Source organism: Pipistrellus hanaki (genome assembly GCF_964339955.1).
Source record: "Pipistrellus hanaki genome assembly, chromosome: X".
NCBI classification, from domain to species: domain Eukaryota; kingdom Metazoa; phylum Chordata; class Mammalia; order Chiroptera; family Vespertilionidae; genus Pipistrellus; species Pipistrellus hanaki.
In genome coordinates, this window is record NC_140524.1 from 102,526,297 (window position 1) to 102,668,542 (window position 142,246).

At 53.7% G+C, this 142,246-nt stretch overlaps 2 protein-coding genes across 8 annotated transcripts in view; both read right to left on the minus strand.

The window, feature by feature from the left end:
* Positions 1 to 1,116: 1,116 nt before the first annotated feature.
* On the minus strand, positions 1,117 to 107,084 carry WWC3 (WWC family member 3). Of its 7 annotated transcripts, none has more exons than XM_084870008.1 (25): positions 106,319 to 107,084; positions 67,161 to 67,270; positions 61,967 to 62,170; positions 51,540 to 51,616; positions 49,998 to 50,077; positions 48,934 to 49,053; positions 35,860 to 35,989; positions 34,199 to 34,339; positions 31,048 to 31,121; positions 24,420 to 24,662; positions 23,946 to 24,035; positions 22,496 to 23,064; positions 21,272 to 21,439; positions 16,885 to 17,002; positions 16,172 to 16,246; positions 15,444 to 15,530; positions 14,396 to 14,588; positions 12,877 to 13,083; positions 12,173 to 12,312; positions 11,192 to 11,357; positions 8,080 to 8,244; positions 6,577 to 6,669; positions 5,329 to 5,556; positions 4,966 to 5,093; positions 1,117 to 3,446 (listed from the first exon to the last, which is right to left on the minus strand). In XM_084870008.1, the coding sequence occupies exons 1-25, from the start codon at positions 106,996 to 106,998 to the stop codon at positions 3,380 to 3,382; spliced, it is 4,353 nt and encodes a 1,450-aa protein (XP_084726134.1). In that variant the 5' UTR covers positions 106,999 to 107,084; the 3' UTR covers positions 1,117 to 3,379. The 7 variants fall into 7 exon arrangements, with proteins under 7 accessions (XP_084726134.1, XP_084726133.1, XP_084726137.1 ...); XM_084870007.1 differs by having other exon boundaries at positions 16,885 to 17,005; XM_084870011.1 differs by lacking the exon at positions 21,272 to 21,439 and having other exon boundaries at positions 106,319 to 107,083.
* A 22,558-nt stretch (positions 107,085 to 129,642) lies between these two features.
* Positions 129,643 to 142,246, minus strand: part of LOC311614917 (uncharacterized protein) — a 17,341-nt gene continuing 4,737 nt past the window's right edge. The window contains exons 2-3 of the mRNA XM_084870026.1: positions 131,172 to 131,292; positions 129,643 to 130,445 (exon numbers count right to left, since the gene is read on the minus strand). Coding sequence (XP_084726152.1) covers positions 129,773 to 130,445; positions 131,172 to 131,194 — 696 coding nt within the window. The 5' untranslated portion in view covers positions 131,195 to 131,292 and the 3' untranslated portion in view covers positions 129,643 to 129,772. The remainder of the gene's footprint in view (positions 130,446 to 131,171; positions 131,293 to 142,246) is intronic.

Below are 142,246 nucleotides of genomic sequence, written 5' to 3' on the forward strand. Positions count from 1 at the left end.
GGGCCGGCAGGCCGCTCTGACAGGAGAGAGAATATCTGTTCAGAACTCGGACATGAGCGATCCCCGCAGCAGCATTCCTAACAGCGCACAAGAGCCGCTGGGAGCTGGGGGAACAGTGCGGGCCAGACCCACAAAGCGTTATCATTCCGCAACAAAGCGGCGTGGGGTCTGCCACACGCAGCATGGGTGACCCTGGACAGCGTGGTGCCGAGTGAGAGAAGCCAGACACACAAGGCCACACGGCGTGTGACTCCATTGATGTGAAAAGTCAGGACAGGCACACCACAGGCAGTAGGCAGATCAGCCGCGGCCGGGGCTAGAATCGGGGTGACTGCTAGTGCGTACAGAGTTCTTTTTGGGGATGATGAAAAAGTTCCAGAATTAACGGTGATATGTGCACAGCTCTGCGCATACTAAAAACTGCTGGATTGTGTGCTTTAAGGGGTGAAATGTTTGGCAAGTGGATTCTCCTAGGATCTCAGACAAGCTGACACCAAGAAAGCCAGGTCTAAGGTTGCCAGTGGTGGGGGGAAAGGGGGTGCGAGAAATGGGTGAAGGGTTTACAAAATACACAAAGATTTAAAATCCCAATAAACAGATCCTATTTGGATTCCTTTTAGTTTTTAAAAAAAGGATCACCCTGACCAGTGTGGCTCAGTTGGTGGGTGGGCTCCGTCTTGTGCACAGAAGGGCTGCCAGTTCGATTCCCGCTCTGGGTGCATGCCCAGGTTGTGGGCTCAGTCCCCAGTGGGGGGCATGCAGGAGGCAGCCGATCCATGATTCTCTCTAGTCATTGATGTTTCTCCCTCTCCCTTCCTCTCTATAAAATCAATTTTAAGAAACTTTAAAAGGAGAATGACCTGTGAGAGAGACCACCGGGAAGATGAGCCCGGGCAATGGCGTGAAGGATGGAGCTGATGTCATTCAGGGGAAGGACAGGGGAGGCAGAGGGAGGGAGACGAAGCGAGAGCAGCCAGCACCGATCTGTGTGGCAGGAGGGATGGCTGTGTGTGTGTCTCTTTCACCATTTGTATGCTGAGAAAATGATATCCATCTTTATATAGTTAAGTCTCCGTCATTACAGTATTTAAAAAAAAAAAACTCGCACAGTTCCACTTTGTTCTTAAGGCAGATTAGTTTAATTTTTATAGAAGAAATACTTCCAAGCAATACAAATGCCGCAATTAGAACAGAGATGACTACTGATTAGAACTTAGTCCCACAACAGGAGGTGACAGTTTCATGATCAGATCAGGTGAAGATGGAGTTCCCTTTGCCCGGGTCTGGATCCGGACTGCCGCACGCGGCCCAGTGCTGGGTCCGGGGCGCGCAGACGATGCAGACACCCCTTAAGACGATAGGACTTCGCTCTCTGACGCAGAAGGGGGTGGGGGTGGGGTGGCGTCGAACGAAGCGTCCCTGAATGAATGGAGTCCGCCTGCCTGGCCCCGCTGGGCTGCGGCTGGCTGTGCCCTCTGGGGCCAGGACAGAGGGGGCTGGGAGGCCCCGGGTGCTCCTCAGACAGACACCAGTGGGCCTGCGCTTGCTTCTGGGGCTCCTGTGAAGCCCTGGGGTGGGAAGGCACCCCAAGTGCCAATCTGTGGGCGCTGGGCGGTGAGGTTTGAGAGCTGTAGGCGGGCAGCGGGCTCTCCGGGCGGGGTGGGGAAGGGCAGCAGAAAAGTGGCCTCAGCACACAGGCCCGCAGGGAGCCACGGCCAGGGGGCCCCCCCACGTGAGGGAGCCAGGCACCCCGAGGCGGCAGTGGCCCGCCCCGCACCCCAAGGCCGGGGCAGACAGTGGTTGGTGAGAGTTTCAGCAGCGCAGGGAGGGGCCATGTCTCTCCGTTGTGGGCAAGGACACAGAAATCAGATAAAATACAAAACGCAACAAAAACCAGCGGGAGCCGAGGCACAGATACATAGCAAGAGAGAAGGAGGGTGCAAAGCATAAAGCTTCAGTCTTACCACCACTGACAACTTCCGTTGCCCGTGACAGGTCGCGTGTCGATGAAATGCTTTTACAAAATTCACTTTTAATAAATGCAAAAGGGGAGGGGGCTCTACAAGGGGCGATTACAGACTAACGAGAAGGGACGTGGGTTAAAGGGGGCACTTCCGGGGGGGGGGGCGGGGAGGGCAGGCAATCCAGGCAGAGATAGTTCCGCTTTCTTCTCTAATCCGTGTGACCACCTCGCTCACTTCTCTGAGGCTCAGAAGGGAGAGTGCATTCCGTATACAATAAATACGCATCAGGCAAAATATTATATCATTTGGCATTTCAAAAGGATAATGGGATTCTTCTTACATAAAACATGTTCTCGTGAACTACTTCTAAGATTGCTTAAGAAATATTGGGGAGATTCCAGTACTGGGGGGAAGGATTCTGATCTCCATCAAATATCTCACATCCTCTCCTGCGAACGACACTGGGTGACAGCAGTCACCGCATGCGCATGCGCTTCCTTCCCCAGAAAAGCGCCTTCAGAGATCAAGCCCAAGTCAGAGGTCAGACTGCTGTGGCCGAGGCGGAGTCACTGGCTGGTGACAGCGCGTTCCTAGGCCTCTTTCACTTTCCTTCATGGCAGAGCAGTAGAACGGGAGCCCTACACCGCCTTCCTGGTGGTCAAGGTCAGGGTCGGATGGGGTGCACCAGAGGGGCGGGCTGCCCGGGGCGGCGCAGGGCAGTGTGGGCAGTCGCTGGGGCCAGGCAGGCCCCAGCCAGGGCCGCTTCCAAAGCTTCAAACTCGGGGGGAGCACAGAACCGTGCGCTGACACAACACAGAAACGGGGGCTCTGCGGCTGAGCCCCAAGTGGGGTCTCAACGGGACACATGAGTGTGACAGTGGACAATATACACAATCAAGGCACACAGAGGGGCTGGTAGAGTGACGAGTTAGCACAGAGTGTTTGCATGTCCGTGTCAGAAACAAACCCGGCCCCAAGTTCCATTCTACTGCGTGACAAATACTGCAGAGCACAGTTTCAGCCTGAAAATACATCTTAACGTCAGGATTTTCCTTCAAGGAAAAAAAGTACTATAAATAAGTTACAATACAGTGAATTTGCCTGAACTCACTTCGTTTCTGTCTTCCAGCCTTTAAATCAAATAAAACAGCGTAAAAACTGTACACTCTTAACATGATAGTTGATCTCTTATAAAATAACTTGTCTTCAGAGATGTCAGTTTCACAACAAGGAAAAGCCAAGCCCTGTTGCCGTCGCTATTATAAAATATATATGTATAGATATATGTGTGTTTTTTTACAAAATGTGTATATTAATAGCTTTGCACAAATATTTTAAAGACAACTTCAGCTAGTCTAAGAACTTCATGAAAATAAAACAGGAAGATAAATACTTGGTGTGTACAAAGCATGACATCAGACATCATCGGCGGGCAGAGGAGGTATGTTAATCCTTGGTCTGGTAAAAAACGCGATCTTCTCCCTGCGGCGGGAAAGGTTCCAGGTTAGACGCCCCCATAAATGCAAGCAGACCTGCCAGGAGGCTCGCAATACCAGTGAGAGCTTCTCGTATTCACAGAACAAACTGAATTGAAAACCCAACAACAAGTCTGTTTGTACATAGTCTCTACTTAAAAAAAAATTATGGATTTTATTTTGAGAAAGAGAGGAAAGGAGAGGGAGACAGAAACATTTATGATGAGAGAGAATCGTGGATCAGCTGCCTCCTGCACGCCCCCTACTGGGGATCAAGCGCACACCCCGGGCATGCGCCCTGATCGGGAATTGAACCGGTGACCTCTGGGTTCAGGGGTTGATGCTCAACACTGAGCCACGCCAGCCGGACTAGAGTCCCTAAATTTTAATAGAAGTTGCAAAGGACGCCAGGACCGGTTTGGCTCAGTGGTAGAGCGTCGGTCTGTGGACTGAAAGGTTCCAGGTTCGATTCCGGTCAAGGGCATGTACCTTGGTTGCAGGCACATCCCCAGTGGGGGTGTGCAGGAGGCAGCTGGTCGGTGTTTCTCTCTCATCGGCATTTCTAACTCTCTGTCCCTCTCAATTCCTCTCTGTGTAAAACCAATAAAATATATATTAAAAAAAAAAAAAGAAGTTGCAAAGGACTATGAGAGCAAGGGTTTGTCTCTAGTTCCTAGAACAGTGCCTGCTACATATATATATATATGTAAATCAGTGTTAATAATAGCAAACATTTAGAAACAGGTTATAAAATGGGGCATTCAGGCAAATTATACCTATGAGATGAGTTACTATAGCCAACAAAGGGAATGGATTGCATGGCAACATGGGGTATTTTCATTTAAACAAAGCTAAATGCAAAATGGAACCATGCCTGGCAGGCGTGGCTCCATGGTTGAGCGTTGACCTATGGAACCAGGAGGTCACGGTTTGATTCCTGGTCAGGGCACAGGCCCGGGTTGCAGGCTCAATCCCCAGTGTGGGGCGTGCAGGAGGCAGCCGATCAGTGATTCTCTCTCATCATTGATGCTTTTCTCTCTTTCTTCCTCTCCCTTCCTCTCTGAAATCAATAAAAATGCACTTTTTTATAAAAAGAATAAGAGCCCTAGCCAGTTTGGCTCAGTGGATAGAGTGTCGGCCTGTAGACTGAAGGGTCCCGGGTTCTATTCCAGTCAAGGGCACATGTCCAGATTGTGGGCTTGATCCCCAGTAGGGGGAGAGAAGGAGGCAGCCAATCACTGATTCTCTCTCATCACTGATGTTTCTCTCTCTCTGTCTCTCCCCTCTTCCTTCCTCTATGAAATCAATAAAAATATATTTTTAAAAAAGAATAAGAAATTTTAAAAAAATTGAACCCACATTATTACTATAAGTAGCATGAAAAAAGTGTCTAGAATAGAAATAGCAGAAGAAAACCTGAAAATGCTAACAGTATGGGGAACCCTGTCTTAGGGGGTTTCGGGACTTCCGTCAGCTGATGACGACAGAGGCCGGACAGCGGGGAGCGGAAGCGGCCGTGCCCCTACCTGAAGGTCTGCACCTGCACGGGCTCCTTGTGGTTCTGCCCCCGCAGCTGGCAGACCCCTTTGGAGGCCTTCTTCAGCATCTTCTCAGCTGCCTGTTCTTGGTGGAAGTCAAGCTTGGTCTGTCTGGTCTGGAGCGGCGACATTGGATGCACAAGAGGTTAACTTCCCGTGTTAAGGAAGAATGAATGGAGCCACTTCCAGCTCCGGGGGCTCAGAGAGGAGAAAGGCCCGCCGGCCCCGCTCCCCCCAGGGAACCTTCAGGGCAGCTCCTCAGGGACGTGGGACCCAGAACACCCCATGGACAGAGGCCCAGCTGCCAGGAGAGAGCGTGGCCGGCCGCCTGAGGGTTTGGCCCTGGCTCACCTGCCGCTCCGCCTCCTTCAGCAGGCTCCGGAACCGCTCATCCCGCAGCACCCAGTGCGGGAGGTCGGTCTGGCCCCGGAGCTGGGCGTCCTCCAGGCGCTGCCTCAGCTCGCGGAGGGTGCAGATCTCCTCATTCAGCTGCCTCTGCCGAGTCTTGGACGCCTGGAGGTCCAGCTCCAGGTCCAGGGACGTGCGGGCCATGAGCTCGGCCAGGGAGGACCTGCAGGCCTGCGGGAGACACGGCCGTGAGCACACACTCGGACCAGGCATGCGGGCGCCATGCGGCCAGTGCACTCGGGCCTTCTAGAAGGTTCTTCCCCCAAGACAGGAGACAATGGGGAGGAGTTATCAGAGAGGTATCTGTCTTCGCATGGCCCAGTGTTACAAAACCAAACACAACATAGATTTGGGAGAGATTAATTTAAATCTTGGTTCAATATCCAGTTAGTGACAGCCAATTTTTTTCTGTAATGATGATGAATGGATGTGCAGAAACAGACCCTCCCCTATGGGGCTGGCAGGATCAAAAATGGGCATAATCATACTAAAGTGCTATTTCACAGTATATGTCAAAACATGTGCATTTTCTTTCGTTCTGAAATTTCATTTTCACTTGCATTTGAAAGGTACGACTGATGATGTGTAAAAGTGATCCAACTAAGGTTCAGGACAAAACAACACTAAATATATATAACGTGAGGAAACTTATTAAATTACAAGGTCAGCATAGAATGCAGCCATTGAAGAAAGTTAAAACACTATTGACATGGAATGTTAACCATGCACTGCATAAGGGAGAAGCATGTCATAAACCGTTTGTTTAAAAGCCCAGAGCCCAGCTGGTGTTGCTCAGTGGTTGAGCATTGACCTATGAACTGGTTCGATTCCCGGTCAGGGCACAGGCCCGGGTTGCAGGCTGATCCCCAGTGGGGGGCGTGCAGGAGGCAGCCGATCCATAATTCTCTCTCCTCATTGATGTTTCTGTCTCCTTCTCCCTCTCCCTCTCTGAAGTCCATAAAAATATATTTTTAAAAAATGTAAAGAACATAAATTATCTTACATCTCAGCTCATGATATTATCTTGGGAAATTAAGAAACATGGGTAACATTTTGACATCATCACGCTTTTAAATCTTTCACCTAAGTAAACAAGGAAATAGAGAAGTGACCTCTTAATGAAGATGACGGAAAGGCTGCCTCTCGGAACCCCGGGAAGTGGGGGTTCCATGTTAGCTGGCGTGCACGCACCTGCTTGTAGCGGAGGGTCCGTCTCTCCAGAGTGTTGCGGACGAAGGGGGACTTCCGGGGCAGCGTGGAGCTGTCGCTGTCGCTGCGATAAAGCTGCAGAAACAAGGTGGCTCAGAGAGGCTCCCTCTGCAGGCCCGCAGCCCTCCCTGGGCCTGACCTGGACTGCTGCCTTCCTCCTCGCAGCACCAAACGCATGGCACTGTCTTGCTTCACCAAGACTCCGGTCTCAGTAAAAACAAAACCCACACAAGACTTTTTAAGTAAAACAAAAGACAAAAACTCCACAGAAAACCAGTGAGCAAGCCACCCCCACCTCCGCCCAGCCCTCCCTTGCGGCCATCAACTGCACCTCCCGAACTCCTCTCACTGTCATCGGCCCCGCTGCTGGTTCAGGCTGGATCTGGGGAAAGAGGCTTGCAGCTCGTTCCTGGGGGACAGGGGGCTTCCCTCAGGGCCCCAGCCCCACAGGCCGCCTCCAAACAGAAAAGGAGGAGCGCCTCCTTTAGGGCGTTTCATCTGGCGGCGGGTTCTCTCGGGGTCAGTGTGCGCCTGTGAAAGCGGGGTCCTTGCCTTCTGGCCTGTCCACTCCCACCAACGCCACATACTCAGGCAGCGCGTGCCATGTCTCCCACCACAGGACACATGTATGAGGACAGAGCCTCTGAAAGCATGGGGGGGGGGGGTAAACGTGTACCCCCAAGCATGGCGCGGAGCAGGCAGGAGCCGGAAGGGGCCCCACCCCGGGGGTAAAGGGTCTCCTGCTCCATCACCTCCCGATGAGCAGGCTGGCATCTGCCCCCCAGTGTCTGCAAGAGCCTAGACCCATGGTCGGCAAACTGCGGCTCGCGAGCCACATGCGGCTCTTGGGCCCCTTGAGTGTGGCTCTTCCACAAAATACCATGGCCTGGGCGAGTCTTGAAGTGGTGGTGTTAGAAGTAGTTTAAAAAAATGTGGCTCTCCAAAGAAACGTCAATCGTTGTACTGTTGGTGTTTGGCTCTGATGACGAATGAGCTTGCGGATCACTGCCTTAGAGCAAGGGTGGGGAACCCTTACCCCCTCAAAGGGCCATGGGGCATTTATAACATCATTCGGGAGCCCTACAACATCTCCAACGCAAACATGAGCCTGCTCTGTTTGGCCAGACATTTGGTAATGACCGCTAAGGCCCTGGCAGGGCCAGACCACGGGATTTTGCGGGCCTCACACAGCCCAAGGGCCGGACCTTCCCCACCCCTGGCTTAGACTGCAGCCTCTGACCACGCACGGGCGCATACGCAGCCCCGGAGGCTGGTGGGAAATGTATTAGGATCCAGATGAAATGCGTTAGATGCGCACGGGGAAATGGAACCAGCAGGGATTCGCATGCGCACAAGCATGCTGTGCACTCCTGGTATTAGCTGTGAGAACACTTATGTCGTTTAGCATAAAAAGTAAAAATGAAAACACACCCGGGGGGGGGGGGGGGGAGAAAACTGTTTGGCGGCAAAGGAACTCGTACTTACTCTGCACACGTACTGGCTCCGCGCCCCGGGCGAGAAGGTCTGGGAGCGGACGATCGTGCCGCTGCGGACGAACGGCGAGGCGCGGGCCCTACGGCCGGGCCGCTCCTTTGGCAGGCTCACCAGCTCTTCCGGGAACAGGTCTTCCGTGTTGGTTTCCTTGTCCACCTAGACAGCAAAGTGGACATCCTTATTACAGGATGTTTCTAGAACACGGCAGTGAACTTTGCAGGCACAACCACGGCCTTGCCTTCTCTGCTTGGAGCTCTCCCACTTCGCACATCCAAGCCGGGATGTCTGCCACCTGCCAGCCCCTCCTCCGCTGACAAGGATCCCAATTTGCCCATTTTCATGCAAAAAGAGTATCTGCGTCACCCGGCCCGTGTGACTCAGGGGTTGAACATTGACCTCTGAACCAAGAGGTCATGGTTCCATTCCTGGTCAGGGCACAGGCCCGGGTGCAGGCTTGATCCCCAGTGTGGGGCGTGCAGGAGACAGCCAATCAATGGTTCTCTCTCATCAATGATGTTTCTATTTCTCTCTCTCTCCCTTCCTCCCTGAAATCAATCTATATATATAAAAGTCTAAGCAACCGTTCAACCGTTCGACTGGTAGCTATAACACACACTGACCACCAGGGGCAGACACTCAATACACAGGCATGGAAACGTGGGACAGACTGATGAATCTCAGAGGGAAGGAGGGAGGGGGGAGGGCGGGAAGAGATTAACAAAAACCTTACATGCACACTAGAGGCCGGTGCACGTGCACCAGTGGGGTCCCTCAGCCTGGCCTGAGGGGAAACTGGCACTCTGACATCCCCCGAGGGGTCCCGGATTGTGAGAGGGCACAGGCCAGGCCAAGGGACCCTACTGGCACATGAATCTGTGCACCAGGCCTCTAGTAAAAACCTAATAAAACATTTAAAATTTTTAGCAAGTCTCTGTCCTCCTGGGCCCTGCTCTCTCCCACACCCCGTATCGGATCCAGGATGAAATCCTCTTGGCTCCATATTCAGGATTACGCATGTTCTGACCACCTGTCACCAACCCTCCATCTGGGGCTCTGTGGTCTTGTGCCCGATTAGTGCGGTAGGCGTCTCACCCACCTCCCCGATTCCATGCCCGCCCCCCTTGAATCTCCTCTCAACACCCAGGGGGTCCCGCTGAAACTGAAGCCAGACGCAGCCACCCCTCTCCTAAGACTGTACCCGAGAGACTGAACACAGGAGTTCGCCACTGAGAAAGCAAAGGGCGGCTGAGCTGCCCCAACCTGCTCGGTAACCAAGGGAACACGGCGCATTCCTAAGCCAGGCCTTCCGTGGCGCTGGGCACGTCCACTCCCTCACAGCCCCAATTACAGAGATAAATGGTGGTGGAAGGAGGCCCCGTGCTCTACCTCCTGATAAAGGATGCAGAATAATTGCTTCCAGACCCATTCCCATGACTCCCTGACGCCCTGAGTCCACACACGTGGTGCCCCTCCCTTATCTGTGCATTCCCTCCCGGGCGCTGTTCCCTGAACGTATGGAACTCCTGAGGCTGCTGACGTCGCCGTCTCTCTGCGTCCTCCGACCTATAAAAGCCCGCCCTCACTCGCCTACAGCCGGGCACCGGTTCCCGGTTCCTTGGGCTCTGCTCCCGGGCACGTCCTCAGTTGGTCCCACATAAAGAAGGCTCTTCTGAAACCTACAAAGGTCCACGTCTTCTTTCCGCTAACCAAACAAGTGCCTGTGCATGAACCCTGAAGGCACCGGCTGAGGGAGAACAGCCAGACCCAATGGACACATGTCGTCTGATTCCATTTACCGAACCACCCGGAACTGGCAGACCCACAGAGTCAGGAAGCTCACTGGTGGTGCCGGGGCTGGGGGAGGGAGTGGGGAGTGACGCCCAGGGGTATGTATGGAGTCTATTTGAGGTGACAAGTGTGTTGGAAGCAGACAGAGATGGCGGCCGCACAACGCTGTGCACATACTCAATGCTGGTTAGCTGTTCGTCTCATCTTATGTGAATTTCATGTCAAGAAATGACTTTAGAAAAAAGTCAACAAAAAACCTGAAGTCAGATCATGTCCCTGGGCTCAAACCAACCATCAGTCTCCCCTCTCAGAAAAAAAGGGAATGACCTGTCCCCTCACTTCCTGTCCTCAGCTCAGGTCCCCTCTTCAACCCCCCCCACCCCCCCACCCAGCCAGGCCGGCGCCTGCACTTCCTCTACCCGACACCCTTCCCAACCCTACGCGAGGCTGCGGCCTCCAGTACGGCCTCCGCTCAAAGACAGCCTCCTCCAGGAGGCCTCCACGGCCTTCCTTTCTCCTTCATCGGAAGAAACCATACCATTTCTCCGTGTACAGTGCAGTAGTGTCAGATACACGGAGTGGCCAGATGATTACGATCTCTGAATGCATAATAATCTGGCCACTCCGTGTCTATCCTATAGAATAAAGGGCTCATATGCAAATGGTCCCCTCGACCGGGAGTTCCACCAGCAGGCAGGCCAACCGCCCAGGTCCCCTCCCCCTGGTCAGGCTGGCTGGACCCACCTGAATTCATGCACGGGGCCTCTAATACACACACACTCATTCTCTCTCTCTCTCTCTCTCTCTCTCTCTGAGTGGCCAGATTTTTATGCTTTCAGAGATCATCATCATCTGGCCACTCAGTGTATATTCCCATTACTATAAGGTGACAAGATGTCCCGATTTTGGCGGGACAGTCCCGATTTTTAACAATTTGTCCCGCATCCCGCGGCATTTTAAAAAGTCCCGACGCGGGACAAATTGTTAAAAATCAGGACTGTCCTGCCAAAAGCGGGACGTCTGGTCACCTTACATTACCGTGAAACTGATCTCTAGAACTTTCCATCTTCCCAAACAGAAATGCTGTCCCCACTGAACACCAAGTCCCCACTCCCCGCCCTAACTATCGTCCCTAACCCAGCAGCACGTTCCTCACGGTCAGGGTCACTACGGTTGCCTGTCAGTCAGTCGCATCTGTCATTCTTCTGTGTCTGAGCCTGTCAGCTTCCGCTGCCTTGGCCCTCTCCCCACCCATTCCCTCTGCTTCACCCGCTGCCCGCTGTGTCCATGCCTCTGGGGGTTCCCTTCTGCTCACCTTCAGAGGCGGGGGCTGGCGCCTCTCGGGGTGGTAAGGCTCTGCCTGGCCCGCGCTCGGGTGTCCGTGGATGGAGTCCACGCCGCTGCAGCAGGGCTCTGGGTGCGGGGGGCTGGTCTGGGTGTAGCTGCTGCAGCCGCTGTCCACCGAGTCGGCCTGCCAGCTCCTAGAGGCGGACATGGGGACATGGCAGAAGCCCGCGGGCCGCTCACCCAGGGCGGGCCCTGCCGCCTCAGGGCGCAGGAGCTGAGGCGCCAGGACTGGCTTCTAACCATGGCAGCGGCTTTCCTTATAGGAGAGCGCTGGGTCCTCCCGGGGAGACAATGCCACAGGCCTCCGTGCAGAGGCTCTGTCTGCCTTTATCACCAACTGCACCCCGGGAACATGCCAGAACCCCGGAGCCCCTCCCAGGCCCCTCCCCGCTTCCTGCCTGGCCCCGAACAGGGCGCTCCCCTCAGCCACACACCGCCCTCCGTAAAAGCAGTTCCTCTCAATAGATCAGGGAGAGCTGCCGGAAGAAGCGGGGGGCCCTGGAAATAGGGTGCTCTGGGTGGGGAGCCCTGGGAGGGAAGCCCGGGGAAGGATGGGACAGAAGCCAGGTCACTGGAGCTGCTGGGCATCCGGATGGCTCCTCTGAGCCGGCGCTGTACCGCGCCCAGGGCTCGGGGCAGGCGGCGGGCACAGCGGGAGTGCCAGCACGAGGTTCCGCTGGGATGAAATGCCCCAGACGGGCAAACCCACAGAGCCAGCAGCGCATCAGAGGCTGCGGGGGCTGGGGAAGGAGGGCCACTGACTGCGAATGGGTGCGGGGTTTCTTTCTGTCCCTATGCAAACTGATTGTGGCGATGGTGGCTGTCCTCAAAGCCACCGATTGTCCGCTTTAAACGCCTGGATGGTACGGGAGGTAGATTTTATCTCAATACAGCTGTTAAAAGCCTTAAAGGGACCGGATTGTATCGCTGCCGCTTCCCCGGAGCTCACCGCTCAGACCGGGCCTCGGTCTGCTCCTCCTTCCGCTCCATCTCCTCTGTGTACTCCAGCTTCACCCGCTCCTCCGCCAGCTCCCTCTCCACCGCCTGCAGCTGGGCCGTGGTTCTGGCCAGCAGCACCGTCACTGCGTCCTGGGGGGGAGGGAGGGGCAGGGGCATGTCTGAGAGCCAGCTCAGCCCGACAGTGAGGCTCTTACCCCGGCTGGTGGCCACCCCCAGCTGCTCCCCCTGGCCACAGGTCCACCCCGTGTTGGAGGCAGGCCTCCCGTAGCTGAAGGCTCACGTTTAAAAACTACCCACGTGCCATTCACCACCATGAACATGTTCATGCTAAAAAACACCATCCTGCCCGGCCAGTGTGGCTCAGGGGTTGAGCATCAATCCATGAACCGGAAGTTCACGGGTTCGATTCCTGGTCAGGTCACAGGCCCGGGTTGCAGGCTCAACCCCCGGGGTGGGGGGCATGTAGGAGGCAGCCGATCCATGAGTCTCTCTCATCATTGGTGTTCCGCTCTCTCCCCCTCTTCCTTCCTCTCTCTAAAAATCGATTAAAAAGACACTGTCATGAGTAGCTATGCACATGCAGATATTCCATTTCCATGACTTCCCGGGAAGCTGTGGCTTCTGAGGCCCTCCCCAGGAACACCCGTCTCCAGCCGGGCGCCGGAGCAGCTGCCCACCGCAAGGCACACGCACCGTCTTCCCGGCGGCGGCGGCCGCGGCAGTGGCGGCGGCGGCGGCAGCGGCGGCGGTGGGCACGGGCTCCCGGGCCCCGCTCTTGTCGGCCCGCTGGCTGTCCTTGGGCCGGGGCGGCTCGGGGCTGGTGAACACCTGCACGGCGTACCAGCGCAGCTGCATCTCGCTCGGGCCGCTGCAGCTGGCCAGGTTAATCTGAGCGATGCCCTGCGCCGTGCGAGAAACAGAACAGGCAGTGAGTGATCTCAACTGAAACGCCAACATGAATCTTCTAGAACATCCAGGTCACCCCAATCCTGACCAGAGAGGAGGTAAAATGGTTCACTCCATTCAAAGGGCTGCACCCAATGAAAAGGGTTAGACTCAGAGGACCCTAATGGGGACAGGGACGGCTCCTCCATTGCTTGTTCAGCCCAATCAGAAAGCACCGGAAGCCTGGCTGGTGTGGCTCAGTGGTTGAGCATCAACCCATGAACCAGGAGGTCATGGTTCCAGGTTGTGGGCTCGATCCCCAGTAGGGGGAGAGCAGGAGGCAGCTGAGCCATGATTCTCTCTCATCATTGATGTTTCTCTCTTTCTTCCTTCCTCTCTGAAATCAATAGATTTTTTTAAGAAAGCTAGAAGGGGAACAGGAGCTGAGAATGGCCGCCCTGGAGTGCTGGGTCGGGCTCAGGGTCAGCTGCTTGTGAATCAGCTGATGACCTCAGGGATCCCGGAAACCAGAGAGGCCCGGCTGACCTCTACAACCACTCATTCTGTTGCCTCGGGGCCAGGGACAAAGGGCGATAGATATCCCGGCCGTGGGCAGAGCACTCTGGCCGCGGGCCCTGGGCGGGCAGTGGTGGCCGGGCCTGACGGCAGGCTGCCGGTAAAATATAGGGCATCCAGGTGAACTGGAATTTCAAACAAGCACCATTTTTTAAAAAAACATCAGTATGTCCCAAACCCTGTACAGAACACACCTGGACTCCAAAGGCATCTAGAGTTGATTTGAAATCCAAATTTAACCGCCCTTCCCATGTCCTTATTTGCCAGCCCTGCTTAGCTCCCTCCACGGAAAACGGGGATAACGGAAAAGCTGTCAGACAGCTCTGCAGGTGTTATTTGAGAGGCTGTGCTCAGAGTCCAAACCATGTGACAGCACAGCTGGTCTGCCGTCCCTCTCTGTCTTCCCAGTTACAAAGACCCCTAACAGGACAATTTCTAAGCAGCCCATCATGGGAAACCAGGAGGAGACAGAGAGGAAAGAAGGGAGGGAGAGAGGGGAAGGAATGAAGGGAGGGAGAGAGCGTGACAAAGACAAAGAAAGCAGAGAGAGAGAAAAGCAGAGACAAAGAAAGGAAGGTAGACAAAGACTAAGAAAGGAAGAGAGAGAATAACAAAGGACGAGGGACGAAGGAAGAATGGCAGACAAAGGAAGAAAGCATGATGGAAAAACAAAGGAAGGAGGGAGGCAGGGAAGGGAGAAGACAGGCTGGGGGGTGGGGGGCAGGGGAGCTTGCACATGCGCAGGCCATACCAGCAGTTCTTCCTGCAGCTGCGGGTTCACTGAACACACATATAACTGAAGGGACTTCAGCGTCAGCATGCTTGAGTGCACGGGGATTCTGAACACGTCATTGAATACCAGGGGCGCCTGGAAGTCCACAGCCTTGGAGCAGTAAGTGTCTGGGGTGCCAGAGTCCAGCGACGGCAGGTAGACACGGATGTGTCTGGAAGCAGGAGAGAGAAGCACCGAGTCAGGCTACTGAGGGCCCCACGACTCACGCAGACACGTGTCCCCCTCTTTGGACGCCCGTGGGTGGAAATGCCAGGTGTTCCAGACAAAGTCCTCCTCTCAGCTCAGAGGAAGCCGGGGGAACTTACATGCCCGGGAGGTTAGGGAAAAGCCACACACGAAGAGAAAGACTTTAGCTGGGCCCGTGTGGCTCAGTGGTTGAGCGTCGAAGGAACCAGGAGGTGACAGTTGGATTCCCGGTCAGGGCACAGGCCCGGGCTTTGGGCTCGATCCCCTGTAGGGGGCGTGCAGGAGGCAGCCGATCCATGATTCTCTCTCATCATTGATGTTTCTCTCTCTCTGTCTCTCTCTCTCTCCCTTCCTCCCTCCCTCCCTCTCTGAAATCAATAAAATTCTATTTTTTTAAAAGAGAGAAAGACTTCTGAGCCAGTAGCCAGGACTTGAGAGGAGTCAGTGGAGGCTCTGCCCACCTGGCCTGGGTGGGGGGGGGGGGTCCTGCTGTGTCCCCCCAGCACGGCACTCAGCACACAGGGAGGCTCAAACACTGGTGACCATGCCAATTCCCAGGGCGCCCTCAGCCACCACCATGGGGCACCTCATCAGCTCAGAACCGAGTGTGGCTTCGTCACCACCAGCCCAGGGACCCCGACGGGCGTTTCAGGCCCAGACGCGGCCAACGAGGGGCGCTGGGCCCTGGGTTAGTGTCGCTGCGGCACAGCCAGCCCAGCGCCGTGACCTCCATCCGCCTCTGGCAGCAAAGCAAACCGTTTCCAGAATGGCCAGCGGCTTCTCCGGACAGCCCGCGCTCCCCCCGCGGCCGGGCCCTTACATCTTGCAGTCCTCCTTCGCGGCCAGCCCCGCCAGGTTCCGCAGCTGCAGCACCTTCACCAGGAGGCACTCGCTGCCGCTGTCGTGCCTGGAAGGTAACAGCCGTCCCTGAGCACACGTCCCCCCGGTGCACGAACGCTCTGAGTGACCCCAGCGGCGGCCCCACGGGAGGGCGATCCTGCTGCCCCCACCCGGCGGGGACATGTGCAATGGCTACAGAGAGTTCCCCTGCCCTGGCTGGGGGGCTGCCCCAGCGCCCAGCACGGCCCCAGAACCAAGGACCCGGCCCCGATGTCACCGGGGCCAGCGCTGAGAAACACTCAACTGCAATGACAAGAGCGAGCACAGGGAGCCTGGGGCCTGCACCCCGCCTTGCCAGCCAAAAGCCACGTCTGCAAACCAGCTGGGCCCTCGCTCTGGGGGGCAGGGCAGGCCTGCTGCCCGCCACGCTCCCAAGAGCCCGCCTTGCTGGGGGCTCCCGGTGCCCCTGCGTGACGGCCCCGAGCCCCACAGCAGAAGTGCCACCCCAGCTGTGCCTCCCGGTGCTGCTCTTCCCCGTCTCTTCCCGCCCTGTGTCCCTCACCGGGACCGGCAGCAGCTCGGGGTGTCCAGGCGGTGAGCAGCCCCTGGTGGGATCGCGAGGGTCCCCCCATCCTCCTGGCCTGAGCGTGGGGGTGAGCGGCCTGGCGACCCCCATCTCCGGCGCCGGGACGGAGCGGCTGTACTCACCAGTACCCCACGTGGATCTGCGGCCCTTCCACGGCGCGCGTGTCCCCCTGGGCCGCCTCCTCGGCGTCTTCGGTCCTGAGCACAAGTGGAGGCACAGGTTACCGCCCAGGCGCTGCCGAGTGCAACCGGTGCAAGCCCTCCGGCCAGGGTGCTTGGTACTGAGAGCAGCTTTTACTCAACTGCGACATAAGCCCTGGCCAGTGTGGCTCAGAGGATAGAGCACCAGCCCAGGGACTGAAAGGTCCCGGGTTCGATTCCGGCCAAGGGCATGGACCTCAGTTGCAGGCTCGATCAATGCCTCTCTCTCATTTAGATGTTTCTCTGTCACTACCACTACCTCTCTCCCTTCCTCTCTCTTTTAAAAAAAAAAATAGATTTTATTGATTTTTTACAAAGAGGGAGAGAGAGGGATAGAGAGCTAGAAACATCGATGGGAGAGAAACATCCACCAGATGCCTCCTGCACACCCTCCACTGGGGATGTGCCCGCAACCAAGGTAGATGTCCTTGCCCGGAATCGAACCTGGGACCCTTCAGTCCGATGCTCTATCCACTGGGCCACACCGGTTAGGGCTCCCCTCTCTCTTAAAAAGTAAATCAGTGGGAAAATATCTTAGGGTGAGGAGGAACAAAACAAACACCGAGGCTCGGGATGTGGGAGGCTCCGTGCGGGTCCCGTGCGCGGAGGGAGCAGGCGGGAAGGCGGCTTCTCACCTTTTGGCCGGGGGCTCGAACACGCCGCTGTCAGTGGCCAGGGAGTAGTCCGACAGGCATGCCGAGACGCGGCGCCCTCGCCTCTCCAGCCGCCTGGCGCCGTCTTCCCGAAGAGTCACTGCTACAAAAGAGAGCCACCGGGGTGAGGAGGGCACGGGGGGGGGGGGGAGGGGAGAGGGGGGGACACACGACACACCATGGTGTCAAGGAACGCACTGAGTGCCAGCCCAGACACGGTCACTGCATCCTAGACACGCCGTCCCTACGTGCACGTTTAAATACGCTGCCAATTTGTTTTTAAATGAAAAAGCGAAGCAATCGGCTTCTTGCTACTTCTGTGACAGCTCCTTAAATGTTGTCTCTGTCACCTCCTGAGGGCAGCGGGCATGCGATGGTGCTGGAGCCCCTTGGCATCGCACTGGAGAGACTGCCACACTCAGGAGGACGTGCACCCGGACGCGGACAGCGGCTGCCCTGGCCGGCCGGTGCGCATTTTCCACTTCCTTCTCCATGCTGTGGCTACTTTCCACATTTTATACAACAAGCAGATGCTAGCGTTTCATAACCAGAAAACAACATTCTTAAAAAGTACCCAAATCAACCCCAATGAAAGGTAGTGACTCTGGAGTCAAAGGACACTGTAGGATGCGGACTCGGTCTTAGAAAACGTGCCCTTGAACCCTGGCCATCATGCTACAGTGGCCTCCTCCCTCCCAGAAGCCCAGCTCTACGTCCAGGATGGAGGTCCTGGGTTAGGACACTGTCCTGGGCAGTCTCTTTGGTCTCCTATCTATTTCCACGGCATCTTCCCTCCCCCCATTTCCTCAACGGCTTCGTCCTTCCCTCTTAGCACCAAGTGCCTTTCAGCAAAACCAATTAGCCCGGTCGGTATGGCTCAGTGGTTGAGCGTCGACCTATGAACCAGGAGGTCACGGTTCAATTCCCGGTCAGGGCATTGATCCCCAGTGTGGGGCGTGCAGGAGGCAGCTGACCCACGATTCTCTCTCATCACTGATGTCTCTATTACTCTCTCCCTTCCTCTATGAAATCAACAAAAATATATTTAAAAAAAGAACAAAAATAAAAACAGGCCCATCATGTTCCTGCCGCATGGGTGAGCCTGTCCCAGGCCCGCTGGGCCTCGCTCTGCCGTGGGGATGCCTCCTGCTAACAGCGCCGGCCCTCTGCGTCCGTGCTTTTCCGCACCATCTGGCTCTGGACACTGAAAACCCAGGCAGCTGTCCACCTCCAGCCCGAGGGAAATGACGGTTCACCTGGGACCATCTCCCTCTTCCACCAAAGCACGGTTCATGCACCAACTAAATCCAACCATGGTCAACAGCACACAGAACGGGGGCCTGGTCCTTGGTCTCAGTCTCACTGCAGGCAGGAGCGCCTTCCAAAGGCTCCCCCGGGCCAGGCCAGAAGCAGGCCCCCTGCTGGGGTGGCTGGAGCCACTGGCTCACACTGGAGATCAGGGTTCCCAGGTCCAGCTCCTGCCGTCACCCCTGCCATCTGGAAGGACACAAAGTCCCCAGCTCTGAATTGCGGATGGAACCCTCTGGTTTAATGCAAGGATCCCAGCAAACGAAAACCGCTATTTCCACTCCCAGCCCTGCCCCTCGGCAGGGCTCCGGCATGGCCTTCCGTTCCTTGAGGCAGGGGTGGGGAACTTTTCCTGCCAGGGGCCACGGGGAGATGTGTAACATCCTTCTCGGGCCCTACAAAATCATCCCCTCCCACATGAGCCTGCTCCGGTGGTCAGACACTGAATGAGCTCACCCCGAATGCCTTGGAGGGCCAGGCCGGATGATTTCACGGGCCTCACACGGCCCGAGGGCCGGACGTCCCCACCCCTGCTTTAAGGGAGTAAGCTACACAATAAGCACTTCCAGGAACGCTATGGCGCAACTCGGACAAGTTTCTCTCTCGTTGCAAGGAGGGTGAAGAAGCAAAGGAAATGAAGGCTTTACTCCTCAGTGACCCCAGGCTCAGCCTCTGAACCTGGAGCCACTGGGAGCAGAGCTGGCGGGAGGAAGTGTGGCGAGCAGTTGCCTGGGTGAAAGAGCGCACAGCGGACCCCTCCTGTGGGGCCAGCCTGCTGTCAGCTGCAAGGCAACAGATGCGCAGCGAGATGGGCCATGGGAGCGATGCCCGTGAGGTCAGGGATAAGCAATCTTCCAAACAGCCGTTCTCTAGATCTCACCTTTTCATCATTACAGACAGACAGACAGACAGACAGACACTGAGACCTAAGGACATCAACACTGCTTGACAAAAAGAAAATGTAATGGAAATCACGCTGTGAGCAAAGCTGCCACTTAGCATATTGAAATAATGAAAGCCATTAAAAACCTGGGGAGCCCAGCTGGTGTGGCTCAGTGGTTGAGCATCGACCCATGAACCAGGAGGTCAGGGTTGAATTCCTGGTTAGGGCCAGCCAGGTCATGGGCTCGGTCCTGTGGGGGGCATGCAGGAAGCAGCCGATCAATGATTCTCATCACTGATGTTTCTCTGTTTCTTTCTTTCTTTCTTTCTTTCTTTCTCTCTCTCTCTCTCTCTCTCTCTCTCTCTCTCTCTCTCTCCCTCCCTCTCCCTCTCCCTCTCCCTCTCCCTCTCCCTCTCTCTCTTCCTCTCTCTCATTCTTCCTCTCTGAAATCAATTTTAAAAAACAAAAAATGTGTGTATATATATATATATATATATATATATATATATATGAATTATATTTTTAAAAAATCTGGGGGAAATATATAGAAAAATAAAGACTTCAAGCTTTTAGAGAAGTACTTCCTTACACAACTTTAGCAGGCATGGCTGTCAATGCTGAAACAATAATCATGGCAATTGCTGAACTTCATGAAAGTACCACTTGAGCTGTGCCCCATGGCCACCCCCGAGCACCCTGATACATGGGTTCCCCGGATGAAGACATGCACCGCCTGACCAACAAGGTGAAGGAGTCCAAGGTCACTTACAATGAGCGCTTCTGGCGAGTCGCATGAGGAAAAGAGATAAAAAAGAGCACAAAGTGAACAAACTGCAGAATTGGGGCCAACAATCTTAAAACAGAGTATGAATATAATAAAAGTATCAGGGGACAGATGAGTCAAGTCAAGGAGTCCGTGGGTTTAGATTAGCAAATGCCAATAGGAAAGAAAAAAATGGAAAGTATTTCAAAATGATGACACATTGGACTTCTGAAACTCAGGGAAGATAAAACTGTAGCAAAAATGTGGAAAATGTTACAGATTACAATCTGTTGCGTACTTCTCTGTACCATCTTGTTCCTTCAAACTACTTTGAAACCGAACAGAACATAGTGTATCCTCCGGCTTGCCTTGTGGGTTTGGGCAATTTTGAACTTTATCTTCCTAACATTTCATCTAACTGAAACTTGCTTGAGGTCAAACTGAGACTGTACCTAGCAAGCCTGGAGCGGAAAGTCAGAGGGAACTATGTGACCTTGGGCTTCAGAAATGAAGGGCAGGGGAACAGCAGGAGTGCTAAGGTCCTCGCACAGAAGCGACAATGACTCTGGGATCGGGCATGTCCACAAGCCCAACGGGAAGCAAGGAGTCACCCCGTGTCATTGCCTGAAGCTGGTTACCCAGCCCAGGCCTCTGGGGGCACCCACCAGGACCCCATTCACTGGCTCATTTCTAGTTTGTAGGGATCTGTCACTTGAGTGTCATGCAAGAATACACCACCAGGTGGCAGTATCTGACCACAGCATGTGCAAGAACCTTTGAGTCTAAGCTTGAAGCCTTGTAAGGTAAGCCACAAAGGGGAAAGAAAGAACTAAGAAATCAGAAATTAAGTCAGCTCTTCTCTTTCCTGCCCTGGTGTTCCCCTGAACCAGAAGGGCCCCTGGGCCTTGTGCGGGTCCCTGCAGAATGAGACTGATACTGTCGTAGCTCGGCCTTTAAAGAGGAGCTGGTGTGGAGGCAGGGGCACTGAGAAAGCAAGCTTCAGCAGCAACAGATGTGCACGTCAGTCCCTGTTGTGAATTTTCTTTTGGAAATGAAAGGAGTAAACACGGGGCCCTGAACCTGTGATTATAAAGAACAAAGCGAATGGCATCACCTGTTTACGTGAATGACAGAAACTGCATCTGAGGACAGGAGAGGTGTGTTTGCAAACACAGAGGGGAAGGCAAAATGATAGATGCCAAAATGCCCCCGGGCTGCCTCAGAACAGAATAGGTCGCTGGTTAAACATGTAAGAGTTAACAGAGGCTGGTATTTTATACTAGAGGCCCGGTGCACAGATTCGTGCACATGGAAAGGAAATCAATTAGAAGGCGACTGGCAGGGCAGGGCTGGGCGAGAAGGGCCAGACACACCATAGAGTCAATTTCCCATGGTCCCTCCCCGGCTGGCCGCACCTGGGGTGGTGCTGGGGCTGGAAGGGCATCTGCAGAGTGAGTGGGGTCCCTCCGGCAGGTGGAGTCCCTCGGCCTGGCCTTCAGGGATTGGGCCGAAACCAGCAGTCCCACATCCCCCGAGGGGTCCCGGGCTGTCGCTCAGCAGCTCCTGCGTTGAATGTCTGCCCCCTGGTGGTCAGTACACATCATAGTTACCAGCCAGTTGGCCAGTCAGCTGGTTGCTTGGGCTTTTATATATATAGATGCATATATAGTAACCAGCATGGTCATGTGCAAAAAAACTCCTAGGTAGAATGGTGGTGAACGGAAGAGCCCATACGATCACCTCATTCAAAGGCGGGGAAGCTAAGACTCAGCCTCGTCCAGGAATGTGCTCAAAGTCACCCACCTGGCAAGTCCACAAGGCAGGGCTCAGAAGCTAGGGTCTCTGAGCTGCCAGTCCCACAACACAGCCTGGTTCGTTCTTCACATTTGACTTCTACCCTTTGCTGCTGAACTACTCATCAGTATTGTAGTTGGGACTTCTTGGCCTCAGCACTACGGCCGTCTGGGCTGGATCACTCTCTCTCCATTGGGGGGGGGGGGGGGCTGCACCGCCGTGCTGAGCAGCATCCCGCCCACTGGCTGCCAGCAGCACCTCCTGCCAGAAGCTGAATTACCAGCAACTGGACAGCTGAAGCTCCCTGTGGCTATATTTCTCGGTTTGAATTCCACCAGAGAAATGGATCTGGTGGAAATGACATGCTCACCGGCACAGCTTCTGAAATTATGCCAGTTATTTTCACTCCCACTCTCGACAGAACTACAGCCTGGACGACTAACTACAAGGACGCAGGATGAGGAGATGAAGTCATAAAGACAAGGGGAGCAGACATTTCCCTGAGGCGGCACTCAGGCATTGTCCTACCTGGACCCGCCCCGGATGGCTGGCTGGGCCCCCGGCACCTATCTGCCTCTGAATGTGGGAGGCGGTGTGGCTCTTCACGATTCAGCACATCCTGACAACAAGGCGAACACCTGGGCAAGACTCCTTTGCCAATGTCAATGGCCTTGCCAGGATAGAGCGGGAAGCCCCATGTGACAGCGGCCTGCGCCTCTCCACGTCGTCTCAATGGTCCTGAGCTTAAAGCTGGCTGTCCTCGTGCCCTTACCCAGGATTCCCTCCCTGGGTCAGAAGCCTTCCTCCCAGGGCTGGGGAAACCCCCGGGACTTGTCCATACTTACGTGTGCCAGTGGCGATGGCTGCCACTTGGGGTCCTCGCTCGCGAGGTCCTTCCCCATCCCCAGGGAATGCATTCGGTGGCAGGGCTGCTGCGCCCTGCAAGTCTTCCTCTCCCAGAGCCACGGCCTGGGCCCGTAGTCTGTCTAGGGTGCCCAGGCCTGGCACCTCCAAACTGTCCCCCAGTGGGGCCAAGGGGGAGTCCCGAGAAGGTGGGAGGAAGGGCGTGTCTAGGGGGGAGCTCGGGGGAGACAGGGAGGACAGGGAGGAGCGCGAGGACAGGGACGCCAGGGACTGGGGCGTGTCCAGGGAGCGCCTCTGCTTTTGGAAGCCCGGGGGAACCTGGGGCTCGGAGAAGGGGGCGTCCCGTCCCAGCGAGTCGAAGGGGATCAGATCAAAGCGCAGAAGCTGGCTGCACTCGGCGGCGTCCGGCTTGTCGTACTGGGGCAGGCCGTAGATGTCGGTGAAGCTGATGGAGCTCAAGGAGCCCCGGCTGGAGGCCAGCGAGCCGCGGCTGGAGGCCAGGGAGCCCCGGCTGCTCCCGGAAGACACCGTCAGGGTGCTGGCGGACAGGCTGAAACGAGAGCGCCTGCACCCTTAGGAAAGTCTGCTCCCGAGGGAACAGGGCCTGCCTTGTTCTGCCGTGGACCACAGCGTGATTTTAACACCTGCGCACAGCCCGGGGTGGGGGAGGCAGGGAGGGAGACCCTGCGGGGATATGCCCTGTCTCCTCGGGGGTCGGCGGGAGAGTAGCTAGCATCAGGAGTCAAGCCTGGGTTCCAGGTCCAGCTGCAAGGCGGGCTAGCAGAGTCCACGTGGCCAGCTCTCTCCTGGGGGCTGTGACAGAACAGATCCTACCTCCTGGCGTTCTCTCAAGGAATAACAGAAAAGCACACACAGAAAGCCTTCCCATCGCCTTCCCAACATAGCGAGCACTTGGAAACCAGACCTATGATTGAGCTTCCAGGTCATATTTTAAACACCCATAACCAAAAAAAAACCATAACCATTTTTTAAAAAAAAAAAAAAGCTAAAATAACACGGGCCGTGTGCATGTTTGTAAGATGGACATACACATCCCTAAAGCTGGGAATTACAAAACCCTTGGAGATACTCGACTTCAGACTTGTTATTCTGCAGCCAAGTTCGGTCCTATGCCTTGAATCATGTATTAGCAGCTCCTCTTAAAAATACAGTGTACCCACTTTTCCGTCTGTGTTTACACCCTTTCCGGTTTTAAGTTCTGGAGGCGAAAACCAAGCGGAAGGGAACTGTGAAGTTCACGGACATGTCATTATAACATGGCATTCATAACATGGCAGTGAAGGATAGCTTTCTCTTTTAAAGGTGCCCACCTTCAACATGCTAATGAAGTGTACATAGCTTTCTCTTTTAAAGGCACCTACCTTTTTAACTTGCTAATGAAGTGCAGCTTTCTCTGTTCAAGGCGCCTACCTTTTTAACTGGGACTGCAGATAGGATGCTAAGCGAGTAGCTTCTTCCAGCTGCATAAGCAGACAATTTCTCTTCTCCTGAAGGAGAATCCTGTAGGTAAGAGGACAGTTCATTGGTGGATTTCAAAGACTGCGAGTACATTTCCCTCACTAGAAATTCAACTATAAATTCCCCACAGTGATTTCAGTTCGAATGGCTCAATTCTTTCAACACGTCTAAGTCATAGATGCCCAAGTACAGAGACTGCTCCTGTCTGGCTAGAAAATTCACAGCCGGCGCTCTGACCAGTGCCCAATGCCCTGCAGAAGCTCGATGGCTGGTGGGCGGTGCACAGAGAGGAGGCACACATTCCCTCCACCTTCTCTGCTTGGGGAGGAGGCAGTCTTGGCAGTAGCTGCCCCAACCAAGAACCTGGCTGTGCCAGCTGGTTCTTTACTGGCACCGGGCCTGCGCCGCACGGTGAGGCCAGCCCACCTCTCGGTGGCGCCCTGCACGGAGGTGGCCCGCGCGCGCTGGATCTCCTCCTCCAGGCGCCGCCGCTCCTCCTCCAGGCGGGCCGCGTCCTCCACCGGCCGGCTCTGCTGCACGATGAGCTGCAGCTCCTGCAGCAGCGCCTCCTTCTCCTTGATGAGCTGCAGCCGGTCGCGGTCGGCCTCGGCCATGCCGGGCCACGACTCGTTCTCGAGCTGCGCCAGCTGCTGCTGGATATTTGAGACTCTGCAAGAAACGGAAACGGAGAAATCCACGAACTTACAAACTGTCTTCACACGTTGTCGGCACCAGGCCCTGATGTGAAAAACTCACTCTGCTGAGTAAACACTGGCCGGTCGCACGGAGTGACCCTGAGTCACAGGAATGAGGAATCGGGGAGCGGTGTGTAGGACAGTGACGTGGGGTCCTTGGCACCATCTCCCTGCTCTGGCACCTCGGCTCGTGTCAAAGAACTGACAGGAGGCTGCAGTGCTCCCCACACCCCTGGGCGGGCCGTCCAGCTCCTGCCTGCACAGCAGTGCCTAATGCCCACACCTGCCTTCAGAAAGCACAGGATTCGTGTGCCCATCACAACGCTTCTGAGGGACAAGGCGGGGCAATCTGCATTGGAACAAGCCCTCCGGGTGCCTGAGATGCCCGCTTACGTTTGGCACCCTCTGCTTTCTGGCGGCCTGGCTGGTCTGGAGGGTGTTCGCTGGCCTTGGTGCTCGCAGGGGCCTGCGTTCCACACCCATGTGACCATCCTCACCAAAATGGGAACGGGGCATGCTCCCGAGACTCCCAGCTCCCGTGCGCAGGGCCTGTGTCGCTATTCAAAGCTGGCATCCTGGCTGCTGGATGCAGACTTCAGGATCCTTCTCAACCCTGTGCCCCCTTCAGGTACCGCCCCAAGCAGGGCTCCTCCTGAACTAGACATATTCCATTGGAGTCAGCTCCAGGTCAGCGGCCATGCTTAAGGATTCCCATTGCTGAGAGTGGCAGAAGCAAGCCTAGATAATCCTACTCTTTCCCAGAAAACTTCAAGGAACACCACCATCAGAAAAGAGCACGAGGCAGAAAAGGGGAATTATATGAGGGAGGAGAGGCAAAGGGCAAATCTCAAAAGGTCTGCCCACTGTGGGCGACGCACAAGTAGGACCGCGGCCCAACCTCAGCACGGCCCCGTAAGCTTGCACAGCTGGCGAGAAAGACACGCAGAGACACACGCTGAGGGACGACCCGGGAGCAGAAACAGAATCTGGATGGCGCTGACTTCCTGCAGCACATCTGGAAAAGCTGTCTGGGCTGTGCCGAACACCAGGCCAGCATGTCTGCGCTGAAGAATCGTGCTTTGCAAAAACGAGTTCCATCTCACCACGATGCGAATGACTGCGTGTCCAGCGCAGAGCCGTGCGGGAGGCTCGCAGAATACTGGCATCTGCAGCATCTCTCTCCCCGCATCCACGCTCTGGACGCAGCCGCTGGGACCTGCTCTCAGCCAGGTCAGGAGGCACATGTGTCTGTCTGTCCGCCCTGGAAGCCAAGAGCTCTAGGATTCTTTCGATGATCCCTGTACGCTCGCCAAGAGCCGGACAAGACGGCTTTGCCCTACAAACAATCCGCCTTGTCTACCGCGCTGCTGGCCCGGAGGCGGGCCGCCCCGGGAGCAGTGAGGGTGGCAGGGGGACTGGAGGAGACAGACCTGCCTGCCCGGGGCCGAGCGCGGCTGCGCAGCCCCGATGGCCCTGCCCAGCGGCCAGGCAGCTGGCCCGGGTCGGAACCCTCCTGCGAGCGCAGCATCCAGTTCTGGGTAATGCAGCAGACTTTCCAGAAAGCCTCTCTTCTGAAAACCGCCTCGGTGAAATTAAATACATGGAGGCAAAGTGAGGTCATGATGAAAGTTTACAAAAAGGAAACTTCTCCAAGTTCATTTTTAAAGAGAACCGAGAGCAGCTTAACGTTGGCGAGGATTTTTTTTCTCCCTGTAAGTCAACTGTGTTCTTTACGGATTCCCGCTTTGGACAGGTGATACAGCCTATGGCCTGTGCATCGCCTCTCACAGTGCCTCTAAAACTTTAAATCCGGGTCCCTATGCTCACGGCAGAGGAGAGGGGGGGGGCAATCCTCAGTCAAGCGTTCCGTTTCCTATTGATTATGCGGCTCCAAGTTCATGAACAGGTCTAACGTGGACACAAGTGAAATAGGACTCACTTTTCCTCTCCTAATTTCAGCCCGAGTGCCTTTTCGGTTACGCCCGGCACCAGGAAACCATGACTGGAAACGGCATTTAGGCCGCAGATGCTACTCAGACCCTCACCATTCACAGGAAAACCTTAAATGGGATTTGCATTTTTCCAAGAAAAAAAATGCACTTTCTGTTTTGCACAGCTGGGAGGCACCCTGACATGTCCAGAGTAACCTCCCACATCTGGTGCTCCTGAGCACACTGCTGCTTTTAGAGAGAAGCGGCGGTCCAGGCAGGCCTCGGTCCCACGCGATCGTGATGTGACATGACGGAGCGCCATCAGCCTGGCCTCGGCCATCAGATGTCAATCACAGCCACGGACCTGAGGCTCCTTAAGTTGACCCTCCTCCGTTTCCTTTTGGTAAATATCCATTTAAATGAAGAGCAAGCGTTCCAGAAAATCTCACCTGAGATCTAAATGAACGATGAGAATACTTGAGCCGATTGAACTAAATATCGACAAGCCAGTTCCTCTCGGCTCAACTCTCTAGTCTACACGGGACAGTCCAGAGCCTGATCTAGAATGTGCGGTAAGAATACCCAGCATCCTTCCTGCCCTCTCGTCTTTGCCGTTTGATTGACAGATCCTCAGAGCCACGTCTTTAAAGGGAAAGCAGGCCTCCTTCTCGGCCTGAATGGAGAGGAGGGAGCCGCAGCGTGAGGGCCGCCTGTCTTTGTTTCTCGCAGCCAAGCTCCACCCCCCAAACCCAGAGACACAGTCACTTGAGAAATGAAGAAAAATCCCAGCGACTGATCCAATTCCCCTGGAATCCTAACACCACACTCACTCCTGACAACGGACGAACAGCAGGAACCATCCTGGCAACAGGCACTAAGACAGCGAAGCTGGATGGGCCGAATGTTTTGTTCCTATCGGGACTGCGCGTGTTTCTATGGCAACAGCTACAGTTTGTGCACAGTTCTGGAACAAGTGCTCTTAGGTTAAAAATAAGGAGCCATCTGCGTCATCCGCATTGCTTCCAGAGGACCTGCTCTTCCAAGCTGGCCTCGACGAATTCCAACATTTCTACCCAATAAATTTTAACCAACATCCCTATAATAAGGCCCAAGGCGGCGCTCCTGCTCCTGAAGGGGAAGGAAGAGGCACTTATTTAGACCCATCTCACGTGACCGGAGTGGAAAACACAAAACTAGTCATGACAGGGGTGGTTTGGTCTGGAGAAGTCTCTAGAAATAATACTACCATTTGCAATTAAGAGTTCCACTTCCACTAACATCCTTTCAATTCAAATACATACAAAACCCCTTGTTGTCAACAACGCCATAAATTAAAAAAAAAATTTTTTTATTGATTTCAGAGAGGAAGGGAGAGGGAGAGAGAAACATCAATAATGAGAAAAAATCATGGATCTGCTGCCTCCTACACACCCCCTACCGGGGGTCGAGCCCACAACTCAGGCATGTGCCCTTGATTGGGGTCAAACCTGAGACCCTTCAGTCTGCAGGCTGATGCTCTATCCACTGAGCCACACTGGCTAGGGCTGGTGACATCTTTTCAAACTTTCAATACGCATATCTCTAGACCCAGACATCATCGCAAGGCTGGCCTGTTAACAGACGGCTCTGCTTGTGAAAGGGGAAAATGGCAACCATTGAGCTGTCTGTCAGGGAGGGTGCTTATAACGCCACAGAGGCTGTGCGGCCCGCTCCCTACAACGCCTTAGCTCATTCCAATGTCTGCGTGGAAGCCCGCAACGCCCGCACCAGCCACCAACAGGGGAAGGCGGGTGCAACAGGCGCAAGGGGTGTGTCTCTTGATGGTGCCTTTGACAAAAGCAGTGTATGCATGTACGATGTATGTGATAAAAATAAGAAAAATGCACGTGCATATGTGCATGTATATGTAAACACAGATGTGCTGTGTGTGTTCAAGCCTGCACATACACCCTGGGGTGTGTTCGTGCATGTGTTTGTGTGCACACCCACCCATACACAACCAGGGTATCCCTGCTCCGTATTTCCATTAGTTGTGAAGGAGTTGAACAGGTTAAAGGCCTCACGTGATCGCACCACACAAGAACACATTTCTCCAAAACACTGGGAGCAGGCAGGTGCTGAGCGGAAGTACAGTCTCCCAGCTTCCCAGCAGTGTCTCTATAGGGGGAGCTACAGGGTCACCCACAGGACAGCTGCAGGAAATCACACGGGGGTGGCCCCGCTGAGATGCGCAATCCTGCAGCACAGAGCAGCGGTGCTCAGCCTGGGCCGGGCGCCATGCGGGAGACCATCCTCGGTGTGGGGCGTCCTGTGCAGCGTGGGGCGGGGAACAGCAGCCCTGGGGGCTGCGCACCGCAGCCAAGATGTACTGCCCCCGTGCTCCGCACCCCTGCTTGTCAAATGCTGCCAGTGCGGCCCGAAAGGCCTTTCTGAGCAGCCCCTGCTGCTGGGGACAAGCCCGGCCGGTGCGGCTCAGTGGCTGAGCACTGACCTAGGAACCAGGAGCTCACGGTTCAATTCCTGCTCAGGGCACAGCCCCGGGTTGAGGGCTCCATCCCCAGTAGGGGGCGTGCAGGGGGCATCCATGATTCTCTCTCATGGATGTTTCTCTCTCTCCCCCTCTCCTTCCCCTCTGAAATCAATAAAATATACGTTTTAGAGAAAAGACAGCTGGGACAGGAGCCCGCTCCAGGGCAGTGCCTTTGGCCAGGTCCCTGCGATCCCAAAGCCCTGCTCTTGGCAGACAGACACCGAGGAAGGGCGGCGTCCTCCCGAGTTCTTCTCCCAAACGCTCAGCTTTTTACCCAAAGCGCCATCTCCGCATGCCATCTCTGGCGAACAAAGATGCCACTTGCTGTTTGGTAAATGTCACAGCAAAACACGTAACAATCATGCTCCTGAGTGCAGCCGCCGCCATGTTTCTGCGTCTGGACAGCACAGCACATTCTGCACCCACATGCGGCTCCAGCGGGACGGGGGCGGCCCGCGGGCGCTCGGAGGGCCGGTCCCCTGGCCAAGCCCCGCAGCTCGGAGGAGGGCCAAGCCGCCACGGGCAATCGGAGCGCCCAGGTCAGCCCGCAGCTGCCCCGGCTTGGCCACGCTCCACGCAGGAAAGGGGAGCCCCCCACCAACACCTCGGGGAGCGCCCGGAAGACGGGGAGCGCGGGCGAGCGGCCGGGCGGCGAACAAAGGCCCGTGTCAGCCCAGCCGGCCTCCAGCGGGGGTCAGATGATCCGCTTTTGTTGCTATTTTTGCATTTTGTAAAAAGGCAACAAAGCGCGTTTGCAGACATCATGAATGATACAGTATACGGAGCAGGCCCAACCCCAACGCCCAGCTTCCGGAGTGGACCCGCACCCCACGGGCACGCCGCTCCTCTCCCGCCCCCGCCCCCCAAGATAACGGTTCTTATGTACACGTTAGAGCTTTTCCAAAGCATATGTTTCGAAAATATTTGGTTTTAAGACTTTTCAGAATGAAGAGAGAGAGATTCCAAAACGAGGACATGCCAGCTAGGGCAGGGTCAGCATTGGAAGCAGGGACCCTGCAGGGGTGTGGTGACACCCTAAATCCCGTGCTGGAGGCGACTACACACAGCCTCTCCATTCTGCCCGTGCCCCCGCCCCCAGGGTGAAGGCTGGGAGGAAAGACGACCTTGGAAATTCACTAACAAGGTCAAGCCTCGATGTGCAGGAGCAGGTGTTACGACGCAGCAACGCCTGCGTCCCTCTCTCCGCCCCATTGAGCTGGGTGGGTCCTGCTAGCACCCGGGGACCTGATCCTTACTGAGCCGCCTTCAGCCCCCAGTGTGCGACTCCTCCCGTTAACCTACAGCAGTGGTCGGCAAACTCATTCGTCACCAGAGCCAAATATCAACAGGACAACGTTTGAAATGTCTTTGGAGAGCCACGTTTCTTAAACGTAAACTTCTTCTAACGCCACTTCTTCAACATAGACTCGCCCAGGCCGTGGTATTTTGTGGAAGAGCCACCCTCAAGGGGCCAAAGAGCCGCATGTGGCTCAAGAGCCTCTGTTTGCCGACCAGTGACCTATAGGGTCAGAAGCCACGTATTAAGAGATAAAAGCATTTTGCTTAACCTGGGCTGAGGGGCTGCTGCTCAGGTGAAAGGGGGGAGGAGGAAAAGGAAGGGGGAGGGAAGAGAGGGTGGGAGGAGGTAGAAAGGTCTGAACTACCCGAGAGGACCTGAAAAAGTCTGTATTTTTATTAAAGCATATCTTCGTACCTATTGGCAATGTTGAGAATGTCACTGTTTTAAATGCACGTGAACTCTGGTCTACGTATTCAGAAGCCACACATAAATGAAGGTATTTCACTCTGTCAGCCTCTGCTTTCCAGGTAAGCGGGCGGTCCCCGTGGGAGTGCTTCTGGGGGAAGGGGGCAGCGGGCGGGATGGGCAGAGGGCCTACCTCTTCCTGGCCTCCTCGTACTGCCAGTTCAGCCGCACGCGGTCCACCAGTCTGGTTTTATCGTCGAAGACAAACTGCCAAGGCGGGGGGGGGGGGGGGGGAAGCATATTAGAGACATGTTTTTAAAATAGACAATTCATTTCAACTTTCAACGACAAAGGCTATCTTGATTCATCTTTCAGTTCCATTTCCCAAAGGCCTGGAAGGAAATACCCCGAACCCCGGCCAGCAGCCACCACGCACAGGGGCTGGGAGAGGGAGGGGGAGGGGGCTGGGAGACTCGTTTTCCCAACGCTGGTGACCGTTTTTTAAACAATGAAAGCGTATTCAACTGTTGTGTGATTCTAAACAGCAGCTTGGTTTTAAAAGAAATACGGGCCGGGATCGGTTTGGCTCAGTGGATAGAGCGTCAGTCTGCGGACTGAAGGGTCCCGGGTTCGATTCCGGTCAAGAGCATGTACCTTGGTTGAGGGCACATCCCCAGTGGGGGGTGTGCAAGAGGCAGCTGGTTGATGTTTCTCTCTCATCGACGTTTCTAACTCTCTGTCCCTCTCAATTCCTCTCTGTGTAAAATCAATAAAATATATTTTTTTTAAAAAAAGAAAGAAAAGAAATACAGGACAACTTAATAAAAACTGATACAAAGGCAAAACATTCAGCTCATTTGGGGCAGTATATTCTCTTTTACTTATTTCTTTTATTTGGATTCTTCATTGTTTAACATACTGCGTATATCTCCTTCCCCCATTATTCTCTCATTTTTTAACAAACACGAATGATGTTCTCCTAGGAGGTCACCAGAGCTAAGATGACAGACAGCTGTGTGGCGCAGGGACCAGGACCGGATGTTCCATGGCCGAGACTGCGCGCCGCCTTCGGAGTCAGACCTGAAATGCTAAGCTCTGCCGACCACGGGCTGCGCCTAAGGATCCCCCACGGATCGCACTGAAGGAGCAAAGCCCTGAGCGGAAGGCAAGAGCGACTGGTGGGGAGGTGACTAGCTGCTTGGTGACGTCTCCTTGTCCCGGAAACACATGACTTGGTTTCAATAAGTCTCCTCCATCTGCAGCCCTGACCTACTAGACCATAGAGCAGTGGTCCTCCACCTTCCTGATGCCGCGGCCCTTTAATCCAGCTCCTCATGTTGTGGTGACCCCAACCATAACGTTACTTTCGGTGCTACTTCATAACTGTAATGTTGCTACTGTTATGAATAGACCCACAGGTTGAGAACCGCTAGCAGGGTCGCCTAAGACCATCGGAAAACACAGAGATTTACATCATGATTTATAACAGTAGCAAAATGACAGTTATGAAGTAGCAACAAAAATACTTTTATAGCTGGGGGTCACCGCAACATGAGGAGCTGTATTAAAGGGCCGAGGCATTAGAAAGGTTGAAAACCACTGCCATATAGTATGGCCATTACGCTTTTTCTTTAATAACCTCATGTCAACAAATACTTGAAAGTATTCTACTTGAGTGATTAGTGATGAAGGGATCGATACACATCATGTAAGAGCAGTTCAAACCTGCGTTGTTCAAGGGCAAACTGCACTTTTCTGTAACAACACGAGGTAGCGGAAAGCACAGGCGTTAGCGATCAGAGATGTTGATTCAAACTCATGCCCGCCTCTCCCTGGCTGCATGGCCTCGGATAACCTGGCACCTCGATCTCCTCTCGTCACAGGGGAGGGAAGCAACCACTTACATGGAGATAAGGGCCAGGAAGCTGCCAACCCAGGCAGCCAGTCACTGCCTCAGTGGCCGCCAGGCACCCCTTCAGTGGCCGCCAGGCACCCCCTAGTGGCAGCCAGGCACCGCCTCAGTGGCCGCACCGGGTCAGCGCAGCAGCATGGCCAGCCTCTCCCGACCCCTGAGCACCACCAGAGAGCCTTCCACCTGCCCGCTGCCCCCAGCCCAGCTCAGAGCCTCTCCTAATTCCGACCTCACGATAAGCAGCACCGAACTATTCCCGGAATCCGGAGCCTTGCACTTAAGGCTTTCCCTCCCTCCTGCCAAAATCTTTAGGCAAAACATGCCAGACATTTCTGACCTACAGTCTTCTCCTGGCGGCCATATTCCCTAAGCCAAAGGGGCCCCCGGCCTCCAACATCTGGTCCTACTTTGGAGAATAATCAAGCAGGGCCATTCCAGGACACCCGAGGCAAAGGAGTCATCATTACTGACAGGCAGTCCCTCAAAGAAGCGCCACCTGCTACAATTTCAAATCATTAGCCAATCATTTAAAACCCAGAGGGTTTTGCCAATGGCTCTTCCCTTTCTTTTTTCTCTTTTTATTTCATATGGAGGGGGCAATCTGCATTCTGTTGATATTTCATCTTCAAACCCAAAGGAACAAACTGTTTATCCGTTTGAACCAAATGGCACACTTTACCCGTGACATTCCAGCAGCGCTGTCTTAAGTAGTGGCTTCCAATGTGACTGCCAACTTATTTGTGCGGCCAACTCAAGGTTTCACTAATCATCAAAAGGGGGCGGGGGAGGGGGGTATGAAATTCTTTCAAGTCCCAAACAAAATAAATTTTAATTCAACTTCATTTCCTGACATTCTTTCAGAATAGGAAAGAGCACCAAAATATAACCCAAGGTGACACAGCCGCAAAGCCTTTGAGATTCACTGGTCTAAGCCAGAGATCAGCAAACGAAGGCCCGAAGGCCCAATGCGGCCCGCCACCTGTTTGGGTAAATAAAGTTTTATTGGAACACAGCCCCTCCCATTAGTTCACGTATTACCTATGGATGCTTTTGCTTAACACCACCACAGAGTAGGTGTGGTGGAGACCACATGGCCTGCAAGGCCTCAAATATTTCCTATCTTGACCTTTATACAGAAAAGGTTAGCTGATCCATACTCTAAAAAGTCACGTGTCTGTCAAAGAGACATCTAAACTCAACTCTCAAAAGGATTCTGCCATTTTTAAGAATCCGATTCACAAAGATGGAGGTAGTAAGCAATGTCACTGCATCCCAGGCCACGGAACCTTCCCAGCTGGATGTGAGAAACATTTTCTCTTCAAATGGAATGGCACAAAGCCAGAGAACCTCTGAGGAGGAAGGGGGAGAGGAGCACCAATGTGAGCTGACCGCACAAAAGCCGCCCTTCCTGCTCCCTTCTGCCGGGACTTACCTCCCCGATGATGTCGGTCTGAGACCCGGCGTCGCAGAACTGGTGGGAGTTGCCCAGCGCGCCGGGGTGGTGAGGGGCCTCGTGCAGCGGGTCGGCCAGAGAAAAGTTGTTCCTGAAGCCGTCCGTGAGCTTGGCCAGGCTCTGCAACAGAGGGAACGGGCCGCTTAACCAGATGGGTGCGCCTCTCCCTCTGAGAGCAGGCACCTCCCTCCGGGTCCAGCAGCGGCTCCCCGCCGGCGGGCTGACCACCCACCCCATTCCCATCGGCTTTCAAAGGAACGTCCGGCACGTGCACCTTCAATGCGACTCTCAGTGACTGAGTCACACAGCACTCGAGTCTTCTGGCAGCGCGTGAATGATACAGAGAACAACTGGGGGACCATTTTCACTGTTTTTCAAAACTGTGTTTCCTTAAAAAAAAAAAAAAAAAAATTCCCTCCCAAATGCTCAGAGTCATAGAACTAGAAAGCAGAATGGAGGCTGCCAGGGGTTGGGGGGAGGGGAAATGGGGAGATGTCCGTCAAAGAGGACAAACTTCTAGTTCTAACATGCGCAGTGTACAGCAAGGGGACTTAGTATACAAAACTGTGCTGTATGCCTGGATGTGGCTAAGAGAACAGACCTTAAATGCCCTCACCACACACACATGCACACACACACACACACAGCTAACTCTGTGAGGTGGAGGAGGTGTAACTTTATGGCGGTAATCACGTCACAATATGTATGTGTAGCAAACCTTCACACTGCACACCTTAAATTCAGACAATTTGGTTTGCGAACTATACGTCAGTGAAGTGGGCCTAGCAGGAAAGGAGTCTCACATGGCTGCTACCTTGAGGTCTTCATAAGCCACACAGCTCCCAGGTGACATTTACGCCTTTGTGTAACCTGCCTTTTCAATCCTACTTCTGCGTGGTCAAAGGCCACCTCACACATCCGCTAGTTTGCCAACGCTAGGAAGCATGCGTTCTGGCAGACAGAAGCCCTTGGGATGAACGTCCAAGAAAAATCAGACTTCCTACAATTTCTTAAAAGACTCTTTCTGCGGACACCAGGTGCCCAGGGGCAGTCTAACGCAGCGGGCGCTGGGTCTAGACCGCGGCATCCAGCGAGGGACCAACATGGTTAAGCTCCTACGAGAAAGACAAAGCCGCTCAGATCCGCGGTCGCCCCCGGGTGGTCCGCAAGGCCCCAAAGGTTGGCGACCGCTGGTTTCAGGACACCTTTGGCGCAGCGGTCACCAGCAGGTGCCTGCCTGTGCGGAGCAGAAAGACCAGCGTGCATCTAGTTGCAAAAAGTCAGCTTTTTCTCAAACAGGAACGACAAGAATTGAAGTTGCAAGGAAACAGCAACATGAAGCTACAACGACCCCAGCCGAACCCCTTGATTTCAGGCTGTGGCCTCTCGATTCTGAGAGAATCGATCTCTTTGGTCCTAAGCCACCTGGTTTGTGGTCCTCTGTGATGGCAGTCTTGGGGAACTGGCATGCACTGTTGTAAATACATATGTGTGCACACACATAAGAGATATACATGCATAAGTGCTACTGTACATACGTGTATGTCTTAGAATGTACATGGACTGTGCATGTAATAAGTATATTTTAGAAATTCTAAACGAAGACAAGCCCGACGAGGGGCCAAGGGGCGCACTCCCACCTCCATCAGGTCCCGCCGCTCCTTCTCGCCTGTGCAGATGGCCTTCCTGATGGTGCGGAGCTCGTTCATGATGGCCTGCGCCTCGTCCAGCTTGTAGGTGGTGTGAGTGTTTGACATCTTCCGGTCAATCCTGGAGAAAAGGGAAAACTCCTGTCACTCCATGCGAGGCGGTCCCATTCCGTGGAACATAAAAAACTCCAAAGCTTCACAGAGAGGTGGAGAACAGTTCCAATGAGTCCCGGCGAAGGAGGAGAGAGACCCTGTGCGCGCCCCGTGGGACAGCCTGCGCGTGGGAGCCTCTAACGGGAAGGCAGCGAGAGCGTCAGCTGAGCACCTGCCTGCGGCTGCCCGCCTCCTCTCTGAGGGGGGGTCTGTCTTCCTCGCTTAGCCCAGCGCCCGGTCAGAAGCGCGCCCTAACCCATCCCGCCGGGCTCTGTGTGCGGGGAGTATGTGGGAAACAGCGGAGAGCAGGGAACTGTCATTATGGCCCCTTGTACAAAGCTGGAAGCTCTATGTCTTCCCCGTGTACCTCTTTCTTAATGTCATCTTGGTTCTAAGTTATCACTCTCTCTCTCTTCTACGCAACTCCTCAGTTCGTACCTTTAATCCAAACACCCTCCACCCTTCCTTCCTTCCTTCCATGCATTCACACTTCCTTCCTTCTTCCTTCTCACCCACTTTCCCTTCCTCCTCTCCATCCTTCTTTCCTCCTCATCCATCCATCCATCCTTCTTCCTTTCCTTCCTTCCTTCTCACCCACCTTCCCTTCCTCCTCTCCATCCTTCTTTCCTTCTCATCCATCCATCCATCCTTCTTCTTTTCCTTCCTTCCTTCTCACCCACCTTCCCTTCCTCCTCTCCATCCTTCTTTCCTCCTCATCCATCCATCCATCCTTCTTCCTTTCCTTCCTTCCTTCTCACCCACCTTCCCTTCCTCCTCTCCATCCTTCTTTCCTTCTCATCCATCCATCCATCCTTCTTCCTTTCCTTCCTTCCTTCTCACCCACCTTCCCTTCCTCCTCTCCATCCTTCTTTCCTTCTCATCCATCCATCCATCCTTCTTCTTTTCCTTCCTTCCTTCTCACCCACCTTCCCTTCCTCCTCTCCATCCTTCTTTCCTTCTCATCCATCCATCCATCCTTCTTCTTTTCCTTCCTTCCTTCTCACCCACCTTCCCTTCCTCCTCTCCATCCTTCTTTCCTTCTCATCCATCCATCCATCCTTCTTCTTTTCCTTCCTTCCTTCTCACCCACCTTCCCTTCCTCCTCTCCATCCTTCTTTCCTTCTCACCCATCCATCCATCCTTCTTCTTTCCTTCCTTCCTTCTCACCCACCTTCCCTTCCCTCTCTCCATCCTTTCCATCCTTCTTTCCTTCTCATCCATCCATCCATCCATCCATCCTTCTTCCTTTCCTTCCTTCCTTCTCTCCCACCTTCCCTTCCCTCTCTCCATCCTTTCCATCCTTCTTTCCTTCTCATCCATCCATCCATCCATCCATCCTTCTTCCTTTCCTTCCTTCCTTCTCTCCCACCTTCCCTTCCCTCTCTCCATCCTTTCCTTCTCACCCTTCCTGCCTTCTGGCCGCCCTCCCGCCCGAGTGCATGAGGCCGGCGGCACGTCCTCTGTCACGTCCTCCACACCTCAGTCTCGAGTGGTAGGAGCCCCCAGGCTTGGACCTGAAAGGGGTGCGCTCCTCTGCAAGGCCGGAGCTGTGCTGCCCCACCACCGCGCAGCTCTGGCTCTGAGTGGTCGCCCCACGTCCATGAAAACCTGGACCCCAACGGCCACCCAGACTCCCTAACGTGGCCCTCGGGGAGGAGAAGAGACTGTAACCCTCCGCTTCCTGCGTCTCGCAGACACTACAACGTTTCTCCCTACGGGCGGAGAGGGGAGGAAGGGCCGCCGGGCCCAGGCCTGGCGGGCTTGTCTGTGTGGTCATTCCTGCTCTGAGGACGTGCGGGTCTCCCGCTCCTGGGAGAAGGAGTCAATAATTCACCAGCCCGGTGCTCTATTATCATTAACAAATTCCTGGCCACGTGTGTCACGGCTCAGGCAGGACTCGGCACCGGGCTGAGCCGAGCTGTCAGCGCCCTTGGAACCGGAGAAGGACAAATGGCGGAGCAGGAAGCTTCCTCCCCCTGGAAGCCCTGGGCTCGCAGCAGCGCGGCTGCCATCGGTTACAAATCACCCCGCGCCGGGCCTGCTCCGAGGCCTCTCCACGCGGAGCGGATGCAGGCGCACCAGGGGACCCCACACACTAAATGGTGACACCCCCAAACCCCAGCATGCCCCGCCATGTGTTTTTCCACTTGAGCTATTCTATGGAGAGCGGGGAGTCTGAGGCGAGACGGCAGCAAAGGCCATCCATCTCACATCTGCGAGGAAGTGGCCTGACTTTTCTGGCGGGGGGGGGGGGGGGGGGGGGGGGAGAGAATCTAGACTCATTTACATAATAATGTCTCCTTGTATTCATCTTCTGATCAAAGGCTTCCCAATGCGGCTCATTGATGTCACAAACCACAGCCCACAGAGGCTGAGGGAGTCTGGAGAAGGGGGTTACAGCATTTCCAGACAAAAAAGCCCCAAGGCCAGAGAAGTCTGACTTCTCCGCAAGGCAACGGCCACAGCCCCTGGGAAGCAGGTCTGCCGACCCCTCCACAGCGAAGACAGCAAATGGATCGCCCCGACACCGACACCCGGACAGAGAAATGAAAACTCGACCGCCTTAAACAAAACTGTTTCAACTGCTGGAAAAATCAACGCCAGTCACACAGCCTCAGACACCCAGCACGGGCCGGCCGCAGGGAGACGCTGAGCCGGTCAGCCAGCTGGTGCCTGTGTGGTTCCCTCTGGCCTGGGCGGCTGCAGAGCCGGGCGCAGCCACCAGGAAACCAGGGATGGAGCCGGCAGGCCCCACGGCACCAGGTTCTCCGCTGCGAGCGGCTGCAGTTCCCATTAGGGAGAGGGGTCACAGGCCTGCCCTTCACCCCACCGCCAGACCCGCACGGTGCCTAGAAGTTCAACTTCAAGGCCATAGGCGTGGGCTCTGGCCTTAGCTCTACCCAAGCGCTCGGAGACCTTGAGGAAGAATGAAGCCTGGCCCCGAGCAGCTGTTTTCAATCAATTCCGAGCGTGTCCCCACGTGGTGAGCAGGAGGAGCTGGAGGGGGAGCTGGAAGGGGAGCCTGCGAGGGCCTGGGACCCTCAGCCCTGCGGCAGCACCTCCCCCTTTCCGGGCTCAGCTACTCTGCTGCTACGGAAGGCGGTGTCTGGGGGGCAGGAAAGGGAAAGAGAGGCCCCTGTTACAAAGTGGGCAAGCGCCCTAGCTCATCTGGCTCAGTGGACAGAGCATCGGCCTGTGGACGGAAGGGTCCCAGGTTTAATTCCGGTCAGGGCACATGCCTGGGTGGCGGGCTCGATCCCCAGTAGGGGGCGTGCAGGAGGCAGCCGATCCATGATTCCCTCTCATTGTTGATGTTTCTGACTCCCTCTCTCTTCTAAAATCAATAAAAATATGTATATTTTTTAAAAGTGGGCAAGCTAGTAGAGAATATGATCTCGATGTTCTAGGAACCTGTGAAATAGTGTCATTTCAAAAGAGTTCTATTATTGTAGAACATATCCTTACATAATAAAAGATTATGTATCACGTAAGTACGTATAACCTTATATAAACAGCATAATAGCATACATTATTTAAATTATATGATTATGGCAATAGTATATGGCTGTGGTCGGCAAACCACAGCTCGCGAGCCACATGCGGCTCTTTGGCCCCTTAAGTGCGGCTCTTCCACAAAATACCACGGCCTGGGCGAGTCTATGTTGAAGAAGTGGCGTTAGAAGAAGTGTGAGTTTAAAAAATGTGGCTCTCCAAAGAAATGTCAATCGTTGTGCTGTTGATATTTGGTTCCGCTGACTAATGAGTTTGCCGACCACTGGGCTATGGAAATAGTTCAGTGGATCAAGAATCTGCTAGGTGTTAGGGCCTTGCTGTGGGCTTCCCGGATGTCACCTCCTTTATTTTCTAATGAGAAAATGGAGGCTCAGAGAGAGCACCTAAATGGCCCATGATGACACGCTAAGATGTGGCAGAGCCGGGGTTCCAGCCCCCATCTCCCAGTTCTCAAGTCTGCAGTGGACGCCCCTCCCCCCGAAGCCACAGGCGGACCCGACTCGGAGCGGCCCAGGAGGTCCACAGGCTCACGCGTGGGCGCCATGCTCCCCGGAGCTCAGGCCGCCCCGCCTCCGAGGCCCGGAGAGCTCCCTCCAGGTCTGCGAGGTTCGCTGGGGAATGTTCTCCCTTTTCAATCCCCTAGAACTCTGGTTGAAGTCAAATAACGGGCTCAATGATTCAATATTTTCTAAAATAACAATATAGTCCATTCCATAAAGAAAATCATAACATCTGGGACTGCCAAAGAACTGTCTTTCTCTTTGTAAAATTTTCATTAAGAGTCCAAGACAGTTGCTTATACATGTCAAATAAAATGACAGCACACTGATGACTGCTCAACAGAAGGTGGCACTACCCGGCCACCAAGGCGAAGTGGTTGAGCATCAACCTATGAGCCAGGAGGTCAGGGTTCGATTCCCAGTCAGGACACATGCCCGGGTTACAGGCTCAGTCCCCAGGAGGGGGCGTGCAGGAGGCAGCCGATCAATGATTCTCTCTTACCACTGGTGTTTCTAGCTCTCTCTGCCTCTCTCTTCCTCTCTGAGATCAATAAAAACAAAACACACACACACACATACACACACACACACACACACACATTTAAAAGGTGGCACTAGATGACATACGTTATTAAGCAGTGTGCGCTTCTCTGAATGTCATGACCCCCCCACCCCGCCCCAAAACTCACTTGGTGAAATCCCAAGGCCCAGGGTGAGGTATTAGGGGGTAGGGCCTCTGGGGGTGATCATGAGGGAGACATTCTCCTGAATGGGGTCAGTGTCTTCATAAGAGAGACCCCCGGGAGCTCCCCTGCCTTTCCGCCACGTGAGGACACAGCTGGAAGGCGGGAAGCGGCTCTCACAGGACACAGCACCTGCCCATGAGGGCGCCCTGATCTTGGACTTGCAGCCTCCGGAATGAGGGGAAATCAATTCTGTTGGTTATGAGCCCCCCAGTCCGTGGTACTTTGTTATAACAGCCGCCCGAACAGACTAAGATAAAGCGTGGGGGAGGCGGGGGCACAAAAGACAGTAGCCAGAATCCACAGTCTTCCCTTTTCACCTCAGCACTTTGTAGCCGCTTCGGGGAGGTTAAGTGACTTGCTCAAGGTCACACAGCCTGTAAGAGGCACAGAGAGCTCCATGCTGAGGCCCCTCGCACCAGCCTAGCAACACGCTCCGAGGCAAGGCCTGCAAACGCACAGTGTCACACCCGAAGGCCACCCACACAGCCAGTCCCATGTCCCAAATGGAACTGGGGCTCCCCGTCTGCTCCTGAGAGCAATGCTGAGAGGAGGGGAGAAGGCGCAGCCCCAGAGGGTGACCCCAGTAACATCGAGCAGGCAGTTCTGAGATGGTGATCACCCCCCTCCCGCTGCCCTCACGTCTCCGTGCTTGTTGCTCCGTTTCACATGTCGAGAGAGAGGCCCGCGCTGGCAGCAGTGAAACCAAACGGCTCCTTAAGCCCACGTCCTGAGAGCGGGCTGCCAGGCCTCGGAAGATATTCCCTGTTAATGCCGCACATTACAAGCCCGAAGAATGAGGAGTGTTGTTACGGTCCACCTTTTACATCGCGGCGCTGGCAGGGGGCCTGCGCGCCTCCCAGGGCTTCCGGCGGCTTTCTATCAACACGGGCCGTGTGGAGCCAGACCTGTCCGCGAACAATGCGGCCTTTGTTCCCCGGCTGTGTTTGCTGTTATCTGAGCGGCGCGGCCTTTCGCGCGGCTGTGCCTTCGGTGCCGTGTTAATGGGCGATGGTGGGTCTGCGCCACGTAACTGCGAGCGATCGCACCTCCTCTGAAAGCGCCACATCCCCTCGGACAGAAAACGCTCATTCCAACATCTCACGCCGCCTCGTTCCAGCACGGAGCGCCCAGAAGAGAGCGGGGACCCTGGGTTAGGGGGACCCTGGGTTAGGGGGACACGGGTTTAACTTCTCTCCTACCACCCCGCGAGGGAAGGAGCTCGCTGGGCAGTTAACGGGCTAGAGCAGGGGTCCTCAAACTTTTTAAAGTGGGGGCCAGATCACGGTCCCTCAGAGAGCTGGAGGGCCGGACTATATGAACTACTAATTCCTACTGTAACACCTCGGCTGCGCTCACTGCCCAAAAAACCTGGCGGGCCGGATCAGACTCCTCTGCGGGCCGCATGTGGCCCGCGGGCCGTAGTTTGAAGACCCCTGGGCTGGAGGAAAGGCACCTGGCTGAGACAGCGCCTCGCGGAAACGGGTTATGCGGAACATTTCATTTACGGCCCTTTTCTGTGGCTTGAACAGCAGTAACGGGGAATGGGGTTTCTTACAACACGGCCTGTAGCAGAGCCGGAAATGCCGGAGGGCGGTTAATAAGAAGGTGAGTGGCCATTTACAGAGACCTCAGCAGCTCCTCGCCCAGGCCCTCACCCCGAGGCCCCAGCGGCCCAGAATGAAGTGGCTTCTGGGACTGCTGGGGGGTAGGGGGCAGGCGCAGGCACATCAGCCGAGCCCTGCCCTGCGCCCGGAGCTGTCCGGGCCCTGAGGCTCAGCAGGGACCAGGGCTGCAGCCTGTCACCCCATAGCTTCTTACCTAATGCACAAACGTAGATATGAAAGATTTCAGTGTAAGTTCCCAGAAATGGCTTTGCTGAGTCAAAGCGTAAGTGCATTGGTGGTATTTTTATTTTTATATTTTCATAATTTTTGAAATATAGTTTATTGATTTCAGAGAGGAAGGGAGAGGGAGGGAGAGAGAGAGAGAGAAAGAGAGAGAGAAAGAGAGAGAGAGAGAGAGAGAGAGAGAGAGAGAGAGAGAGAGAGAGAGAGAGAGAAATGTCAATGGTTAACGAGAATCACTGATTGGCTGCCTCCTGCACACCCCCTACTAGGGATCGAGCCTGCAACCTGGGTATATGCCCTGACCGGGAATCGAACCCTGACCTCCAGGTTCATAGGTCGATGCTCAACCCCTGAGCCACGCGGGCCCAGCGCATTGGTGCTGTTTTCAGATATTGCCATTCCCCTCTCTGGGGGTCACACCATTTTGCATTCCCAACAGCAAGTAGGTGAGTGTTGGTCAAAGAGACAGTCAACACACAAACACATCTCTGTCAGCCAGCGATCCCTGTTTCAAGAACAGAGCTGGGCTGGGGACAGAGTGGGGCGGGGAGGGTCCTTCATTTACGGCCCTTTTCTGTGGCTTGAACAGCAGTAACGGGGAATGGGGTTTCTTACAACACGGCCTGTAGCAGAGCCGGAAATGCCGGAGGGCGGTTAATAAGAAGAGTTTAGGTCCAGTGGGCAAGCCAGGGCCTTGCTGAGATGCCATCTGCCCAGAGAACTCCGGAGGGAAGGAACAGGCGTGCGGGAATCAGTTTGCCGGTCACGGGGCTAGCCTGCATTCTAAGTGAGAGAGAGGAAGCGCTGGGGTCACGGGCAGAGAGACGTTTGCACAGAATCCCTGTGCCGGAGTGTGAGAACGGGGGGCCCTGGCAGGCTCGACCGCAGGTCACAGCGGAAGCTGTGAGAACGGCGGGGTGCCAGGCCTGGGAACAGCACCCACAGAAGGCAGATGGCAAGTGGGCAGTGGGGACAGTGCCCCCCTCCCAGCGCGCCCCGGGCCCCCGTGCCACCCCGCAGGGACATGGCAGGTGCTGTGGCGGGAAACGGCCTCAATGGGCCACGGCGTGGGAAAGCCGGGGTGAGGCAATGCTAAGGAGTTCCTGGCTGCGGGACAGACGGGAACCCAGCACAGGCGCATTCCAGATCTGCGGGAGATCGAGCGTAACCGAGGGGAGCTCCCCACGCCCACTGGCACTCGCACGCTCTTGCGCATCACCCTCTGGAGCTGCACCCGGACTGGCCCTGCCCTGCCCTGGCCCGGAGCGGGGGAGGCGCTGAGATGCCTCCTCCCGACCGCGCAGAGCCCGCCCCCGCTCCCACCGGAAAGCCAATGCTGCCGATGACTCTGTTCATCACAAATGTCGCAGCCCTTTTCTGAAGACGCTTCTAAGGGGCCGGGCCACGAGGGCTGCGAGAGAAATGCCAATGACAGCCATCTCTACATCAGCGGTATGCTATCTCACCTGCGAGGCTGGCACGAACGCAAAAGCGTGGCAGCACCTTCTGCTGGCAGAGCCCTGGGAGCCGGAGCGCTCGCCTGTCGGTGCTGGGAAGGCAGATGGGGCGCCCCTTAGAGGGGGGGACGGGGATTTCTAAAAGGACCCCTGGTGCGGCTGCCCTCTGACCAGCACACCCAGTTTCGGGAACTTAGGCTGACACCTTTCGTATCTGCGTGTGCACGGCATTGGGGAAAGCTGATGGGCAGCGTGATAAACGGATGTACCAGGCAGACAACGCCAGAGCCCACCAATCATCTTCACACCACAATGACATTCCGCCACACCCTGGCCAGTTGCTCAGTGGTTAGTGTCGGCCCAGGGGACCAGAGGGTCGCAGGTTTGATTCTCGGTCAAGGGCACAGGTTTGATTCTCGGTCAAGGGCACAGGTTCGATTCTCGGTCAAGGGCACGTACCTCAGTTGCAGGTGCCCCAGCTACAGTGGGGGCCCATGCAGGAGGCAACCAACTATGTGTCTCTTTCACGTTGATGTTTTGTTTTTTTTTCACTCTCCCCTTCCTACCTCCCTTCTGCTCTCTCTAGACATCAATGGGGGGAAATCCTCGGGTGAGGATGAACAAAAAGAGAGACAGACAGACAGGCAGCTGGAGAGTAACACCACCACCCACAAAACATACGTACCCCCCAAAAAGGGCAGAAAAAGAAACGGAACTTAATCAGATGAAGCCCCTCATGCTAATGACAGCAGTCTGCACATACAGCATGTGTGTGCTGTATTACATGACACATGCGCAGTCCAGCAGCCAAATCCACCGTCAGGGAAAGTCGATGGAAAAGCAAATAGCTTCTTCCACAAGGTTGTGAGAAGGAAAACCACAGGAGGGGGCAGGGTCAGACACACCAGCCAAGCGCACTGTGTGGGCCTCGCCTGAACGTGGACCCCCGTAAACGGAGAAGTGGGCAAACTCGGGGAGAAGGGACAGTATTAAGAGGTTACTATTCAGTGGGGGACAGGCGTCACGGTTATGTTTCCAAAGAAGCCCGCACGTTGCGGAAGGACAGTGATGGATTATGTGATTCTGGGAGCTGTGCAATAAGGCGGGAGGAGTTTGGAGATGAGGCATACTCGACCGAACACGGGGTCCGTTGTGTTGGCCGGTGAAGTGGGCCGAGGGGTGCAGGAGGGGGTCCATTACACTGTTTTCTCTCTCCTTTTGTATGTGTTTGACATTTTCCATCATTAAAAGTTTATATATATTACACACACACACACACACACACACACACACACACACATTCTATCAATAACCCAGAGACTGCGTTCATGGCCAGCTCCCATCTACAAAAATTAACAACATACATAGACTCAAAAAAAAAAAAATACAAAAGGTTCTTTTTTCCTCCCTTGGACCCGAGCGTAATGATGGATTTTCTCGCGAGCCAGGAAAGCGCACCAAGATAAACAAGCCGCGCTGCAAGCGTTCCGCACGGCCAAGCTCCCGGCGAGGCGCTCTGGAAAAGAATACATGGGTATTCTGGGAAGCGGGGCAGCACACCCCTTTCTGGGAGGAAAACCCGGGCTCCCCGCCTCAAGTCGGGGCTGGCACTCGTCTCCGAGAAGCCCCACTGCGGACCGCAGCGCGTGGGCTCCGTGCCGGCGCTCACGTCTGCCGCTGGGCTGTGCTGAGCGCCTTAGCGATGCCTGCCGAAGGCCTTCAGAATCCCTCAGTGAACATCCCGGGCTCAGGCCTCCATGCAAACGTGAGCCCCGCTCAGCACCAGGACATAACGGGCGCCTCGGTCTGGGCAGCCTGTGCCGCACAGGAAGGGATCGGATGGCGTGTAGCGCTCAGGATGCTAAGCGAGGCCTGCACCCACGCTTCCTCACCTCCCTGCGCCGTCACAGAGGAGGGGAGACATGCACAGTGACATCGCAACTCCGGTCCATGCTGCCTGGAGGGCAGCTCCGTCCGCACAGCTGGGCTGGGCGTCCCAGGACCGAGGCCGGGCCCAGAACCTTTCCCCCGCCCCCCCTCGGCCTCCGCCAGGCTCTGGCGGGGAGTGAGGGCTGTCCCCTGCATAGCCAGGGGCCTGTGTGCATGGCTGCTCCCAAACATGGGGTCCCGCCCGGAGAGGAGAAGAGGAGAAAGGAAAGGCAGAGCCACAGTGCACTGCTCACTCCGTGCAGAGCTGCCTGCAGGTGTAAAGTTACACACACACCCCCCTCTCCCACCCGCTTCCTGTCCCAGGGTCCCAGGGAGCGGGGGCTGCCTTTTCCTGGTCTTAAAGCGCCCGCACAAGCGCCGAGGCGACTTCCCAGCAATGCCGAGGGGAGGGCTCTCGTCACTAAGCCTGGCCCTTGCTACTTTCCAGAGCAGCGATTTTCAACCTTTCCGTCGCATGGCACAGAGAGTGGTCACTGAAACCCTATGGCACACCCAAACGCAGTGCGCCTTTGTGGGTCTGACAGAGAGACAGGCATCGCTGTGACTCAGTCACACTGGGCGGCCACGGTCGTGTTGCTGTGGCCATTTCTTATGTGACGGCCTCAGGGGGAGAGGTGGGTGTCCCTGGCCAGGGACTGCATGATTGAGGAACCCTGCGGCACCCCGGCTGAAATCGGTGTTCTAGAGTCTTCGCTCTGAAGCTGAGGTGGGAATATAGGCTTTGTCTTCAAATAAGGGAATGGAGGCGGCCAGAGGGATGGCGACCAGGCAAAGGCACAGGCCTGGCCATCGGCTGTGGGAGGAGAGCCCACGGGGAAGGTGCCGGCGGACTCTCTTCTGAGCTCAGGGGGCCTGTGCCCCCGGAGCCCGGGCCAGTCGCCCCCACAGCCGCACAGGGCCCAGCGGAGAAGCTGGAGGGCCCAGGGACACCGTGAGTGAGCGGGAGTCTCCCTGGTGGTGAGAGAGCAGCAGGGCGGCCCAATGGCTGCGGGAAAGCAGCCTCAATCCACCAGGTCAGTCCTGGCGACCTCTGAGGCCCCACCGAGCGCATCTGTTTCTCTGCTAACTTCTTCTGTATTTTTATTTTTGTAATCCCCACCGGAGGGTATTTTTTCCAATGATCTTTAGAGAGAGAGGAGAAGAGAGGGAGGGAGGGAGGGAGGGAGGGAGGGAGGGAGAGAGAGATAGATAGAGAGAGAGAGAGAGAGAGAGAGAGAGAGAGAGAGAGAATATCAATGTGACAGAGACACATCGACTGGCTGCCTCCCGCACGTGCCTGGAGGCAGAGGAGTGAACCTAAAACCAGGTCTGTGCCCTTGACCAGGAATTGAACCCATGACCCTTCAGTCCCCGGCCAGCACTCTAACTGCTGAGCTAAACCGGCCGGGGCTCTGCTCATTTCTTATACGGCCCCCTCCTCATTTTAAAAAATCCTCACCTGAAGATAATTTTTCCATTGATTTTTAGAGAGAGTAGAAGGGAAGGAGGAGGGAAAGGGAAAGAGAGAAGCACTGATGTGAGAGAGAAACATCGACTGGTTGCCTCTGGCACACACCCTGACTGGGGCTGGGGATCAAACCTGCAACCGAGGTACTTGCCCCTGACTGGAACTCAAACCCGCGGCCATGCGGTGCGCAGGCCAATGCTCTACCCAGTGGTCAGCAAACTCATTAGTCAGCAGAGCCAAATATCAACAGGACAATGATTGACATTTCTTCCGAGAGCCACATTTTTAAACTTAAACCTCTTCTAACGCCACTTCTTCAACACAGACTCGCCCAGGCCGTGGTATTCTGTGGAAGAGCCACACTCAAGGGGCCAAAGAGCCGCATGTGGCTCTCGAGCCGCAATTTGCCGACCACTGCTCTAGCCAGGGAGCAACCATGCAGGCCTCTGCTATTTATTACCCAGCCCCTTAGCAGACGTGACCTCGCAGGCGTCTGTGCTCTGGAGGCGCTGGGATGTGCGGGGAACATCTCGGAGCTCGCTGTGTGCGGGAACAAGGCTGCGAAGGCAGAAAATGAGCAACAAAGCCAGTGGCCCAGACTGCAAAGCAGCCTGATTGGCTTAAGAACAACTTTTGTAGAAGCTGAGGGACGAGGGCTAATTAAAGGAAGCCCCACTGAGGGCCAAATCGCCGGAGGATGGCACACACACACACACACACACACACACACACACACTGCCGGGTAATGGTGCAGAAAGCAAGGGCTGGCCAAAGGGTAAGACTCAGCTCACGCCAAGCAGCACCAAAACCCACCGCCCGGAGGGGCCTGCAGGGGCAGGGAGGGTAGGAGCGCCACACAAAGCAAGCCCTCTGGGCAGGACCCCGCTCACCTTGCCACTGTGTCTCCCCGGTGCTGAGCACACGGCCTTAATCAAAAAATGGTCAAATGAACCCACCAGACCGATCCGGCTGCTTCAACAGCGGAGCTCCCGCTAGCGCTGAGCCCCGGGCTGGCATGCCGGCTAAGCGCCCTGCACGTGAGGTTGAGAGAGTGCCATCGTCAAACGCTCACATTCCCCAGTGCCTCCATAAAGGGCAAGACTGCCGTCACCCGTGCCACCGTCGCTGCCCCTGCCACCTCCCTGAGAACAGTGCCAGCCGCTTCCTGCCGTCTGCTGAAGGCTGACTGTGTGCTGGCGCTGCCTCCTGGCCATTCAGCCTGATGAGCGTTGCTGTGGACTGAATCGTGTGATCTTTCTCCCCCCCCTCCCCCCCGCCCGGGGATGGTATTTGGAGATGGGGCCTGTGTGTGGTGATCAGCCTGAGATGAGGTGGGAGAGGTGGAGCCCCATATGGGGTCAGGGTCCTTATAGGAAAAGGAAGACACGCCAGAGCCCAGAGCTCCCTCGGAACCCCCGCCACGTGAAGACACAGCGAGAAGCAGGTCCTCACCAGGTACCGAACTGGCCCGCTCCATTGCTCTTGGACTTCCAGCCTCCAGCACTGTGCGAGGGCAATGTCTGCTGCTTAAGCCGCCCCGTCCGCGGTGTTTCGTGGCAGCAGCCAAGCTGGCTAAAACAATCCCCAGGGACAGTGAGAACAGCAGGCACAGCAGGCACAAAGCACATGCCCACGTGCAGCAAGCGGAGCCAGGCTCTGGAGCGAGAGAGAATGACTCTTGACCAACAAGCATACCCCTTCTTAAGAAAACCAATTCTTCCAGACCAGCAACAGCCCCGTTTAGGAAATAACTTTGGTTCATTCCATGTGCTGACTCCACACAGCTCACAAGTCAGAAACTCATCCCCAGACTCTTAGAGGGGATGAAGTTTTCATCGTGAAGATGCCAACACGAGGAAGACCTACAGACCAGACCGCCCAATAGCATGGTCTGTGACGATGGAAATATTCTATCCGCTGTGCTGGCCAAGGCCATGGCCACCAACCCGGTGGTTCTCCACTGGGGGCGAATGGGCCTCCGGGGAACACGTGGCCAAGCGTGGAGGCGTTGTTGGCTGCAACAAGTGGGCGGGACCAAGCCAGGGATGCTGCTGAGCATCATCTGGTCCGCAGGACTGCCCGCCACAGAAAGTCTCAGCGCCGAGGTGGGGAGATCTACACTCGCCACATGTGACTGCTGAGCATCTCGGATGTGGCTACTGGGGCTGGGGATGAATTATTCTATTTCAATTGAATTTGAATTTTTAGAATAAAAAAAATGGAGAAATAGAAGCTGACAAAATTGGAATTCCAACTTAAACGGCCATGTGATTCTCCACAGCAGCTATGGAGAATGTGGACAAATATAAAACAAAGGTCTGGTTTCCAAAGAGTTCCCCTTAAAGGAACAGAGTGTCTATAAGGCAGACACTCTTATGCTCGGGGTCGGGAAGCAATGAGCGTAAACACAGTCCTAGAAGCAGGCGCCCCGGAAGCTCTCGGACTCATGCCCAGGCACCGAGAGGTCAGCACGAAAGGAAACCCCGGGCTCCGTCCCTTCAGCGCGGGCAACTCACTCTTGCAGGGTCTCCACCCCCTTCTCTTTGTACTGCAGCTCCTGCTTCATCTGCGCCAGCTCTCGCTTCAATCTGGAAAGCTAAAGATAAAGAACAGTTTTTGCAAAACTTGCTGTGAAAAAGGATTTCTACAGTTGTTATCACTGTCATTGAAATTTCTGCTTAGTTTGCCATTCATGGGCTCATCTGCTCTCTCCATGAGCTTCCATTCACAGGCATGCTGGGTGGCTCAGTGGTTGAGCATCAACCTATGAACCAGGAGATCACGGCTCGATTCCCTCTCAGGGCACATGCCTGGCTGCGGGCTCGATCCCTAGTGTAGCTAGGGTGTACGGGAGGCAGCCGATCAATGTTTCTCTCTAGTCATTGGTGTTTCTCTCTCTCCCTCTCCCTTCCTCTCTGAAATCAATAAAAATATTTTTTATTTAAAAATAAAATAGCCCTTGCCGGTTTGGTTCAGTGGATAGAGTATCATCCTGTGAGCCAAAAGGTCCCGGGTTCGATTCCCATCAAGGGCATGTACCTCTATTGCAGGGTCCTCCCTGGCCTGGACCCTGGTCAGGGCTCATGCAGAAGGCAGCCAATCGATGTGTTTCTCTCACATTCTCTCTTCCACTCTCTAAAAGTCAATGGGAAAAATATCCTCGGGTGAGGATAAAATAAAATAAAATGCCGAAACCAGATTGGCTCAGTGGATAGAGCGTCGGCCTGCAGACTGAAGGGTCCAGGGTTCGATTGCGGTCAAGGGCATGTACCTTGGTTGCGGGCACATCCCCAGTAGGGGGTGTGCAAGAGGCAGCTGATCAATGATTCTCTCTTATCGATGTTTCTAACTCTCCCTCTCTCTTCCTCTCTGCAAAAAATAAATAAAAATAATTTTTAAAATAATTAAAATAAAATAAAATAAAATAGCCGCACTAGAAGGGCTGCATTCCTCACATCCCAAAGTCCTAGCACTTCCTGCCCACGGGAAGCACACGGACTTTCTTCCTCCCGGTGCTGACTTGGTCCTCAGTCAGCAAACTGGGGGCACTTTGCCCGCCTTCCCTGGTCCTGGCTCCGCAGAGCCACAGAGGAGGCCCCGCAGCTGCGAGCGCAGTCTCCACCCCTCGCCTGGTGCTCACTCAACAGATTCTGGGCCCCGCTCCAGGCCTGCGTGAAAGCTGGGACGGGGAGGGGGGCTCGCACGGTTCACCAACTCCCAGGGGTGTTTCTGAGACACCACCGCAGGAGGCTTCATTTCCAAGGTGTCTCCTGTGTTCTGATGCAAATGCAACGAAACGGAGCCCTCGCCAGACCAGCAAGCCGAGGGGCTGAAGTGGTGGGAGGAGGGGCCAGGTGACTTTTTGTTAGACGGGCTGCGGTTTTAAAATGAAATAGTGGCCCTCCTGTTGGACAAGAGTGGAGAGTACAAGCAAATATAATAATAACCCATGAAAGGAAAATCTGAGTAAAATGTGAGGGTCAGACACGCCGGCCACCCGAAAATGAGCCATGATCAGGATGGCGCGTAGGAATGCATACGGGCACCGGGTTACTCACCCTATCCCGGCGACTGGCTATTTCTGCTTTAATCTGGTGTGGGTCGTACTTTGTATTCGTTGAATATCCAGAGAAGGCTAAACAGAAGGAAAACATTGCGTTTAATAAGGGATCCTTTCAAATAAAGAAATGCACACAGACAGGAACTCCGGATTCTCCCCGTTAAATGATGAGGTCTCAGCTTCACGTGTTGGTACTGGCTTCAGAAGAATCCCCACTTCCCCGCCTGCATCTGCGTGTCTGATCTCTGCCCGAGGCCTGCCTGCGGGGCCCGCGGCTCAGACCAGATGCCACAGGTAAAGCAGCTGCGCCGCCGCCGCTGCAAACCCAGCTCCACCGCCGCGAGCGCGCCAGGAGGGGAAGGTGTGATTACGAAAAACCGCTCTTCCTGGCAAATAGCACACACGCTGGGAACCATTTTTACTTTCCTTTAAAATGCCCACACGGCCTGGCCGGTGTGGCTCAGTGGTTGAGCGTTGACCTAGGAACCAGGAGGACGAGGTTCGATTCCTGATCAGGGCACAGGCCAGGGTTGCGGGCTCGATACTCAGTGTGGGGCGTGCAGGAGGCAGCGGGTCAGTGATTCTCTCTCATCACTGATGTTTCTCTCTCGCTCCCTCTCCCTTCCTCTCTGAAGTCAATAAAATACATTTCTTTTTAATGAATGAATAAATAAATAAATAAAAATGTGCACACACAGGAGGCTTGGGGAGGATAGAGCCAAAAAGTCAACTGTGGTTCTTTCAATACAAAAGATGTTCTTTTTATTTCTGTCCTCTCTGCAGTCCCCAGATGAACAATTGTTGACGTAAGAGAGAAAGCATGCACTCAAGACGTAGAAAATGAGAAAGGCAGCTCCTAGCACTGCGCCTGCACCGCCAGCCAGGCTAAGGGAGAGCTGCGCTTCCAGGCTGGCTGCTACGCAGAACTCCAGAGAAGCCTCCAGCCCCCCTGCCCCCCCGTATTCCAGCAGCCCATTGCTGATGGCTGTCTGGCTAAAGCAGGGGTCTTCAAACTATGGCCCGCGGGCCACATGCAGCCCCCAGGGGAGTCTGATCCGGCCCGCCAGGTTTTTTGGGCAGTGAGCGCAGCCGAGGTGTTACAGTAGGAATTAGTAGTTCATATAGTCCGGCCCTCCAGCTCTCTGAGGGACCGTGATCTGGCCCCCACTTTAAAAAGTTTGAGGACCCCTGGTAAAGCGTATCGCAGGGACATGGGTCCTTTTTTTTGTTTTTTAATATCTTTTATTGATTTTTTACAGAGAGGAATGAGAGGGATAGAGAACTAGAAACACTGGTGAGAGGGAAACATCCATCAGCTGCCTCTTGCAACAAAATGCTTTTTTGTACACTGGGGATGTGCCCACAATCAATGTACATGCCCTTGACCAGAATCGAACCCGGGACCCTTCAGTCCGCAGGCCGACGCTCTATCCACTGAGCCAAACCGGCCAGGGTGGGACATGGGTTCTTAAAAGGAGCAGGACACATGCTCTAACCTCCGGCTACAGACAGGCGTCACTACAAGCAGCTGGTCCCTGGGGGGAGCGAGGCTCGCAGAGCTGGTCACTGTGCGCGGTGTGGTCACCTGTGCGCGGTGCGCAGCGAGCACCGAGCGTTTCCTGCGCATGAGCAGCCAGCGGCGCTACCCACGCTGGCGCCCTGTGCACGGCTAGTTCCTCGTGCTTCCGTGTCCTTGCTCTGAGGCCTCTGAAGCTGTCAGCTTTGGGGGTGCAGTGACTTGGTTTCTAGCTCTCCCTGAGCGTGGCTTCCTGTTGGTGGCTCCGGTGGCTCCGAGGTGTCGTGTTTGCTCAGGCCCTGCTCTGCTTCCAAGACCCAGTTTCCCCGGGTCTCCTGGGGGAGAGGGGCACCTGGCAGGGTCAGGGTGCTGGGAGTCATCTGCCTTGGGTCCTTCTCTTTACCGTCACCTGCTCAGAAGGCCCATCTGCAGGCGGTGACCCTTCTGCCACTCCTTCCACCTGAGGTCCGAAGGCTGTCATTGAGATCACTGGGAGCGCACATCTAGAAACTAGTTCAAAACCATGTCCTGACTTTCTCCTGGGAAGGATGGCTCAAGACCAAGTGGCTTCCACAGCAAGGTTATTTAGCCCCAACAATACTCAAAGTGAATTTGAGCAGCTGATATCTCCTTTAAAAACACCCCCCACACACATTCTGTCCAGCCGGTGTGGCTCAGTGGTTGCGCGTCAACCTATGAACCAGGAGGTCACGGTTAGATTCTGAGTCAGGGCTCATGCCAGTGTGGGGCGTGCAGGAGGCAGCCGATCCATGATTCTCTCTCATCACTGATGTTTCTCTCTCTCCCTCTCCCTTCCTCTCTGAAATCAATAAAATTTATATGTATTTTTTAAAATAAAAACAACAGTTCTATGGCAAACCTCCTATGTAAGCCCCCGTCAGTCAGAACACTGAACCACTGGAATCCACTGGAAATAAATATCAGCAGGAGCAAAGTGTTTGCCAATTTTATGTTCTTATATTTCCAATCGTAATCTCTCCAGACATGGAGTAAAATGTTTTTAAAATGGAATTCTCTCTCAGACGAAGAATGTCTATTTCCAAATCCTGCAGCTTCTATCTTGTCTGGCTCTGGTTTCACTGCGGATCAGCGATGAATCATTCCTCTGACATCTCCCAGTTCGGCTTCTGGGACCTGTTTCTCAGACCTGGCTGAAGGGGCTCCCGCTGGGACCCGGAGAACATGCACACGGGCCGAGGCCTTGCTGACTCCTCACTTTCCCGTGTCAGCTTGTCACCTTCGTGTGAGGGACAGCGTGCCGACAGGCGCCACCCGGATCGCTCCGGCTGGGGTTCGAGAAGCAAGCCCACCCCCAAGTCTAGGGAAGTTAATCAAGTTCACCCAGTGCCATGCTCGCAGCTCGTGGCCACAAAACTTGAAGTGCACTTGGGAGGGGGAGCAGGGACAATCGGACACATACATGGCATCCGGCCCCCTCTCATTCCCAGCTCCCAGCTCCCAGCTCCCTGCCACTGTCAGGTGCCGCTCTCTCCCAGGAGACCCGGGGAAACTGGGTCTTGGAAGCAGAACAGGGCCTGAGCAAACACGACATCCCGGAGCCACCGAAGCCACCAACAGGAAGCCACCCACATGGAGGACTGCTTTGTAGTCCTCCATGGACGTGCGTCTTTTCTGTGCGCTGCGGCTGAGGCCACCTGAATGGCACACGCGGTCTTACTTACACTGATACCTTCGTGTTACCTTTGCTACAGCCTCTGAAATTATAACATTCCAGGCAGGGATGAGGGAAAAGTCCACTCCGGTGCCTAAGACGGTGAGCACACCTTATCTTCAAACGCTAAGGGGAGTTGCAAACGCTGGCGTAGCTTTTAAGAATATAATTCAATTTCTACAAATTCCCAGTTCCTCATGTCTGCCAGGAAGCCTAATGGAATCCGTTTCTGGAGTCCAAGAAATAGCTCAGGGCTCCAGCCCCCATCTGTAACAGCACGCGCTGTACATCATTTAGAAAGAGAGCTACCTTCCTCTGTTAAGACATGTCTGCAATCTCGGGTTTTACGATAAATACCAGACTTTCACCTCTGAAGCTTTTTTCTCTCTTGACGAGCTGAGTGGGCAGAGCTATTAAATAGCTTAAGGAGCCCACTGAGGTCTGCACATTGTTTGGGATGGTATAATCACCAGGGCTTAGTTGAGTTGCACCACAACAATGTAAATGATTGTACCTTGCTATTATAGGGTGCCTTTCACACTTATTTCATCTATTCTCATAAAAATCTTTGTGAGGGATGATGATTATGCCCCCCACTTTAGAGATTAAAGACTGCGTCTGCAGTGACTTGATCTGCATTATGCCATCAAGTCCCAGAGGCGCTTGTGTCTGGAACCTGGGCTGCTACGGGTCAGCTGTCCAACATCCCTTAAGCAGATTAGCTTTGCCAGCCTAGGAGGGAATGGCCCTTCGGCTCCCCAGAGCCCATTGGCCCACAAGCGGACCAGACCTGTGTTTTTAACACTCAAAATGCTGCAGAGCGCAGTCCTCCTGGTGCATTTCCTTCCCAGGGTACTGAAAGGGGAGCTGTGTGTCTGTCTGCCTGTCTGTCTGTCTCTCTTCCCCGCAGGCCTCCTCCCGCTGTGAGAGGAGGTCACACCCCAGGCGGATGGAATGCTTTCAAAGCCCAGTAGCCCTTCTTCAAAGACATCCTCGGACAGACAGCTCCTCCAGCCCAGGTGCGCCTCCAGGCTCCGATGGAGGGGGTGCTCGGGGAGCCGGGAGCCGGAGGAAAGGAGGCAGGTCCCGACAGACTCCACGCTGACAGGTACTAATTACCGGCGCTGCGATAACCAGGCCCACAGAGGAGGGCACCACATTTTTTAAAAGGCACCATAAGCACGGGATCAAACCCCTCCAGCCCACTGGAGACCCGCGGGAGTAGCAGCGAGCAGCCACCAAATGGCAGCGAGGAATCCCGTCTAGGGCAGACGGGGGATTATCTCTCAGTAAACATGTGTGCTCCGTCGCAGCCTTCTTGCCAGCTAATACCTGTGAAAAGCGCTGTGTGATCCATTTTTCTCCAGCCTGCTCCGACATGCTCGGGGAGGGAAAACAAAAGGCTAAATGGATGGACTTTGGCCCGTGGCCTAATCTAGATAGCAGATGATGAGAAGCCCTTCAGCGGAGAGAAGATAGTCCTGTGGGAGGGCCTGGAGCTTCAGAAAGAATGTTGGCAGCGCTGATGGCTGATAAGGTCAAGCTTCACCACCACCTAACTCAGGAATTCAGGGTGGATCAGCACTATCCCAACAGAGATAAGGCGGCTCTTTCCCAGCCACCCAAAGAGACGTGGTGGAGGCTTCTGGGAGCTCCTGGAGCCAGGGTAACATGGAGAGCCATGTTCCCGCTGCTGAGAGTCCATCGAGGCTAGTGGTCTCAGCGCTCAGAACCACTTGGGGAATAAACACTGTCTGCCCCCCTCATAGCCAACTCAACCCAAACCCGCACCCAGGCGGCGGCAGCGTTCACAGGCCTCTGGGAGGCTGCGCAGCTGGCAGAGTGGAGAGCCACCGGGGTAGCCCGGGACTGCGGCACTTCCCCTTCGAAGGGCCAGAGTGTTTCTGGCTTTGGGGGCCATAAGAGTCTCTGTCTCAACTCAACTCTCCCTGCGTAGCTGCTACAGACGATAGGTGAGTGAATGGATATGGCTGTGTTCCAATAAAACTTTATTAACAAATCCCCTGAGTGGACAGTACTTAGCCTGCGGGCCATCCGTAATTTGTTGGCCTGTGGTTCAGACTATGATTTACCCAGGCAAGAACCCCCTCCAAGAGATGCTGCAAATGGCCAGATACTCCACCTCAGCACATCCGGAGGCCAGAGTTTCTCAGGAAGAATGAATGAAAACGTTAACTCCAGGGAAAAAAAGTTTCTGAAATAACGAACGTCTTCAGCATTAAAAAGAAGGCAAATAGAACATATTAGCATGAAGACAGTAAGAGAGAACTCTACAAAATGGAGCTACAGAAAACGTACTGGGACTGGGTACCAAACCGCTAGCTCACCGGTCCACACAAATCAGGTTCTTTTAGCCTTATGGGGACACGCAAGCTCAAATCTCTGTTCCAGCAAAGCACCTACATCTGCTTTGGTCAGGGGCAAAATGACCTAGACGTTCTTAGTTACCAGATGGTACAATATTAACACCGGATCTTTTCTCTCCAATGAATGGGGTTTTGCTCCGGTGAGTCCCATCGCTCAGGGGCATCTGTGAGAGTGCGGGCAAGATGCGCTGCCCCCGCTCCCCCCTCCTCTTTCCCCTGCTGCTCCAATCCTGGAAATGGCTGTTCTAGTTCATTCTTCCATTCGCCATCGTGGCCTCATTCCCCCTATGATCAGCCAGAAGGGATAAATCAGCCATTAGGGATAAATCCCACCATTTATGTACACCAACACCGGGTGCTATCTTTAGTTTACAGTCCTCCGTGGGCCATGAGAAAGTCAGAAAGCGGAAGGCGCTCTGCCTTCCACTTGCCCCATGCAGTGTTGCCAAACAGTCCGATGACTTGTCAGCTTACAGCCGGTGTTTATTCGCAGATCACTGGAGCAATGGGAGGGCAAGGGGTTCCAAAACCCATGCTCTGGAAGCTGCCCCTGCCGTGTCTAGGAAAGAGTCCAGAGCACTGAGGCTACATGCACAGCCAGGCTGGGTTCAAATCCAGGTCCACCATTGACTGGGCATGTGGCCGTGAAAAAGTAGCTCAGCCTCTCCAACACTCAGTTCCTCGTGCGTCCCACGGAGGTAGCACCGCGTGCTTCCCAGTGTGGCTATCACAGCCGTGCCCGGAACACTCTGGGTCGCTAAATATTGCTTCTCTGAGCTTCAAGTTACCAACAATGAAGGAATCGTGGGAAATGAGCCCAAGTGTCATTCTGATCCTAGGACAGAGCAGGGCGCCCTCCCCGCTCTAAATGACTAGCTCTGAGCGCCAGCTGGGCTGGGAGGCCTGAGCGCCGACTGCAGCCCCGGGTGCTACAGATCCTCCCAGCAGCTCCCGACGTGGGCCCAGCCTCTCTAGGTGACATCGTTAGAGGAGGTTGTCGGGAAACGGAGTCTGAGGGGCATGTGAGAATTTCAAGTCAACACCACGGTCATGTTTCCTCTGCTGAAGGTTTCTCCAGATGCCACTTGGAAGCCAGCATCATCGGAGCTGCTTCTCCCCTGGGCATCCATCACATCCCCTGGGCACGGGAGGAGGGAACCCGGTGCGACTCCCCATTGTCCCCCGTGTGAAGGGAGTGCACAGCCTGGAAATCGAAAACTGGCTGCTGCCCTGACCGGTTTGGCTCAGTGGATAGAGCGTCGGCCTGCAGACTGAAGGGTCCCGGGTTCGATTCCAGTCAAGGGCATGTACCTTGGTTGCGGGCACATCCCCACGAGGGGGTGTGCAGGAGGCAGCTGATCGATGTTTCTCTCTCATCGATGTTTCTAGCTCTCTATAAATGGATGGATGGATGGATGGATGGATGAAAACTGGCTGCTGAGGGATGTCCCCGCTCCACAGGACCACAGGCTCTGAACCAGGCCCTAATCCTCTCGGAACCCCCGAGGCTGGGCGGGCTCCTCCCTCGCACCCTGCGCTGGGTGTGCAATCTGCGAGCTGCGGTAGGTCCTCCTCCATTTGCACTCGCAAGGGCTCCAGTCCTGAGCCCCAAGCTCGCTGGCTGCACTGGAATCGGAGCCCCCAGGTAAGACACCCCGTCTCCCCCGGGCAAGTGGTCCTTCCAATCACCGGCCAGAACTCCCCTCTAACTTGTCCTGCTCCTCCTTCTCTCCCAGCATTCTGGGAAACACTGACTGGAGAGCCTCTTTGGAGACCTAACCACAAGGACCATGGGACAGGTGAGGTGCTACTGGAGGAAATTATTGGGTTGAATCATATGAAATGACCAATATTCAGCCCTCTTGAAGCGACAGAAATGACCATTTTATACGGGTCAACCTAGCTTCTACCAAGCAACTTTCTGAAAGGTTGAGAATCGCTAACTCCGTGTTCTCAGAAACACGAAAAGCCAGCACTTCCGCCACATGTGACTTCGAGGCACCGAGCCGATGGCTGCCCATCCTACGGGATCAGTTCAAGGGGACCAGATGCTGGGCCATCAAAATCATCTTACAAGATCTCAAAAAACTGAAATTTTACATAGTGCCATCTCTGACCTCAAGGGAATTAAATTAGAAAATCAACACCGTGACATTTTCAAAAGCCCCGGCAACTGACTGTCACAGAACCCGGGGGTCAAAGGAAATGAGGAAATATCCTGAACTGGCCGAAAAGGCAAACGCCAGACTGCGAGGACTGCGGTTAAAGTGATACTTAGAGGGGAATCTCTGCCCTCAGAGGCCGTGTGAGGAAATCAGAAAGGTCTGAAGTCAATGATCCACGTTTTCACTTTAGGACGCTAGAAAAAGGAAGAATAAGTTAAAGCCAAACTAAGTAGCAGGAAGAAAATAAAGAAAAGAAAGCAAAAAAAATGAAACATAGACAAGAAATGGGGGAAGGTGGGAGGCAACCCAAAAGCCAGTTCATCGCAAAGATAAATAGAGCTGATAAAAGCATAGCTACACTGACTGCGAGAAAAAAGCAGGCACGAATGATAAATATCAGGAATGAACGAGAGAGGACCCCACCTCGGGGCCGCAGGAATTAGAAGAATTATAAGGGAGCTTTGCGAAAACTTGACAAACTTGACTAATTCCCTGGGGGCTGATTCCAGCTCTTTACCTGTTTTTTAAGCTTTTCTCAGAACCAGCCACACACGTGGTCTCGGCTGCTCCCGCAGCGGGACAACAGGCTGAGCAGTGGCCACTGAGACCACGCGGCCCACAGATCCGAACGTATTTCCTCTCTGGCCCTTCGGAGCAGCGCTTACTGAAGGGCAGCTGAGATAAATAGACAGGTTCCTTGAAGCACACAAACACTGGAATTGCTTCGGGAAGAAGCAGAAAATCTGAACAGACCCGGACCCCGCAAAGGTACTGGTTTTGTGCTCACAGCATTCTCACAAAGAATGCCGGGCCCCGGCGGCTTTTCTGGTGAATTCCATCACATGGCTCCAGAGGCACTAATGCCAGCCCCACACAAGCTCTTTCTGAGAGCGAGGCCGAGGGAACGCTTTCCCCATTCATTCTGGGAGGACAGTGTTATCCTGATACCCAAATCCGAGAAAGACATGACAAGAAAAGAAAAACCGACAGAGATTTACAGAGCCCAGCCTCTGAGAGCTGGCATGAAGGTGACTCACTGCATTCTAATGGGCAGTTAAAAAAAAAAAAAAAAGGCATCTAGGACATGCGAATATCTGAAGAATGAGAGAAAACAGCCTGACAACAACATGCCATTAGACCGGAGGCCCCGCATTCTCGCAAGGCGCGTGTCAGAGACCACATTAAATCCTGTTCCGGGAAGGGGGGGGGGCCACCTCTCTCTCCTGCGGTTTACATACCTTCCACTGCAGCCGCGGGGAGAGAGACCCAGGCCCCTCAGCCCTAGCTCTGTTCTAGATAAAAGCTTTGACCGGGGCCTAATGCTCAGCGCTGGGCCCCCACAGCCAAATGCCTGCGCTATGGCCGGCATGTCACCGGTAGGTCTTTCCACGAGTCAGCTAGACTCCGGCTTCCAGACGGTAAAAGCTGCTGCTACCAACGCTGACGTTCTCCCCAGGCTCGCTGGCACCCAGGCCAGCAGGGCCCTGCGCCTATGGCGGCTGGCAAGGTGGCAGCTCCGGGGAGGGTCTGACTGGGTCAGATCAGAACACCTTGCCTCCGAGCTGGGCCTGGATCGTCAAGTACCCAAGATCTACTGACACAGTGAAACGGGGCCTGCTCCGCAGCCTCCCACACCGACAGGGACTCCCTCCGTGGACACTAGTGCGTGTCCAGCTAGCTTGAAGGGCAGAGAGCCCCGCTTCCCTGGTTACACTGAGTCCCTCCACCGTCGGCGGCGGCCCGAGAAAGGACCCTCCACAGAGACAGGTACTGGACACGTGGGAAGGTTCCCGATCTTTCCATCTGGGAGCGGCAGAACCCTGGGTGGCTTCCCCGAGGCTCAGCGACACAGCTAATGCACCAGTCTCCGCGGAGGCTTTCCCATGCCCCAAACACAGGCTGCTTCGTGTCACCGCCTGCAACTGGCTTATTCCCCTCTTCTCCGCCTGAACGTAAGCGCCATGCGGGCAGGGCCTTTCCCGTTGGCGCCACTGTATGCAGTGCCCGGGCACCAGTGAGGTACTTGGTGTTTGCTACAGGAGAGGCTAGCGCAGTGGTCGGCAAACTGCGGCTCTTTGGCCCCTTGAATGTGGCTCTTCCATAGAATACCACGGCCTGGGCGAGTCTATTTTGAAGCAGTGGCATTAGAAGAAGTTTAAGTTTAAAAAATGTGGCTCTCCAGCCGGGACCGGTTTGGCTCAATGGATAGAGCGTCGGCTTGGGGACTGAAAGGTCCCGGGTTCGATTCCGGTCAAGGGCATGGACCTTGGTTGCGGGCATATCCCCAGTAGGGGGTGTGCAAGAGGCAGCTGATCGATGACTCTCTCTCATCGATGTTTCTAACTCTCTATCTCTCTCCCTTCCTCTCTGTACAAAATCAATAAAATAAAATAAAAAAATAAAAAATAAATAAAAAAATGTGGCTCTCCAAAGAAATGTCAATCGTTGTGCTGTTGATATTTGGCTCTGTGGACTCATGAGTTTGCCGACCACTGGGCTAGCCTAGCGGGTGGCCCTCTGATTCCGGGGCAGCACACTGTGACCTACAGACACGAGTGGAAACTCTGAAGCTGCCTGGCCCAGTGAGGGCTGGCATGTGCAGATGACCCAGGAGGAATGGCTCTGAGAGACACATGTGCTAAGCGGACGCGGCAGGGGACTCACAGCTGGCGTAGGAGCGGCTGTCGTCCTCACACATTTTGTGCAGATGCTGGAACTCCTCCTGTGCCAGCTCGAACCGCTGCTGCTTGATCTGGTAGATTTCCTTCTTGGCATTGAGAGCCTCCTGGGCTACCACTAAGTACTCTTTCAACATCCGCTCCTGCTCGCGCCGCCACTGCTCTCTGGGGTCCTCGATCTGGGTGAGCTCTGAAATGAGAAGCAGAAGACGCGAGTGGAATCCACAGACACCACACAAAACATGCCAGGGACTCCAAAGTCACACCTCTAGGCTGGCCAACGGTCAGGCGGCTATGGCACTAGTGAGCTCGCAAATGAATGGCCAGGCCCTATCGGGTGTGGCTCAGTGGATAGAGCGTCAGTCTGTGGACTGAAGGGTCCTGGGTTCGATTCCAGTCAAGAGCACATGCCCGGGTTGGGGGCTCAATCCCCAGTAGGGGGCGTGCAGGAGGCAGCTAATCAATAATTCTCTCTCATCATTGATGTTTCAATCTCTCTCTCCCTCTCCCTTCCTCTCTCTAAAATAAAAATATATATTTAAAAAAAGAAAGAAAATGAATGACAAGGACTCATGCTATGAAGTCTACATAACAAACCTTCCTACAGTGTGGAACATCTTCTATTTTTATTTTTTAATATATATTTTTAATTTATTTCAGAGAGGAAGAGATAGAAACATCAATGAGAGAGAACCATGGATCAGCTGCCTCCTGCATGCCCCCTACTGGGGATGTGCCTGCAACCCGGGCCTGTGCTCTGATCGGAATGGAACCCTGACCTCCTAGTTCATGAGTCCATGCTCAATCAGTGAGCCATCTGGTGGGCGCACACCTTCTGTGTTTATATGCACAGTTAAAACGAGGAGAAAACTACACAGGCGTGAAGCTGCTCATTGGACAGGGGAGACAATCCCAGACGTTTCACACTGTGGTGAAATGTTGGCAGAGATGAGCCAAATGAACTCATGACGGTCAAGCTCACAGACTTCCGGTCCTCCGCTCACACCTCCACTAGGGTGCCTCGGCTCTGCTGCCCTGACTGGCTCTCCCCGCCCCCTCCCCCTCCCGCACCAGACAGCGCAGCCCTGCATTCCCCATGGACGTGCTGTCTCCTCCCGCCACCAGTCCCCACTTCCCACCTGCCTTCTCTCCCTGCAAGCGCCCACCTTTGCTTCTCCGCCAGGACGGCGCCTAAGGAACTCTGAGCCCTTCGCCCGAAGCAGAGCCCATTCTCAGGAAGCGCCCTTTTGTTCCCCAAATGGAAACCCAACCAAACCATGACACCTTTGCATTTAATCATGCCGCCCCTGCTCTGCCCACCAGGAAACCCTGTTCCCTTCCAAGACCCTTTGCAGAGACACCTTTTTCTGAAGCCTTCCCTGCCTCTCAGAGCACATACGTCCCTGTGCAGTGGCTGGGACTGCGGCTCCCACACTGAGCACATAATTGTTCCTCTATGTTTTTGTGTCCCACGTAAAGCACAGGCCCCCAGAAGGCAGGCACGCAGCGTCAGCCGTCTGCACATTCTCAGGCCCCTCCATCGGTCTGAAACCCGATTGTTGAATGAGGAACAGGAGGGGTGGTCTGCTCCGAGGACAGAGGGCCACGGTCCCGGCGTCAGATCCTGAGACTGAGCGGGCAGGCTGAGCAAATGGACAAGACACCCAGACTCGGGAAAGGCTAGCTCTCCTCATGCAATGACTCTCCTAGTGGAAGTAGGAAGTAAGTAAGAAGTGGGAAACGGGGTCCACATTCCCAGTTCCCAGACTACGGCGGCTCTGTTACAAGGCTGGCATATTGATACACACATGCAGGCTGCTCACAGGCAAAAGACAACAGGAGAGTGTTCATGGGAGAGAAAGGCTGATCAAACCCTCCACCCAAATCCTAAAGAAATACGCAGAATCCCAGCCGGCGTGGCTCAGTGATTGAGTGTGGACCTATGAACCAAAAGGTCACGGTTCGATTCCCAGTCAAGGGCACAGGCCCGGGTTGCAGGCTCCATCCCCAGTGTGGGGCGTGCAGGAGGCAGCCGATCGATGTTTCTCTCTCTCCTTCTCCCTTCCTCTCTGAAATCAAGAAAAATAAATACATTTCAAAGGAAGAGTTGGTTTCTCAGAAGCAAGTGTTCTGAGTGGGGTCTGGCCCTTAGGTACAAACTATTACAACAACAATAATCCTTCTTGTTCCTGGGCGTGGGGGGTTCTCTGAAGGTCCCAAAGGGAAGAGGGGGTGCTGGCTCATCCCAGCTGCGCTCAAGGAGGCGATCCTAATGGCTAGTGTCCCGTGGCGTCCCTGCGGGTGGAGACTGGGCCTCACTTTCCCGGCCCCGGGGCCTGAAGAGTGGCCGCACAGAGACGCGCGCTGACACCTGCTGTGACTCAGCAGCAGGCCAGCCGCTGGCCAGGCAGGAGGAATGAGCAGGCTGAGTTTACAGGAGGCGAGCCAGAACAGGTCCCGGCCCCAGTGGCAGGCAGGCAGGCTTTCCAGAAGGATTGTGTAAGGCAGATGCCTATGCTGTTCAGTCATACCGCCGGCCCGGGAGCCCAGGACCTGCGGGTGAGGCCTGCTGTGCGCAGGCCCAGAGCACAGCGGCCTGGCCTTCCCCTGTGGGAACTGCCCTCCCCTGGGGGAGTGGCCCTCCCCTGTGGGAACAGCCCTCACCTGGGGGCGTGGCCCTCCCCTGTGGGCGTGGCTCTCCCCTGTGGGAACGGCCCTCCCCTGTGGGAGCTGCCTTCACCTGTGGGAGGGGCCCTCCCCTGTGGGAACTGCCCCCCCCCCCCCCCCCCCCCCCCCGTGGGAGCTCCCAGCAGCACCTGGAAAAGCAAGCTCAGACACCCCAAACACACACAGACTCGAGGTACCGGGTCAGCCAAGGTGATGGATCCGCCTAGAAGCCCTCTTGCCACCCAGATACCTGCCTGGAGGCCGGGCCGCGCCTCTCCCGGGTGCCCGGGTGCCCGATCTCTGGGTGAGAGCCACACTAGAGAGCAAGGCCGGGCGCCACGTCTCAGACTCCACTGCCCGGGACTGACACGGAAGCCTGGCCCGTCAGATTTCTTTTTTTTTTAGTTCAAGTTTTTTACTATCTGAACATAAAATTAAATTTCAATAAATAGAATTAGGGCAAACATAAGAGGGAAAGAGAAAATAACGATTTAAAAAAACTGTTTATTGAAAATGTGCATTTCAGATTGATGTAACCTCTAGAACTCATTTTCTTCCATTGTGATTGAAGGGATTGAGTGAACTAGTAATTCTCAGGTTAGACCAGCGGTCGGCAAACTCATTAGTCAACAGAGCCAAATATCAGCAGTATGACGATTGAAATTTCTTTTGAGAGCCCAAAACCGACTTCTGTGCGTGGGCCATGCAGTTTCAATTGCTCTGTACGTGTGTGCATGGTATTTTATGGAAGAGCCACACTCAAGGGGCCAAAGAGCCGCATGTGGCTCGCAAGCCGCAGTTTGCCGACCACTGGGTTAGACCATCTCTATGCACACTGAATAAACAGCACGCACAGGAGTACTCTGAGCGTTTGAGGTGCTAAGTGAGCTTGTTTCTTTCCTGTTTAGCCATCTGAGCCCGAGCGGACTGACAGCACTGCTACCCTCCGCCAGCGCTGTGATCTAAACTGCGTCTGGGTTTTGCTTCTTATTTTCCAATTACAGTTGACCTTCAGATGCAATATCTGGTGGGGACCACTCTCTGAACGACATGGCTGCCAATCAGCTTTGCCATCGGGAGGTGAGTGGGCAAGGAATCGGTCCTGAAGGCACCACCTCGGGCGATCACACTACGGTAGGGGTGTCGAACTCAATCAGAGAAGGGGCCAAAATCTAAAATCCAGCCTAAATCGCGGGCCGAATGGTTTACGGAACAGTCATAAACTGACAATGTCATAAACTGACAGCGGAGTGCAGTGATGACAGCGCGGTGCGGGCCACATTGCAAGGCCTGGCGGGCTGGATTTGGCCCGCGGGCCTTGTGTTTGACACATGTGCACTACGGGGACAGGCGGCGCCAGGGGACCAGAGGGAGGACAGCGCTTCAGCCTCCTGCGGCGGCATGCTGCACCCTCGGGCGCTCCCAGCCTGCCCCGCAGTTAACAAACCAGAGGACAGAAACACGCGTGGGGAAGCCATGTCCCCCGGCAGTAAAAAATGACCATGACAGAAACACCAGAATGAGAAAGTGAGGCCCTAAGAGGGACCTGGGTCCCCAGTGACTCCCCATGGAGGAAGGTGAGGGAGAGGCAGAGAGGGTGGAGCAGGTCTAGAATGAAACGGGGCCCATGACATTTGGGGTCGGCTCGTTCTCTTGGGGCCGTTCTGTGCCCTGCAGTAGGGTTAGCAGTGCGCTGGCCTCTGCCCACCTGTGTTATGCGTGACAATCCAGTATTACCAATGACCAAGTGTCCCTGGGAGGCAAAATCAGCCCCGGTGAGAACCACTGCTCTGGACAGTTCTATAAAAAAAGGCTGATGTGGCCCTGGCCGGTGTTGCTCAGTGGATAGAGCATCGGCCTATGGACTGAAGGGTCCCGGGTTTGATTCCGGTCAAGGGCATGTACCTTGGTTGCGGGCACATCCCCAGTGGGGGGTGTGCAGGAGGCAGCTGGTCCATGTTTCTCTCTCATCGATGTTCCTAACTCTCTATCCCTCTCCCTTCCTCTCTGTAAAAAATCAATAAAATAAAAATTTAAGAAGGCTGATGTGGTCAAGGCCCACCATTTTAGCAGAGTCTTGACACAGAGACCAAGAAGGGTTGGTGTATTCAAATTAAACATATAAGCTAAAAGGAAGTTAAGGTAACCAGGTGGGCAGTTAATTGTGCTAATAACATGTAAGCTGTAAGCTCTACTTGGCAATAACCAACCTTCTCGTTGTGAGAGATATTCTAGTTCCTCACGGCCTGGGAAATGTATGCCTTATGTTAGAAATTAAACCCTCCATTAACGTACGCACGCAGTCCCGAGCAGCATACGGGCACGTAGCTACGTAACTGCTTCACTTTTTTAAGAATTCGACTAATGAAAACTTCAGCTTCCATGTCTCAGACCCAGCTGAATGCTGCACCGGACAGTAAAGATGGTTTTGCTCTAAAAAAGGGGTTAGCGTCCTCGCGGTCACCATGGAAACTCCTTCACACATAACGCCTCCAACGTGGCGCTCTACTCACTGTTTATGTGGTCCATGTAATAAATCCCGATTTGTTTGTCATACACCGTCTCCCATCCTAAGGGAAGCTCGTCCCCGACACAATCGGCGAAGGTCAGGGGCTTTGTGATCCTGCAAGACAAAAGCAGAAAAGCAAACTTCAGAAGCAGGCCACGTCCGCGTGCGTTTGCCGAATCAACTCCAGAATCAGGTTTTAACGCGTAATTATGTATTCTCTAATTGACCGGTTCTGCCCCAACTTTGGGTTGGAAAATGAAATCACCGCTTCGCCTAGGCAATAATCGTTGACAACATCAGTACACTCATGGTTAAAAGCATTATTATCTCAAAGTGCAACTCTAAGTAGCAGGGAAACAGATATTGAAAGTTACAGAACAGGTAAGACAAGCCTCTTCTCCCAAGCAGCGTGCTTAATGAGGTGATGACAGCAGAATGCGGCTGGTCCACAGCAGGTCGGCGGCTCCGCTTTGTTCTCCTTCCCTGCGAGCTGCCTCCCCCCTCCCCCCGGCTGTCCATCCATTTCAGCTTCCATCTACCCCAATGGACTCCTCCTAGGACCCGCGGTCCTAAGCTAAGGAGTTAAACATTAACTACTGACCAAATGCCAAAGCCTAAGCGGGCATCGGAACCATCGGAGGAGATGCCCACGGAACACTGCCCGGGCGCCCGATGCGGTGGGAATCAGGGTGGCAAAGACGCCTTTGGTTTTCTTGAGGAAAGCAACAAAAGCACATTGTCCGCAGACCTCTCTCCTCGAAGGGAGGCCGATTACAAACCACGTTTGACACAGAGAGATGGAGGAAGGGTTTCCAGATGGGCTTTTTAGAAGGAGAACCCCCTCCCCGTCGCACACGGCGCGATCACACTGATCGACAAGACGGCTCTTGTAGAAAGCGGCCACGCCTATAATTGTCTGAGTCGGGCAGCTATCTGCTCGCAGTCTGTATAATGCACGCCGCCTGGCACGCATGGGAAGCCGATAACCTAAATCTCCCTACCGAGCCCTCCCACACGCTCTGCTCACGTCCCTGCCCCGGGAAAGACGGCCAAAGCCCACAAGGCCGCGGCGAGTTTTGAACATGTTATTCCCCAAAACTGGTTCGACGACGAGGCTTCGTCTCTCCCAGGAACATTTAGAAACTGCTGAACACCAGCAGCATGGCCCCGATCGGAATGGCTTTCTGAACGCGTGGTTTTAAGAAACTGGAGTCTACATCAAGACAAATATACGGAAGTTACAATGTGCCATGGACAGCCTCCCAAAGACGAGGCACTCAAGACCCCACTGCAAGAGCATTGCATGCGGGTCCCTCCCACAACACAGCGTCCACGGCCCGCCGCCCTCGTGGGGCGGCGATGGTGTGTCCATGGCTGGTTCCAAGTCGGGCAGATAACAGCAGGGGTCTCAATGTGATTCAAGTCCCGAACGGGACCAGACCGCCCCCAAACAAGGCTACTGTAAGATACACTGAGTTCTGAGCACACCTCTGCTATGCTAGATTCACACGTAAACCCAGAGGGAGATGCCCAAGTGCAGGCACATCTAAGCACGTTTACATACAAGATCTCACATTTACATATAGGATCTCACATTTACATATAGGATCTCACTCAGGATCTCACATTTACATATAGGATCTCACTCAGGATCTCACATTTACATATAGGATCTCACATTTAGATATAGGATCTCACTCAGGATCTCACATTTACATATAGGATCTCACATTTACATACAGGATCTCACTCAGGATCTCACATTTACATACGGGATCTCACTCAGGATCACATTTACATATAGGATCTCACTCAGGATCACATTTACATATAGGATCTCACTCAGGATCACATTTACATATAGGATCTCACATTTACATACAGGATCTCACTCAGGATCTCACATTTACATACGGGATCTCACTCAGGATCTCACATTTACATATAGGATCTCACATTTACATACAGGATCTCACTCAGGATCTCACATTTACATATAGGATCTCACATTTACATATAGGATCTCACTCAGGATATCACATTTACATGCGGGATCTCACTCAGGATCACACATTTAGATATAGGATCTCACTCAGGATCTCACATTTACATATAGGATCTCACTCAGGATCTCACATTTACATACGGGATCTCACTCAGGATCACATTTACATATAGGATCTCACTCAGGATCTCACATTTACATATAGGATCTCACATTTACATACAGGATCTCACTCAGGATCTCACATTTACATACAGGATCTCACTCAGGATCTCACATTTACATATGGGATCTCACTCAGGATCTCACATTTACATATGGGATCTCACTCAGGATCTCACATTTACATACAGGATCTCACTCAGGATCTCTCATTTACATATAGGATCTCACTCAGGATCTCACATTTACATATAGGATCTCACTCAGGATCTCACATTTACATACGGGATCTCACTCAGGATCTCTCATTTACATACAGGATCTCACTCAGGATCTCACATTTACATACGGGATCTCACTCAGGATCTCACATTTACATATAGGATCTTACTCAGGATCTCTCATTTACATATAGGATCTCCCCAATCAGCAAGCAGGTGTGAGACCTGACCTCACAGCACTGCTGAGCCCAGCTCACTCGCTTTATAGTTCAGAATTGTTATAAAACTATTTAAGCTCATATTTTTCCATTTTCTGTCCAGTAACCAATGCGGGTAATTATAATAACACTTCTATACTCCTTGCTCCAAAAATCAACAAACTGATCCCTCCACCACTTTGGTGACTTACTCTGGCTGCTATCCAACCCACACCGCTGATTCCGCTCCCCCCTAAGCCAAGCACGGAGCTGGCATGAGCACCCACAGAATCAGCTCCTCAGAGCGAGCGGTCGCCTGTGCGCCCACAGAAACCGACCAAGTCCCGCTGCTGGTCTCATCAGTCCTCAGGGCCCACACTGCGGCCATTTACTCTGCGGGGGTGCCTGGCTCTCTGGACAGAGTGTGGGCTGGACGGCGGGGGGCAGCCGACAGCAAGGAGGAGCACAAAGCCGCTCCAGGGGCGCAGCCACTGCACTGGGCAGGGCCCGCAGCAGCGCCCAGGCAGCCAGCCGCTAAGGTGCTCCCCATGCCCTGTGCCTCCTGGTGCCCGTGTCCTGGTGGCCCCGGCCCTCACTGATCAGAGCTGACTTGTGCCACCAGCAGGCCAGTGTGGAAGGGACAGGGTGTGGCCTCCGGGGTGGCATCATAAGACACACCTGGTGCCCCTGCTCCTCCTGGATCGCTGGCTCCGGGGGAACCAGCCCCGGGCTGTGGGGACGCCCCAGCAGCATGCCAGGGGCGCACATGGAGAAGGGCCGAGGCCTCCTGCCAACAGCCAGCACCGACAGCCGCAGGAGTGAGCCACCTGGGCAGTGGACCCGCCAGCCGGGTAAGGCTAGGAGTCAGTGTAGGAGGAGAAACAACTTCTGTTCGCACACAGTCCGCTGCAGGGCTAACAATTTAGCTAAGCGCCGTCCTAACTGTCAGCCACGCTCCTTTCTCATCCCCACCTGGATGCATGCTCATGAGAGCAGCTGTGCCAGTCAGCTCGGCAATGTCCTAAAAGGCACACACAGAGTTCCCATACGGCCCCGCGGTGCCATGCCCAGTGTCTACCCAAGAGAGCTGAAACCGGTGTGGCTCAGTGGATAGAGTGTCGGCCTTGGACTGAAGGGTCCCCGGTTCGATTCCAGTCAAGGGCATGGACCTTGGTTGCGGGCACATCCCCAGTGGAGGGTGTTCAGGAGGCAGCTGATCAATGTTTCTAACTCTCTATCCCTCTCCCTTCCTCTCTGTAAAAAATCAATGAAATGTATTTTTAAAAGAGAGAGAGAAACGGAAACACGTCCACACAAAAGCATGTCCGTCCCAGCATGACTCACCGCAGCTGCAGGTGGAGGCAGCCACTGGCAGGGCATCAGCTGCTGAGTGGGCACAAGACATGGCCTGTCACGCAGCGGCTATTGCTCAGCCATGAAGAGAACAGAGTGCTGACCAGGAGAATGCGGGCGGGCCTGGAAGCCGCGGTGTGACTTAGAGCAGCCGCGTGCTGTGTGCTCCATCCCGGAGGAATGTCTGAACTGTGCGCATCCAGAGAGGAAGCCAGCGGTTGCGGGGGGCACAGAGGGAAGGGGGGTTGCAGGTGAGTATGGGGCTTTCTTTGGGGGTGATAAGAAAGTTCTGCAACCAGATGTGGTGAGGGTAGCACAACTTTGTGAACGTACCAAAAACAAACGGTATGCTTTCAATGGTGGGTTTTATGGTGTATGCAAATTACATCAATTTGTAAAACCACGAGTAAAGGAACAGCTCTGTGCATAAAGCTGGTAATCTGTATTTATAGTTGCTTCTCTCAAAAGATTCCCAGAGGTAATCTGCGGGGTCCCGGATGCAAAGCTCCCTTCTCCATATCCTACATTTATTTTTTTTAAAATATATTTTATTGATTTTTCACAGAGAGGAAGAGAGAGGAATAGAGAGTTAGAAACATCGATGAGAGAGAATCATCGATCAGCTGCCTCTTGCACGCCCCCCTACTGGGGATGTGCCCGCAACCAAGGTCCATGCCCTTGACCGGAATCGAACCCGGGACCTTTCAGTCCCCAGGCCGACGCTCTATCCACTGAGCCAAACCGGTCCCGGCTCCATATCCTACATTTAATGTAAAGGAGCGGGACAGAGACGTGCCGGGGAGAGGAGGTGAAGTCTCCTGTAGACCAGAAGCCCCAGGTTCCAACTTTCGCCTCTTTTCTCCCCTGCTTCCTGCTCTGTCCCCAGCTGTTGTCCCACTGCGAGCACTTTCACACGCTGGTTTCCTCTATTTGTGTGTTCCTCCAGGTCCGTGAACTCTGTCAGCAGCACTTTCTGTCGTGTTGGAATCTTCCATTGTGTGAAGCAAACCATCCTTCATTGAAGGCACCTCAAGCCATCTATCAGAGCAGGCTCCTAGTCTCTGCTCGACTGTAAAGAATGAGTGAGCTGCCCTGACCGGTGTGGCTCAGTGGATAGAGCATCGGCCTGCAGACTGAAAGGTCCCAGGTTCGATTCTGGTCAAGGGCATGTACCTTGGTTGCGGGCACATCCCCAGCAGGAGGTGTGCAGGAGGCAGCTGATTGATGTTTCTCTCCCATCAGTGCTTCTCTTTATCCCTCTCCCTTCCTCTCTGTAAAAAAAAAAAAATCAATAAAAAATATATATTTTTTAAAAAAGAATGAGTGAGCTAACAGTAACCACGGACCTGCACTGCCCAGGTGTGTGGCCATCAGCACGCACAGTGAAACAGGAGTGGTCTTTTTCGTCGCGCTCTGGGGGCGTCTTTCACGCATTTGTTCAAGGGCTCAGAACACGTCCATAGGGCGCAAGCGCGCTTTACTTTCAAGGAACCAGTCGGCAGGAGGACAGTGTAGCTCGAAGAGCATTTGCAGAATGTGTGGGAGTTGGGAAAACATGTAAGCAATGAACTGATAAGCAGGGTACCCACTGTTCCCACACTCTAGTTCTGTATCTTACAAAGCTCCTGCGATTGCACTGGGCCCACCGAAATAATTCGGAATAATCTCCCCATTACAAGCTCCTTTAGTCACATGTTTAGAGCCCCTTGGCCATGTAAGGTAACGTGTTTACCAGTTCCAGTCCTACCAGGACACGGACATGGTGGGAGGCCAGGATCAGCATTCTGCCTACTACAGACAGTCGCTGGGGGCTGCAGGCCAGACCGAATCCATGCCCTCCTTCCCGCCAGGCTCAGGGCGCCACCCCCCGAATGCCTGCCATCAGCTTTACCGAAGTGCAGACAATGAGAGGTGGGCAGCAGACCATCCCCAAAACACCAAGTGGAGCAGCTCTTTCAGGAAGATTCCTTTTTTCTCTGACAAGTTTAAATGACCAGTCCATGTACCATGAACCTGTCACCTTCCTGAAAAGTCACTCAAATAATCACGCTTACATTTTTGTTGTTGTTGTTGTTAATCCTCACCCAAGAATATTTTTCCATTGATCTTTAGAGAGAGTGGAAGGCGGAGGGAGAGACAGAGAGAAACACTGATGTGGGAGAGACACATCGATTGGCATCAAGCCTGCAATCGAGGTACGTGCCCTTGACCGGAATCGAACCCAGGACCCCTCAGTCCACCGGCCTATGCTCCATCCACTGAGCCACACCGGCTAGGGTTCAACATTTACATGTGAACTCTAGATATTCATTTGGAATAACACATGTGCACTGACTTGGCAATTGTCATGGGGTCCCAATTCAAGAATTTAGTTACCCTAAATTTGAGTTCTAAGAGTAATCACACTTAGAACTCAATCTAAATATTGCAACTGACATTTCAGTATATGAACGTAGCACAAGGGACCCGATTTTAGTGTTAAGAGTCTTAGAATCGTGCTTGAATTACATTCATGATTTCCGTGTGAAAAGATTAGGTCTTCTTGAGAATAATAATAAAATAAAATAAAATCTACATTCTCAGCTTTTCATCGACTCCAACAGAAAGCCAACAGTTCACAGTTCACAAATTCCCCGACTAATCTGAGGAGCAAATGGCCCCTCATAGACATCTCAGGAAAGAGAAGGCACGGAGGTCTGTGAATGGCAGTGCAGCCACGAGACAAATGGCCCCGGAGAACGGGGTGCGGAGAATCCCTTTCCCGGGTGGCCCCCCACCGCACTGTGGGAGACCCCCGGGCTCCGTGGCTTCGGTGCAAACCACAAAAGGTGCCACGTCTTACCACTGTCTTACCACTGTCCTTCACGCCGCGACCACGTACATCTTACTCCGGTTTCCTACGCGTCATTCCCAGGAACAAGGCAGGGATGCCTCTGTCCCCGAGCCTCCCCAGGCAAAGCCGGGGCCAGCCGGGGAGGAACGGCCGGCTAACCTGAAGGCAGGTGGGTGGCGGAGTCTGCGCCCAGTCAACTCACCTGAGTTCCAAGGTCAATGTCGCTGGTATTTCAATGGGGACAGTCATCAGATCACAAAACCCCCTTCAGATCACGGCAGACACATTGCTTAATGGTCACAGTCAAGTGCTCATGCCCGATCAGCTGAGCCAACAGTTAAAGCAGGGGTCCTCAAACTTTTTAAAGTGGGGGCCAGATCACGGTCCCTCAGAGAGCTGGAGGGCCGGACTATATGAACTACTAATTCCTACTGTAACACCTCGGCTGCGCTCACTGCCCAAAAAACCTGGCGGGCCGGATCAGACTCCTCTGCGGGCCGCATGTGGCCCGCGGGCCGTAGTTTGAAGACCCCTGAGTTAAAGGCTGCCCCGGGTAGGTTAGCGTTGGTTACCCCAAGCAACGGAGGAGCAACCATTTGCTAACGCTTCCCCCAAACCTTTCTCCATTTTCCTCTGGAGCACAGAAATACCACATCTCCCAGCTTCCTGGGTGGCTGGGTGGAGCCACGTGACACGGCTCTAGCCAATGGGCTGTGGGCCAGAGGTAATGTACCCCGTTCCGGGCTTGTCCCCGGTGCTTTTTGCAGGACCCTGCCTGCCATCTCTCTAACCTCTGCCGGTCAGCCAGGCCAGCAGAGGCTGGCCGCTGGGCGCTGAATATTTGTGTGCCCCCAAATTCACAGGTTGGAATACCAAGGCCCAACGTGACCATACCGGGGAAAAATGTCACCCAGCAGGTCCCTCGGTCACAAAAATCACAGAAAAGGAATTTCTCACCAGGCCATCAAATACACAGTCCTGAAAACACTTGGTTGGTGTTCGCATGTAAGCTCTAGCAGCGCGCTTCCGCCCAGGCGGTAAAGAGAACTTTCTAGGCCAGCGCTGTCCAGTGGAGATACAATGAGAGAAACAAACTGATTTCGAAAACTTCTAGTAGCCACGTTGAAGAGACAGGTGACAGTGAGTTTAATGATACATCTTATTAAAAGTGCTATCGGCTTCACATGCAATGATTGCAGAAAGCATAAACAGGATAGTCTCATCCTGGACACAGTCTGTGAAATCCGGCGTTTGGCACTGAGAGCCCATCTCATTCGGGGCTCACCACGACTCGGGCGTTCAAGCGGCCACGTGGCTGTGTCCACCGAGCCGGACAGCGCAGCTCTAGGGTCTCAGCTGGTTCTAGAATTGTCTGGTTCGATGAAGGATCACAGCAAGATCCACCAGCTGAGACTGAGGCCACTTAAGAACTATCTGGCCCCAGTGCGGACCTTGCCAGTAAAGAGCCACGTGTCTAAGACCATCAAACCTCCTGCAGGGAAGTCTGCTCTGCCAGCCCCCCCTTCGGTCCCTCTGCATGCCCAGCAAGGAAACCGCTGTGGCCCAGCGAGGCTGTTCTCGCCCTTTCCCATGCTTCCCTCCCTCTATTCCTGTTCAAATGCTTAGGCATCTTCCCAGATGGGGCCCAGACTCCGCCTGCCCAGCCCAGCCCACCCCAGTGGAAAGTAAGCTGTCCTTTCTTTTTAAAAATATATTTTTATTGATTTCAGAGAGGAAGGGAGAGGGACAGAGAGAAATATCAATGAGAATCATTGATCAGCTGCTTCCTGCACACCCCCTACTGGGGATCAAGCCTGCAACCCAGACATGTGCCCTTGACTGGAATCGAACCTGGGACCCTTCGGTCTGCAGGCCAACCCTCTATCTACTGAGCCAAACCAGCTAGGGCACACTGCCCTTTCTTTATATTTTTTTCAATTGATTTCAGAGAAGAGAGAGGAAGAGAGATAGAAACATCATTGATGAGACAGAATCACAGGTTGGTTGCCTCCTGCACGCCCCCACACTAGGGATGGAGCCTGCAACCCGGGCCTGTGCCCTGCCTGGGGACAGAACCATGTCTTCCTGGTTCATAGGTCGACAATTAACCACTGGACCGCACCAACCGCACAAGCTGTCCTTCCTTTGGCCGCCCCAGCAGTTTCTCTCTGCTGAGAACTAGGAGAAACACAAGTGGTTATCTGTCCACGTCGCACCTCCCCTAGAGTTCGTTTCTTCCGGGCAAGAATGGCACCTCCGCCAGCTCTGACCTACCCCAGCGGGCGCTCCGCTGTACAAGGTGAGCCGCAGCCTTGACCTGACCCATGGCCAGAGGAGCCTGCCCCCAAATCTAGGTCTCCGGCAGCTCTGGGCTGTTTTGGGGTGGCGCTGTCTTAAAAGAATAAATGCTCATGCCCTAGCCCAATGGTGGGCAAACTCAGTCACAAGAGCCAAATACCAACAGCACAACGATTGAAATTTCTTTGGAGAGCCAAATTTTTTAAACTTAAACTTCTTCTAACGCCACTGCTTCAACATAGACTCGCCCAGGCTGTGGTCTTTTGTGGCAGAGCCACACTCACGGGGCCAAAGAGCCGCATGTGGCTCGCGAGCCGCAGTTTGCCGACCATGGCCATAGCCTGTTCGGCTCTGTGGCTAGAGCACTGGCCTGCAGACCGAAGGGTCCCGGGTTCTATTCCAGTCAAGAGCACATGCCTGGGTTGCAGGCTTGATCCCCAGTAGGGGGTGTGCAGGAGGCAGCCAATCAGTGATTCTCTCTCATCATTGATGTTTCTCTCTCCCTCCCTCTCCCTTCCTCTTTGACATGATAAAAAAAAAAAAAAGAAAAAAAGAAAAAAGAAGAAGAAGAAGAATAGGAGCGATGAGCACATGTGCAGGTGTGAGGCTGGGGGGGCTGGGCCTGAGACAGGGGGCTCAGCATGACGGATGCACGGCTTCCTCCCTGGGGGCGGGGGAACAGGTGCCGGGGGCTGTTTACCAGGCGATAGGAAGCGCGGGCTTGCGGAGTCAGCAGCGGCATCCTGGATGCACGGTGCTGATGGAGAAGAGCCTGCGCAGCTGCAGGGCCCTGAAAACACCCCCAAGTCAGCTCTGGGCCTCCCCATGTTCCGCGGCTACCCACCCCAGGCGCAGACCAGCCTCTGGTGGCCAGTGTCCTCCAGATGGACCAGGTGAGGCCTGCTCCCCGGGCCTTGGCTGCGGGAAGGCGGCCACGGAAGGAGCCAGCACTGCACTGCATCCCGCGGGGAGAGTGGGGGTGACGGCTGCCAGGAGAGTGTGCCTCTGGAAGCTGCCTTTACAAGGAGGAACCACAGAAGCCCCACTCCAATGCACACCCGGCAGAAGGCAGCTCTGCGGTCACTGGGGAGACCGTGAGGGGGCAGGAAAGGGGCCATGGGGGAATGATGGGCGAGGGGAATGTTCCAAAACCAAATCATGGTGACAGTCGACCAGCTATATACACAGAGTGGCCAGCTTATTATGATCTCCGAACGCATAATCACCTGGCCTCTCGGTGTCCGTCCTATAGAATAAAAGGCTCCTATGCAAATGGTCCCTTCGACCGGGAGTTCGACCAGCAGGCAGGCTGGCCAACCGCCCACGTCCCCGCCCCCTGGCCAGGCTGGCCGGACCCCATTCATGCATGAATTCACGCACCGGGCCTCTAACACACACACACACACACACACACACACACACACACAGAGTGGCCAGATTACTATGTGTTCAGAGATCATAATAATCTGGCCACTCAGTGTACATTTACTAAAACTCGCCAAACTGCACAAAAATGGGAGTTTTGTGGTCTGTGACTTACACATCACTAAGCTGTCCTGAGGACACACACGCACACTGAGGGTCCAGTGAGGTCTTTATTTACAGCTGGAAGGGACAATGTCAGGGCTCCCGGGCGATGAAGCTGGAGAGGAGCACAATGGGAAACCGCGGTGCTGTGGCTCACTTCGCTGCCACCCCCCCCCCCACTGAACTGCCACCGGCAACTGCCATTTCCATGCACAAATTCCATGCCGCCCTGGGCTGTGCGACACGGAATGGCCTCCCCTTCCGGAAGAGGCGGCAGCACTTGGAAAGGACGAGCTCCCGGATAGCTTGTGGCTGGAGGTGCCCTGCCGCCCCCGCCCCCCTGCACTGAAGTGTGGCCCAGCCCCGGGCCAAGCCCGCATCACATGCAGCCAGACAAGGAGTTTCCTTCCATCAGCGCCACAAGCCTCAGAGGTGCCCTGCTTTACCGAGGCCCCGCTTTACCGAGGAGGGAAGAGCTCAGGGCACACACCTGAGTGGGGAGCCCCGGCCACAGCGTGGGCAGCGGACTCGGAAGAAGCCTGCTGGCTCCCAGCGGCTCTCCACACCCCTGCTGAACTCGGGGAGGAAATCAGTTGGTTCCAAGAGCCAATCCGGCAGGAACCACTGCCCCGAGGAAAACACTAGAAATAAAGATGCTACGTGACTGCGGGAGGACCTGCAGAGCCCCAGCTGGTGTGGTGCAGCGCACCCGCCTGCGGGCTGACGGGTCCGGGGCTCGGTTCTGGTCAAGGGCAGGTACCTCGGTTGCAGGCTTGATCCCAGGCCCCAGTTGGGGCGCATGCAGAAGGCAGCCAATCAATGTGTCTCTCTCGCATCGATGTTCCTCTCTCTCTGTCTCCCCCACTCCCTTCCACTCTCTAAAACTCAAGAGAAAAAGATCCTCAGTGAGTTAACAAAACAAACCAAAAAAGAAGAAGAAGCAGATATGCGCCATTCTCCACTTGTTCATTGTGTTTTATAGCCCTGTCCTCCCGGCCAAGTTCTAACGCCACTCCGAGGAGAGGACAGGCGGGGAGTGAATGGCCAGCATCTTCACTTTGCGTGTGGTCAGAATGCCAGGGGAGGGTCTCAGCAGTCTGCTAAAATCAAACCATTATTAGTCAAGTGTGGTCTGTGGACAGGAAGGGACATTTAAAAACTAAAAGGGAGGTTTAGAGGAAGGATTTTTGGCGGGGAAGAAACACAGTAACAATTGGCGGAAAAAGTAGGTTCAACTGAAACGGGAGGGGACAGCGGGCCTGGCCGGGGGAGTGAAGGGGCTCAGCAATCACATTCTCTGGAAGTGGCATCGGGAGGAGGGCCCAGGACAGGTCTGGCCATCTGTGCAGGCAAGGGGCCCACGGCAGGGGCCACGTCACAGTCCTCGGGCTCTGTGACCTCAGTGTCGCCTTTGCTAATAGCACTGAGACCAGCTCGCCCCTGGGCGCTGCACCCACTTGCAGACAGTCCCCCGCCCCGGCTGCTTCTCGGAGGAAGAGAGAGAGGTTTTCTCCCCCACCCTTCTGGGCATTCATTAACCCCCCACCCCACCCCGCCCCTCCAAAACCACTCTCAGCAGTCACTTAATCTGTTTTCTTTCTGGCATGCGAATTCCACTCTTCATAGATGCATCTCGGCGCACATCGCCAGCTGAAGCCGCGAACAAAGGCGCGGGAGACTGCCTGAACATCTAAGACACAGTCATCCATCACGCTCAGGGGCGTAGCATGTGCCAGGAGGGGAGAGCTGCAGGGACAGCGGTTCTTTCAGGCCTTGGATCTCTCTGGAAACCTGAGATAAGCCGTCAATCTCCTCCCCAGAAAAATGTGCCTCCGCATACACCCAGGCGCTGCCCTCATCTATGTGCGAAATGCGGCCCGGCTGGCAAGTCCAGTTTCGGGGTGCCTGTTCCCGGTCCCGCCCAGGGGAAGAGGCACCAGGCGGAGCGCGGCTCCGGGGGGAGGGGCAGGTTTCACCGCGGTGGGGTCAGGGTCTCAAACCCCACCCCCCAGAGGAGCACCAAAGCCGCTTCTGACCTGCCGGGGGACAGAGGACGACGCTGATGGATGGGGGCCCGCCTTGGCCCGCGCAGGTGGGGAGGGTGGGCGGGGTGAAAGGAAGCCTGCCCCCCACCCCCACCCCCTAAAGGCATGGGCTGTCCTGACAGAAAGCAGGGCACGGGAGGCAGGGCGCTGTCTGCGCTCTGCTTTGTAGAAAGATCCTGTGGGCCCCTGGGAACGCGCATGGCAGGGAGAGGGGCGGGGGCGGGGGCAGGAGCGCTGGGCAGGGCCGCGGCGGCAGGGGCAGCACTGGGCAGCCATCCTGGCACGTGCTCCTCCTCGTGCTGCATGGCATCATGGGTGCACCGCAGGTGCATGCCCCGAAGAGGGACGGGAACACGAGTGGTACTTTGTAACCATTCCTATGTCCCTCACGACTTTTAACAGTTTCCCTTCCCAGGGCCATCACGAGGCCCAGCCGGTGTGGCTCAGTGGCTGAGCATCTACCTGAGAACCAGGAGGTCAGGGTTCAATTCCCGGTCAGGGCACATGTCCAGGTTGCAGACTCGATCCTCAGTGTGGGGCGTGCAGGAGGCAGCCGATCCATGATCCTCTCTCATCGTGGATGTTCCTATCTCCCTCTCCCTTCCTCTTTGAAATCACTAAAAATATATTTTTTTAATATTTTTTAAAAATAGGAAACCAGGGCCATCCCGGAGGCTGAGTCAGGCCTTCTGGGGGTGTCTGCAATGATGCCTGCCTGCCCGAGGCAAACTCGTTAGGGGCGTAATGGTATCTGCCACACCAAGGAGCGTCCCCAGCAGGGCCTGGCCGGAGGTGTGGGAACAAATGAATGAGTGGGAACAAATGAATGAGCGAGGCAGCCCGGGTGCGGCCAGGCTGGACTCAGGACGTCCTGGAGTACAGAAGCTGCCCCCCAAAGAGCAGGCACTGGTGCGGGGCTGTCATTTCACTTAAGATGGAGCCACAAGAACTGTGAACGCATCCGCAGGCCAGGACTGAGGGCAGCGCCAGCCGGCAGCCCCGTGCAGCGAGCTCCAAAGTCCGGGGCTGGAAAGGAGCCAAAGCCGCCCGCCTGGAGGAACACTGCGAGCACACTGCATGACACCAGCTACTTAAAATGACAGTGCAGGGACCCAGGCCAGGGGCGTCACCATAGGAGCGCAGGCTCCACTGCTTCCTCCTCCGTCCCCTCCACTCTGGCTGAACTTCTGCATCCATTCATGTGCACACCCAGCCTCTCCAGGACCAACACTGCAACATGCGCAGGCCTCCGAGCCGCCGAGCGGGCAGCCTGGCCCCCGTGCCCGGGCTGAGCCCCTCAGGCTGGGCTGGTGGCGCATATGCTGCGTTAGAGACGGCTCCCTGCAAGGACTCATGCCGGGCCCCTCCGAAGTCTCCTCTCACCTTTATTATTATTGTTGTTATTATTGATCTCAGAGAGGAAGGGAGAGGGGGGGAGAGAGAAACATCAATGATGAGAGAGAATCATGGACCGGATACCTCCTGCACGCCCCCTACTGGGGATGGAGCTCACAACTCAGGCCTGTGCCCTTGACCAGGAATGGAACCTTGACCTCCTGGTTCCTAGGATGACGCTCAGCTACTGAGCCATGCCAGTTGGCTCCTCCCATCCTTCAACCCCCCACTGAGAAGCTGTGGAATCATCCCTCGGACCCTGCAGAGTCGCCTGTGGCTGCGCCCTGGGCTCCCCTGGCCGCTGAGCTCACCGTACCTGAAGCCCGGCCCCGGATGTCCAGCTTGGAAGGATTCCCACTGTTAAAACCAAAGCACAGCCCCGTCCCTCCCCGACATGGACAGCAGCACCTGAACCGCAGCGCGCTGTGTGTCTGCAATGCATTGTTCCGTCAGAGCTGGCAACGCGCGTCCCCGAGACCGAGCCACTTGGAGCCTGGGCCGTCGGAGCAGAGTCCAGCGCTGTCACGGAAGAGCATGACAAGGTGAGTGGGACCTGCTTATCTCCCCGGGCAGAACTGTCTGGAACGCTATCAGGACTCCATAGTGAGTTCTTCAATGAGGCAAACCCCGTGTGCCAGAGGTCTGCTTCGGGATGGCAGAGGGGCAGGAGAGAAGTAAGGAGCTATCCTCAGGACCAGAAACTTGGGGAGACCAAAGGGTCCCCCCTTCCTGGCCGTTAGACATCGTGGCCAGGCGAGTCAGCTGCAGAGAAGGAAAGCGCACGGACACTGGCCTCTATCTGAGTATCTTCTCCACAAGCCAGCCCGGCGCTCTAAATGCCGGTGACCTCAGTCACCTCTGGCTCCTGGTGCCCCGGCTCCCTGTCCCCAGAGAGCTCACCTCCCGCAAGCCAGGACTGCCCTGCTCTCACAACCCGCCCTGCTCTGAGTCTGCACTGAAGAGCAAGTGTCTGCAGATGCCCCCTAGACTTCGCACAAAGTCAAGGATCACAGGGTTCTGCCCTCTCCCCTCCCCCGGCACCTACCATAGGCCCTGACCCTGCAGCGGGAATGAACTAGGCTCGGATGGACAGAAAGATGGCAGGATGGGTGGATGGATGGATGCGGGGAGGGAAAGAGTGGTGGCAGATAGAGAGAAGGATGGACAAAGATTCGATGGAAGGATGGATAAAGCAGCGGTAGGTAGGAACATTTTCTCTGCCAAGGGCCATTAGGATATTGATAACATCACTCACGGCCATACAAAATTACCAACTTAAAAATCAGCCTGCTACGTTTGGTCCCACATTTAATGAGCTTGCCCCTAATGCCTTGGCAGGGCCAGGCCAAATGATTTCATAGGCCTTATACGGCCCAGGGACCGGACGTTCCCCACCCCGGGAATGAAAGAAGAGAGGGATGAACTAAAGGATGGAAAAGGGATGGATGGAGGGATACAGAGATAAAAGGTTGGGTCGGTGGCTGGGTCAATGGAAGGGTGTATGGATGGAAAGAAAAGGGGATGGATGGACAGACAGAGGAATGGATGAACAAAGGATGAACAGAAGGATAAATGGGTGGGTGGACAGAAGGATGGATAGAAGAATGGCAGGAGAAAAGGAGGGAGGGACAGATGGATGGGGGGCCGGGGAACAGATGGACAGATGAAAAACCCATCTGCATAGACCAGTGGGGAGGAAACTTCTTAAAAAGGAGAAAGCGAATGTCTGAGTTAAGAGAGAACTGCCCCTCCTGTGGGGCCTCCCCGGTGAGCCAGAATTCCCGAGTCAGGGCCCTCAGGATTTACGGACAAACACATTCCAGGCAGGCTCAGGGGCCAGAGGCCGCGGCTCCTCCCTGTCTCAGCACTGCTCTCTCCGTGGCTAGCTTTCCTAACAAGGACGCAGAAGGCAACAATAGGAGGGGCCCAACCCGATAGTAAGCACACACCAACCACTGAGAAGATGCCCCAAAACGTGCTAGTGATTTGCTTTTCTGCGGGGCCGCTTTGAAAAAGGGTGGGTCATGTTGGGGTGCCACGGAGCGACTCTCCCGCACTGCCCGCTGTGCCAGCCACGAGCTGCACGCGGCTGCTTGCAGTTACATTAATTAAAGGAGGAAAGGTGCAAGTTTATCCTCCGGCTGCACCAGGCACCGTTCAAGCCCTCGAGAAGCGTGTGGCCAGCGGCTGCCTCACTGGACAGACAGCCAGAGGGCAGCGAGGGACACTGGTCTCTCATGGGAAGGGGGGGTGTCACAGGGGAATAGAGAGAGGCAGCAAATGCAGCTCTCTAAAATATTTCCTCCCAGTGACATATATTTTAAGGTTCAAAATCTTAAAATACACCGGCCACCTTCGGTTCAGCCACCCCACCAGCGGGGTGGCTCCCGCCCGGCGCCATTTGCCTCCTGGGGACACTGGGCAATGTCTGAAGACATGTTGGGTTGTCACAGTTGCTGAGGGGAGGTGCTGTGGGCGGAGACCAGGGGTGCTGCTCAAGATCCTACAGCACGCAGGACGGCCCCCCACAAAAGTTACGCACCCTACCATGTCAATAGCACCACCTGTGAATCTGACCTAGAATGTGCAAAGACTTAATGTCCCAAAGAGGGGCATCATAATACTGTGTGCGATAAGGAGAAAAAGGAAACGAGCCAAATGACCGACAGGAAGGATGGGATTGAGTCAAGGACAGCATACCCACACTCATTCCGTAGTCACTGCGCGCCGGCCTCTGCGCAGGCGCTGTGGACGGGTGGAGCAAAAACTAAACCGAACTCCCGGCCCTGGGATGGTTTTCAAGTGTGATTAAGAATCACTGTAACAACTTGTAAATGCTCTGGTTACTGGTCACGGCGAAAGGGTGGCTATAAAATGATTTAATATATCAAGTTTGGGTCCTTTCGGTCACAAGAACAAAGACGACTAGAGGAGACACCCAACAGCGGAAACGGTAGGCAGAGGGGGGCTGGGCGGGACTGTTTCTATAAAGAAAATAAGTCCTTTTTAAAAGGAGTTTACCCAGAATCCAACATGGCCTCTCCGCTTCTCCTCTTCCCATGAGCCTCAAGGACAAGTGTGGCGGGCCAGGCGGCTAGAAGCACGTGACTCCACGTCGCCCAGGGCCATCTCGGCCTGCGGGACTTGGAATATTCTCCAACCCCAGCAGGCTGCCAAGATTTAAACTCGGGAGAATTCATTGCAAACACCTGGATTTCTAACCCCTGAGAACCAGGAGGGGGAGTGCAGAGATTGCAGTCCACAGAGACAGGCTGGCTAAAGCTGATCAGGGCCACGGGCTAGCTGGCCCAGGCCCACTGCTCCGTTACCTCTGGAATCTGGCCATTTGGATGGGGGGCCCAGCCCCGGTGGGCTTTCAGCCTATAACACACACATACACACACACACACACACACACACACACCCGCCAAGGTGGGAAAATCCTTCCTGGGGTGGGGGGGAGCCGCGAACAGCCGCAGGTAAGGGAGTGCCTGCCAAGCGGAGGGAGGCAGGGAGGAGCCTGGTACAAACGATGCTCCCGGTCTCAGGCATGCGGTCTTGGCCGAGGATAAGAGAGCGTGGGGACCCCACCACAGCACCAGCACTAGGAAAACTGTAAAGTGCTACTCGTGTGTTTAAAATTCCCTGCAGAGAAGCTGTTGAGATGCAAGGTGCCAGGAGTTAACCTCAAGGAATTCCGCTCAGCCCGGGAGCAAACAAACAACAAAGGCCCACTCCTCGATCCATTCCCTCAATGGCAGCGGCCGAGGGCTGAAAGCTCCCAGGAGGAACAGTGCGACATCAATGTGAATTCTGTTTGTGGCCAGCCAAATATCCACCCATAGCCCCGTCCCACGCTCCAAACCAACGGCATTTAGAGCGACCTGACCTTTCTTGCCCCCTTGCCAACGTCAATGTTTCTAGTTTCCAAGGTCAAGGTCTATCTGCCCAAGTTTCATGAGGGGGTTGAAATCATCCACAAATTTCCATTCATGACTGAGAACGAGATGGAGTCCATAGGGACAGTAGGTTCCACCCGGGGCAGGGGGGTCGCCGGGACCTGTGTGTCGGCCCAGGAAGTCGGACTTCATTGATTTGTGGAGGAGCATGGGCAACAGGGGTTTCAAATGCTCTTCCGATCACAGGGTTGATGCTCACATCTGGCTCCTGCCCACGTGGCACCTCCATGGGGAGGGCGCTGGAAGGTGAGCGGAGTCAGGAACCATATATGGGGAACACATATCAGTTCTCTTTTTTTTATTGATTTTTTTTTTTTTTTACAGAGAGGAAGAGAGAGGGATAGAGAGTTAGAAACATCGATGAGAGAGAAACATCGATCAGCTGCCTCTTGCACACGCCCGACTGGGGATGTGCCCGCAAACCAAGGTACGTGCCCTTGACTGGAATCCAACTTGGGACCTTTCAGTCCACAGGCCAATGCTCTATCCACTGAGCCAAACCGGTTTCGGCCACATATCAGTTCTTTTAATCAGCCTCTGCTTTTCCAACTGGGAATGCTACCTCGAAGATTTAAAGTATCTATAGAACTGGACTCAGGTAAATTCAGTCATCCACCCAGGGCTAATGATGGCGCTGGCACTCGCCAAGTGCAAGGAAAGCTCTGGGAAACGAGAGAGACGAGGACAAGCCCTAGACTAGGGGTGTCGAACTCAATCAGAGAAGGGGCCAAAATCTAAAATCCAGCCTAAATCGTGGGCCGAATGGTTTACTGAACAGTCATAAACTGACAATGTCATAAACTGACAGCGGAGTGCAGTGATGACAGCGCGGTGCGGGCCACATTGCAAGGCCTGGCGGGCTGGATTTGGCCCGCGGGCCTTGTGTTTGACACATGTGCCCTAGACGGTCTGGCCAGGTGGGGAGAGAGGAAAAGCGCCCGTGAAACCCGTGGCCGAAGGAGGGGTCACGGGGATATGCTTCCTCGTGGCGAAATGCACACCCACCCCAGGCCGGCTCCTCCTTGCCCGGGGAAGATGTGCTCCTCAAACAGTAACCGCCTTCTAACACCGGCACCGGGGGCACGTGCTCCGCATGCAGTGTGCAGCTGGCCGGGGATTATTCAGAGCAGGTCCGTGTGCCTTTTTTCTCTAAGGATGGACATGCTTCAGCACGTATGTGAAATGATCCCATAAAAACTGCCCAGGCAAAATACCCTTCACCTTAACTTGGAATTTCAGAAAACACGTGCTTGTCTATGGAACTGAATGGCTGTGCGGTACCTCTCCTTCTCCCTTCCCGCCCAGCAAAACCTGTTCGGCAGCCCTAGACGGTTCGGCTCAGTAGCTAGAGCACTGGCCTGCGGACTGGAGGGTCCCGGGTTCCATTCTGGTCAGGGGCACGTACCTGGGTTGCAGGCTCCTCCCTGGCCTAGTCAGGGCGCATGAAGGAGGCAACCAGTCAATGCGTTTCTCTCGCATCGGTGTTTCCCTCTCTCTTTCCCTCTCTCTCCCACTCTCTCTAAAAAATCAATGTAAAGATATCCTCGGGTGAAGATTTGTTAAAATGTGTAGATGTTTCCTGCAGAGTCCCTGTGTTGTTCCCAAAGTTGGTGAGCAAGGAAGTCCTTTAGGCCAGCAGGAAACAGGGGAGGGGTCCGATGGCAGACCCGCAGGGCACGAGGCAGGCCCGCCCACAGCCCCGCAGCCCCTAGGAGCCCAGGCGCCACAGAAGGCATGCGGGTGATAAGGACACCCGCATGATGCGGTGTTTCATCTTCAGAGTCCTACTCCCATGGCCAGCTTCCTATCACAAGAACGTCTTTCGCTACAAAGCTCCCCGCTGGCCCCAGAACCATCCCACCGCCCAGCCGTCCTTGGGAGCCGCGGGCACCGCAGTAGGGACAGAGTCTGATGGTATCTTCCTCCGGCGCCGCAGACCGCAGCATTCCGCAATCCCATGATTGCAGTGATGTTTCCAGCAAGCACCAACAGCGCTCTCCGTCAGAGGGAACCGGGAAGCATACGTGCGCAGCTCAGCGTCCTGCATGCCACGGGGCCCTTCCCAGGACAAACAGTGGTCAGAATGTCACGTCCTGCCCCAGCCGGTTTGCTCAGTGCTGGAACCGCATACCGAAGGACCGCGGGTTCAATTCCGGTCAAGGGCATGTACCTGGGTTGCAGGCTCAATCCCCAGCCCCGGTCAGGGTTTGTGTGGGAGGCAACTAATCAATGTGGCTCTCTGGCATCAATGTTTCTCTCCCTCTCCCTCTCCACCTCCTCCCTCCCTTCCACTCCCTCAAAACTCAATGGACAAATAGCCTCGGGTGAGGGTTTTAAAAATCCCAGTGCTGCCAGTGTGGCTCAGTGATTGAGCATCAACCTATAAACCCAGAATTCTTGGTTTGATTCCCAGTCAGGGCTTATGCCCTGGTTGCAGGAGGCAGGTGATCAACTGATGATTCTCATCATTGATGCTTCTATCTCTCTCTCTCCCTTCCTCTCTGAAATCAGTAAAAATATATATATATTTTCAAAGTCACATCCTGAGAGGCCTGCCAATGTGGCAAGTCTTGGTGGTACTTCAGGGAGGCGGGGCCATGCTATAAGGCACACAGTCCTGGTGAGGGGCAGCCTGGCACGCAGTTAGACGCTCTGCACAGGCCTCTCCGGGGAAGGGCTAGAGGGCAGCTGCTGCCGCTGACCCTCTGCAGAGCCCCTGGAGTCTCTGTCTCAATGCCCACTCGGTTCCGTCATCGGGCACCTCGGTTAAACCACTGCTCTGCCATGTTGCCTCTCGTTGGGGGTGGAGGGAGGGCTTATCAGAACACGCTGGGTAGCTTGAGGATAAGGGGCAGCATTTGGGGGTGGGGGGGAGGTTTGTACATTTGTTTTTTATGAAAGCTTCTCTGGTGTTTTGTAGGAAACCCGAGAATCACTGGTCCAGGTCAGTGGTTCTTAAGGCTGGTTGCTAATTGAACCCACCAGAAGAACATTTTTAAAATGGACACCAGTTGTAAATCAAGTATCTGATAAGGGATCAGTAATCAGAATATACACTGAGTGGCCAGATTATAATGATCTCAGAGCACATAATAATCTGGCCACTCAGTGTGTATGTGTGTATCACACACATATATATTAGAGGCCCGGTGCATGAATTCGTGCATAGGTGGATCTGGCCAGCCTGGCCAGGGGGAGGGGACGTGGGCAGTTGGCCAGCCTTCCTACTGGTCGAACTCGTGGTCAAAGGGGACAATTTGCATATTAGCCTTTTATTCTTTACGGTATACACTGAGTGGCCAGATTATTGTGCGTTCAGAGCTCATCATAATCTGGCCACTCAGTGTATAAATAACTCCTAAAACTCAACAACGTAAAAAGCCAACAAGCCAAAGTAAAAATGGGCAAAGAACTTGAACAGATGTTTGTCTGAGATATACGCGTGGCCATCACGCACGAGAAGATGCTCACCACTGCTAGTCCTCAATGCCACCTCGCACCCACGCCGACGGCCGCTTCTTAAAAGCAAACAACAAAACACACAAAAATAGATGCTATAACGAAGTGGTGTTTGGCCGTGAAAGGGATGAATCCTGAGCATGGATGAACCCGGAAAACATTATACTAGACTCAAAGGCCGCACGTGCTAGGATTCTAGCTGTAGGAGGTATCCGGAGTTAGCACACCACAGCCGCACAGCACAGACCGGGAGCTGGCAGACCCGGGAGGAGGGAGCAATGGGGAGTGACTGCTTAATGGGTACAAGGCTTTCTTTTCTATAGAGGTGCTGGGTGCACAGCACTGCGAATGTACTAAATGCCGCTCAGCCATTTCATATGGTCAGTGGCAAATGCTCCCCAGGTGCGTCTTACATGAATCTAGATTGAAAGCATGCAAGCTGAAATTGATATACAAATGACAGCACTGCTCGGTCCCCAGTGTGGGGTGTGCAGGGGGCAGATGATCAATGATTCTCCCTCATCACTGATGTTTCTCTCTCTCCCTCTCCCTTCCTCTCTGAAGTCAATAAAAAAATATTTTTTTTTAATTTTTAAATCAGAGCACTTCTGGGGCTGAGCCCTCAGAAGCTTACCTAATGCAACACCACGGGGGAGGAGGGTAAAGGGGACGGCATGCTGCCCCATCCTCCCTCTGAAAAATAAAACAGGCATTTTCCAGCACCAGGAAGAGACGCTCGGGAAAATGGTGGCCATCACAGGTGTGAGGGCCTTAGGAGTGACTGAGCAGGGCGCTATGGGAATTCACAATCCTGCCCCCGAATGAGGGAAGGACCCGGAGTTCTGTCTGTCCAGTTGAGCACAAAACCACCAGAGAGGCCGGGACCGGTTTGGCTCAGTGGACAGAGCGTCGGCCTGCGGACTGAAAGGTCCCGGGTTCGATTCCGGTCAAGGGCATGTACCTTGGTTGCGGGCACATCCCCAGTGTGGGGGGGTGCAAGAGGCAGCTGGTCGATGTTTCTCTCTCATCGACGTTTCTAATCTCTGTCCCTCTCAATTCCTCTCTGTGTAAAATCAATAAAATATATTAAAAAAAAAAAAAAAAAAAAAAAAACCACCGGAGAGGTATCACCATGCTGCGTTCCTTCCAAACACCCATGAAGGCGAATGCTTCAGACTGTTATGGGAACCAACAAGGACCACAGGGCAGGCGGAGCTGCGGCCAAGGCCAGCCCCACAAAAGGAAGAATGAGCAAACGCGGAGCAAACTTGTTAGTCAGCTCCGCGTTTGCTCGTTCTTTCTTTTGAATGAAAAGAAAGAATTGTTGCATCAGGTAAGCTTCTGAGGTCTCAGCCCTAGAAGTGCTCTGATTTACAAATTTAAATATATATGTATTTTTTATTGATTTCAGAGAGGAAGGGAGAGGGAGAGAGGTGCCATCAGGCAGGAAGGCCGGCCACTGGCTGCTGACAGCCACCGCGTAGGCTGTGGCTCCTGCGGGAATCTGCGAGCGAGCCGGGCCTGGGGACAGAAACGCTGCCCGTGGCTCCGAGCCTCTGCTGCTCCGATTATGCTCACGGAGGGGCTCAGAAACTGGCTTTCGTGCTACTGGCCAGCGCCTTCCCTCTGGCTGTGGAGAGCTGACTTTGAACCTGTCTTTCCAATGAACGTGGGGCCGAATTCAAAGGAACGGTGCTCTCTGGCCGCACTTCCGCCTCCCCTGTACCTTCCCGGGCGGAAAAGAACCGCAGTTTCTTCGAAACCCATTTATGACTACAAGAACGAGAACTTGAATGTAGGACTGCCTTCGGGGGGAGGGCAAAACCCAACCACTTCTTAGTGCCTCGCAGCGCTGCAAACATTCCCAAACCCATTCCAGTAACTCCTAGCCAGCGGTGCCATGATGTCACCGGTCTGCTTCACGGAAACTTGCCCAACTTTCCCCTGCGCCCTCCGGGACCGGGGACCGTCTCTCCCTCCAGGTGCAAAAGGGCAGCCCTGAAGCATCAGCGGCCCCGGCGGAGGGTGACCCTGAGGCGTCGCATTGCTCCTCTTACACAATCGCTGTCTGTCCGAGACACTGACCACCCCCGGGGCAATCCGGCTTTGGCTCTTGCTCCCACCCCGCCACCTGGGCGGGATGAACCCGCGAGGTTTTATAGCTCCCCAAACGAGAACAGCCGCCTCTGCCCCCAAAGGGCCAAGCGAGGGGACTGCCGTCAATGGTGCGAAAAGGGCTGGCATCTGCACCACCCAACGGCAGAGTGGCCGCTGACCACCGGAGCAGACGGAGAGCCAGGGATACGTCGCTCGGCTTTACATAACAAGATAAAAATTAGCCCATCTGAAGGAAATGCAGACTTTGGACTCCAAATATTTACTGAGCTGGCACTCGATTTCAAACTGAGTTGTTGACAATGACTCAGGAAAAACAAGTCTTTTATTTGTTACATGTTTATATAAAGCCGTATAGCGATTGCTCTTTTTAAAGGAGTTGGGCGATAAATGGCAGAAGAGAAGGAATTCCCTCTGTGAATAATTCCAGAGGCGTGATGAGTACGCGAGTTCTTATTTAAAAATTAAAACTACGCCCGAAGCCCCGAGAGAGCCGGGGCCGGGAGCCGCTCCAACAGGAATTATTGGTTCCGGCCACCGCGGTGGCACTTAAAATGCAAATGCTCCTCCGTTCTTCTCCCCTGAGCACATGTGAACTCAAGAAGCTATTTTTGGTAATCCTTGACATTTTTGTCAATATGCCATCTGCGTGGTGACATTTTGGAGGTTTATGATATTGGAGGGGGAGGGTTTGATTCCTGGTGTCTTGGCTTTTAATAGTGAGATTAGCGAGAGGATGGTTTGGGATCGGCCGGGGCCGCGTGGAGTAGCGCAGGGTCGGAGGTGCCGTGGGAAGCCGGCAGCCCGGGGCCGGGCCTGGCACAGAGGTCACGGCGGGAGCAAATAAGGCCGTTTGAGAGGCACTGCGTGCACACAGCCGGCAGCCGGGCCCTGGAGCGTGTCATCGCAGGTCCCACACCGCCCACCGTTAGAGAGCCACTACCCCCACCTTTTCCTGAAATAATAATGAAAGAAACACACGGTTTCTAAACACTAAGGTGGGCAAGATCATATGGGCATTCCAAAAGCCTATCTACATCTTCTCTAAGGACATCTCCTGGGGGTACACAGCTCCACGACTAGCAGCGAGAACAGCGCACACACTTCCTGTTCCCCAGAATTCTATGCCCTTACCTCCCGCCCCCCGCCCCCCCAGCAACTAAAACGCTGGGTAGCATGAAGCATCCGCTTTTGAACTGTGTAAGTCCTTTTTTCGGCTTTATTCACAGACAATTATACAATGGACATACACCAGGGTGGGAGTTTAAGGGCGAGGATGTATTTACAGGGCACACGTATTTGTTGCAATAGGGTCTCTGATGTAGTTAGCTAGCACCTGCATCACATCACATAATTATCACTTCTTTTCTGCAGTAGGACGTTTAAGATCTACTCTCAACAACTTTCAAGTATACAATACATTACCAATAACCACAATTAGATCCCCAGAACCCACTGTATTTTAATGAAAATCTTTCCCAAAGTGGTTATTTTCCTGCTTTGTTATATAGTCTTCTTTTTTATATATATATATTTTATTGATTTTTTACAGAGAGGAAGGGAGAGGGATAGAGAGTTAGAAACATCGATGAGAGAGAAACATCCATCAGCTGCCTCCTGCACACTCCCTACTGGGGATGTGCCCGCAACCAAGATACATGCCCTTGACCGGAATCGAACCTGGGACCCTTCAGTCCGCAGGCCAACGCTCTATCCACTGAGCCAAGCCGGTTAGGGCTAGAGTAGTCTTAATTCACCTATCATTTAAGTGATCGAACTCCCCCTGGTTGTCTTATGACAGATGCAACATCCTTTTTTTTCGGGGAGAAGGGAGAGAAGTCCTACTGTGGGTTCCTTGACTAAAAAGTCCCCATCTGCTCTGAGCCCGTTCTCTCTAGTTGGTTAGACTTTCCTCTAGAATCTTCTATCCTGCACCCCTCACCTCATCCACCCCCCACTTCCACTGGCCAATGGTTACCTTGATTAGACCCCATAATCTCCTAAGAGCGTGGGTCAGCTGTTTTGTTTTGAATATATTTTTATTGATTTCAGAGAGGAAGGGAGAGGGGGAGAGAGAAACATCACTGATGAGAGAGAATCATTGGTCAGCTGCCTCCTACACGCCCCCCCCCCCCCCCCCGCCACTGTGGATCGAGTCTGAAACCCGGGCCTGTGCCCTGACCGGGAATTGAACCATGACCTCCTGGTTCCTAGGTTGACGCTCAACCACTGAGCCACACTGGCTGGGCTGGAGGTCAGCGGTTCTGTGTAAAGAGAGTAAATATTTCCAGCTTGCGGCCACAGGGCCTCTGTTCAGTGACTCAACTTTGTCCTTGCAGCCCAGAAGCAGCCCCAGACAACACGCGTGAGTATGGCTGCGCGCCAACAAAACTTTATTTACCGACACTGAAACTGGAGTTTACACAACTTTCACAAAATACTACTCTTCTCATTCTTATTCAACCATTTCAAAAGGGAAACCCCACTGTTATCTTGCAGGCTGTACATAAACAGATGCGGACTGGGCTCAGCCACAGGCTGCTGTTTGGAAAACACTGTGCTGAGAGTCCCCCGGGGCCAGACAGCGTTTGGGAAAGAGTTTCCACTCAATCAACATTGGTTCGGCCCGCCGGCGTGGCTCAGAGTTTGAATGTGGACCTGTGAACCAGGAGGTCACAGTTCGATTCCCGGCCAGGGCACAGGCCCGGGTTGTGGCGGGTTGTGGGCTCGGGTGATCCCCAGTGGGGTGTGCAGGAGGCAGCCGATCAATGTATCTCTCTCTCTCTCCCGCTTCCTCTCTGAAATCTATAAAAATATTTTAAATAAATAAAATAAATATTGGTTCGTCAACTGATAATAAGCACTGCATTCTCGTACATGTAAGAAAATCTAGCCAGGAAGAAACCCAGGGAAGGGGCACGCGGGGGCACGGTGCAGGGGGTGGGCGCTGGCCCGCCGCAGCGCTGGGCTGCTATGTCACGTGGGTCTGTCGCTTCTGGGCTGCCTTCTCATCGCGGGGAGAAAAGGGCTGGGCGATCTTCATGGTTTGTTAGGCTCCGTGGCACCAGGCGCAGAGGCAGCATCTGGATTATTAATGTCTTACCACGTATTAGATTTTGGCTTCCTGGCCCCAACTTTAGGAAAAATGTGAAATACTTTACACTTCTCTCTGTCTCAAAGCAACTGACTACAAGCTAGCTGAAGGTGAGCTCTGGCCTTTGATCTTCAGTTCATTTTTCTTAAAGGGGCCGGCTGCCCCCACGGGCAAAGGCTGCACAGCTGTCCTCGGTGACAATGGGCATCTTGCGTTAAACCAACAGCAGAAGCAAGACACAAGACGCCTTCGACATGGGGGGACCTCAGAAACATGATGCTGAGCGGCAGAAGCCCGACACCAAAGGCCACATGTCCCGGGGTCCCATTGATGGAAACGGGAACAGACAAACCCACAGAGACGGGCAGACTGCTGGTTGCCAGGGGCTGGGGCGGGGGTGACTACCAATGGGCACAGGGCTTCCTTTTGGAGTGAGGGAAATGTTCTGGAACTAGATGGGGGGGGGGGGGGGGGCAAAACACTGTGACTGCATTAAATGTCACAGAATCGTTCATGCTAAAATGACCTATTATTACGTGAATTTTACCTCAAAAAACACATTTTTAAAAAGAATAGTGGTAGATCTGTGTATTCTTTTTTTAAATTGACACATAGCACTGTATTAGTTTCAGGTGCACAACATGATTTGATATATGCATATATTGCCAAACGATCACCCCATGTAAGTTCATTAACATCCATCACCACAGAGGAGCAAACGTTCTTTTCTTGTGACGAGAACTTTAAAATTTTACTTTATTAGAATCTTTCAAATACGCTGAGTGGCCAGAGGAGGATGATCTCTGAACACATAATAATCTGGCCACTCAGTGTATATCCTATAGAATAAAAGGCTCATATGCAAATTGTCCCCTCGACCAGGAGTTTGACCAGCAGGCAGGCCGGCCAACCGCCCACGTCCCCTCCCCCTGGCCAGGGTGGCCAGACCCCAACCATGCACGCATTCATACACCGGGCCTCTAATACACACACACACACACACACACACACACACACACACACACACATACACATACACACACACACACACACACACACACACACTGGCCCCTCAGTGTATACACTATAGCACTCTTAACTGTAGTCACCATGCTGCAGCCCTGTGTATTCTGATGGCGGAGATGGCACCTAGGCATATTAAGTGCAAGTGGCAAGTCGCAGAGAAAAAATTGATAGTATAGTCCCATTCAGACAAAATCCCCAAACCAAGCCTGGCTGTGTGCACATACAGCTCGGGAGAGGTGGCGAGGCGGGACTGGGACACAGCCATCGGCATGTGTGGTGTCATCCGCATATGGCAAGAATGCCTCCACGGGGCCTGGTGCAACGGAAACAACATCCGGGCCCCTGTGGGCCTGAGCATTCGAGGCCACCCACCGTCACTTCCACGCACATCTGTGCAGCACCCACCGAGGACTGAGTGGGGTCAGCGGGAGACGAGCACAGCTGGCTGCAGAGAAAAACTCAACCAAGCAGCAACTCGGTCGCCATGATGCTCATTACTAAGTGTTCTGCTGCTTTGGCTGCATCTATTGGCTGACTGGTCACACGATGTCACATTAAACTTCATAAATGAGTACAACACGCTTCATAGGGGCCTACTGTTAGGACAGCATCACCCCCTCTTTAAAAACCTCAATGTTCGCCTGGCCACGGTGGGTCAGTGGCTGAGCATCGACCTATGAACCAGGTCACAGTTAAATTCCTGGTCAGGGCGCATGCCCAGGTTGTGGTCTCGATCCCCAGCGAGGGGTGTGCAGGAGGCAGCTGATCAATGATTCTCTCTCATCATTGATGTTTCCACCCCTTTCTCCCTCCCCCTCCCTCTTTGAAATCAATAAAAATATCTTAAGACAAAAAGAAATGTCCATTTTCTCTTAGAAGTAGGCCAGTGTGCGCCCAGGGTATTCTGGGACAGAAGGACAATGGGAGGAGGGAGTGAATCCGGGCACTGCAGCCAGGCCCCTCCTGGAGGTGGGAGCCCGGCAGGCCAGCTGGACAGGACCCCAGCCTGGTCCCTGACCTACACGCAAGGTCTGCCGGCCACCCTGGGCCAGCCCTCCCCCTCCCCAACCCCAAACCCTCAGGGCTTCCCTCACACACGCCCACCTGTCCCAGTGGAGCTGCCGCTGGAACATTAGCAAGACCCAGGGGCAAAGGGGCAAGAGAGATTTTCCAAAAAAGACAATGTTACAACTTTGAAATTCCAAATCCACAAAGTAACCACCTAAGATCAACATTGTTACCGGTATTGGGCTGTGACATCCCCATTAGCAATACTGTATACTCAAGGTGCAAGTTAGGGAGCAGACACTTGCCAGAGAAATTTACACGAAAGTATCAGAGTTAGATGAAGGAAGAAGGGGCAGGGGGAGGAGAAGGAGGAAGAGGAGGAGGAGGAGGAGGAGAAGGAGGGAAAGGAGAAGTGGGGGGAGGAGGAGGGGGGAAGGAGAGGGGGAAGGAGAGGGGGGAGGAGGAGAAGAGGGAGGAGGGCGAGGAGGAAGGGCTCTTAAATTCGCATGTATAACGCCACCCTGTTCACCTATGCTGATTTTCTTCATTCAATTCTTCGAAAAGTTCATATGTTCATATGATTCACACAAAAAAAAAACACAAAAAGAAAAACAAATCTACTGCCCACCCCTGACCCCATCCCCACCATCCCACAGGCATCCCCCAAGCAGGCACACCAGCGATCAAACCTGAACACGACAGCATCCCTCCCTCCTCAGGCTCCTTCGGCACCTGCACCTGCCGTGCCGGGGGCTTCCCGTCTGGCCTCCAGACCAGCGACCTCCCGACCCGGCTGCGAGGCGGCCCCCATGCAAGCACTGGAGCTGCCCGGTGCAGGGGCTGCGGGGCATGGCCCAGCCTCTGCACTGCCCGCCCCCCCGGACCTTCCCCACGGCCCACACCGGCCGCTTCCTATGGGAAGACAGCGAATCTGCGAGAGGTTAGGGGGAGGCCCAGGTCGATCAATGACAGCCCGACCCTGAAGCAGGTCTGCCCATGCCCCCAGGACAAGGGCACCTTCTCCTTGAAAAATAAACAAATGATCGTCTTGGGCCAATGTGCAGAGAGAAATTAATAAACTCATAAAGTCTCTCCATTTCAAGATTTCCAACTGCAATTGTGCTCAGCGCCAGCACCTCCGATATCACTTTTCCACTCGCCCTGGCACAAAATGGCTGTGACTCTTGGCTCCAGGCTGCGGTCCCGGGAGCCTCCGGCCAGGTCCGCTGCCCGGCCCTCGGGAGGCCGCTCTGGCTACCGAGGAGCCGCAGCCGGCAGCGGGAGCGGGCAGACAGACACCGCTGGCCATGGCCAGCCCGGACCTCGTTTTTTTTCCATCGAGTACACGAGGTCATGTTTATAGTCTGACACTGTAAACATATGAATGGTCATTTCTCTGCGAGTAAAACAGTTGGGAGTTGACATAATGGAATCCAAGACATAGCTATTTCCTGTATTCTGCGGGGAACGCCCCGGCCGGGAGGGCACCTCGGGGCGGCTCCCACAGGAGCCGGGCCGCGCGGGGGAGCCGTGTTTGGCCGGGAAGAGAAACGGAGGCGATCCGTGCTGCCACACGGATAAAGCCCGACAACATCAGGCTCGGGGAGATAAGCAGACACCGGCCGCGGGCTGAATGCTCCGTTTGGACAGGACACCCAGCGGCGGCATGTGGAGGGGGCAGAGCACAGATCACTGGTGGCCAGAGGCGGAGAGAGATGGGCAGCGCCTGGTCCTGGGCACAGAGTTTCTCCTGGGGATGATACAAACGTTCTAGAACTAGAGAGTGATGAGGGTTGCACAACCGGGCAATATACTAAAAACCAGCAAATTGTATGCTTGAAAATGGGGCATTTTATGATACATGGATTGTATCTCAATTGTTGTAACCGGGGGTGATGTTCAGGGCAAATCCAGTCCACCCACACGCTCGGGGCTCCCCACACTGGAGTCAGCGCCTTCCCACAAACAGAGCTCCGAGTGGCACAAAGAATCCGTCTCCCACAATGGCTGCCCGGGTCCTGCCGGGGCTGCACGTGGCCTTGGCCCGGCCCCATCCCCGGGCCGCACTGAGGCCAGCGCACAGGAGTCCCTGGGAAGACCTTTGGCCCCGCTCGAGGCCCACCCAGCGAACTGCAGGGCTCTGTGCCCTTGGGGGTGGCCCAGCAGATCCCGTCCTCCTTCCCTCTCTCCCTCAGCTCCCTGAGCTTCACGGAAATAAAAAAAATAAAAATAAAAAGGTGGGGGGGGCCTTTGCCTGGGCGGCATGGCAACCTATGAGCCAGGAGGTGGCTGGTTCGATTCCTGGTCAGGGCACATGCCTGGGTGATGGGTCTCTCTCTCTCTCTCTCTCTCTCTCTCTCTCTCTCTCTCTCTCTCTCTCTTTCTCTCTGGCGATGGCACTGCTCCACAGCAGCCTCTCAGACCCCCGCCCTGCCCTTGCAGAGCTTCTGAGCAAAAGCAGAAGCGAGCTTCGTCCACAGGGAATCGGAATGTCTGGGGGCATCTCAGGCAGACCGACACCCCCGCCCGCCCGCCCGTCCCCCCACCACTCAGAAGGCCAAGCCAGCTCTCTCCGTTGCTGCAGAACACGAAGTGCTCACAGATTCCTTTACTTCTGTTCCACCGTGTGTGTGTGTACACTTGGCATTCAGTAACCACCTATCAGCTGAGGATATTCTAGACACTGAAGCATACGCTCGTACTAAAATATATCCCAAAGTCTCATATGCTGTTAGTACTGTTTGTTATGGTATAGTAAATTCAGGGTTTGTCATATAAATATGTTTAACATCCTTTTATTTTTTATTGAATTCAGAGAGGAAGAGAGAGGCAGAGATAGAAACATCAATGATAATAATCATTGACCAGCTACCTCCCGCACACCCCTCACTGGGGATAGAGTCTGAAATCCAGGCATGTCCAGGAATGGAACTGTGACCTCCCGGTTCATAGGGCCACAAACAACCACTGAGCCACACTGGCCAGGCTAACATCCATTCTTCGTGGGAACACAGACATCAGGCCTCTGTGGTCTTCCCCTCTGTATATAACAGCTCAGTGACTGTCAGTCTGCTTGAAACCGATTCAGCGCCTAAGCATGAGTTATTGTAACCATTAGACAAAAGCAGTTCCAGCTGGGACCAGTTTGGCTCAGTGGATAGAGCGTCGGCCTGCGGAATGAAAGGTCCCGGGTTCGATTCCGGTCAAGGGCATGTACATTGGTTGCGGGTGCATCCCCAGTAGGGGGTGTGCAAGAGGCAGCTGATCGATGATTCTCTCTCATCGATGTTTCTAACTCTCTATCCCTCTCTCTTTCTCTCTGTGAAAAATCAATAAAATATATATATTAAAAAAAAAAAAAAAAAAGCAGTTCCAGGTCCTCAACCAGGCCATGCTGCCCTGCCACCCCCCACCCCCACCCCCACTCCAGGGGGCACGTCGCAATGTCTGAAGACACTTTTGGTCGCAGTGACTTGCAGGTGTGCTCCTGGCGTCTTTGACTAGAGACCACTGGTGCTGGTGACCATCAGACACCCCACAGAGCAGCCCCCCAGCAAAGAAGGAGCCCCGCTCCAGAGGAGCACCTACCCCAGCTGGCTCTGCAAGGACACTGCCCATCAGCAACACAGTAAGGTGAGCACATGTGGTCTGATGCCAAGGTATTCTAGAAGCTTTTCTAAGGAACCAAGTCCCTGCGTACTCACAATCACCAGCAGCAGCCGAAACAGCGAGGGCGTGTGAGTGGGGTCCATGGGGGGGGGGGGGGCAGGTGGACCCCTGGTGAGTCTCGGGCGTCCTAAGGTCAGCCAGATTCCTCCATCCCCTCCCGATCTCACCTACCTGAACCCAAGCATCGCTAACTGCTGGCCCTTCTCGCTCCCCTCACACCTCCTCTGCCATACCCCTGCCCGGTCTAGGCCTAGGGCCTGGCGCTCTAGCTCAGCCCATCACTGTCTGTGAAACCCGCTGAGGTTCCCAACTGGCCTCTTCTCCAGGAGATCCGCCCGCCCGCCGACCCTATGTGGCAAGCCACCACATCCGACCTGGTGTCTAACGTGGGCAAGACTCCGGCTCAGTCCACAGCAATAAGGACCGCTAGGGGGTGGTCAGGAGAAAATGGGCACCAAATGCTTAGTGTGATGCCACCTGAGCCTGCAATAAACGCCGGCTCCTGGGCTGTTATCACAGACGCCACGCTGGGCAGCCCCCACGCTCACTCGGTGCTTTAGTGTCCTACTGCTGCTGTGCACAAACTGCTCAAACCAGGCGGCTCCAAACACCACCAAGGCGCTCTGGCCGGTGTGGCCAAGTGGCGAGAGCATCGGCCCACGCAGGGAAGAGTCTCGGGTTCAATGCCTGGCCAAGGGCACAGACCTGGGTTTCAGGTTCTCTCCACGCCCCGGGTTGGGCGCATGGAGACAACCAGTCCTTGTGTCTCTCTCACACAGATGTTTGTCTCCCCTCCCCTCCCCTCCTTCCTCTCCCACTCTCTCTGGAAAGCAATGGAAAAATATCCTCAGGTGAGGATTAACAAAACAAAGCACAAAAACACACCCAAATGCATTGTCTCTCAGCTCTGGAGGTCAGAAGTGCATGATCCGTGCATTCGGCCAAAATCGAGGTGTCAGCAGGGCTGTGTGCCATCCCCGCTCTCCGGAAAACCTAGCTCCTGGCCTCTTCCGGCTGCCGGCGCAGGGCTGGAGTCTTGTTTGTGCCCAGGGCCCTGGGGTATTTATAATATCACTGGAGGGTCTTATAAAATCATCAACTTAAAGTGAGCCTGCTCTAGTTGGTCAGACATTCAATTAGCTCGCCCCTAAGGCCTTGGCAGGGCCAGACCACGTGATCTCTCAGGCCCCATGCGGGCTGCGGGCCGCACGTTCCCCACCGTGCTAGAAGCTGCCTGCATGATGGGCCCGTGACCACATGACTCGTGACATCTGCTTCTGCTGCCACGTCCTTTCCTGCCTGAGCCTCCTGTTTCCCTCTTGCAAAGACCCTTGTGATTGCACTGGGCCCACCAGCTAATCCGGGATAATCACCTCATCTCAAAATTCGGAATTTAACCCCACCTACAAAGGTTATTAGCCACAGAAGGCAACTTACTAATAGGTTTCGGAGACGAGGGCATGGGCGTCTCTGGGGGGTCATTGTTCTACCTACCACAGGGAGGGGGTCAGGATCAGTCAGCAATGGGTGCCCGACAGAAATAACCAGTGGGTACCACACAGAGCAAGGGGCACAGACCCAGCCATGGGAGGGCTGGAGTCTGGAGTTGGGCAGATGCTGCCCCTCACTGGGTCTGGGAATCAAGGTTACCCAGGCACCCGCCCTTGGCCTAGTTTCATCACCTGCCCACCTACACCTGTGCGGCCTTCGTGGGCTCTCAGTGAAAGCATCCAGGCAAATGCCCAGAGCACTTGGCTCACAGTACGCACTCCACATACATCTGCCTTAACCACAGACCCAAGGATGTCAGCGAAGAGAACCAGCAGGCAGCAACAGCGGGGTGAGGCCTCGGGGGGAGGAAAGGAATACACAAGCGCACGGTAAGCCCCATGGAGGTAGGGGCCAGGCTGCTGGTGCTCACCACTGCAGGCCCGGACCCTGGAGGAGTGCCCGAGACTAGGAGGCTGTGCAACAGCGGACAGATGGGTACATGGATGGATGGATGGATGGATGGAGTAGGGATTGGGGATGGATGGATGGATGGATGGATGGACGGAATAAGGATCGGGCAGCTGGGTGGCACAGTGGAAAGAGCACTGGCTCCTGGTCAGAAGTTCAAGTCCATGTCCCTCCAACTCCCAGAAGGACGCACACCTTGACTGTGGCCCTCACGTGCTAAATGAGAAGTTCGAACAGGACAGTCCTAGCTCCTCCGACCCCGACGCTGAGAGTCAGGGGTCCTCAAACTTTTTAAAGTGGGGGCCAGATCACGGTCCCTCAGAGAGCTGGAGGGCCGGACTATATGAACTACTAATTCCTACTGTAACACCTCGGCTGCGCTCACTGCCCAAAAAACCTGGCGGGCCGGATCAGACTCCTCTGCGGGCCACATGTGGCCCGCGGGCCGTAGTTTGAAGACCCCTGGGACTCTAAGTTATGTGTGGTCTTGCCTGAGTCTTCCCTCCCCTACCGACTCTGGGTCAAACTGTCCGATTCCCTCATTTACTCCGAGCACGTCCAGCACTTCCTCATCTCCAGGGCTTTCCCCGCGTTCCCCCTTTCCTCCCTAGCGCTGAGAAAGCCCCCAAACCCTCAGCCCAGAAGCTAACGGGTGAGAGTAAAGACCACCCCAGGCTCCAGTGAGTCCTCCCTCCTTTTCCTGGAAGCCATCGCCAGCTGCCAATAGTATCTGGTAACCACCATTGTCTTCGTTTCACACATCTGTCTGTCTGTCCCAGACAACCGTCCCCATCTACCGACCTCGCACATAGGAGGCCAAGAATCTCCGTAAGAGTTCTCCATGTCACTGGACTTACAGGGGAGCAACTGAGCGCAGGAGATGCAGCGCTGCTTTATCCCATCAGATTCATTATCTCACTTCTCGGAAAGGCAGCCAGCCTGAGCAGGACTGGGCTGGACGCGGCCCCCGGGCTCCCCAGCTGACCTTTCACTGTCACTTGGCCCAGGGCTCCTGAGGCAGAGCGGAGACGGTGGAGCACACTGCTTCCACTTCCAGAATCAGAGTGAAAGGGACGAAAAGGAAACTTAAGAGATTTCCAAACATCCGGGAGCTATTTTTGAAAATGAATGACTTTTCCATTCACTTAAAAAAAAAAAAAAAAAAAAAAAAGGGAAGGAAAGAAAAAGAAAGATATTAGCCCCAAGAATAGACCAAGAAGTAGTTGTTGATCATTTAAATGGAAGAACATTCCTGCAGGAGGCCACCGCTATGTCCTTAACATCAAGACACTCCCCCACGTGCGTGCACACACTACCTAGAAATGAAAAATGGAGGAATCAGGACTTGTTTATCAGAAAGTTTCTAGAACACCAAAATAGACTGTGGGATAAATATAGTAAGCGTCCTATTAATTAATACTAAATGAGCGTTCCAAGAAGGTAGCAATCAGTGATGTCACCTGGCTCCGTTCTGCGGGGCTCCAACCTGGCAAACTCCCTACATGGATTGTTCGCTCCTTAAAGCGACAGCCTGCCCCAAGGACTTACTATAGCCCCGGAATTCTTCCATGCAGTGCAGCCGCACCCGTCCCGTGAACACAGGGTCCCTAAAAGTGTTTGTGACGCCGTCATCTGGGCCTTACACCATCATCGAGGTCATTTACACTGTTTGGGTCGCCAACGTGCCACGGGTCACCATGCTTCAGCTGCTCCAGGCTGGCACTGCCAGGAGTGGATGTGAAACCGCGCCGGAGCGCACGGCCCCTGCAATGGCACCCCGGCTCCCCTATAGGACAGATCAACATGGCCCCTCAGGGACACACGTATGGACGTACAGCTGTCGAGGGCACTGGGTTTTCCAAAGGAAGCCAAAAGGTTCTCCCCTCATTTTCCACCTAAATGGGAAATACCTTTTTATACAGTGGTGACTGCGCTCTGAGCTCATATATGTTAGAATCCCACAAAAGACTCACCCACAGGAACTACCCGCCACAGAAATGATGAACTAACTCTATGTTTTTAAAGAAAGTTTTTTGGTATGATTCCAATAGCTCTGCAAAGTATCCTCCCAGTGCTGACCTGCAGAGACGGTGCGTTTAAACCTAAGGGGGTTCCGAAGCAAACCAAAGCGCTCTGCTTGGGAAGGGCGGCCATGTTTGCAGCCACATCTGTAAAGACGTTCCCTGAGGCTGTAGCCTCTTTGTTGTGACTTGAAAAAGAAAGCAGAGCCTCAGTAATTCACCGGCATGCCCTGAGCCCGCAACAGCAAGTGCTGTGAAACACAACAATAAGTGGAATGAACAGAAAACTCTAGAAGGGCCCTCGGGTACTTCACTTACAACAGTATACATTTTTAAACATATTTTATTGACTTTTTACAGAAAGGAAGGGGGAGGGATAGAGAGTTAGAAACTTCGGTCAGCTGCCTCCTGCACACCCCCTACTGGGGATGTGTCTGCAACCAAGGTACATGCCCTTGTCCGGAATCGAACCCCGGACCCTTCAGTCCACAGGCCGATGCTCTATTCACTGAGCCAAGCTGGTTAGGGCCAACAGTATATTTATACTATTGCAGTTCGTGCTAAATTACTTGACATATGAAATGTTTTAAGTCAGCAACAATGTGCGCCTCACCTACTACATCGAAATTCCTCCCTGATTTCGATTTCATTTTTCATTTTCTTGAAAAACCTGTCAACTTGCCTCTCTCTCTCTCCTGCCAGTTCTGTCTTTGGAAGCTGTTTGGGGAAAGTCCTCAGTTCTTGAACACCGTTTTCTGATCACATGAATCAAAGGCCACTCAAGGGGGGTTCTAACTGCATAAGGAGAAAATGTGCTCCCACACGGTTTTTCCATATCATAAAGCAAGTCGGACTTTACAGGACAACCGGTCGCCTATAAAAAACCGGCAGGGCTCTGTTTTGAAAGAAGAAGAAGAATGACTATTACACCATTTACACCCTTCAGAGACTCCCCTTCACTGTTTGCGGCTTGCCCAACATTCCATACATATTTCGGGCAAGGTATTATGGGAGCTGCAGCCCAAGCTGTCCCCTGCTGAATTTTCACTCGCTATAAAAACAATGTCTCATAAACGTATACACATGTTTTTACTTTACCAAAAATGTAAAGTATCCACTGGTGTTCACTCAGACGACACTCTGGGCATCAGAAAGCAGGCTTTTGAAAATGTCTGCAAGGGGAGGGGGTCATTGAGTAGCACAGGTTTCTGGGGGAGAAAGCAGGCAGCGTGCACGAGCGCAGAGCTCATTGCCGGAGGGTCTGCTCACCCCTGTGCTGGGTCCCTCCACACACAAGGCAATGCTTCAGCGTATGCTTTTCCCCCTGAACCCCCACTCCAGTGGAACCACCCCTGTTTTATATTACCCTCATAAAACGCGCCTCAGCCTTTGCTAAGCAAAACGCTCCTCTTAATTGGTTCATTTTCCAGTTGTTTGGGTTTTTAACACACACACAGCAGAAAAGGGCACCGCATTCCAAGCAGTTCTAGCAATTCCAGAACCATCCGAGGCTGGATCAGACAGCTGTGGCCCTGGCCTCCGGTTAAAATTATAATATGATCTCACCTGATTTTCAAAATAACTAAGCATCCTTTTAACCCATACAGCCGTGCTAGCCCTGACTGCGTTTCTGAGTCCCGGGTTTGCAGTGCTCAGGGCACCACGTCGCTTCTGCTTAGTGGGGCTTTGTTTTGCTTTTCCCTGTCTGAACCCAGAAAAACGCTTCCAACAATAATTCTAGCAGCTTCCCTCCCGCGGGTCTCTCTGGCAGCGCCAGGGCCAGGGGCGCTGGGCAGGTAGGCGGAAGCGGGCGCGATGTCACACCACGCTCGGCCTTTTCAAGTCTCCAAGTCACCGGGAAGCCCGGAGTGTTTCCTCTGGCGCTGGGGCCGGGGCCGAATTTGCTCCAGACAGGACAAGATATCAGATAACCGGGGGAACACTCGGGTCCACCAGCATTCCCGAGCCCACGAAAACTGCATCTCAGCAAAAGCAGCCGAGCCATTGAAAGGGTTCAAGAAAAGCTCCATTCCCCGCGCTTAATTACATGCAAGAATTCGTGTCTGACTCCATACGGCTGATTTGCATGAATAATAAGACAACCTGGTGCCCTATTCACTGCTCGCACAAAGGGGGGACCTCAAATTCAGCCCTTGTTTTCCGTTTCTCCCCAAAGCATCTGGGTCTAATCAGCCTCCCTCTGGCCGCGCACACAAGGCTGTTTCCATCGGGACTCTCACTCGGGGTTTGAGGCGCTGCGGAGTCACTACCCACCGCGGCTGGGAAGAGGCTCCCGCAGCTCCCCGCGATCTGGGAGCCCTGAGGTGTCCCCCCTGGCGGCGCTCCCTGCATGGAACCCGGGCTGAGCCGCCAGACGGAGCCGCACCGGCGAGCGGGGCGCGAGTCCGTGCTCCAAGGTGACAGCTCCGCGGCCGCCGCGGGCCGGGGTGCTCCCGGGGCCGAAGCGGGGCGGTGGGCCGCAGAGGCCCGGCGGGACTGGGCGAGGCGGCGGCGGAAAGAGGAAAAGAGGGCCATCCGTCAGCCCCGGGAGAGGAAATTCCCGGCGCCCAGCTCCCCGGCGCCGGTCCCGGGTGACGTGGGGGAACCCGGTCGGTGCGTCCGCCGCGGCGGGGGCCGGAGGAGGCCGAGGCCGGGAGAGGAGGCGCCTCGATCCTCGGCCCGGGCCCCGGGGATGGGGACACGGGGCGCCCTGCTCATCGCCCGACCCGGAGACCTCCCGGGGCCCCCGAACCTGTGTGTGAGCCCCAGGAGTGGGGCGTCCGGGCGCTGCCCGGGCCCCGCGCCGACGCCCTTACCGGTCCCGGGGGTCGATCCACGACGTCTGGCGCGTGTTGTGGTCGATGTAGAAGACGCGGCCGTCGTAGTCGCGCGCCTCCTCCCAGCCGGCGGGCAGCGGCAGCTCGGCGCTCTCGCGGGCCCGCAGCGGCGCGGGGGGCGCGGGGGGCGCGGCGGGCGCGGGCGGCTCCCGCGGGGTCTGCACGGACGGCGGCTCCCGCGGGGCCTCGCGCGCCTGGCCCCGCCGCCGCCGGCGCCCGCCGCTCAGCCAGGGCATGACGGCGCGGGCCCCGCCGCCCGGCCGCCCCGCGCGCGACGCCTCCTCCGCCAGCACTACGGCCCGCGGCCCGAGGAGCGGGGGCGGCCGCGGGGAGCCGCCCGCCGCGCCCGGTGCATCCTCCGCCGGGCGCCCGAGCCCCGGCGCCCGCCCGCCGCCCGCTGGTCCGGCGCGGGGCCGCGCGCGCAGCCAGCCGGCTGTGTCCGGGTCGTGCGAGTCGCTGTCGCGCGTCGGGTCACAGCCCCGGAGCGGCGGCCACCCCCGCTGCGGGTGACTCCTCAGTTCCCGCGGCGCGCCCGGCCATCTTCGTTCCGCAGCGCGGCCCGGCCGGGAGGGGCGGGGCGTCAGCAGGCCACGCCCCCGGCCCGCCCCCGGGCCCGCCCCCTCGCGCTCCGTTCCCAGGCCCGCTGCAGCGCCTTCCATCTCCGCCGGCTGTTCCGCCTCTGGTCTCCCTCGGGGCCGCTCTGCGAGCCGCTCCGCTCCTCTACCCTCAGCCCCCACCCGGTGCGCAGCTTCTCCTCCTCCGACCCGGCCGGCGGCTCTTTTTCCCCCCCATCCATAACACTCCTCCCCCCGGGCCCGCGCTCCTCCCTCTCCCCTCCCGCTCTCCTCCCGCTCCACCACCTCCTCACGGGGGCCAGGATGGGCGCCACCGCGTCCGTCCGCCCCCGGGCCGCCGCCGAGGGGAAGGGGGGCCTCAGAACGGCGCCCCACCCGGGCTGCAGGCGGGCCTGTCTAGGCTGACTCCTTGGGGCCCAGACAATTCCCAGGGGGACAGGGCGGTCACCTGACTTCACCCAGTCCCCGGGGCCTGGGGCCTCCCCTCTGCCTTTTTGGGGTTCGGGGGAGCTGTACCCCGGGTCTCCCTAATCGCAAGGTGGTCTCGAGAAAGAGGGAGCTGGGAGCTGGAGGAGGAACCCGAGGCCCGGCCCTCCTGGGTGGCAGGAGCTGGGCAGGTGGCCACTTGGTGGCCTCGGAGAGCCCTGGAGCGCTGGTCCGGAATCTGCCCTGAGCTGCCCTGAGCGTTTCTGTCCCTGCGGCTGGAGGATCCCATAGTCTGAGCGCAGAACCAAGTGGGCTGGGGAGCGAGCCACTTCCACCCCGAAAACACGAGCCCTCACTGACCATGTATGTCCCACTCACAGCTCTAGCGGGGAGAACTGAAGTCCAAAGTTGGGGTTCTCTCTGACACCAAAGCCCCTCAGCCAGTTAGTACTGCAGATCCCTGGCCCAAGACTTAATGTCAGGAAAATATCAGCGAGGTTCTAAAACCCTATTAACAGTGATGCAAAGCTCCCCAGGAAAACCCTCCACACGGCGGTGTGGCTCAGGGGCTGAGTGTCCACCCGGGAACCAGGAGGTCACGATCCGATTCCCAGGGCACGTGCAAGAGGCCCCCAATCCACCATTCCCTCTCATCGTTGATGTTTCTCTCTCCCTCTCCCTCCCTCTCTGAAATCAATAAAAACGTATTTTTCAAAACCCTAAGAGGGATTCACATGGAGATACACAGGACTAGAGGGAACCGGTCCAAAATGCTCGCAGCCATTTATTTGCATTCCTTTTAGGGGGAGGGTTTTGTTTTTTTTTTAAGTCATTTACCTTCCAAACTGTTTGTAAAATGATCATATCGCTCTCGGAAGGGGAAAGTTGTTTGTAAAAAGAAGACCGCGAAGGCATGGACACTGCTGGTGGGGACACATCCAAGGAAGGCCTCTCTCCCTCCTCCCCCAACACCGCCCAGCTCCCCGCTGCCCCGCGGCCGTCCGCTGCGTGTTTTACCAGGAAATGCTATAACCAGTGAAACCTGCGCACTTATGCCCTGCCGCAGCGGCCTGGGGGGAGCATCTGAAGAGCAAATACTTCGCGATTTTCAGTTGCAGGGAGAGCCCCGTGCAGAGCGCCCCGCTCTGACACCTCCCCCCCCCCATGGGCATGATTTATGGCCGAAAGGACTGCCACTGCCTTGTTCCCCCTCTCCCTGCCCCCCACACACAGACACACACCTTACCACCCTACATGGCCTGGCTAGAGCTGCGCCCTGGCCCTCCCAGGCGGTATATCAGCTCACAGTGTCACAAATCTGGGCGCTCCCGCTGGAAACGGCCCTGGATGGGGCCGCCGCGTGTTGGAGGCCAGCCAGCCTCTGCGGGGGGAGGCGGAGAGAAAGAACGTCCCGCTCAGGGGGGCAGAAGGAAGGACACGGGGGGGGGGGGGGGGAAGTAGCCATAAAGAGGAAGGGGTTGGGGTTGCTCCGAGGGGGACAGGTGTGAGGACGCACTGCAGACCTACTACGTGCAGGCATCCATCGTGCCGGTGGTGAGGTGCTGCAGAGAACAGGACAGTCTGTGCCCGCCCCACCGCCTGGGTCTGCCGCTGGACAAAGAAACAGGCACTGAGGACTGCGGCTTGGCTACCAATCCGAGGCTCTGGAGGCCTTGGGAGACCTAGAGGACGCCTTCTTGGATGAGGAAACTGAGGCTCTGGGCTTGGGATTCCCGAGTCCAGAGCCCGAATTCCTGGCTCCTGGAGCTGCTGTCATCAAACCCTCGCTGATTTGCATAACAGATGCGGCGCCCCACCCAGCTCTCCTCCCCGGCCGCAGCCTTTGGGAGGCTGGGCCTGGGCTGACAGGCTCTCAGGGACCCGGTCTGCACCTGGACAGCCCAGCCCCCCTGCCTCGGTGGACCCCCAATACTGCACCTCACACTCTAGATCTCCCCTGGCCGCCCTGGCTTTGCCAGCTCCTCCCTGCCCCAGCAGGCCTCTCCCCTCCATCAGCTGGCACCCGGTTCACTCACTCACTGGCATGAGAACCCCCTCCGCTTCCAGGAGGCCTGGCCTGAGAGAGCGGGCTGCCTCCCTGGCACTTAGCAAATATGAACGGTTTGATCATCATAACAACAAACCCCGCATCTCCAGCGGCATTTTGCACAGGAATAGAGAGCCCTGCGATGAGACAGCAGCCGGAGGGGGAGGGGGGCCCTCATGCAGCTCTCTCCGCAGCCCAGGGCCTCTGGGACTCCGCTGCGTGAAGGAGGCCCCGCGCATCCGCCTCCTAAGTGAGCCGGCTTGCAAGAGGCCAGAACGTGGGGAGACCGAGGCCTGCCCGTCCCACCATCCGTCCTTCGGACTTGGAATGTTGGTCCAGGCCGCCGCTGGTGACCCCTAAAGACCCGTGCGGGGGGGGGGGTGCAAGAGAAGTCGGTGGGGGGGGGGGACTCCCCAGCTCTGCCCCAGAGAGGGAGTGCGTGTGCGTGTATTGTCAGGGAGAAGAAGGCCGTCTTTCTTGCAGGCAGCGGGGCTTTCCATGTTGCACGGTGAGCACATGCGCACACAAAGCGCTGGGGAAGGACTCCGGTCTTAGCCGAGCGCACAAGCATGCATTCTTTATGGCCCCCGCTAGAACCGGCCTGGCCGGCAACAAAAGTGCAAACACTGCAGACCTCTGCTCCCGCCCGGACCCCTCTCCTCCCGCCCGGACCCCTCTCCTCCCGCCCGGACCCCCCTCCTCCCGCCCGGACCCCCCTCCTCCGCCCGGACCCCCCTCCTCCGCCTGGACCCCTCTGCTCCCGCCCGGACCCCTCTCCTCCGCCCGGACCCCTCTCCTCCGCCCGGACCCCTCTCCTCCGCCCGGGCCGCTGATGGAACCGCTGATGGAAACGGCGCAGGGGAAGCCCACTCGGGCCCCCGGTAATCGAGACGCAAATAATTGTCCTCCGCCCGGACCCTCCGGGAACCCCCTCGCGGAATATTTTCTTTAAGATGCTTGTGAGGGAGTCAGTCCAACTCCCTCCCCGCATGCCAGACCGGCGCGGAGCCTGAAGAATTTTACTCTCAATTAGATTCGGCCTGCGCTCCCGCCCCTCTTCCCAAAGGGGAGCCTTTGTTTCCAGGAGGAAGGTAGGAGCTGCAGGCACGCACATTCGGTGCTTGAGAGGCTCCGGGGGAAGGGTGGGGGGTGGGGGTGGAGGGGTGGGGGGTGGCGATCAGCGCTGTGAAACGGCCTCAGCGTCTGGGAGGGGAGGGATAAACACCACGGACAGGTCGCGCTCACTCGTGTAAACAATCGCGTGTTCTAGGAAGTGACACATCGGGTGATTCCGCACAACGTGCTAAGAGGGAAACGGAAACGGGCCGATTGGGTCCGAAGAAACGGCTCATTGTTTGGCATTCTTCAGATGCTGGGCTCATGACTCGGTTCTGGGCGCTCTGCACACGGTATTTGAATCATGCAAATCCCCAGCTTGGGAGGAGCTCAGATGTGGTGCTGGCTCCTCCCCGCCAGGCGGGTTTGGGGACTGGGAAGAGAGGCACCCGAGATCCCCAAGCCCACACCTCGCCCCGGCTCAGAAGGAGCCTTCGCTTCACGCCTTTGCCTCTTGAGCTTGGCGCTTATCGGCTTGTGATGGGCAAAAGCTGTGTGTAGATGTGGTGTGCAGAGGGGGCTGGACTTCCTTGATTTGCGGCTGCGGCCCATCCTGGGTGCCGGTGGAGTGTTTTGTCCTTTGCTAATGCCCGCTGGGCACAGACGCAGGGCACTGGGGCAGAGTCCTGGGCTGGGCCAGGCAGCTGCACTGGGTCCGTGTCCGTGCCCCAGCCTGCGCTGTGTCTGTCGGCTTCTCCGAGCAAAGCGATGTCCTTGGGGTCAGGTCAAGGCCATCCCGTTGTACGCGGACTCCGTTTGCACCTGGGCTACTCAAATTCAGGTTTAAAAAAATGTTAGAGCAATCTCCCTCCCAAACTTAGACCGCTCACCACTTCCTTCCTCCCCGTCTGCGCTCCCACAGCTACATCTCTACTCCTTTCCCTTCCCGCCGTGGCCCCCCCCCCCCAACACACACACACACACACACACACACACACACAATGCTGCGAGCCAGTGGGAAACGGGTCCCAGGCCAAGCTCCGTTTCGGGAAGACGCAGCTGCCATGAGCCAGCCTACCGCACCGCACTGCCTCCGGCCGGCCCCTCTCCTGCGTGGGGCTCTGACTCTGGTCCCCTGTGTGTTTGCAAAAACAGATTCTCAAGCTGCAGGCCTCTGCTTGCAAGCCAAGCGGAGCAGCTTGGAAGTCTCGGGCCCACAGAGCCGAGCGGAGGATTGAGCAGACAGAGCTGAGCGGTCTCCGGGTCATTAACATTTTGTTTCATTGGATGACACTCGCGTTATAAATGGGTCTCTTCTGGAGCATGAGCGGAACCGTTCTGGAACACGTGTAACCTCGCTGGATCCTGGAGCAACAGCCCGGACGGAGGTCATATATCAGCGCCCGTCAGGCGGAGCGGCCTGGCCCCCAGGGACACCTGGCAGGCAGGTCTGGAGACATTGTCAGTGTCAGACCGGACAGAGGGATCTGCTGGCACCCACCACTCGGTCATCCCATCGGGCCTCCGTATGGTTAGGGTTCTCCAGAGAAACAGAGGCAACAGGGCCTGTGTGTGTGTGTGTGTGTGTGTGTGTGCATGTGTGAATGTGTGCGTGCGTGTGTGTGTGTGTGTTCATCATAAGGAATTTGCCCACGTGATCCTGGAGGCTGACAAGCCCCAAGACCTGCAGTCAGCAAACCGGAGGCCCCAGACAGCCAGTGGTGTAGCTCCAGCCCAAGGCCAGGAGGCTCAGACCCAGGGGGAGCGGATGCCTCAGTTCAAGTCCAAAGACGGAGAAGCCAATAGCCAGGCCTGGTAGCCAAGCAGTGGCAGCTCGCCCTTGTCGGTGGGCGAGGGGATGTTTCTGTTTGAATCAGACCTTCCACTGATCAGAGGCCCACCCACCTCTGCTGTCCTTAGGCTGCTGGTCCGGAGGCTGGCCACCCAGGAATGCCCTCAAAGAAGTGCCCAGAGCCGCCTGTGGCCCAGTGTCTGGGCCCTCCACAGCCGGGCCAGGGTGACCCAGGAATTACCCGGCTCACCTCCGACTCCATCACCAGCTGCTCTGTTTCTCGGCCTTGTCCCGCTCACAGCACGGTGCCGGTCTAGCAGCAGGGGCGTGGGGGGGGGGGTCACTCACTGACAGGCCCGGCCCAGCCCCATGCCTTTGGGAAGCGCCGTCTTATACACGGAGGGCTGGGGGCATATAAGAAAAGAGGTTTGACAAGATTGATTCAAAGAGCCATCTGGTAGGGTTCTCGCTACTCAGCCTCAAAATCAGGGGAGCGTATTTTTCAGCTAACAGGTGCCAAGCCCTGCCCCGACACAGCCAATGCCCATACTCGCCCCGCATTAGCACATTAAGAGCCTAGATCTGCCCGCAACCGAGGCACATGTACCCGACTGGAATCGAACCTGGGACCCTTGAGTGGGGAGTGTGCAGGAGGCAGCTGGTCGATGTTTCTCTCTAATCGATGTTTCTAGCTCTCTGTCCCTCTCTCTTCCTCTCTGTAAAAAATCAATAAAATATATACCGTATTTTCCGGCGTATAAGACTACCCCCTAATTTTACAGTTAAAACATAGGCCTATATTTGCTGTATAAGACTGCCCCCCACTTCCGAGGCAACACCAGTTCTTTTTTTAATAGACCGCCTCTCTGACTCTGGCCAATCTGAGCAGGCTTTTTACTAGACCACAGTGTCGTCTTATATGCCAGAAAATATGGTATTTAAAGAAGAAGAAGAAGAGGAGGAGGAGGAGGAGGAGGAGGAGAAGGAGGAGACAGAAGAAGAAGAAGAAGAAGAAGAAGAACAAGAACAAGAACAAGAACAAGAACAAGAAGAACAAGAACAAGAACAAGAAGAACAAGAACAAGAAGAACAAGAACAAGAACAAAGAGCCTAGATCTGGCGCTGGCCAGCCGGGCTCAGTTGGTTGGGCATCATCCGGTTGCTGGCGGATTTCCAGTCGGGGCACATGCCCAGGGTTTGGAGCTGGATGCTGGTGGGAGGCGTCAGGAAGCGGCCGATCGATGTTTCCCTCTCACCTCAGTGTTTCTCTCTCTCCATCTCACTCCTCCTCTCTCTGAAAATTGATAAAAAACAAATACATAAAGAAAACAAAGGGAAGAAGCTAACTGCTGCCTTAGAGAGAGAGAGAGAGAGAGAGAGAGAGAAAGAGAGAGAGCAAGCGCCAGCCTGGATCTGTTTGCCACTCGGCTTTAGGCCGAGTGTCCATGACGTTCAGCCAGGCCCACCTGGCACAGAGGCAGAAACTGGCAGGGCCAGCCTGGACCAAGCACGATAGAAGCAACGCTGGATTCTCACCTGACGTCCCTGGTGTCCCCATCGGGACCAGCTGCATAGTTTGGGGTCTACGTGTAGTCCGTCCAGGTTGCTTGCACAGCATACCACACACATGGGGTGGCTTACCAACAACGGATTTATTTCTGTAGTCCTGGAGGCAGGAAGGCCAAGATCAAGGTGCCAGCATGGCCGGCTGAGGACCCTCTTCTGGCTCGCATGGTGGAAGGGGCCAGGGAGCCGTGGGAGGTCCTTTTAAAAGAATAGTGATTGGCCCTGGCTGGTGTGGCTCAGTAGACAGAGCATCGGCCTGCGGACTGAAGGGTTCCAGGTTTGATTCTGGTCAAGAGCACCTGCCTGGGTTGTGGCTCGATCCCCAGGGGGGGGGGGAAGGGCAGGAGGCAGCCAATCCATGATTCTCTCTCATCATGGATGTTTCTCTTTCTCTCCATCGCCCTTCCTCTCGGAAATCAATAAAAATATAATTTTACAAAATAAAGGAACGTTGATCGCATTCACGAGGCCCCATCATCAGACCCTAAGCACCTGCTCAAGGCCCCACCACAGAGCAAAAGCAGGGCTGGGGGTGGGGGCAGAACCTGTGTGGAATTTGGAACATCCCGAAGCGTACGTGATCCTTATCCCAAGACGTACGTGCCGCTGCTGCACCCGCCGGGAGAGACAAGCCCGCACGAAGTCCCTCTGAGGAAGAAAACAGCCCGGCTCTGAGGCAACTCTGCCCTGAGACCCAAACCCAATCTCATCAAAGCATCTAGAGAGATTCCACGGATTCCAGAGGCCTTATACGCAGATAAAAGGCTATCTTGGATTCGTGGAGTGCAAAGGTCTTCGGAGCTAGAGGGAAAGTACACAGTTTGAGAACCACAGAAATACAAAACTCCCAGCGAGGGGCCTGGGTACACAGAAGGATCGATAATGCGTGCAGCTTCCACCTCCCGGGAGCGGAGCACCGGACGCGGCAATCATTAATAGGCTCAAGTGGTCCATTAGGGTCACTGACAAAGAATCCAGCCGGGGGCCGGCCCGGGCCAGCATGCGTGTGCAGGCCGGTCACGGGATGGTGACCGCCTTCGCACGGGGGGCGGAGGAGAAGCACAGGAGCCGGGCAGGCTGAGGGTTGCGTCTGAGGTGGAGAAAGAATGCGCACCCAGCTGACTGCGTGCGTTCGTACATTTCAAAGACTCTCTGAGCTTCAGGAGCCATTGCAAATGTCTAACTGGGCAGTGAGTACAAACTCGTGAGTTTTAAAAAACCATATTTGTGTTCATTTCAGAGAGGAAGGGAGAGGGAGAGGGAAGCACTGATCAGCTGCCTCCTGCACACCCCCCACTGGGGATGGAGCCTGCAACCTGAGCATGCGCCCCGACCTGGAACCAAACCCTGAGTGGGGATTGAACCCTAACCTGGTTCATAGGTCAACGCTCAACCACTGAGCCACACCAGCTGGGCTACACTTGTGATTTTAATTGAAAACGAATTTATGTCCAATAGTGGCACATTAGAAGAGAATGAAGTTACACTATAGAAATGTAATGTCTTAGGTTTAGAAGTGATTTGCATACTTGGGAGAGTATTTGTTCATTGGGACCATGGAAGTGATTAAGAAGAGAACCACGTGCAGTACACCAAGAGTTTGCAATTTAAAATTAAAGGAAGTGGCCCAGGCAGTGTGGCTCAGTGGTTGAGCAACGACCTATGAACCAAGGGTCAAGGTTCAAATCCCAATCAGGGCACTTACCTGCGTTTCGGGCTCCATCCCCTGTGGAGAGCGTGTAGGAGGCAGCCGATCAGTGATTCTCTCTGATCATTGATGTTTCTTATCTCTCCCTTCTTCTCTGAAATCAATAAAAAAAAAAATTAAAAAAATAAAATTCATGGAAGTGATTAATTACCAAAGTTTGCAACTGGGATCAAGTTTTTTTCCAAAGGCCCCTTAAAAGTGGCCCTGTTATTTGTTAGACTTGAAAGCAACAAGAATAATAATAAAGTTTCTAGGCTGAACTTAAATATTTAAAGAGAAACTAGGCATTTGAATGCGTAACTTAAATAAGTTGACTATCAAATTTGTAAAAGTGAATAAATCATTTTTTGTGCATACACACACACACACACACACACACACACACACACACATGCCCCTTTTGAGAGGTGTGGTGGCCACTTCTGAAGGGCTGTACAATGTCCGATAAACGTGCTTACTTTAAAAAAAAAAAATCACGAGTCCATCTTTGCAGCCCTGTGTCAATAACATGATCAAATACCAATATTGTTTATCAAATAAATTCCACCTAAACTCAGAGACCGCGCTGGGCCCTCAGAGCCTGCTCGGAGCTGATAAGGTCTGATATGATTCAACTTGCATTCCTGCTAAAGTGCTTGCCTCTGTGGCTTCGTGCACGAACCTGAATCTAATTTTCTGCCCTTGTCACGTTCTCATCCATTTACAGTGCGTTGTGTGTGTGTGTGTGTGTGTGTGTGTGTGTGCGCGCGCGCGCGCGCGCGGTTGTCATCTAAATCCATTACTGCGCCCCTACCTGGCTGATTTATGTGCCTTATAGAGGATCAGCCTAACGCGGAGCCAGTTACCCCGAGGGCCTTTGCACCAGTGTGTGCACTGCAAGGGGTTGAGCTCCGAGCTGAATTACAATGTGCTCTGATTGTGCCCGAGGTGGGGATCGTCACACTCGGTGGCCCACACCCCCAGAATCAGAGTGCGCTCTTTAAGCGGAGCCCCGGGTCATTCCCAGGCACATTAAGGCTGAGGGAGCATCGGCCGGGCCGAGCTCAGCTAACCGCCGGCGCTCACGGTCATGTTGTGTTGCTTGAGTTTCACGCTCGGCAGACTGCATCGCAGCGTGTGTTTATTTTAAATGAAAAGCCCGCAGGTTCCAGCCCAAGCAGCTCCATAAGCTGTCCCTCCGAAGCATTGCATGATGGGTGTATCTGTTACCCAGTGGCACTTGGGTGACTGGAACATACACTCGGCACGTTAATGGTGATGGGGAGGGCATCTCTTGTAACCAGTTGCGGGCCCAGCGCCCCAGGAAGTGGGAGCTCTGGCAGATAAGCGGGTGGGTACCGGAGGTCACAGATGCGGCTCTGCGCTCCTATGGAGGAAGGGAGTCGCTCCCTCCCGCTGAGCGAGCACACGCCGTGCCTGCCGGCCCATCCGTGGAGGAGGTGATGTTCCAGGACCCCGTCCGGGCCTGAGAGAGCTGGCGCGGTCACATTCTTTGCCTTTTTTTTTTTTTTTCAATCCTCACCCGAGGCTATTTTTCCATTGATTTTTAGAGAGAAGGGAGAGAGGGAGAGACAGAGAAACATGGGTGAGAGAGACACATCGATTGGTTGCCTCCTGCATGAGCCCAACCAGGGCCTGGGCCAGGGAGGAGCCTGCAACCGAGGTACATGTCCTTGAATGGAATTGAACCTGGGACCCTTCAGTCCGCAGGCCGACGCTCTATCCACTGAGCCCTCTCTCAGCATCGCTCAGTCAGGCCTGTTTTGAAATGTTCTACCCACAGGATGCATACGACCCGTATTTTTTGTATCTAGCTCCTTTGTTCTTTCTTTCTTTTTTTTTTTAAACTCAATTATTTTCTTTTTTAAACCCTCACTGGGGGATATTTCCCACTGATTTTTAGACAGAGTGGAAGGGAGGGGAGGGATACACAGAGAGAGAGAGAGAGAGAGAGAGACATCAATGTGAGAGAGACACATCGATTGGTTGCCTCTTGCACGCCCCCTGACCACGGCCAGGGATCAAGCCTGCAACCAAAGTGCATGCCCTTGACCCGAATGGAACCTGGGGCCCTTCAGTCCGCAAGCCGACGCTCTACCCACTGAGCCCCACGGGCCAGGGCCCGGCTTCTCCCTGCAACTCGGTGTTTGTATGCAGTTTCCTGCACTTGGTCCCAGCGATGGGAGGACGTTGTCTGACTGTCACACCGCACCTGTGAGCGGGCTGAGCTGGTCTAAAACAGGGGTCTTCAAACTACGGCCCGCGGGCCACATGCGGCCCGCAGAGGAGTCTGATCCGGCCCGCCAGGTTTTTTGGGCAGTGAGCGCAGCCGAGGTGTTACAGTAGGAATTAGTAGTTCATATAGTCCGGCCCTCCAGCTCTCTGAGGGACCGTGATCTGGCCCCCACTTTAAAAAGTTTGAGGACCCCTAGTCTAAAACCACGGCGAGCAACCTTTCCTGAAAACGGCCAGACGGATCTGGGGGTACCTTAGGGCGCCCACAGGCCTCTGCAGAAGCTACCCCTCTGCCGCCGCCTGCAAACAGCCACAGGCAACATCCAAGAGGATGGAGACACGCGTGCGCCAATCCAAGTGGCTTTAGTGACACTGGAATGCGAATGTCATGTCGTTTTCACGCGTCGCACCATTTGATTCCTCGTGTGATTTTTTCCTGACCGGCTCAAATGTAAAAAGCTCTGTTTTCACACTTGGCTTTCTTCCCAGCTAAATGGGATCTTTTGTCAAAGTTCCCGACTGTCAGGAGGGTGCGGGGAAGGGGAATTCGCAGGAATGTAAAGCGGGCATTCTTTGGGGTTGGCAATGGGACGGGATATATATCAAACACCTTAAAAAATGCTCATGCTCTGAGCGTTTCTAGGCTTCCATCCAAGGAAAATAACCAGAGATGTGCCTAAAGATGAATGGGCAGGGATATTCATCGCAGCATTATTTATAATATTAAATAATTGGAAACAGACTGCAGCGTTCAGCTCTGGCAATTGGGCGGGCCCAGTAATGCATCCCATGCCCTCGTGTTTCCACAAATACGCAGACATGTTGAATAAAATACAACACGGATATGAAACACACCAACTGGCCAGAGAGAAGCGGCCCTTCCCTGGGTCCGAAGGGAACTGCATCCAAGTACAGCCTCTCACTATTGAGGTTATTTTTAAATATTTTTATTCACTCCAGAGAGGAAGGGAGAGAAAGAGAGAGAGAGAAACATCGATGATGGGAGAGAATCATGGATTAGCTGCTTCCCACATACCCCACACTGGGGATGAGCCCACAACCCAGGCATGAGCTCTGACAGGGAGTCAGACTGGAACCTCCTGGTTCATAGGCCAATGCACAACCACTGAGCCACACCGGCCGGGCTGAGGACTGGGGTTTTAATACCATCAAAAGAATAGAAGATATGGCCGAAACCGGTGTGGCTCAGTGGATAGAGCATCGGTCTGCGGACTGAAAGGTCCCAGATTTGATTCCGGTCAAGGGCATGGACCTTGGTGGCAGGCACATCCCTAGTGGGGGGCGTGCAGGAGGCAGCTGGTCGGTGTTTCTCTCTCATCGATGTTTCTAGCTCTCTGTCCCTCTCTCTTCCTCTCTGTGAAAAATTAATTTTAAAAAATTCTTTTAAAAAGAATAGAAGCTATGGCATTGACCCCTCCAGATGAGAGAGGTCGGGCCGTTTACATCTTACTGCTCATGTGCGAATGGTCTGGTTTCCCCACAGGCCAGTCCGCGCTTGCTGTGGCCAGTTTTCTCTGTGTTTGAGCTCTCCACTCCGTGGGCAGGAGCGCTCGCTGTCCTCTGAGCTTGTTCCCCACATGGCTGATGATGTCGACCGTCTCGTCATGTGTTCGCCACCTGTTTCTCCCTTCAGTGAAATGTCGCCCCGTGTCCGCTGCCTGCTTTCCCGTCGGCATTGAGTCTTGAGAGCTATTTCCCCGTCATGTCTGCGGTGAAGGCTTCGAGGTGCCTCCCAGCATGCCCTCCCTCACCTCTCTCCCTGAAGGAGTCCACCCCCACGCTGCACAGCGTGTTTCTGGGAAAGAAATCCCACCCCCCCCCTTTTTTTTTAAATCTTCACCCCAGGATATGTTTTCCATTGATTTGTAAAGAGAATGGAAGGGCCTTAGCTGGTGTGGCTCAGTGGATAGAGCATTGGCCTGTGGATTTAAAGGTCCCAGGTTCGATTCCGGTCAAGGGCACATACCCGGGTTGCAGGCTCCATCCCCAGTAGGGGGCATGCAGGAGGCAGCTGATCCATGGTTCTCTCTCATCATTGATGTTTATCTCTCTCCCTCTCCCTCCCTCTCTGACATCCATAAAAATGTATATTAATAATAAAAAATAAAGAGAGTGGAAGGGAGGGAGGGGGAAGAGGGGGAGGAAAGAGAGGAGGAGAAAGAAGAGGAGGAGAGAAACACTGACATGAGACAGACACATCGATCGGTTGCCTCCCACACATGCCCTGACTCCCACTGAGTCAGGTACGTGACTTTGACTGGGAATTGAACCCGAGACTCTTTGGTGCAAGGGCCAACACTCCAACCACTGGGCCCCACTGGCCAGAGCAGTTTCTCCTCTCTTTAGGAGAGCCATCCAACAATGACATTTATCTCTTCCCCTGACATTGTCAAGGTTGGAAGCGGCACTGGAGACGGACAAGAAGGACAGTAGAGAAGAGAAATGGCCAAGTCCAGGTCCATGGTGCCATCATGAAGCTGATGCTTCACCCACCGTGCAGACAGCGCGGCTGCACTTCCTCTGAGCGGAGACCCCGCACCCTCACTGTTTGCCCCGAGAAGCCGTGGCTTCTCACACTTGCAGCCCAGACACTGAAACCCCTGCTCGTTGTACTGCAGAGTGTTTTTCTTTTCTTGTTCTTTGTGAATCCTCACCCGAGGACATTTTCCCATTGATTTTTAGAAAGCGGAAGGGAGGGGGAGAGACACAGAGAGAGAAGCATCCGTGTGAGAGACACACATCAATTGGTTGCCTTCGCACACGCCCCAACCAGGGTTGGGGATCAAGCCTGCAACCGCTGTATGTGCCCTTGACCGGAATCAAACCCTGGGGCCTCCAGTCCCCATACGGACACTCTATCCACTGAGCCACATGGGCCAGGGCTCCTCTGCTTTTCTCAACCACCCTGCATGAGCACCCTGCTCCTCTTGGTCACTACCAGAGCTGCTGTTTGTCCTGAGCTGACGGACACACACAGAAGCCAGCACCATCAGTCAGTGCACACATGGACGGTGCCCACAAGGACAGGGCCAGCACCACTGCTGGACACACAGCAGAAAGCCACGAGGGTGCCCACGCCTGCCACGCTCACAGGGGAGACAAGCCGCGTGCAAGAGGGGGACTGTGCCAAGCACCGAGCGGCTCACTGTGCCCACGGCCTTCCTGCACCCTGGCCGCTCTCCCCTGCCCGCTCCGCTCTGCACCTGCGGGGCCCCCTGTGACCGGAGCCAGGTGCTGGTGGGGGGAGGTACAGGGGGAGGGGGCACTGGTTGCCTCTGATGGCTCCCGCCCTGGGGACAGAGCCCTCCAGCCACACTCCGCTCCTGGGATCAGCTCCGTTTCCCCGGGCTCGGCTCCCTCCCCAGGAGGCTCTGAGGTCTGCCCCCCCCCCCCCCAGCCACCCGCCAGCGGCCCCAAGGTCAGGGCCGCCAGGCAGCCCAGCCCCGGTATCTTGGTTGGTACCCGGCCCGTTCCCGCGGGGGACGTGCCGAGGGCCCCGTGCTCCCCTGGAGGAGGAGGCGCCGGGGAGAGGAGTCCCGGGCTAGGAGCCGGCTGTTATCAGGCAGCGGGCCGCCTGCCCATCCCCCCCCAGACGGATGCCGCCATCTGGAATGCAGCCCCCCCTCCCCCGGGGGGCGGGGGGCCGGGCCGCCCTGCAAGGTGAGCAAAGGTCTCGGATGGGAAGGAGGGGCTGGAGGACGCCCGGGGTCTCCCCAGGGCCGGTCCCTGCCGCTCTTTATCTTTATTGGTCCCCTCTCGCCAGCTGTGGGGCTGGCTCTCCCCAGTCACCCCAACAAAGCTTCGAAGCGCCCTTTGCTCGGAGGAGCCCCACCCGGCAGCGGGAACGCCCAGAAGCCCTGGGAAAAGCGTTCCCAGCACTTGCAGGGCCGCTTGGGGCCGCGGCGGTGAGCACTGCCCCCTGCTGCCCACCCGGGGTACTGCACCCCGCCGGTGCCCCGCACCTGCCCCTGCCTTTGTAACCGTCCCTCCATTAGTTCACCTGAAGGCCTGGCTGTGCACCGCCTTGCTTCCTGCCGAGACCCCGTCGGATCGGAAATCTGGAGACTACAAATCACCAAGAAAAACACAAGCCAGCCAAGCGGATAATAGGCAAAGGCTGCGGACGGGAAAGGCACAAAAGACAGGGCTGGCTGGCTAATGAGCATGAAAGATGCTTAACCTCGAAAAGGCAGAGAGCCACGCCTCACCCCACCAGCGGAGGTGAGGAAATGGGGCTGCTTTCACGAATGGCTGAGTTATAAACTGGGGTCGCTGGGGGCTGCGGCTCAGCGGTGCGCAGGCGCACGGTCTGAGGAGGCGCGCCCTCCTGAGTGGACCGTTCACTCTCCTCGGGCACCGGCGCTGGGCGAACCGCGACACCGCCAATCCAATCCCAAGAGCAGAGACTCGGAGTATTAGAGACCACCTCAGTGCTTAGCAATAGAAGAGTGATCATAAGTTATTTGTAAGATAAGAGCGGGTGAAGTTAACTAGGTCTACACTGAGTGGCCAGATGATGATGATCTCTGAACGCATAATAATCTGGCCATTCAGTGTCTATCCTATAGAATAAAAGGCTAATATGCAAATTGTCCCCTCAACCAGGAATTCAACCAGCAGGCAGGCCGGCCAACCGCCCATGTCCCCTCCCCCTGGCCAGACTGGCCAGACCCAACCCATGCACGTATTCATGCACTGGGCCTCTAATATATATATATATATATATATATATATATATATATATATATATATATATATATACATTCAGAAATCCTAATAATCTGGCCACTCAGTGTATATCAACACGACAAACCTTGAAATCATAATGTTAAGCAAATACAGAAATGCACTCGGCATTACATGTATGTGTAGCATTTAAAAACTCACACAATATATATATATATATTCTGATGATATTACATAACTCCTTCCATAGTGTAAATTCCAAAAAGAGACGTGATGAACGGTTACATGCATTTATAAATTGAATTGATATTGACTTGGCCAGGTGCTTGGTTAGACTGTCATCCCCACACGCCAAGGCTGTGGGTTCAATCCCCTGTCAGGGCATGTATGAGATTCAACCAATGAATGCATAAATAAGTGGGACAACAAATTGATCTCTCTCTCTCTCTCTCTCTCTCTCTCTCTCTCTCTCTCTCTCTCTCTTTCTCCTCCCCTTCTGCTCTCTCCAAAATCAATCAATTTTAAAAATTCTAAAAATATCAGTGAATTGTATAACAGCCACTTTCAGTGAAACCATTTATATTTGATGTGCTTATGCTGCCACCCAGTGGGACAATAGAAGAATGCTCTATGAATGTAGGATAATTTAAACTCTGGGTGTGTTCTTTACATAATGATAAAGATACTGCATATATGCACCCGAGTGCATTTCTGTATTTGCTCAGTTTAGAACATTCAAAGGGCCCTGAAAAGTAGAAAGAAGAAAAACTCACCCATCATCTCCCTTCCTGCTGGTTCCGGATTCTGAGTTCCTGGGGAGGGGAGAGAGGTCAAGGTGCAGTGGTTCTCTCCGGATAAAGGCAACTTGCCTGCATTTTCGGTGCAAACTTTGAACTTAGTTTTGATACTTGATTCTTGCTCTGCTGACCTACGATCAGCCTGCTTTAAAAACACTCTAATAATTTCACCCTGCTCAGATGCTTTGGTTGTTTTAAGTTCTGTCTCCTGGTTCGGGTATTTTGTTATAATAAAACTAGAGGCCTGATGCACGAAATTCATGCAAGAGCAGGCCTTCCTTCCCACGGCTTCCTGCACCGGCTCCCCTCTGGCACCCGGGACCCAGGCTTCCTTTATAGCCCTGGCTTCATCTGGAAAGACGTCCCATCTAATAGCATATTATGCTTTTATTATTATAGATACGTTGTAATGAATATATTATATGTAGCATATGTGTGTGTATATATATATAATCTTTGTGAAATTAAATATCTATTTCTATAGTGAAAATTGCAAACAGGATCTTGCTCAGTGGCTACAGGCATTTATACATTTAATATACTGACCTGGCCAGGAGCTGACTTGGTTGGAAAGTCAACCTATATCCAAAGTGGCAAGTTCAGTCCCCACAGGGCGCATACAAGAATCAACCAATGGATGCGCAGATAAATGAAACAACAAATTGATGATCCTCTCTCTCTCTCCCTCTCTCCATCTCTCTTCCTTCCTATCGCTCCAAAATCAATCTATAAATAAATTTTTAAAAATAACTGAACTATATAACAGCCATTTCCAGTTTCAGACTAAAGACCTTAAAAGCATTTTTATTTCATGGGCTTATGCCGCCACCCAGTGGATATAGAGAAGAATGCTTCATGAACGTAGACCAATTTATAAAATCCAGATGTGTTCTTTACATACTGATATACTACATATAATTTATCATTAAAAACTACTACATGCACATTCTAGAACATTGAGATTACCCAAGAAAATAAACAAAGAAAAGTCACCCATAATCTCACTTTCCATCGGCTCAGGGTTCTGAATCCTGGGCAGGGGAGAGAAAGATCAAGGTACAGTGGCTTCTCTGTATAAAGCCAACTTTTCTGCTCAACGTATGCTAACCTTCAACTTGTTTTTGATACTGAACTCTTGCTTTGGTTCCCTATCATCAAGCCTCTTAAGAGAAAAACACGCCAATAATTTGACTCAGCTCAGATATTTTAAATTCTGTCTCCTGTTTTTGGTTTTTGGTTTCTTTTCTGGTATGCTTTTTAAAAAGCTGCGATCAACATCATATATATAGAACATGAATATACATACTAGATATGTATTATGTATTTGGTGAAATTACACACCTCTCTTAATAGTATCAATTCCAAACAGGGTCATGACCAGTAATTACATGCACTTATAAACTTAATAGATATTGACCTGGCCGAGTCGGGGAATTGGTTAGAGCCATGGTTGGCAAACTGCGGCTCGCGAGCCACATGCGGCTCTTTGGCCCCTTGAGTGTGGCTCTTCCACAAAATACCACGGCCTGGGCGAGTCTATTTTGTAGAAGTGGCGTTAGAAGAAGTTTAAGTTAAAAAAAAATTGGCTCTCCAAAGAAATTTCAATCGTTGCATTGTTGATATTTGGCTCAGTTGACTAATGAGTTTGCCGACCACTGGGTTAGAGTGTCATTCTGATACTTGCAGGTGTCCTGTTCGATCTCTGGTCACACACATAAAAGAATAAATCAATGAATGCATAAGTGGGACAACAAATAAGTATTTATCTCTCCAAAATCAATAAAAAAAATTAATTTAAATCCCTGAACTATAACAGCCACATTCAATTTCAGAACAAATAGCCTGAAACCATTTTTGCTATTTATTTGATGGGCTTATGCTGCCACCCAGTGGAAAAACAGAAGAATGCTTTATGAATGTAAAATAATTTATAAACAACATGTGTTCTTCACATATTGATAAAGATACCATATATAACTTATTGTTAAAAATTAATATATGCTCTTTCAAGAAAATATAGAGTACCCAGAAGAGTACAAAGGAAGAAACACTCACCCTTCACTTCACTTTCCATTGGTTCAGGATCCTGAGTTGCTGGACAGGGGAGAGAGATCAAGGTGCAGTTGTCTTCTCCATAGAGTCAACATCTTGGCAATTTGAGTGCTAACCTTGAACTTAGTTTTGATACTTGATTCTGGCTCTGCTTTCCAATGATCAAGCCTCTTAAAAAATACTGCAGCGCTGCAAGAAATGCTAAATGGACTGTTGTAAGAAGAATTAGAAAGGAAGAGAGGAATGCAGGCATAAAGAATAAGAATGGCAACAAATAAGTACCCACCCATAATAACATTGAATATAAATGCTCCAATCAAAAGACATAGGATAGCTGGATGGATAACAAAACATGATCCATATATCTGCTGTCTACAGAGTCCCACCTCAGAACAAAGGACTCGCACAGGATGAGAGTGAGGGCATGGAAAACATTTCCATGCAAAAGGAAATTTTAAAAAGCTGGGGTAGCAATATTCATATCTGATAAAGTAGACTTCAAAATGAAGGCCATAATAAGAGACAATGAAGACCACTTCATAATCCTAAAGGGATTGATTCAACTAGAGGATATAACTCTGGTAAACATATATGCACCCAATATAGAAGCATCTAAATATAAAAAATAAAAAAAAACTTCAGGAGGATATTAAGAGAGAGATAGACGGCAATATAATCATAGGAGGGGACTTTAACACCCCACTGACATCACTGGATGGATCTTTGAAACAAAAACTTAACGAGGAAACAGTGATCCTAAATGACACACTAGATCAGATAGAATTAATTGACATTTACAGAACATTTCACCCCAAAGCTACAGAATATACATTCTTCTCAAGTGCACATGAACCATATGTATGCTGTCTACAAGAACATGTAAATGGGTCATTCTCAAAGATAGACCACATGCTAGGACACAAACTAAGTCTCCACAAGTTCAAGAAGATTAAAATCATATCAAGCACCTTATCAGATCAAATGGCATGAAATTAAAAATCAATTACAGTAAAAACTCTCAAAAACATTCGAACACGTGGAGGCTAAATAACATGTTATTAAACAATGAAAGGGTTACTAAACAGATGAAGGAAGAAATAAAAACTTCCTGGAAACAAATGAAAATGAACACACAACAACCCCAAATCTATGGGACACAGTGAAAGCAGTCCTGAGAGGGAAGTTCCTAAAAATAAATAAATAAATAAAACAAGGGAGGGGTACAAAACTGATACCCAGAAATCAATGGCATCTTTATATGCCAATAATGAATTCTCAGAGAAAGAAGCTAAAAGAACAACCCCATTTACCATTGCAATGAAAAGAGTAAGATACTTAGGAATAAATGTAACTAAGGAGGTAAAAGGCCCGTACTCAAAAAACTACAGGACATTGTAAAAAAAGATAGAGGAAAATATAAACAAGTGGAAGAATGTACCATGTTCATGGATTGGTACACTGAACAGCATTAAAATGTCCACAGTGCCCAAAGCAATCTATACATTTGATCCAATCGCTATCAAAATACCAATGACATATTTCACAGATCTAGAACAAATACTCCAAAATTTATATGGAACCAAAAAAGACTTTGAATCACTGACGCAATCTTGAGATAGAAGAACACAGATGAAGAGATCACAATACTAAAAATTAATTATACTACAAAGCCATTGTAATCAAAACTGCCTGGTAGTCGCACAAGAACAGACATATTGATCGATGGAACAGAACAGAGAACCCAGAATTGACCCAAGTCATTATGCTCAATTAATATTTGACAAAGGAGGCAAGAGCATACAATGGAATCAAGACAGTCTCTTCAATAAATGGTGCTAAGAAAATTGGACAATTACATACAAAAAAATGAAACTAGATAACAAACTTACACCATACACAAGAATAAACTCAAAATGAATAAGACTTCAATGTGAATCATGAAACCATAAAAATCCTAGAAGAAAACATAGGAAGCAAAATCTCAGACATCTCATGGAGCAAAATTCTCACTGATATGTTGCCTGGGACAAGAGAGAAAATAAACAAATGGGACCACATTACACTATGAAGCTTCTGCACAGCAAAAGAAATCGGCATCAAAATGAAAAGGGAGCCCACTGCATGGGAGAACATATTTGCCATGATACGTCTTACAAGGGGTTAATTTCCAAACAACATATATAAAGCACTCATACAACGTAACAAAAGGAAGACAAACCACCGAATTAAAAATGGGCAGAGGGCCTGAATAGACACTTCTCCAAAGAGGACATACAGAGGGCCAAAAGACATATGAAAAAATGCTCAACAGCACTAATCAAGAGAGAGAGATGCAAACTAAAACTATGAGGTCCCACTTCACACCTGCCAGAGTGTCCACCATCAACATATCAGTAAACCACAAGTGCTGCCAAGGATGCAAAGGGAGGGACCCTTGGGCAATGCTGGTGGGAATGGTGCAGCCACTTGGGCACTGCAGGTAGGAATGGAAGACAGTGTGGAATTTCCTCAAAAAATTAGAAATGGAACTGCCTTATGAGCCAACGGAGCCAGATATCAACAGCACAACGATGGAAATTTCTTTGGAGAGCCACAGTTTTTAAACTTCAACTTCTTCTAACGCTACTTCTTCAAAATAGACTTGCCCAGGCCGTGGTATTCTGTGGAAGAGCCACACTCAAGGGGCCAAAGAGCCACATGTGGCTCGCGAGCCACAGTTTGCCGACCACGGCTCTAGGGCACACAGAAGTTAAAAGGCAGAGCTGAAAATGGCACCCTGGGCTGCCCACAGTCTGTGTCTCCTTTACCCGGGACCTCCGGGTAGGCGGTCCTCACCCTGTGGCCATTGGCTCTGATGTCACCGTTTCTCCCACCCCCCTCTGCCCCCAGGGAACAGGGGTCCTGTCACTGCCCCAGTGCCTCCGGGCGGCTGCTCTCTTTGTCCCCATCCCTCCCAGCTGGTGACCTTGGCAGAGTCCCGCTACCTGGGGCAGGGCCCTGTGTGAAGACACACACACACACACACACACACACAAACCCGCCACCCCTCGCCCTGCTGCCTGTGGCTTAGGTGACAAAGTGCCATTATTCCCCTGGGCCTGGCTGCCCCGCCCGCCCCCCTGGCAGTTTTACTTTTTCCAGGAAAAGAAATGGGTCCGGGGTCCGCAAACCGGCTGCCTTCCTGCATTCGCTGTGACACGTGGCTCTGCCCGGTGCCGCGTGGTCCAGGTCCCTGATGCCACCGCACCTGGGTGGCAGCCTCTCCCACCCTCTGGAGCCCCCCAGCAGCGCACAGCACCCTCAGCGCTCCCTGCAGCTCCGGGCCCAGCCTGTCCCTGGTCCCCCAGGTCCTGCCTGCAGCCCCGGGTCCTCACACCCCTTAGACAGAGGGTGCAGACACCAGGTGGGCACTCCGCTTGCTCCCCCACCAACCCCAAACACAGTCTGTGCTGGCATCCAGCTCCTGCAGGGCTGGGCCTGCGCAGTGCGGCCACCAGAGGGGACCCCTCTGCAGAGTGGCAGGCGAAACAGGCCTCCCAGGGCAGCTGGGTGCCCACCTGAACCCAGAGCCCTCGTCAGCCGCCCCCTCCCGCTGCTGAGGGGAACAGGTGTGGTTCCCCAGCCCCGTTGCTGCCTGGGGAGGGGCAGAGGGTGTGCCCTCTGCTGGCCGTTCCTGTTACTGCAGGAGGTGGATCCTCCCTGCCCCAGCCAGTGCCCTCAGGGGCCGGCCCAGCACCCCTTCCCATCAGAGCCAGGCCTGGGCGCTCCCCCAGCCGGGAGGGAGCTGAGCTGGACAGGTTGCGGAGCGCTGCTCTTCCCTCCACAGGTGGCTGGGCCATCCTGCCCGCCCTGCACTCAGAGGTCAGAGGGCACTGCCGCTGGCAGGCGTCCAGGGGCTCCCGGCTGCAGCGGGTCCCAGCCGATGACCTCACAGGGCCAGCTCCTCACAGCCCACGTGTGGCCTCAGCTGCTCTCACTCCCCAGCCCCACCGCTTGCATGGATGCACTTGAACTTCTGTCCGTCTCACTGCTTGCCTAGATGTGGGCTCTATATGTTATGTGTTGACCTCAGAGAGGAAGGAAGTGGGAGAGAGAGAACCATCAATGATGAGAATCATGGACTGGCTACCTCCTGCATGCCCCCTACTGGGGATCAAGCCTGAAACCTGGGCCTGTGCCCTTGACCCGGAATTGCACTGGCCACCACCTGGTGTGTGGGGCGATGCTCAACCACTGAGCCACACCGGCCAGGGCCTCTGAGCTGGGACAGTGCATGCAGAATGTGTTTGCCTACAGGTGTCAGCACGCGAGCAGCATCCAAGGACAGCAGAGCGCAGGGGAGGGAACACAGGCCGCGGACAGGCGGGAAGCCAGGCCTCTTTATTGGAAACGGTGATGGTGACACACCGTGAGCCGCACACAGGCCGCTTCTGCGGGAGGGCTCCCGCCGGCCTCAGGGGGCGCGGCCCCCCTCAGACCATGGGGTAGAACACTCGGGGCTTCTTCTCCTTCTTCTTCTTCGAGGAGTAGATGTCCATGGCGAAGAGGATGACGCCGAGGAAGGAGCAGACGGAGGCCAGGCTGCCCAGCGGCAGCACGTAGGACATGCGCTTGTTGAGGATCATGTACTTGTTCACCAGGAAGTTGGGCGGGAACTCTAGGGTGGTTTCGCCCGCCAGGTCCACGGAGAAGTTCCAGGCCACGACGAGCGTCACGCAGAAGCAGCTGACTATCAGGTGCAGGGCGGCCGTGTTGTAGCAGGTGCGGAAGAAGTGCGGGAACGGGGTCTGCTTCCAGCTGGCCCACACCGCCAGCGTGCTGAACACCAGGGCCACGGGCGCCAGGAAGTTGGCCAGCAGCATGAGGTCCTGGCCGTAGAAGATCTCGTTCGGGAGGCTCCAGCTGCTGTTGAACTTGGTGTACATGGACACTTCGAGCATCTGGCCGGACATGTTCATGACCTCCAGGTAGCAGAGCTCCCAGAGGCCGAGGTGCATGATGGGGATGCGTTCGCTCTTGAACTCCCACACGCGCCAGGACAGGCTGTTGGCGATAACCAGGCTGAAGACCCAGGACACGTAGGCCAGGGCGACGGCCAGGGTTTTGAGGAGCAAGGGCTTCACCCCGGACCGCCGGAAGACCAGGCTGCGGCGGAGAGAACGACAGACAAGCAGGGCCGTGGGCCACGGGCAGCTGTGCTGGCCGGGCCCTGGTTCTGCGGGTCTATGCATTTAAGAGGCTGTATACACATTGGCCTGCAATTAGTGTTCCAATATATTTTTAAAATATTTTTTATGTGCCCTTGACCGGAGTTGAACCTGGGACCCTTCGGTCCACAGGCCAACGTTCTATTCACCGAGCCGCACTGGCCAGGGCTGGATCGCTTTTGGATTTGAATCCTTGGGAGCAGATGCTGGGCTAACCAGAAAGTGAGGTTCCAGGCTCCTCTCTGCTGATTAGCACGAGGGAAGAAGGCAGGGTCCCCCCAGAGAGGATCCCAGGCAGGCGCTGCTGGGCACCTCCAAACCCGAGCTCCCTCTGCGAAGCCTGACATGCCAACAGAGTGTCTGCCGCCCGCCCTCCCCAGGGGCGCGTGCTGTCTCTGTGCCACCCCTTGGGAAGTTCCCTCCCGAGCTGGGGTGGGTTGACGGGCAGTCTGATGACCGCAGGCTGCAGGAATGATGCCTCCTCCTGCCCGCGGAGGCTGAGGGCGGGCCCAGGCCAGTGGGTTTGGCGGAGAGAGGGCGTCCGGAAGGAGAAGGGGACGTGTGGGTGGTCTGAGTCTGCACCTGGGCCTGGGAACCTGTCTTTCGTCCAGACCCAATGGGAAGACCTGTGTCTGACCCAGGAGGAAGCGGTCAGGGATCTTACTAGTAGCTGTTGTGGAAGGACATGGTCAGGAGACCGGCGGCGGCTGATCTTCCGGCAGCAGGAAACGTGGGCGGGGGAGGGAGGTGCAGCCAACAGGAAACGGTACCAGGAGAGATGAGCCCTGCAGTGGGACAGCTGCGGTCAGTAGAGTGCGGGTTCGGAATCGCACCCGGCAAACCCCTCCCCACACCTAAGACTGCTCCCATGTACCCTGTGCTCGGCATGGACTGTGCCCCACTTCAAACACCGTATAAATATTGACACATTCAGGAAGGAAGGAAGGAAGGAAGGAAGGAAGGAAGGAAGGAAGGAAGGTGGCCTGTATTCATCTCTCCTGTAAGACCACCCATGACAGTTAACCAGTTCACAGAGCAAACAAAAGGATTAAATAAAGTGACACACCGACCCCCGCCCCAAGAAAGAAAGGAAGAAGAGAAGGTAGGAAGAAAGAACGAAAGAAATGAATGAATGAATGAATGAATGATGGAAGGAAGGAAAGAAGGAAGGGAAAGAAAAAAAGAATGGAAGGAAGAATGGAAGGAAGGAAGGAAGGAAGGAAGGAAGGAAGGAAGGAAGAAAGGAAGGAAGGAAAAGAAAGCAGGAAGGATGAAAGAAAGGAAGGAAGGATGGATAGATGGCAGTAAGGAAGGAAGGAAGGATGGAAGGAATAAAGAAAGAAAGGTAGGATAGATGGAAGAAAGGAGTGATGGATGGGACGAACAAAGGAAGGAAGATAGGAAGGAAGGATGGACGGAAGGAAGAGAAGGAGGATAAAAGGAAGGAAGGATGGAAGGAAGGAAGCAAGGTTAGGTAGATGACAGGAAGAAATCATGGAAGAAGGAAGAAAGGAAGGCAGAAAGTATGAAAGGAAGAAATGAAGGAAAAAAGGATGGATAGATGGCAGAAAGAAAGGAAGGAAGGAACAAATGAATGAAGAAGGGAAGGAAGGAAGGAAGAAAAGAGAGAAGTTAAGAAAGAAGGAAAGAAGAAAGAAATGAAGGTAGGAAGGAAGGATATAAGAAAGGAAGGATGGATGGAAGAAGGAAGGAAGGAAGGAAGGAAGGAAGGAAGGAAGGAAGGAAGGATAAAAATATGGATGGAAGGAAGAAAGGAAGGAATGATGGAAGGAAAGCAGGAAGAATAGATGGATGAAAGGAAAGAATGATGGATGAAAGGAAGAAAGGAAGGAAGGATGGCAGGGAAGACATGATGGATGGAAGTAATAAAGAAAGCAAGGAAGGAAGGAACATAGCAAGAAAGGAAGGAAGGAAGAAGAGAAGGTAGGAAGAAATTAAGAGAGAAAGAAAGAAATGAATGATGGAAGGATGGGAAAAAGAAAGGAAGGAAGGGAAAGATAGAAAGAATGGAAGGATGGAATAATGGAAGGAAGAAAGAAAAGAGGAAGGAAGGATGAAAGGAAGAAAGGAAGGATATATAGATGGCAGGAAGGAATTATGGAAGGAATTATGGAAGGAAGAAAGGACAATAGGAAGGAAGGAAGGAAGGAAGGAAGGAAGGAAGGAAGAAAAAGAAAGAAAGAAAGAAAGAAAGAAAGAAAGAAAGAAAGAAAGAAAGAAAGAAAGAAAGAAAGAAAGAAAGAAAAGAAGGATAATGGAAGGAAGGAGTGATAGATGGGACAAAGGAAGGAAGGAAGAAGGAAGGAAGGAAGGAAGAATGGAAGGAAAGAAGAAAGGAGAAAAGGTGGAAGGATGGAAGGAAGGTTGGATAGATGGCAGAAAGAAAGTATGGAAGAAGGAAGAAAGGAAGACAGGAAATATGAAAGGAAGAAATAAAAGAAGGAAGGATGAATGGATAGATGGCAGAAAGAAAGGAAGGAACAATGGTATGAAGGAAGGAAGCAAGCAAGCAAGCAAGAAAAAGAAAGAAAGAAAGAAAGAAAGAAAGAAAGAAAGAAAGAAAGAAAGGAGAGAAGGTAGAAAGGAAGGAAATAAATGAAAAAAAGGAAGAAAGAAAGAAAGAAAGAAAGAAAGAAAGAAAGAAAGAAAGGAAGGAAGGAAGGAAGAAAGAAAGAAAGAAATAACAGATGCAAGGAAGCAAGGATTGATGGATGGAAGGAAGGAAGGGTAGAAGGAGGAAGAAATGAAGATACGGTAGAAGGAAGGAAGATAGGAAGAAAGGAAGGATGGAAAGAAAAAAGTATGGAAGAAATAATAGATGGAAGGATAGAAGAAAGGAAGGAAGAAAGGAAGAAATGATGGAAGGAAGGATAAATGGATGGAAGGAAGGAATGATAGATAAAAGGAAGAAAGGAAGGAAGGATGGCAGGAAGACATGATAGATGGAAGTAATAAAGGAAGCAAGGAAGAAAGAAACATAGCAAGAAAGGAAGGAAAGAAGGAAGAAGAGAGGGTAGGAAGAAATTAAGAGAGAAAGAAAGAAAAAAGGAAGAAAGAAAGAAATGAATGGTGGAAGGAAGGAAGGATGGAAAAAAGAAAGGAAGGAAGGGAAAGATAGAAAGAATGGAAGGATGGAATGATGGAAAGAAGAAAGAAAAGAAGGAAGGAAGGATGAAAGAAAGAAAGGAAGGATAATGGAAGGAAGGAGTGATAGATGGGACAAAGGAAGGAAGGAAGGAAGGAAGAATGGAAGGAAAGAAGAAAGGAGGAAAGATGGAAGGGTGGAAGGAAGGTTGGATAGATGGCAGAAAGAAAGTATGGAAGAAGGAAGAAAGGAAGACAGGAAGTATGAAAGGAAGAAATAAAGGAAGGAAGGATGAATGGATAGGTGGTAGAAAGGAAGAAACAAAGGTATGAAGGAAGGAAGGAAGGAAGGAAGGAAGGAAGGAAGGAAGGAAGGAAGGAAGGAAGGAAGGAAGAGAAAGAAAGAAAGAAAGAAAGAAAGAAAGAAAGAAAGAAAGAAAGAAAGAAAGAGAAAGAAAGAAAGAAAGAAAGAAAGAAAGAAAGAAAGAAAGAAAGGATGAAGAGAAGGTATTGTAGAAAGAAAGGAAGAAAGGAAGGAAGGACAGATGCAAGGAAGCAAGGATTGATGAATGGAAGGAAGGAAGGATAGAAGGAAGGAAGAAATGAAGGGTGGATGATAGATAGGATAGAAGGAAGGAAGATAGGAAGAAAGGAAGGATGGAAAAAAGAAAGTATGGAAGAAATAATAGATGGAAGGATGGAAGAAAGGAAGGAATGATGGAAGGAACAAGGAAGAAAAAAGGATACAAGAAAGGAAGGAAGGAGAGAAGGTGGGAAGGAAGGAGAGAAGGTAGGAGAGAAGGTAGAAAGGAAGGAGGGATGGAAGGAAGGAAGGAAGGAAGGAAGGAAGGAAGGAAGGAAGGAAGGAAGGGAGGGAGGGAGGGAGGGAGGGAGGGAGGGAGGGAGGGAGGGAGGAAGGAGAGCAGGTAGGAAGGATGGAAGGCAGAAAGGTGGCTAGGGTTCACCTCTCCTCTAAGACCACCCCTGACACTTAACCAGTTCACAGAACAAGTAAAAGGATTGAATAAAGTGACGCACTGCACACACCCCTCGCCCCCCCCCCCCCAACCCACCCACAAGAAATCTCAGGGCTTTCTTAACCAGGGGGAAAATGAAGCGCAATGGTTACCCAACCAATACAAAAAGGCAGAGGAGGACGTCTCAGAGGTACAAATGGTAGCCACTGCCAAACAGTAACAGAAACAAGGAAACCAAACATTCTCATGTTTCCATGGCTCCAGGGCTGGTCTGCAGGCCTGTGACAGTAGTCTTCTTAAAGGGCCAGAGCAGGCAGGTCTTCAAGAGTTGACATCTTTCCCTGGCTGGTTTGACTCAGTGGATAGAGCGTTGGCCTGGGGACTGAAGGTCCCGGTCTCTATTCTGGTCAAGGGTATATGCCTGGGTTGTGAGCTGGATCCCCAGTGTGGGGCGTGCAGGAGACAGCCAATCTATGATTCTTTGTCATCATTGATGTTTCTCTCTCTTCCTTTCTCTCTAAAATTATTTTTTTTTAAGAAATATATAAAAGGAAGGAAGGAGTGATGGATGGGAGGAAGGAAGGATGGATGGAGAAAAGGATAGAAGGAAGGAAGGATAGAAGGAAGGATGGATAGATTGATGGAAGGAAGAAAAGAATGGAGGAAGTAAGGAATGATGGAAGGAAGAAAAGAAGAAAGGAATGAATGATGGAATGAAGGAATGAAGAAATGAAGAAAGGTTGGAAGGAAGGAAAGAAAGGAAGAAGTTAGGAAGGAAAGGAAGAAGGAAGAAATGAAGGTAGGAAGAAAGAAAGGATGGAAGGAAAGAAGGAAGGAAAGAAGGAAGGATAGATGGATGGATGGAAGAAGGAAGGATGGATTGAATGAAGCCAACCATTGTCTTCACTGTCAGAGAAGTGTAAACAAGGATCCTAGGATGCTGGTGGCCCTTGAGCCCCTGGCAAGGGCCAGAGCTATACACCGGATTGTTTAGTCCAAACAAGGGGCTCACGCCATTTCCTGACCAAATAGTCTCAGAGTAAATCTTTCTAATATTTGCTGACCTTCAGGATAGCCTGTCTGTGACCGCAATTACCTGCCTGACTAAGGGCTGGATGTGCATCCAAAATGGAATAAAAGGTTGGCGAGGCCTGGGCACCAGTGGAAGTCCTCCTGGGCGTCCGCCTGGCCCCCCAACCCCCAAATTATTATTTTTGTCTTATCTCTCTCATTGTGCACGGCCCTCTTCCAGACCCTGAACCCTGAACCAGGCGGACATGAGTCCTTCCCATCTGGCGCCTCAATGAGGGAAATCTGGGGAAGACTTCGCCTAGAGCAAAAAATGAGGAAAAGCTTTCACCAGAGAGGTGGGAATTTCACCGCAAAGGCCAAGGTCAGCTGCAGAAAGTGCGATCTGTAAGTGAGGGTGCGGGTGGAGGGGTGTCTTTTCTTAACCAGGCTAATGGGGCAGAATTCGTCAAAAGGAAAGATGCTTTATTGTCGGCTTTTGGTTTGTGAGCTTAAGGATACAGGCATCAAAGTTCCAGAAGGTATTCTCTTACCGTCTCTGCGTGTATAGAACATCACCCCTGGCTTCCTGAAGAAGCTACATTAGATTTTTAAAAATATATATTTTATTAAATTTTTACAGAGAGAAAGGGAGAGGGATAGAGAGCTAGAAACATCAATGAGTGAGAGACATCGATCAGCTGCCTCCTGCACGCCCCCTACTGGGAATGTGCCCGCAACCAACGTACATGCCCCTGACTGGAATCGAACCCGGGACCCTTCAGTCCACAGACCGACGCTCTATCCACTGAGCCAAACCAGTTTCTGCAGAAGCTACATTAGATCTTGAATGTTGGGGAAAAGTTGGCCAGAACTGGAAAGAAGCGCAGCAGCAGGGGCAAAACCTGCCTCCAAACTTTCTCCTTGTGGAACACGTATTTCACTTGCTAGAGCCTTTTAGAGAAACAAGAGGATAAACCCCCTCCCATTGCACCCTCCACTCCTAGAGGAGCCAACAGGAAAATTGGAGGGATGGCCTTCATGGCCCCTCCACCTCCATGTCCTAATCCTGAAATGTTTAATTCGCCTTTAATAGAATCACCTGTGCAGAGCCCTGAGAGAAGGATGGAAGGACATGACGGTGGAGGGGAGACTTGCCTTGCCTATCTACAGGTAGCTGGCCCACAGCTCCCGAATCAGATAATAAGACACCATGAAAAATTTGACTTTAAAATGATAAAGGCCTTCGTGGAAGCATACTTCAAAATGGTCCAACAGCTCCTTTTACGGGAGAAATGATCAGAAATGAACATTCTTACCTCCTTCTGATTGGGATTCTCTGGCTCGTGCAACTCTGGATGGAGGAGATGATTTACTGCGGAAGGGGGAGTTTTTGGAGAGCTGCCAGGAGCAAGCCCACGCAAACCGTGGGCTGAATGCTCAAATAACTTACGAAATGCTGGCAGGACTGGGACAGTATATGGATGTGCAAAATCAGCTACATTATGTGCAACAGGCATCTGAGCAAATTAGACTTTGTGGAAGGAGCGCTTGGTGGGCTTTACCAGCAAAGGGGACCCTCAGGCAGCTTTTAGTAAATGTATGCGGGGGCCGTTAGCATCATTTTCCAATTTTGTGGCTCGTCTCACTGGAGCAGGGACAGGACAGAGTCAACCTGAGACAGCAGGAACCATTTCCATTCAGCAATTAACTGATGAGAAGCCAATGATGATTGTAAGCAATGCCTGACGCCTCTGAGAAACAACAGTGCCGTCACAGAGACGATTCAACGTGTCAGAACGTGGGGTCACGCACTTTGCAAGCAAAGTTACTCGCTGCCGCTGTAACAGGGAAGAAAAGGTGTTCTAATTGTGGAAGAACAGAACATTTTAAAAAAGAATGTAGCAACCAAGAAGGACATAAGGTGGTGCGTTAGAGAAAGGCGTGAGCATCCCAACTCACGATTCAATCAACACAGATTCAACCTCTCTGTGTCCTAGGTGCCAGCAGGCCACCCTTGGGCCGGCCAGGGGAGATGGAAATTGCATAAAAATGGGCAGCCGTTAGATGAAGGCATAGGGAATGACCAACCGCAGGGAAACGGCCAGAGGGGCGGCCGCAGCCCCGTCATCAATCGGGAAATCTGCCCTGCAAGACTCACAGTGCACTCCGTGATCCGAGCCACTCCGGGGAGCACAGGCCGAGACCCTAACAGCACTATAGCGGTCACTTTGACCCCCGATATGGCTCGGCAACCTGTGCCTACAGGAATCTGGGGACCTGTGCCACTGGGAACTTTAGGATTCACCTTAGGGAGGAGTGGAAACACTCTAAAAGGACTAACTATTCTGCCTGGAGTCATAGATTCAGACTATGAGGGAGAAATTGAAGTGATATTAGAATGCAATCACGTTATGCAAATTACTCCAGGACAAAGAATTGCTCAGATACCTTATGTTCAGCAAGGCGAGGCTATAAATAGAAAAGAGAAATGCAAGGATTTGAAAGCTCAGATACAGGAAATTAGCAAAACCCATCCTATATTAATTTAAGAATAGAGGGAAAACTATTAAAAGGACTAGTGGACACTGGAGCAGATGTCAGTGTTATCAGCTAAGAATTCTGGCCTCCAAGTTGGTCCATGGCAGAAGCTATGGGCTCAGTTAGGAAGGCAGGAGTTCCTGATAACACACAACGCAGTGCTACAGTGTTAAGGAGGCAAGATGAGGAAGGACAGACAGGATGGTTTCAGCCCTACATAGTCTCTGGGATTGCAGTCAACTTATGGGGCCAGGATGTCTTAGAAGGTTTACATGCATGTATTATTACCGATGAAGGACAGCAGTTAATAACTCAGATGGGATATCAGACTGGTCAAGGCTTAGTTAAAAATAATCAGGGAATTAAAGAGCCCATCCAAGCCAAAGGAAACCCTGGAAGATGAGGATTAGGATATCAACCTTTTTTAGGAGTGGTCACTGCTCAGTCTCCTCACCCCGTGCTGATCCCATACCAAGGAAAGATGACAGACCTATATAGGTGGATCAGTGGCCACTAACGAAGGAGAAATTAGACCATATTCATGCATTAATACAAGAACAAATACAAGCTGGTCACATAGTGCCTTCCAATAGCCTTTGGAACACACCTGTTTTACCCTGCCTAAGAAGGTAGCAGGAAAATGGTGATCATTACATGACCTTAGAGTGGTTAACGCTACTATGCATACCATAGTAGCGTTACCATAGTAGCATACCAGTGCTTTACAGCCTGGACTCCCAGTGCCTTTACAAATCCCTCTAGATTGGTCTTTTATAGTTGTAGATCTTAAGGATTTTTTTTTCACCATTCCTTTGGCACCTCAAGATAAACAAAGATTTGCCTTTTCAGTGCCATCTATTAATAATATAGAACCCATGGAAAGATATCAATGGAAAGTTTTGCCTAAAGGAATGGCCAATAGCTACACCTTGTGTCAAAAATATGTAGCTCAGTGGCAGAGCGTCGGTCTGCGGACTGAAAGGTCCCGGGTTCGATTCCGGCAGGGGCATGTATGTTGGTTGCGGGCCCATCTCCGGTAGGGGGTGTGCAAGAGGCAGCTGGTCGATGCTTCTCTCTCATCGACATTTCTAGCTCTCTATCTCTCTCCCTTCCTCTCTGTAAAAAATCAATAATATATATATTTTTATTTTATATATTATTCCAAGATGGTGGCATAGGTAAACACCTGAAATTGCTGCTGCGCACAACCACTTCAAAACTACAACTAAAAGACAAAACAGACATCATCCAGAAACACAGGAAGGCTGGCTGAGTGGAAATTCTACAACTACAAGGAAAGAGAAAAGCACACTGAGACTCAGAGGAGGTGAGGAAGTCAAGTGCAGAGATACAGTGGCCCGCATGCGGAGAGGGCTGGCAACTGAGTATGCGGCTGGCTTTTTCAATTGGGAGGGAGACACAAGCTCCCGACTGCTCTGAACTCCAGTTCTGGGTGAGACTTGGAGACCCAGACTCATACAGGGAGAAACTGGACTGTCTGGCTTCAGGTGGAACTCAAGGGTGTCTTTCTCTCATAGGTGCTTTCAGCAATTACCAAGGGACACTGAGACCCCAGGGACCTCTTAGTGCAGGGCTGATGATCAGCCATTGCTGTTTGCTCCACCTTGAGACCCAGCCCCTCCCAAGCTGAGTACAGAGGCTTTTGCATATGAATGGCCTGGTCCTTTAAAATTTAAACTTACCTAACAAACTGCAGCTGAGTCAGTGAGACCCAGAACATCCAAAAGAAGGCCCAAGGCCCCACAGCAGCTTGCATTGCTTCACAGCTGGGCCTCATCTGGGCACCTCCAAACCCCAAATAAAGAAGAGGAATCTGCAAATCTCTCTGTAGCTCCTGCTGGGTGGTCTCAGGCAGAGGTTAAATTAGCACCTTCATGGAGATCCAAGAGCCAGTGTACCCAGGGGTCAGAGTAGGACCATCCAGATTACAACTCCTCAGATCCATAAGGGACACACTGAGGGGGCAGACTCAGTGAGCACCAAAGCCCCACTGAAGCAAGTCTTGCCTCATAAGGGTGGCTCCAGCATAGAAGTTCTTCCAGTGTAGACACAGCTGATCCTCACAGCCAATTGGCCTGGAGGTCAATTCCTCCCAGTGATACCAGCAACAATCAAGGCTTAACTATTGTACAACAAGACTGTTCACACAGCCCACAAAGGGGTTCACAAGAGTGTCCACCTCAGGTAACTGGGGAGGCTGAGCCATTGGGCTCTATAGGACACCTAGTGTACAAAGCCACTCTATCAACACAGGGAAAGAGCCAAAATGCAAAAACAAAGAAACAGGTCACAGAGGAAAGAAATAGAGAAAATAAAATGATTGGATATAGGGTTCAAATCCACGGTTATAAGGTTACTCAAGAATCTTCTAGAAACCGCCGATAAATTTAATGAGACCCTCGAGGCTATGAAAAAGGACCAACTAGAAATTAAGCATACACTGACTGAAATAAAGAATAATATACAGAGATCCAACAGCAGATTAGAGGATCGCAAGAATCAAGTAAAAAAATGTGAAATACAAAGAAGCAAAAAACACCCAACCAGAAAAGCAAAAGGAAAAAAACCAAAAATATGAAGATAGTGTAAGGATCCTCTGGAACAACTTCAAGAGTACCAACATCCAAATTAGGGGGATGCCAGAAGAAGAGAGAGAGCAAGATATCGAAAACCTATTTGAAGAAATAATGACAGAAAACTTCCCCCACCTGTTGAAAGAAATAGATTTACAGGAAATGCAGAGAACCCCAAACAAAAGGAATCCAAAGAGGACCACAACAAGACACATCATAATTAAAATGCCAAGAGCAAAATACAAAGAGAGAATCTTAAAAGCAGCAAGAGAAAAACAGTTACTTACAAGGGAGCACCCATATGATTGTCAGCTGATGTCTCAACAGAAACTATTCAGGCCAGATGGGAGTGGCAAGAAATATTCAAAGTGATGAATAGCAAGAACCTACAACCAAGATTACTCTACCCAGCAAAGTTATCATTCAGAATTGAAGGTCAGATAAAGAGCTTCACAGATAAGAAAAAGCTAAAGGAATTTATCATTGCCAAAACAGTATTATATGAAATACTAAAAGGTATTCTTTAAAAAGAGGAAGAAGAAAAGTTAAAGATAAAAATTATGAACAACAAATACATACCTATCAACAAGTGAATCTAAAAACCAAGTGAATAAAAAAAATCTGATGAACAGAATAAACTGGTGAATATAATAGAATCAGGGGCAGAGAAAGGGTGTGGACTGACAATTCTTGGGGGGGAAAGGGTGTGGAAGGTGTGGTAACAGCCTGGAAAAAAATCGTACACCTATGGATTAGGACAATAGTGGGGGGTAAAGGTGGAGAGTGAGGTGGTAACTGGGTGAAGGGAAGCTAGCACCCCCAAGACCTCACCGCCCGACAGAGCATCATCCAGGCTGTGACTTGGGGGGAGGGGGGTGCAGGATGCAGGAGGAGCCCCGAGGAACCCCGGGAAGGTTCTCCAGTGGAGTTAAAGCCCAGCTGGGATTAGAAGGATGAGGAAGGGGGGGGGCAAACAGCATGTGCGAAGGCGGGGAGGCAGGAAACAGCCCGCCTGGTCTGGGAGCTGTGGGATGGTGCTGGAGCCCAGGCCCAGGAGATCTGCTGGGTGAGGTGGGGGATCCAGAACCCATACCCGGACCCCTGGCCTCCTTGACCTCCTTTGCTCCTGGCTGCCTGGCCAGGAAGAGGCCCCGCCCACCTGCCCCAGAGGAGGCTTTGGTGCTGGGGAGAGGGGTGAGGAAGGGGGGCCAGCTGGTATGTATTTGAGATTGCTTCTTAGGAATCTCCTCCTCCTCCACTTCCTTTGCCTCCTCCTCTTTCGACACCATGGCAACCAGGCAGCAGCTGGGGAGCTGCCTGTGAGCCTGGCTGAGTGGAGGGGGCGGTGAGCTGGGGTCGGGACCGCTGCTCCCCTCTCTGAGCCTCAGTTTTGGCGTCTAGAATATGGGCCCCATAACGCAGGTGCTGGCTCCTGTCAACCCAGCTGCTCCAGGGAGCGGAGGCCCAAGCTGGACTCCTGAGGGGAAGGCTCAGGGGTCCTCAAACTTTTTAAA

Coding starts and splice junctions, on each gene's coding strand:
- WWC3 (XM_084870007.1), bottom strand. CDS start 106,998: ATGGAAGGCGCTGCAGCGGGCCTGGGAACGGAGCGCGAGGGGGCGGGC. Junction 67,271..106,318: donor TGGATCGACCCCCGGGACCG/GTAAGGGCGTCG, acceptor TTTGTCTTGCAG/GATCACAAAGCCCCTGACCT. Junction 31,122..34,198: donor AGACCGACATCATCGGGGAG/GTAAGTCCCGGC, acceptor CCGCCTTGGCAG/TTTGTCTTCGACGATAAAAC.